The 143,947-nt window shown below is 35.9% G+C and overlaps 13 protein-coding genes across 17 annotated transcripts; 4 read left to right on the forward strand and 9 right to left on the reverse strand.

Annotated features, from left to right (window-relative positions):
- Positions 1-6,496: 6,496 nt before the first annotated feature.
- LOC104902423 (uncharacterized) lies at positions 6,497-16,300 on the reverse strand. Of its 2 annotated transcripts, XR_791375.3 has the most exons (9): positions 13,432-16,300; positions 13,229-13,333; positions 12,661-12,813; positions 12,234-12,397; positions 11,913-12,060; positions 9,805-9,927; positions 9,650-9,737; positions 7,265-7,658; positions 6,497-6,885 (listed from the first exon to the last, which is right to left on the reverse strand). XR_791375.3 is itself a non-coding variant. In XM_010690199.3 (8 exons), the coding sequence occupies exons 1-8, from the start codon at positions 15,835-15,837 to the stop codon at positions 7,492-7,494; spliced, it is 3,354 nt and encodes a 1,117-aa protein (XP_010688501.1). In that variant the 5' UTR covers positions 15,838-16,300; the 3' UTR covers positions 6,497-7,491. The 2 variants fall into 2 exon arrangements, 1 of the variants encoding a protein (XP_010688501.1); XM_010690199.3 differs by having other exon boundaries at positions 6,497-7,658.
- An 885-nt stretch (positions 16,301-17,185) lies between these two features.
- LOC104902495 (phenylacetaldehyde synthase) lies at positions 17,186-23,299 on the reverse strand. The gene is made up of 3 exons (XM_048635018.2): positions 22,721-23,299; positions 19,332-19,712; positions 17,186-19,146 (listed from the first exon to the last, which is right to left on the reverse strand). Exons 1-3 carry the CDS (start codon positions 23,163-23,165, stop codon positions 18,497-18,499), a joined length of 1,476 nt encoding a protein of 491 aa, XP_048490975.1. The 5' UTR covers positions 23,166-23,299; the 3' UTR covers positions 17,186-18,496.
- Positions 23,300-29,080: 5,781 nt separating this feature from the next.
- On the reverse strand, positions 29,081-40,653 carry LOC104902424 (uncharacterized). Of its 2 annotated transcripts, XR_791376.4 has the most exons (16): positions 40,369-40,653; positions 38,338-38,417; positions 37,976-38,093; positions 37,680-37,858; positions 35,923-36,005; positions 35,664-35,848; positions 34,824-34,885; positions 34,542-34,650; positions 34,342-34,461; positions 33,898-34,017; positions 33,686-33,806; positions 33,445-33,601; positions 31,976-32,048; positions 31,258-31,385; positions 30,320-30,498; positions 29,081-29,513 (listed from the first exon to the last, which is right to left on the reverse strand). XR_791376.4 is itself a non-coding variant. In XM_010690201.4 (15 exons), exons 1-15 carry the CDS (start codon positions 40,592-40,594, stop codon positions 30,376-30,378), a joined length of 1,884 nt encoding a protein of 627 aa, XP_010688503.1. In that variant the 5' UTR covers positions 40,595-40,652; the 3' UTR covers positions 30,108-30,375. The 2 variants fall into 2 exon arrangements, 1 of the variants encoding a protein (XP_010688503.1); XM_010690201.4 differs by lacking the exon at positions 29,081-29,513 and having other exon boundaries at positions 30,108-30,498; positions 40,369-40,652.
- Positions 40,654-44,551: 3,898 nt separating this feature from the next.
- LOC104902425 (pathogenesis-related protein PR-1) lies at positions 44,552-45,343 on the forward strand. The gene has a single exon (XM_010690202.3). It carries the CDS (start codon positions 44,606-44,608, stop codon positions 45,149-45,151), a length of 546 nt encoding a protein of 181 aa, XP_010688504.2. The 5' UTR covers positions 44,552-44,605; the 3' UTR covers positions 45,152-45,343.
- A 384-nt stretch (positions 45,344-45,727) lies between these two features.
- LOC104902426 (pathogenesis-related protein PR-1) lies at positions 45,728-46,800 on the reverse strand. The gene has a single exon (XM_010690203.4). The coding sequence runs from the start codon at positions 46,774-46,776 to the stop codon at positions 46,060-46,062; it is 717 nt and encodes a 238-aa protein (XP_010688505.3). The 5' UTR covers positions 46,777-46,800; the 3' UTR covers positions 45,728-46,059.
- A 5,039-nt stretch (positions 46,801-51,839) lies between these two features.
- Positions 51,840-58,226, forward strand: LOC104902428 (hypothetical protein). The gene is made up of 10 exons (XM_010690205.4): positions 51,840-52,612; positions 54,666-54,733; positions 55,399-55,469; positions 55,613-55,891; positions 56,225-56,388; positions 56,478-56,533; positions 56,640-56,692; positions 56,765-56,885; positions 57,155-57,252; positions 57,905-58,226. Exons 1-10 carry the CDS (start codon positions 52,242-52,244, stop codon positions 57,974-57,976), a joined length of 1,353 nt encoding a protein of 450 aa, XP_010688507.2. The 5' UTR covers positions 51,840-52,241; the 3' UTR covers positions 57,977-58,226.
- On the reverse strand, positions 56,886-62,717 carry LOC104902427 (CBL-interacting serine/threonine-protein kinase 21). The gene is made up of 12 exons (XM_010690204.4): positions 62,468-62,717; positions 62,164-62,226; positions 61,840-61,911; positions 61,653-61,760; positions 60,241-60,312; positions 60,098-60,151; positions 59,891-60,016; positions 59,651-59,740; positions 59,448-59,576; positions 59,252-59,359; positions 58,774-59,022; positions 56,886-58,679 (listed from the first exon to the last, which is right to left on the reverse strand). The coding sequence occupies exons 1-12, from the start codon at positions 62,627-62,629 to the stop codon at positions 58,608-58,610; spliced, it is 1,305 nt and encodes a 434-aa protein (XP_010688506.1). The 5' UTR covers positions 62,630-62,717; the 3' UTR covers positions 56,886-58,607.
- A 1,531-nt stretch (positions 62,718-64,248) lies between these two features.
- On the forward strand, positions 64,249-70,110 carry LOC104902429 (xylose isomerase). 2 transcript variants are annotated; one of them, XM_010690209.4, is made up of 21 exons: positions 64,249-64,408; positions 65,159-65,239; positions 65,338-65,439; positions 65,541-65,615; positions 65,705-65,834; positions 65,917-66,008; positions 66,174-66,224; positions 67,115-67,191; positions 67,271-67,325; positions 67,409-67,510; positions 67,716-67,767; positions 67,939-67,984; positions 68,060-68,115; positions 68,479-68,530; positions 68,621-68,700; positions 68,810-68,880; positions 68,977-69,017; positions 69,229-69,328; positions 69,443-69,514; positions 69,627-69,704; positions 69,855-70,110. In XM_010690209.4, exons 2-21 carry the CDS (start codon positions 65,180-65,182, stop codon positions 69,888-69,890), a joined length of 1,428 nt encoding a protein of 475 aa, XP_010688511.1. In that variant the 5' UTR covers positions 64,249-64,408; positions 65,159-65,179; the 3' UTR covers positions 69,891-70,110. The 2 variants fall into 2 exon arrangements, with proteins under 2 accessions (XP_010688511.1, XP_048491269.1); XM_048635312.2 differs by lacking the exon at positions 64,249-64,408 and adding an exon at positions 64,559-65,022.
- A 2,119-nt stretch (positions 70,111-72,229) lies between these two features.
- On the forward strand, positions 72,230-81,144 carry LOC104902430 (ADP-ribosylation factor 1). Its single transcript, XM_010690210.4, has 9 exons — positions 72,230-72,488; positions 72,609-72,811; positions 72,942-72,980; positions 73,078-73,140; positions 74,854-74,872; positions 79,682-79,793; positions 79,996-80,043; positions 80,454-80,584; positions 80,671-81,144. Exons 2-9 carry the CDS (start codon positions 72,709-72,711, stop codon positions 80,702-80,704), a joined length of 549 nt encoding a protein of 182 aa, XP_010688512.1. The 5' UTR covers positions 72,230-72,488; positions 72,609-72,708; the 3' UTR covers positions 80,705-81,144.
- Positions 81,145-83,126: 1,982 nt separating this feature from the next.
- Positions 83,127-84,821, reverse strand: LOC104902431 (zinc finger protein CONSTANS-LIKE 5). Its single transcript, XM_010690211.4, has 2 exons — positions 83,685-84,821; positions 83,127-83,596 (listed from the first exon to the last, which is right to left on the reverse strand). Exons 1-2 carry the CDS (start codon positions 84,489-84,491, stop codon positions 83,267-83,269), a joined length of 1,137 nt encoding a protein of 378 aa, XP_010688513.1. The 5' UTR covers positions 84,492-84,821; the 3' UTR covers positions 83,127-83,266.
- A 10,167-nt stretch (positions 84,822-94,988) lies between these two features.
- On the reverse strand, positions 94,989-100,014 carry LOC104902432 (probable receptor-like serine/threonine-protein kinase At5g57670). 2 transcript variants are annotated; one of them, XM_019251499.2, is made up of 9 exons: positions 99,555-100,014; positions 99,206-99,321; positions 98,954-99,072; positions 98,095-98,603; positions 97,116-97,370; positions 96,473-96,630; positions 96,116-96,334; positions 95,441-95,590; positions 94,989-95,270 (listed from the first exon to the last, which is right to left on the reverse strand). In XM_019251499.2, exons 1-9 carry the CDS (start codon positions 99,688-99,690, stop codon positions 95,109-95,111), a joined length of 1,824 nt encoding a protein of 607 aa, XP_019107044.1. In that variant the 5' UTR covers positions 99,691-100,014; the 3' UTR covers positions 94,989-95,108. The 2 variants fall into 2 exon arrangements, with proteins under 2 accessions (XP_019107044.1, XP_010688514.1); XM_010690212.4 differs by having other exon boundaries at positions 99,206-99,324; positions 99,555-100,012.
- An 11,909-nt stretch (positions 100,015-111,923) lies between these two features.
- LOC104902498 (uncharacterized) lies at positions 111,924-113,015 on the reverse strand. Its single transcript, XM_010690284.3, has one exon. The coding sequence runs from the start codon at positions 113,013-113,015 to the stop codon at positions 111,924-111,926; it is 1,092 nt and encodes a 363-aa protein (XP_010688586.3).
- An 8,843-nt stretch (positions 113,016-121,858) lies between these two features.
- LOC104902433 (protein GLUTAMINE DUMPER 3) lies at positions 121,859-123,789 on the reverse strand. Its single transcript, XM_010690214.4, has one exon. It carries the CDS (start codon positions 123,588-123,590, stop codon positions 123,072-123,074), a length of 519 nt encoding a protein of 172 aa, XP_010688516.1. The 5' UTR covers positions 123,591-123,789; the 3' UTR covers positions 121,859-123,071.
- Positions 123,790-143,947: the final 20,158 nt, after the last annotated feature.

Below are 143,947 nucleotides of genomic sequence, written 5' to 3' on the forward strand. Positions count from 1 at the left end.
TATATTTTATTGCCTTTGTCAAGCTACGTATACATGTTTATGCATATTTTCTTACATATATACTTATTTTTCCCTAATTTGCATATGCAAAGTCAAAAGTAGATTTAATTGAATGAGAATATGAGATGGAAAGTAGGACTATCGCTTTTCCCTTTTCAAGCGCATTTGTGTGCTATCTCAAACAGGAACTGGAAGACTTCATAGATGAGTTTTGGCACAACATCTAGAGGCCGCTGGGTAGCATATACTATATGACTAGTTCTTTTTTTTTTTTTTTACAAACATGGGGATGAGAATCGATCCTAGGATCACCTGAAACCGAAAGAGAAACTCTAACCAACCGAGCTATCCCTCATTCTCACTATATGACTAGTTTTGATTGTGTGTGTAATATTATATGTTACATTTTTCGACAAAGTCGGGGATGAGAATCGATCCTAGGATCACCTGAAACCGGGAGAGAAACTCTAACCAACCGAGCTATCTCTCACTTTCTCTATATGACTAGTTTTGATTGTGTGTGTAATATATCTGATATCTCTATTATATAACCAATGGAGGAGGTGTGGTGTCCTTTTTTGAAGTGACTAGAATATCCTCTAATAATCTAAAATAATGTTTTTCTTTTTATAAAAAAATGAAAAATGAGAAATCAATTAAACTTGCCATATGATTAGGTCAAGAATAGAATATGCAACACCATTGATAACTTGACAAACTAGATTGACACAATCAATTTAGGAAATCAATTAGAATCTTCAACCAAAAAAAAGTTTGCAATATATCGTGATAACACAATATTTCATATTTACAAAGTTCAAACAATATAGTTTATTAATATTTATAATTGTTAAAGAACTATACTAAAGTCGCAAAAAGAAATTATTAAATTATCTACCAAACTTTTCAGTGACGGTATTGAACAATGAAAAATCATTCACTTTTAATTGAAAAAGATAATAACATCTACAAAAGAACCTTAATAATTTAAATACATCACTACTAAAATAATTTTAGATAAAAAATATGTCCATATGTATATACCTACCTAAGATTGTCACGCACGCATCACGTGCATATGGAACTAGTATGTTACATATTGACAGAATATATATGTTAAAAAACATTGTTTATTATGGAGTATTTCAGAGACTCAGTCACTCAGACAACTTGTTGGATATATCATATATGTAGGAAATTCTAGAAGACATGCATCATACGTTAGTTCATACTACAACCTTGTGATGTGTGAGTTCTGGATTGAAGAAACCTAATATATACATGAGAAAATAATGAAGTGAAAAAATTCTGTGTTTAGTCAGCACTTTCCTAATACAATTCAAAATCAGAATAAGGAACAATTAGAAGGTTAACTTTGTTTATGTCCTGTGCAATGTGCATGCAGCATGCAAGCCATAGGGAAATTAATTTGCACCAATTCTTACCCTTTCTATTTCTATGATACAACTTTAGGATTTAATTTTCAATAAACTTATACTTCTTTCGGTCTAAAAATAATAAAAGACTTCCTTTTTTATGTGAAACTTTTTTTAAGAAAGCGTTTCACTTATTTTAGAATAGAAAAAGTATTATGATTTTATTGTAATTTTTAGTTATTTTTCTGTACTATTGAACATAGCCTGTAATATGCTATTCAAAATTACTTTTATTTATCTTATATTATAATTAAGGAAAAAAAACTTTTAGGAAAACAAAAGCACCTTACACTTATGAGATTATTTATAATTTTTCTACTCATGTGAAAAAAGTATTATTTAATACTCCCTCCGTTTCATTTTAATCTACACACCTACACTTTTCGCCCATGTCAATGTAAAACTTTGAGTACATATATCTTTAGTTTTGTATTTGTAAAAATTATAAAAAGTACATATTAATATAAAAAAATACATGCTATGATGAATCTAACAAGATCCCATATGACTATATTTTCATCCGCGTATAAATCACAAATGACGATCAAAGTAAAATTTGTAAATAATATAAAATATTAAAGTATGGAGATTAAAATGAAACGAAATGAGTATTTCCTCAATGTTCTTTGAATTCTTCCCATCATCCCATTCAAAATGATGTATGGATACAGTACAACATTATATTGCACGAATTTGATAACTAAAAACTACTTATACATGAAATCAAATATAATCTATTTGAAAGTGGTACAATATTTACCTAGGGAAGGCAGGGACAGATATTTGTGAAATAATCTATATAAACAACATAATCGTACCTAAAATAATAGTAATTTTCTTTGAGTTGGTGATGAAATTTAGCTTCTGTGGTTCTGCATTTCTATACAAGTGTCATTAGTGTCCAATTTATTAATTATTAGTCCTATAATACATCCAAAAACTATAGAAAGATAAGCATAATAAGTGAATGTCAAGTTGTATAATCCTACTTTAGTGTTAAAAATTTCTAAAAAGCTACTGAATATTATAATTCTAGCACAAAATTACAAGAAGAAAGACCCTAAAAATTTCAAACTTTGCACCACTCATTGACCTTGGTTTAATCTAATTTAATACTATAATTTGGACTAATTATTATTACTAAATTATTTAAGGTCAAGAACCCATCCCCACATAGAAATTACAAAATAGAAACTAACAAAATTTCAAAAGCACTCACTCCCACAAATAACAATTTTTTTGATTTAGTTAATCATCAAATTGTGTCAGATCTTTAGGAAGAAGAAACTATGCTTCTGTTTGTCTTTTCTCTCTTTCTTAGAATCTCTGTTATTGAGGCTTCATATTACATCATCATCAAAGACCAAACTTTGGCTCCTTTTTTTTTTAGATAAAAAAATTGGGAGAGCAGCTGGTAAAGGTTTTCTTGATAACAAGATAAGCTTGAAAATATATATATATGTTGATAATCATCACAATTCACAAAGTATTCAAGATTATGAAAACATATATAGCCATTAATGTTCATGCATGAATCAAGTAAAAAAGAGCATTGGACTTGAACTTGCCACCTGCATGCCAGGCATATTAGCCTGCGTGTTTTGCTAGACAATAATCAATTATATATGTTACCATATGAGTCATAAAGGCACTACAAAGTATAAAAAACGAGAGGGCGGATACTAACATGTGACTAACGAGAGCATCTTTGAATACTCAAAGTTTTATATCCGAAGCGAGTTTTCAAGAAACTGCTTGAGTTTTAACAAAAGCAGCTCCATCTTAACCACTAGACCAAGACATTTCTCAATATCCATTTATTTATATTGTCATCCTGCTTTAGGTTTGTAATGTGACTAATTGATATAGGTTGTGAAAGGGGTCTTGGAAGAACCAGTTCCTCAAAAACTTATAATCAGCTTCTTAATTAGATTCTCTATATGAACATCACAAACTGAAATGTATTTGATGTACTGTTATATCATTTGGATGTAAACAGCATTGTACTTGCATGAGTCCTTGCCACGGTTTACAAAATTAGTAATGTAATATTTGCTTCCAATATTCTTCCAAGTAAAGTTGAAATTTCTCTTGGACCGCTTTGTGTAACTTGGTTGTTTATGCTTCGTGGTGTTAAATATTTGTCTCTTCCATATTTTGATTGTTGCAGGCATGCAGGATGACATAGGACATACATATTAATGTTGTGACAACATGTTCTGCATTTTGCCATGACCAAGAATTTGATGGAATGAATGATACATGTTTTTTTTTTGTGCAACAGTGTCATGAATCAAAAAGGGCAATAATTACCTACTCTAGTAGACGATTTATAAAAGTAACATCACACGCGCTTGCTTTGATATCTAAAGAAATGAAGATCATCCTATTTGAACTTATATCTTAAAATGATGATGAAGCGATTGTGTGCAGCAGCTATACAAACACCCCAAACATCTTTGAAATTTAGGCATCATATAATGAACTTTATACACATGACACAACCCTAACCTCTTTTGCAACAACGCCAAACATCTCCATACTCATACAACTCATGAGTGAAATTCTAATTCTTTTCATAAAAAGTGAAAAAGTTAACCAGAAAATTAGCAATTTCTGAAATTCAGGTCTTGAATTTTCATCTAACCGGCCAAATTTCAAGGACAAGTTCATACTTATTCAATGTAGAAACTAAAAAGCTCTACGACCATGTTTCTAAACGAGCAAGAATCAAGATCATGACATATATATGTTTTTACATAAAGGAAATTTCTTAAGATTATAAACTTTGTCAACGTGATGAAATATACATACAATTCCTTTTTTCTCATTGGTGTATGGTGATAAGCTACAATACATTATTCATACTACATATCCCTATGGTAGATTATAGAAGGAATCACAAGATTAATTAATGTTATAACATTGACTTAATTTGCGGTAATGATAAGATCATATTGCAATTTACAAGTCAAAAAGTTCCATCTTTCGTCACGGAATAGTTGACACTTGGCACATATGCTATAAGTGGTAGCACTGTAGTATAAGACACCAAGTACAATCCACATTACTGCTTCAAGGACAAACTAATATGACCTAATCTCTTTAATATCTCCGAGCTAGTATGACTCACATTACTCCTTTGTTAAAGTATTATGGTAGTTTTTGTCAAAAAAAATTAAGGAAATTTTGTTTAAAAGAATCTTTTATAATAAATTTTGTGAAATAACATTTTCTTCTAGATTCTTTTACGAGAAAGTAATATATACTTCCTCCAATTTAACATAAGTGAATTATTTCTCTCAAAATATTTATTTCATAACAGAGGAAATATATAACTTTTACTAGAAATGACACATAATTGACAGAAATAATTCGAGTACTTATTGTTTGAGTTATAGTCAATAGCCATTATAAATTTATACAGACTTATAATTACTAAATTAATCTAGTAAATTGAGAAATCTGATTAAATCGACACTACTTCAAGATATCTGAAACACTTGTTGACTTGAATCAAAGTGACAATGATACTATGATATAAGTGGCATAAGGCATCCAATATGTAAGACTACAATAAAAATCACGTTGTAAGCAATTTTTATCGTTGGTCATGCAAGAATTATTGTTCAAGAGATATGACTTAAGAAATAAGAAGCAAACCATAAAGTTGACTTGGACAGAAGAAACAAGGTCCAAATGTTAGGTTAATCACCCATTAATTTATGTATCAAGTACCAAAGATTTTTGAAGTATATTTTTCAGCCCATGATAGTGACCCTTAATTTTCCTGCCCATAATATTCATGCAAACAAACATATCCAAATTACATATTAGCAAATTAATTGGAATCATAGCAAAAAGTCAACTAGAGTTTAAAAGAAGAAAGCAACAATAGTTTTTGCTACTCTTCAGATGATCGCAAAATCAAAGTATTCACCTGCAGCAGAGAATATTGGGATTTGGGACCATGCAACAAAGGACGCTTTGATGATTGATTTGATATAATTCTTCACCTTAACCGCTCCTATATCTACAACACTACAAGTACAAAGTATCCCTTGCATACCTGCCAATATGGCATTTTCTTATATCTTTATTTATTTCTTCCTTCATTTCAATTCCTATAATCACATATCATATTTTATTTTAATTTTAAATAACACATCCATGTGGACCATGTTATATAATAAGACTCGTTTGACATTACTAATAATTTTCAATTTTTAATTTTATAATGGTAAAAATCATGTGGTGGCACAATAAAAATTAAAATAAGTCGTAGCAACCTTATTCTCGAAAATTTTAAAAGTTGACAACACAAAATTAGAAATTGCTTTTGTTAGGGTATGTTTAAGATCATTATCAATTTTCAATTTTATGATATAAAAGTCATATAATACAAGAATACATTGAACTTAAAATTGGCCATACTTATACTAAGCATGTTAATTTTGAAAATTGACAACTAAAAACTAAAAAGAAAAAAAACGATAACGCAAGCACCTTTAGGACCCGTTCAGTGTTGTTTGGTTTTTTGATTTTCAAAGTCAAGCAATATATGTTCTATAAAGAATAAAAAAATAGTCAAATTTAGTGAAAACTGACAACTAAAAAGTGAAAACCACTTTTTCTGATTTCAGATTTCCTCTCTTTCGATTTTTAGTGTTAAAAAAAAAAACTGAAAACTAAAAACTAAAAACAATAACGAACTGATCCTTAATATCAAGATTTCTGTTTTAGTGTTCATGAGAACCGAAAACCGCTAAAGAGAAACAATAACAACCGAACTTTCTCGGTAGGGTTTACTTTGTCTTCAATTAGATATAATTTTTTTTTTTTTAGGTTTTTCTTTTAACAAAGGACAATAAAAATGAATTATAGTACATAATCAACCCCAAAAATACTTGTTAAGTTGTTAATATCCACAAATTCATATTAAAATGTTTCTTTTACGTACACAAAAGAAATGCCATGGTGATAAATCCGTCACAATAGGAAAGCTGAAATAAATCCGTCAAAATGTCAAATGCAATTTCACGAAATTTTGACATGTAAAATTGAAATCAAAAAATATGTCACAATATCATTTAGCTAAGCTTCTCTTCCAGGCGTATTTTTAGCTCGTTGCTTGACAACAGAATCATCAATTTGTGATAACAATACATCAGTATTATAGAGTGCCATTGAAGCAAGAATCATGTGTTTCTATACAGCTGCGTACACGAAGTCAATGACTGTTACCCAGAATTTATTCATGTTCTACAGTGTAAACCAAAAGAACTTGACCCCTTCCTCAGTCAAATACAAGCAAAATAGTATTTGCTCCTTTATGGATCATGCTATATGTTATATTGGCTTATATACAATCGAGTCCACAACTTCTGCTTAGATATCGAAAGAACCCTCCTCTCAACGGATCGACCACCATTTTTGTAAACATCGCACTCTGCACAAAGGTGACATGATTCCAAGATTAAGCTCCAAAGCGTCATTCAAATATCTTTAGTGAGTTCGGATGAGGGGAATCTGAGGAGGGGAGGTAAGAGACAAGGGACACAGTTTTTTGTGTGTATATATGGAGTTATAGGAAGCGGAAAGTGTGGGAAGAGAATTAGAAGATTAATGTTCTCCTTCCCCTTTAATGTACTAAATCTTCCAATAAGAAAGGTTTGAAAGGAATACACAAGCCGACTCATACTTCCTCCCTCTCCTCTAAGTTCCATGCCTCCCCTTCCTCAATAATTGCTCGTCACACACTGTTAGTCTTAACTGAAGATAAATAAACCAAAGTTTCAGGTGTATCTTGCAAGCAAGGAAAAACTTACATTCTGTTTGGGAAGGCACTCCCAAGTTTCTGATCTTTCTGAATGTCAGGTAACAGTGTGCATACACACAAAAGAATTATATATGAACTGATGGTATAGCCTTTATGCTTCATCAGAGTTGAGAATGAAGCAAAATGCAGCATATATTATTATCTTTCCATAACTTGAGAGATCATTGGCCCAGCTAATAGCATCAAACCTGCAAAGTTTGTGGCTGCCTTGTGCCATCATTTCACATTCATTGCTGCAGCCATACTCCTCAGCTTCTGGGAAATCTCTGAAAATGATGGCCTCTCAGCCGGTTCAGGCGCCCAACAGCTTTCCATTAAAGACTTCCATTCAGGATCACACCAGGTTGGGATTTGAGGACGCAATGTATTGTTCACAATACCACCTGCAACCAACTCAAATGTCAGCAGATACAAAGGTGGCTGTAAGAAGCTTAGACTCAAAGCCAACAAAAGGTTGTAAGAAATTTCTAAATCCATCACTTCTTTCACGTCCATTAATATAATTGAGACGTCAAATAAAACAGCCAATCAAGACACACGGCATGCATATCCTTTGATAGTCATAAATCAACATAGATAACTAAAATTGTAGTAGTACCATCTTAGTCTTTCTTAAGGCGTATTACCTTCTTGAAACTAAAGAAGTGAGATATCTTTCCAAAAAGAGAACATGTCTAGTTCCATTAATCTCCCTCAACTTTGGAACCTTGTAAATAGAACTTAAACTGTACCTCGTTTCAGCTAGGCTGTCCTTCCCATGCTAGTATCATTAAACAATCTTATCTAGAGGTGTAATATAGCTGGACGAATCAATACCACTTCTCATCGGACACATTGTTTGGTTAGCAACAGTGGGAGAACGCGAAAGAAGAAAAAGGGACCGAGGGAAATGGGAAGGGGAAAGGAATCAAAAGCGGAAGGGAAAGAAAAAGAAGATATATGGAAAACTATTCTTCGTTTGGATAGCACAAAGGAAAATTGGGGAAAAAGAACAGGCGCAGTTGCTTTTTGGATACAATAAACATCCCATTTCCTTCCCTCAATATCTCTTCATCCAAATATAATGCAAGACAAACAAAAGCAGTCTCCCTCAAAGCCACAGTGATTTCATGTGTTCTTGAAGAGGCTTGATGATAGCAAAAGGGCTCATTTCTCAAAGGAGACAATCAATCTAGCCAGGACTTGAATGTTTCTCTCTCTTTAAGACAAAATAGGGGTAATTAATATTATAAGAGGTGGATGAGGAGCTCCTGCCATATCTAGCATTACATTATTCTCGGGAAGAAAAATCCTGCCAGTCATTAGTAAAAAATGGAGTATATAGAACATTGTCCTGATAATTTCATTTGATTTGTTGGCTTACTAGAAAATCTAGCAAGAAAGGAATCACGAAACTTCTTCCTATATTACAAACACTGCTAAAGACAGAGAGGAGACTACAGTCACTCGCTACTCTACTAAATCATGAAAGTATCTCCTAAGATGTGCGATCATGCCTAAAGTATTGCTAGAATTCCAAGTTGTGCCTCCTATATAAAAGAAAAGGCTATAGACATATATCTTTAAGCCCTCAAGCTAGTGAACTCTTGCATAGAATACAACAGGTAACTAATACTAGAAAGAGACTCTAACAAGTTCTTCTAAGTAGATAAAGAACAAAATTAGTCTATAACAGGATTGTACTATAGGAGGCTAATTCTTCTACCGAAGTTGGGGATTCTTTCAATATAAATCAAGAACGCAAAGCTGCTAGGACAGAAGCGATGAATCTTGTTGGGTTAGCTCTTCAAAACAATCTAATTCAGCCCCCACAAAAACAATACAGGGGAGACAGTCAAGATTATGTTGTTCAGTTTCCTTTGCATAATGTAATTAAAATGATCCTACATACAGAAAAGGAATTCTGATCCTACTAATCAAGTAGCAGAAAAGAGTAGGCTTTTCACTTTGCTTGGTAAAGCAGAATTAGAGATGATTTTGACTAAAGCTCCACAATTAGAGCCTAGAATTAATCTTAATTGCAGCTTCTACGAGCTTTTACCATTAATGAAAAATTATTTAGAGTAGTTAGGGTTTGGTCATTGGTGTGCTTGCTATATATGGAACCACCGAACCAGTGGCATTGCACCACATAGACTTGTCAATTAGCTGCTTTTGCATGTATCATAACTCAGCATTACAATTTCTGTTACAAAGATACTTACCATTCGAGTAAAAAAAGGTACCATTTTCTTTTCGCTTAACCTTATATAAGAATGTCGAGAAGCTCTCTCAATATCGTAGATAAGAGTTTCCAAATTTCAAATCAAAACAGGCAAGAAAAAATAGCAGTTGTAAATGTGAAGTGCATAGAGCTTTGACAAGATTTACATACCAATAATAGAAGCGCAATGTTTATCTGAATAAGGTTCCTCCCCAGTGAGCAACTCCCACATTACAATTCCAAATGAGTAAACATCAATCTACAGCACATAAGTGAAAGGTTAATATCAAGGGGAGAAATAAACAGAAAAAACTTCCAATATTCACCTTTTCTGTCACCATGTTACTCTTTCCACTAAGCAGCTCCGGGGCCATCCACGGTAAAGTCCCACGAACACCACCTGACACCAAAGTATGTTGCTTCACCTTTGACAAGCCCAGATCACCAATCTAAAAGGACAAAGGAAAACAGGTCAATGTTATTCTTATCTAGAAGGACATGGCAAAACAAAATCTTACTAATCTTGATAAAATGAAGAGATGACGCAATTCAGTCTCAGCCATTACCGACTACTAGAGATTATTCAAACTAATGTATTAGCGCCAGAAAAGCCAGGCAAGTATTTATGGGCCATAAATTCACGACTTTCACCCACTAATGCCTCATTCAATTGATTTTGACTTGGGTTTATATAGAAAGACTTCTTTACAAGACTCAAAGAGAAGAATATACAAAAAGGAAGGACCAAGATCCCTCAAACGTGGACTAATAAACCAATAGAAAAAAACATGTAAATGAAGTTAAATTTTAATAAAAATATTTAAAACATCCCAGAAACAATGGCTTCAAAAAGGATACAACTCTCTCCCATTGATCTCTATGAGAGGAACCCTATCCTGAAACTTTTTAGAATTCCTTCCTAAACAGAACACCCAAATAGCTGTGCAAGCTGATGGCCAAAGAATTGACCTGTTGTACACGTCTAATCATTCCTAAAGACACATAAACAAACCATGTAAAGTTGGAGAGATGTTAAGTGACGAAATCCTGTACGCCCTACATCCCAAACATGAAAAGATAGCTAATTTTCGCTCTTGCACAATTGTACGTGAATCGAATATTTCAATCTAATGAGTAATGACATTATTTCTGGATGCATTGTGCATGAGGAGCAATATGCACTCACTGCAATTTATGTTTAAGATTATTGAAGACCAAATCCGAATAAAATATGAGAGCAACGTCTCTAGATAGACAATATCTGCCACAAATAATTCTTCTTAAGCATCTTCTACATTAAGAAATGTTTTATCCTCAATAACAGAAAGCAAATCTGGACCGGCTGGCCAATAAAAAGACGTGCTATTTATCTATCCATGGGGAGGTTTTTGGAAAATAAAAGAAACATTACAAATATTACAAGTCCAACGACATAGTGCAATTTATTTGTTGCTAACATTTTGACGATTGGATCACTTGCATATGATTACGTAGCCACAAGATCATATATTGAGGTGACATACCCATTATTATAAAATATGGACATATGGATGCCTACTGAACTAAGTCCACATTGGCATACATCTTAGATTAAGCGTTCCCCTTTTCTGTAATCCCGCCACCAACAAGAAAAGGCAGGGCCACAGGGCGGCAGGGGAGAGATAAAGGCATTGACACTGTTCACATTGCTGTGGCCCATGACAAACACTTAATACATGGACCATTATCCAGCATGAAATTCCACACATCTGTGGATTCCAGAAGCCCAACAGCCTTAATCCTGACCAGTATGAGCTAGTGTAGTGAGTGGTGACTGCTTCTAAAAAAACCATAATCACACCATAAGAAAGTGACTTTTTGTATGAGGAAGAAGACACATTTTACAAACATAAAGTACGAAAAACAAAAGGCACAAATATACAAATAAAAAAACAGCATTGCCAAATAATTTCTATATAAGATTTTGCTAATCAAGATTTAAGCAGGTACTAAGCTAGAGCAGTAAAACAACTGTCCTCGTATCCAGTACCCTGGTCCACTAATAATTTGAAAGCAGTAGGCTTGCAATAGTTCAGACACAACACCACAAATACAAGAAGATGCAATAATTTCCCAAAAGTGTGTCATTTGCAAGTAGTAATCTATAACCAATATATTTTATTTTTCTTCTTTGTTCATATGCATGTGTTTCCATCTAAATACTTGCAGATGATATCAGCTTCTTCATACGCAATCTCCACATCAGATCATACTAACAACCCCAAAAGGTATGAAGTTCACTTAATGAGGTCACATAACAAAACAACAACAGAAGAAGCACTGCCTGACCACACATAACAGGCAAAAAAGAAGGATCTGGTAGTAGATTCCCTCTGGAAACCTGGTTAGAACTTGGAAGAGCATAATAAAATACGATTCTTAAGAAACACAATACCTTACACACTGGCCGATGAGGATCCCTCATGTTGACCAGAAGATTTTCACATTTCAAATCAAAATGCACTATGTTCTTCCCATGCAAATATTCCATTCCAAATGCTGCATCCATAGCTATGATGAGTCTCTTACGGCGATCAATTGTTCTGCTCAGCAAATGAAAGAAACTTATAAGACCACTATACAAATAGTCAAAGAAAATCCTCATTCCCCATCCAAAAGATAAAGTGAAAACATTGTTAAAAATCAGTCATTGCAATCCTTAATAAACAAGTAAAAGGTTCACTACTAAAAATTAGTAGTCATTAAATGTCAATACCTGTCCTTCTTTTGCAAGTACTGTTTCAGTGATCCATTAATCATGAATTCAGTAACTGTTGCTAATGTTCCATCAGGCCCATCACGTACTATACCATAAAAGGAAACTACATTTGGATGATGCAATGAACTTAATAAGAAAGCCTCCTTCCAAAAGTCTGCGATCTATAATAACACCATTAGTATGTCATCAGTTCCTCAGACAAAAGATAATTTTATGTAAATGTAAATACAATACAGAAATGAAGTCATAATGGGCGAGTCAATGAGAAGTGATGTGAAGCATGCTTACGAAAAGATCGAAAGGAGTCTCAGTGGATATCAAAAGATAATATGGAAGAACAGTTCTCAATAAGTTCTAATCACAGCTAACAGCATTTACAACCAAATGATACTCATAGTAAGGAACTCAAAATAATTTAACATACCAGTCGTTCTCTTTCAGAAGGTCGTCCGGCAAAGCAACTGGCTTTGATTCTCTTTATCGCTACATCAGAACCCTTCCACTTCCCATGGAAAACAGAGCCATATGTCCCAGAGCCAAGTACCCGAATCTCTTCTAGATCAGCATTTTTAATGGTCTGAAACCAACAAAAGGTCAGTGTTTAGTGCTTGTCATGAAAAGAACTTCATAATCAGTAATTATAGCACAAACAAGAAAATCATTCCACAGAATGTCATTAAGCATAGTGAATGCAAGTAGGTAGTCATAACTCATAAATTCAAAAATGAAAATGAAAGAATCATGCAACCAGCCAACGTCCATATCTCAACCAAGGCGTTCAATAATAGTAGATTTTACCAAGAACAATGACGCAGGCGAAGCCTATTAGTCGAAGACTTACTGTCTGGCTGGATTGCAGGCAGGACTAATGCTCGGAAAATAACTATTGTTCCTTTTTACAGACTTCTCTTCATATACCCCAATGCCCCAACCCCATCTTAAAAAATAAGTGCAACACTAGAAGAGAAAGAGAAGAGGCTGAAAGGAAGCACCTGAAGGCCTTTAGCAATAACTTCGTCTTCAGCCTCCGTGCGCTCAATCTTAGAAGTATCAATATTATCATTTTCAGATCCACCCTCTGAATTACCATCAACATCCTATTACACGATCCAGAAGCATCGTAAGAGAAATAGTTGAAACATGAAAAATTTCACATAAATGAGATCTAATACAAACAGGTCAATCTAACACTAACCGCTAATGTTTCGTCAGTTTCAGCAACTCTTGCAGGTCTGTCGTGCAAGATAGCAGGATTTCCATCTTCCTGAGCTCTGGCTTTCACCCTTTCAGCACTTTCCAGTTTAGCTTTCTTGGCAGACGCAACTAATTCAGGCAGGAAACTCAAGTCTACCTTCTCTGTTGGTAAACAATTATTGATTTCTCCCTGTTCAGTACCATCCTTAATTACTCCAGCAGACTTTATGCCATTGGACATGATAGCATTGGGTGACATCAAAGTGGAACTCTTCTCTGTATTATTATTTTGTTCAATAGAGATGAAACCATCTGCACCTGGGCGTTCAGCTTTTCTCAAGTTAGTAGTTTCACTTAATTCATGATGGATGCTTCTTTCACCAAACCAGACCCCAGGATTATCAGTATCATCTCTTTGTACTGAAGTGTGATCTCTAGCTCCAGAAGGCAGCGTATTCTCATTCATTAAAATTGAGGGCAACTCAGAAGGTCTCATAGATTCCATAGGAGGGATACTAACCATACCAGGTGTACTTCTTAAAGGATCTTGAGGATATATTGGATGAACTTCCTGTAATGGAACACCAGCACTCAACTTCGAATATTGGCTATATGGATAATCTGGTGCAGCAGATCCTTCAGCTCCTAGCCTCCTCCGCGAAGACTCACCCCAAGGACTTTGATCAACTCCAACGAAGACTCTTGGATTGGCTTCAACATTCGCCCTGGGAACTACTGGGCTAGGCACACCGTTTCTCAGCTGGAGATTCGACGAGTCATACACTGGAGGCACATGCACTGGGGTTGGGACATTCCTCCACGTAGCCTGTGCAGAAGGATGGCTACGTAATCCTTGGTGAGGAATGTCAGTACCATAAGAGTAGGTCAAGTTTGGAGCATGGACACCTCGCTCTTCCAAGGGAATATGAGCATGTGAGCCAGGAGGAACGGCTTGGCCATGGAATACCTCACCTCCCAATTCAGCACCAGCTCGAATGTAACGAGGATCTTCAAGGTGCGCATAAGTTGTTGGCACAAGGGGCCCCTCCAGTAAGTTATTCGGCCTCATAGAAATACTTGCACCAGAACCATCTAAGTTGTAATACTCACCCATCCTTCCAACTCCAGGTAAGCTATGCTGTAACTTTGGATCTGTGTTCAACATAACAGGTTCCCTCTTTGGAAGGCATTCAACACAGTGATTGGCAACCTGAGGAAATCCATTTGCAACATTGGCCTGTTCCATATGACACTGGCTATCAGCCTTCCAGTGATAGTCAGAAGCAACTGGATTCCTTTGAAAAGTCATCTTGCAATGCTCACAGACGTTTGGTCCATCCAGAACACTGTGCCCATTAAGTATGTTGCCAGGAAATCCACCCCGGTCAACAGGTACGCCTCCAGTGGGCAGCCAGGCTACGTTGTCGGTGTACTGCTGTTGATGGTCAAATAGAACTTGACTATTTACTTGTTGAAGAGTAGGTTCATCCAGCATCCTGTCCATACATTTATCTGGTACTTCTTGAAAAGGTATGCGACAACGAGCAGATGATGGTGAAGATGGAAATTCAGTGAATGTGCGTGTATCCTGAAGTCCAGCGCATCTAGGGGAATAGAATGCGGGACTCCATGGAGCTTCTTCGTTGTATCTTGGTGGAGCAGGTGCCATATGTTGCCCTGAACCCATACTAGGAATAGCAAGCTGCCTCAAACTATACTGTGCCAAACCCATCTCATAGTTTCTCTGATTATGCACATTTCCTTCGAGATTCATTGAACTAAAGAGCTGATCAGCAATGTGAACTTCATCAACAGGAGTCATTATTGGGGAATCATTAAGCTGTTGTCTCCTATACTCTGGGGAGTCACAAAGGCTATTCAAAGCATCCACATACCTTCTCTCAGTCTCCCTCTCATCCCCATCCATGTAATGTGGTGATACATCATGCTCCGGATGAGAAAACAAGAAAATCCTTAGTCTGGTAAACCCATCAGCGGACCCCAACTTATCATACTCCTCCATCATATTAATAACATCATCATCGTTAACAACCGACACAAGGGCATCAAGATCCTCATCAGGTTGCTGATACTTCAATATCGCGGCTCCCTCATAAAGCTCCCGCATCCTCCCCATCAATTCCTCATACCCAATATCACGCGGAACACTCACAATCCTCGTCTCTCCCCCAACATATCTAAGCTTGCCATCCTGAGGACGAGGCAAAATACTCCCCCCAAAACTACACAAAAACTTCACTCTAGTTGCTTCATCATTACCTAAATTCGCTATATTATTACTCACACTAGTATTACTACTATCCATTGCAACAAAATCAGCCTGATTTAGCAGTTGATTATAATCAATTGATGACTCTTCCAGACATTCTTTCTCTAAATTACACATTACTATAGTCCAAACCCCAGAATTTCACCATTGAACTCAAATACAATATAAAATTCACTACAATATTCCACAATAATCAAATTAACTTGAGCATAAAAAACCAGATTATCCGAAATCAATATAACAAGCCTAAAATCAACCTATAATCAACTTTACCACCGATTAAACAAGAAAATAAAATACCTGAGAACTGGAAACTCAATTGAAACCCTAATCGGATAAAAACGAAGTTCGAGAATTAAATTATCGTCATCATCAACAATCAGAAACGAAATTGGAATAATTTCGACGAAATTTATAACCTTTCAGACGAGAGAGAAAGTTCAGAGTGATTGTGATGACGAAGAAACTGATGATGATGATGATAAATGTGATGATGATTGGAGGAGAGAGAAAATACCGCCATAGCTATCTTCGTCGTTTATGGTGGTTTTCTTTTTGTTTTATTTTTAATTTTTTGGAACGAAACTCTGAGAAGATGCGATGCTTTGATGCCAGGTAGGGGTACACGTGGCACTCCCTGGTTTACAGGAGGTGTTTTGCCATTCTCACTACGCGATTTTACAAGAGTGTGTAAGTCACGCGCTTAATGATTGGATGCTTTTGATGAGGTGTGTAGCGCGTAGGGTTTAAGGATTGGTGGTGAGATTGTTTATGTTATTTAGTTTGGTATTTAATTTGCGTCATCAGTCACCACTTTCGCAGTTAATTTTATTTTGTTGTGTTGTTGAGAATGATTTTGGACCATTAACGATTTTCGTATGAATTTTTAGAAACCTAATAAAGTGAAAATTGCATAGGGATGGACAAATTTGGAAAATAGAATATTCGGTTTTTGGTCCATGGTTGAGTCAAGCTTCAATCTAGATCCACCCACAAGGTTTGGAAAGGCTTTCCTTCATTAGTCCATTCTACTCTAATTAATACTCCGTCTATATTTTTTTATCTTTCTTACTTTGACTTTGCATGTTTACTAATGCACTTATTTTACATTAGATATCTTTTATTACATATTTGTAAAAATTATAATAATTAAATATTAATAAAGTACTCATTAAAACGAATCAAACAAGATTCCACATGACGATATTTTTTCTTATATATTGAGAAAAATCTAAAAGATTCTTTCTAATTGTGAATAGTGTTAAGATCCTAAGTGAGAAAGATAAAAAAAAAATACAGAAGGAGTATTTGTTACAATACCATATTAGGATATTATTTCAAACCTTGTTAAATTCATTAAACAGGTCTTTTGTAACGAAAAGCATTTGTAATAACTAATTTTAAAACAAAGATTGTCAAAGATTACATTTTTCAAAATTCAAATAGATGATACACACTTTTCAATGTTTAGGGGGTCGGGATGTCCAATATATTTAGTACGCTCAGGGCCGGTTCTGGGGGTAGGCCTCGAGTGCAACCGCCTAGGGCCCAGCTCATCAAGGGGCCCAAATTAGAAAATATGTCATATGAAGTAGTAAAAAAAAAAAAGTAATTGCTTCTGTGCGGGGATACTCGGAAAATACCGAACAAGAAAAGAAGAAAGAGAATATTTTAGGGACCTTTATTACTATCTTTTTTCCTAAACTTTCACCTCCTAGTTCTAATATTTTGCCAATCTCATGAACTTCTTTGTGTTTTCCCAATCATCTCACCTTTAATTCAAATGTAAAACATTATTTTCCCCAAAAGGTTCAACAATTAATAGCAAATTTTTGTCCAATATTCCCATTGAATAGTGATAAAGAATTATCATCTATAATTTGTATGGTACCACACTCCAATTCATATGAGTTTCAATCATCTAAAACAATTTTACTAAAAAAGTTTTCTCAACAAGGAGCTTTGAAAATCAATTGAAAAACTATTATCTATACTGAGTAAGTCTTGGGATAGACCATTAAGACCAAAAGGTTTTAATTTGAAGTAAAAAGGTTTTAGCTCATAATCTTATAATCGTTGAGGTTTTTACTTCAAAGCATAAGTGTTAAAATTTTAAAACTTTGAACCTTTATGTTCAAACCTTACCATTTTATTTTAAACATAACCATGTACTCATGGATAGACCGTCAAATATAAGTCTGTGTATTAATTTTGATATTTGATTTCTTTTTGATTTTATTTTCAAATGTCGTTGTTTCGTAATAATATCTTTGCACATTCTATTAATTTTTTTTTCTAATATTTTAATTTTTTTGAACAATTTTCTTCCTTTCCAAATTTTTATTTTTCATATGGGTGTTTGGGTATTTTTTATGGATAGATATAGTTTTCTCTTTTTGGTGATAAATGATAACTTTACCATGAGAAAGACTTTTAGATTATTCAATGATGATGGAGTTCAATACTTAAGAAATTCTTTTAAGAAAATAAGTTATTGAAGAAATAAACTAAAGCGTACTAATACCACCATATTTCTAAAAGACAAATGCTATATTTGTTTTTGCATAGGTTCGAGACACAACTTCAAAAATTAGTATCTAAAATCAGATATATGAAGAAAAAAAATCTATATTTTGGGGCCCATTTTTCGTTTTGCGCCTAGGGCCCCAAAAATGTCAGAAACGGCACTGAGTACGCTTTCATATATTCTAAACGCAAATTGATATTTCTACTGAAATAATTGAACTTATAATCTTACAAACAACCTCGTTATGTTTTAGTTTTTTAGAGCACTCAATCCTGGGTAAGTAATAGCTACAGCCTTCTTTCGAATCAACATCCACAAGTTATCTATATGACATTTCTCAGTCAACGTCCCTCCAATAGCACAACGTATAGCAAATTTGCCTCCTATCACTGCATGAGTCATGTGAGCCTCGCCACTTGAGTTTACAGCTTCCAATAGTTTCTGGTTTATCTTTGTCACATCTTCATTATCTCTACCAACTGGTCTTAGAATGAAACAAACCAAAGAAAATTTTCGAGGTACCACCAACTCAAACAACTTATCATTTTGAATCAAAGATTCAAAATGTTTGGCCATCTCTATGTCGCTTCTTATATGGGATATCAAATTTGTTGAGCCATAACGACGTAGGACAATCCAAAGTTTAAGGGCTCGAAAACGTCGGCTTAGAGCAATTTGCCAGTCCTTGTAGTCTATTACATCTTCAAATTCTGTAGCTTTGTTGCGGAGGATTTCGGGCTTACTCGAAAGAGAATCCACAAGTAATTTGGGGTTCTTAAGCCATAAGCATGAGCATCCCATATTTGATAGGAGCCATTTGTGTGGGTTCATGCTTATTGAATCAGCAAGTTCCACTCCATTTAGATAGTGTCTATACTCTGGGCATATGCAGGCACTCCCTGTTAAATGATTGAAATTATTAATAAGCATGTAAACAAAATGTTAATTAGACGAGATCAAATGTAACATAATTCCCTGATCTCCCCACGAACTGCAATCTGAAAAAGCGAATTATGTTACACTATATGAGACAACCTTTTCCAACGTCGTCCATATATGTATATAGAGAGGGGTTATAAATTACCAGCAAAAGCAGCATCAACATGAAGCCAAGCACCAAAACATGTAGCAGTTTTAGCAAGGCTATCAATGGGGTCGACAGCACCTGATGGGGTAGCCCCGACAGTAGCACAAACATATAAAGGTACCAGCCCTTGTGATACATCAGCCTCCATTGTTGCCCTTAATATATCAGGTGATAATGCAAACTCTGTGTGGGATGAAGTTGCAAGTACTCGAAAATTTCGAGGTGGAATGCCAACAAGTTTAGAAGCTTTTTGGAAAGTAAAATGGGTTTGATCTGATGCATAAACCATCAATTTGGTTATCTTGTCTTCACCATGAACATTCAAAGCTCGATCCCGTGCAGCTGCCAGTGTGCACACTACTGCTTCACATGTACTTTCTGCGAAAGTCATCCAAGTTTTGCATTATATATTGATATGATGAGCTTAGCTTGGTAATTAATTGAGTTCTCATTATAATTGATAATTGTACTAGCTAGCTGAGAATACACAGTGACCTGTTAAGTTTCTTCAATTAGATATTGCACTAGCTTGTAATAGAAATTTATAGAATGAGTTCAATTACATCTCTAGCAACTTATCAATGTACAGCAAATGGTATGTCACATTATTGCTTCAATTAAATTTTGTTTTGTCATCTTCATGACAAGAGGTGTACACGTTAGGCCTCACTCAAGGTAATGGGCCAACCCTAACGAGTCCAAACAAATTGCTACCAAGTTTATTTACTTTGATATTTAAAGCTGCTGCCTTGTATTAATTGGTAGATTTTTGTTGATCTTAGAACGAGACATATAGAATCGTGTTCAAGAAAACTCGTTTAGCTAGTTATGATTCTGGGAAGGCTGCTAGATTGCCTAGATACATAGTATGGTTTTCTTAATCAAAATCATACGTATCCCTATAGTTGTATGATATATGTATGGTTAGGAAAGGGTGTTGTAGTATTTGATTAATGTGGAACAAATCAATAAAGTAATAAGAACAATAAAAAAAAATAAAGAAGATAAATAAAAGAACACAAGAATTTATGTAGTTCGGTAAAAATAGACCTACGTCCACAGGTAGGGGATTCGAGTTTATTCACTATGATGGAGAAAAACAGAGAGAATAATACAAGGAATCATAAAATACTGAGGCTAAAAGTTGTGTATCAAACAATGATCACCAAGAGGTACTTTTATAACATAAGGAAACCTTATAGCCTGCAAAATAGATCTAAACCCGTTGACCGGACCCGAACCTGTTTCCAACGAATACCCGACATGAACTCGTCTCCACCCGAAAATAAAGACCCGAAATAGAATTGAAACCTGAATAACCCGACCTGACGCGAAAGTAAAACAGACCTGAATCTACCCGACCCCAAACGGATTTGATATTGATGACCCGAACGCAACCCGAAAAGTTTTCATATTAGTTACTTTTTAAACAAATTTAAGAAAAAATTATCTGAAATACTATATATGATTTAGCCAATGTATATTAATTATTTAACTTACTATAATTAGTCTTATATGTGCTTTATTTATTTGCGAGATTTAAAAAATAATTTAATCTGACTCGATCTAAGTATCTAACCCGTAATATCATGGACACGAACCCGTCTCGAACACGAAGTTGAATCGATTTGTACACGACCTGTATGACCCGTTTGCCAACTATAGTAAACACTAATAAATCCTATAATATCTCCGATAATAACTTTAATGACAGCTTAAAAACTTAGGTCTTAGTGTTAAAAAATATAAAAATTCGTATAAAACGAGTAGTCGGTCGGGTGCGGGCCGAAACAGTTTTGTCACTTTTTCGTAAAACAGCCATAACTTTATCGTTTCTCAGTGGAATTGGGCATATGACCCGTCGTTGGAAAGTTCTTGGAACAACAAACTATCACCTCCAATTTGAATCACATCAAAACCATTTATATATTAAGAGATATGTCCATTCAAAGTTAGTCTTATGTCATTTTCACAAGATTTCAAGTCACAAATAACATGTATAGGTGTAGTTAAGCATAGTTACTATTTAGTTTTAATTTGAGAACATTATTAAAAGTTGGGATGTTTAATATATCCAGGGTCGTCTCATAAAATTAGTGGCCCTGTGCTAATTTAAATTATAAAGATTAAATTTTATGGTGAATAGAAGAGAGGGAAGAGTTATAAATGGGGCTTTTTGGAAAATAGGAAAAGAAGAAGAAAAACACTAAATAGAAATTAATCTCTTTATATTTGTAATTAGATTTAGGCTTTCTTTTCTCTATTTCTTTGGACGAACAACCATGGGCGGATCTACAGGGGGTACAGTGGGTACAGCTGTACCCCCATTTTCAAAAAAAAAAAAAAAAAAAAGTTGAAGGAAATAAAAGCAAAAAGAAAAAAAAAATTACACTGCCCAAGATTGAAGACTGACAGACGCTCCTCAGTATCACGCGTCCCTTTCTTTCTCTCTCCTCTGGTCAGTATAACGTTTTTCTCTCCCTCATACCTTTTCTTTTCTCTCTCTTCCTTTCTTTCTTTTTCGCCTCTGCCGGACCGTTTGTTCCTTTTTGTCGCCACTTTGCCGGAGCCCGGAGGCCAGAACGCAGCATGCCTACGCGGGTCGCCACTTTGTCGAAGCCCGGAGGCCATAACGACAGTCGCGGGTCGCCACACTCGCTAGAGGAAGGCAGAAGGCCATAACTCAGGTCACCACTTTCTTTTTTTTATTTTTTTATTTCTGCTAATTTATAAATTATAGATTTTTCATCTTGATGTGAATTGATATTTTGAATTGGAATAAGAAATTATAAAAATGTACTTTTTAATTTGTGCAATTGTGAAATATGGAACTGATATTACTTGAATTGAAATTAAAGATTATTTGAATTGAAATTAGATATTAGAATTTGTAAAATTGAAATAGAGATTGCGAATTGAGATTAGTTGAATTTGGAATTAGATGTTGTGAAATATAATTTGAAACAAGGAACTTTGGAAGTACTAGATTTGAATCAAGGAACTTTGGAATTAATATCGTGGGATGCACTTGTAAGTTTTATTTATTTGAAACTTATGTATTTTTGTCGTTTTCAATTAGTTGTAATTCGAATCATTAATTGATATTGGTATTGTATTTTGATTTGAATTTTTAATCGTAAATCAACTCAAATATTGTATTTTGTTTTGTTTGATTTTTTTCTCATCCGTACCCCCATCCCGTAATTCCTGGATACGCCACTGCGAACAACTAATAGAATTAGGCCATTAAATTTCAGGGGCCCTGTGCAGTTGCTCACCCTGCACATGGCCTTAGCCGCCTATGAATATATGCGTCCATAATTTTTGTTCAAAAATAGTAGCACTATATTCCAATATATGTATATATATTGTCATGCATAACGTACCATGCATGACACCACCACCTCCGCCAGAGAAAAGAAAATGTTGAGGCAGGTTTAGCAGTTTTCCCATCCAATCCATAACAATGGCTTCAAGCTCAGTGGCAGCCGGTGACGATATCCAAGTAAAACCCACCACATTAAACCCTGAGCAAAGTATGTCTCCCAGCAAACCAGCATTGCTTGCATTTGCGGGGTAATACGCAAAGAAGTTGGGATTTTGCCAATGAGTTAAGCCAGGCACAATCTTCTCATCGACGTCTTCAAGTATATGCTCTAAAGATTGCGGCGAAGAAGGTGCACTATCTGGTATCAACTGTCGAAGATAACCAGGCTTAACTTGGCTTTGAACTGGGTACTTGTCTATGTTTTCATAATAGCTGGTTATATAATTGATAGCTTTGGAAGTATCACTTTGTAAAGTTTCTGTGTTTAGTGGCTTAAAATCCATAGGTGATGAGTTTTCTTTAGTTTTAGAGTACAAAATGTACTACAATTACTGAAAGCTATATTATTATTGTTGCTAGAATTGAAGTAGACAAGTAGTGTAGATGTTTGTTCAATTTATAGTAACACAAAACGTAAACTTTAATGGTATAGTTTATCACTTGAAAGTATTTGGTTGTCCTTCAATAATCCATTCACTCTTTGAAGAACTTAGAGCCTTAGGCGTGGATAATTTCTCTCCACTTATTTTTGTGTGTCATTATTTTTAGTTTTAGTTTTATTTTTTGGTAGGGCAATGATAGAGTATAAAACTATTCCTGGGGCCTCAACCATTAGCTTAAGCTTTTGGTTGAGTTGGTCCTTTGACATGGTATCAAGAGCCAGCGTGACAAAAAGGTCACGGGTTCGAATCTCATCCACCCCTCCTTTCTCATATGAGGGAGACCTGTCTTCAAGCCCAAAGGGCTCTTGCGTGAGGGGGCGTGATAGAGTATAAAACTATTCCTGGGGCCTCAACCATTAGCTTAAGCTTTTGGTTGAGTTGGTCCTTTAACAGGCAAAAGATGTTGATACTTAATAGATTTGCATAATGAATCATGCTCTTGGCGGAGCTTTCAAAGGCTTACACTCTTAATTCTGTTATGGATTAATTAGTAAAAGAGCAAAAATTGAACTATATTATTGTTGCGGAAGTTGTTATGTCTTTGTAATTGGCTTGTATACATTGGATCCTGAGCTTTAATTTTTTTAGAGGTCTCCTATCGAGAATGTCATGTAAGAAGAATTTTCTCTTTGTTGCTCTTGCACAAGACATTCACTCAAAGGGCCAACAAGCACCTCAAACTCCCTATTGAAATTATGCTTCTATCAAGTTTTAAATCTTGGTCTCCCGTGTGGAAGATAGTAAGCTATAACATTTCGAAGAGTCCTTGGTATCCTAAGCTTTAATTATGCGATTAACAAAGACTTTAGATTGTATCTATATATATTTCTTCCGTTTTTACACCTGCATAATTACTACTATTCACCAACTATCCTTGTTATATTTGTTATTCCTAATCAAAAACGAGTACAAGGTTGTGTAAGTAGCCCAGTAGCACATGCCTGGAAATTATGAGTAGGAGTGAAAGTTATTCGGATAAAATCCAATCCAATCCAATCCGAATTACTAATTCGGATCGGATTCGAGTTGTGTTCGGATTGGATTTGGATTGAGATTTTTTGAAAAATTGGATTTTCGGATCGGATTGGATTGAGGGTAATTGGATCCAAAAATTCAATATAACCACATGGTAATATATTATGCCTTGTATTATGTATCTGGATTGGGTTTAAGTGCTTAACTGATTTTTTTTATTATAAAAAAACTACTCTATAGCCCAATACACATAGCACTTCAACCCTTCCCCTAAAACACCACTTGCACTTAATTCCTCATTTCCTAATTTTACTAGGTTGTTGTTGTGCTTAATTCATTTCATCGAGAAACTGGAGTTTTAAAAAATCGGATTTTCGGATCGGAGCCAGTATAGAGTATGAAAATTTGGATTGGATTGGATCGGATTCAAACTCTAATTGGTCTGGATCCGGATTGAAAAATTGAAATCCAAATTTTATTCGAATCAGATTGGATTAGACATTAATCCAAACCGCACATCGAAATTTCACCCCTAAATTATTACGAGGGCCTCAGATTTTGGAGGCCAATTGTTTTTTATCTTTTGTATCAACTGTTCAATTTACTGTCTTTCACCAAAAACAAAAGTTTGCTTAAATGGCACGGCAAGCAAGATTGAAAATCTTCATTACTTCCCCCTTTTTTTCTTTCTCTGATTCTCTCTCCTTTTCAACTTTCTTTAATTATTTTGCAACCTGTCAACTCCGTTCCTCTAATTTCTAATCAACTTCCAAAAGAGTGCATGATTCTCGTCCATTGCCGTCTATTTTCCATTAACAACCTTTCGTGGCAATGGTGATAGAACAAATAATTCATTGGATGGCATTTTGCACATTTATTTTCCATTAATTAACAACCTTTCGTGGCGATGGTGATAGAACAAATAATTCATTGGAATGGCGACCACTCCAACCGACCCAAGGCCAAGAGGCCAACGGCGAGACATAATGCATTAATGCCCTTCAGAATTCATATATCTTCAAAATGGATTTGGTCTAGAGATGGCAATGGTCTTAATGTCTTCGATCCAATTCAGATCCGACCCATTTATAAGGGTTTGGGTCCAGAAATCTTAGACCCAATGGTCCGGGTCGGATTTGGGTTCCAGAGAGCATGAGTCCGAGTCTGGGTCCACATATGCTAGACCCAGTTACATTTTTTTTAGAACTCTAAAATTTTATGAGTTGTGATTTTTTTTTTTTTGGGGGTCAAAGTGGAATGCATAGATAACAATTAATTAAGAGTTACAGAAGAGTTTAAATCACTAGCCACCTCCGGGCTACTAATACATTCATCTAGATAAGTCTTTTTTTTTTTTTTTTGACAACGAGAGAAAATACAAGAACAAAGAGAGAACCAAACACAAAGGAAGAAAAACTGAACATAAAAAGACAAAGCCTAAAAGGCCGCACCCTGTGTTGTTTACCCAAAGTCCATCTTGTGTTGTCGACACCAATCAGCCAGTTGTTTTGCCGCATGAAGCTGTGATGGTCCCACTCGAGTAAACTGACAAAATAAGCCGGGGGTAGATCGGATTGCCTCAATAGTCCATTTGATGTTGATGTCCTGGTAATCAGTGGTTCGTAGAATTTGAATCGGCCTATAGGACGACGTCATCACTGTGAGATTTCGATCTCCTCTGGTCTTCATTCTTACATCTCCTCTGGTCTTCATTCTTCCTACAGTTTTTAGCTAAAAGATTCGCCACCTTGTTGAGCTCCCTGCTACAATTCATAATCTTGATCTGCTCAAATGATTCGCGTATATATAGTCCCCTGCACATTCGTAACACATTCGCATAAATATTAATTTGGGTTGTTTCCTGGTCAAGGAGTGTAGTGGCAGCTTTACAATCCGAGAAGATCACCAATTTTTGAATACCATGATTAAGGGGCGATGGCTAACCCCTCCTGAATCCCTTCAACTCGGCATCTAAGGCTTCTCTAGCATAAATAGACTTGGTAAACCCCATGAGCCACCTCCCTTCACTAGTGTTGTAACTCTATCTAAGACGTGTAACTTTGTAAGTTGTAACATTTTAAAATTTTATGAGTTAATTTTTTAAATGTTGTTTTGATAATGCTCTAACCATCGATGTAGGACCTATATCTATTAGGCGAAATTTTTTAATTACATATATTAAAAAAATATGATGAAAACTTAAAACTAAGAAGTACCCATTTAGGACCTAGTTAGGACCTGTGAACCAGCTAGACCCAACAAATTTTGGATATAGGTTTGAAAAATCTAGAACCAACAGATCTATAAAAAATAAACGGGTCTAAGATCTGGGTCCCAGACCCGCCCATTATCATACCTAGTTTAGTCACTTTCTACAAGCTCAAATTCCAACCCACATATTATTTATTTATTTTTAGTGAAAAAGAGGGACCAAAGACAAAGAAAATGAAAAGGCATAATCACCAATAACAATAAAAAAAATAAAATAATATCTCTCTTTCGTATCAACTTTCTCTCTTATTTTATAAAAGTTTATTGTGTTTCATGATCCATTTTGATAAATACACTCCACTCATATCATAACTACAAAAATAACATCATTCCAAAATAAAAACTCAAGGCACCAAATTTAAAAAGAGAATAAATAACTTTGGAAAATTGTTAAAAATATAGCAAAAAGTATGTCTATTTATAAATTTTCAAATATTATGACCATTGTTGATTTTTTTTATTTTGTTTTACTTTGTATTTTTTTAAGATATTTCGATTACAAATTTTAAATTATATATTGTTCCATAAATTTAATTATATTATGATCCAATTTACAATTGATCGTCAAATGACCCATAATAAGTCAAACAAAAATCATAAAATGTCAGGCGATGGATTTTTAGATTACCTACCCATCATAATATGTTTTCATGACAAAATAATGAGTGGCAATGCTCTTATGCAACAAGAAGGCAGGGCCAGCTAGCACAGGGCCTCATACTTTTGGAGCCCTAAATCACTGAGCCCAATTTATATTTCTTTAAGTTTGGACGGCAGCGCAGCGCCGTTCAATCTTCCTTCATATATTAGTACAATTATTTCTCTCTCTTCCATTAATCCCTCAACAATTACCTATGTACAATAATTCGAAATTACTCTCTAAAATTTAATGATTTTTCTTCTCTAATTACTCTGGTTGTCTTTGCAATTCCTATAAAAAACTTAAAACTTCCCGTACACAACCCATTCTTCTTTAACTCAAGTTTACATTATACATTTGAAATTTTTTATCAAGAATAAGTCAACCGTTGAGTGTTTTGCTCAAAATAAATTAACCTTTTGATTACATCGGGATAAGAGCTTGTTCACACAAGTTTTTTAAGTAGTTTATAATGTTTTGACTCGGTCAAAACATTTATTAAAAAAATGGAAAAATTGATTTTATCAGTCTCAATTATGGGCGCCCTGATAAAAACAGTCCCAACTTTAATTTATTATTGTTCAGTCCCAACTTTTGGGGGTATTTTACAATAACGGTCCAGGTTAACCAGTAACCGGTTGAAGAGGTCAATTTTTTTTCAACAATTTTTACTTTTTTTTTTTTACCGTTTTAACTCATCTTTCTCTCTCTCCTTCCTCCCCTTCCCCCTCCCTTGCCACCTCCCCTCCCCTGCTCTAACCCCTCTCTCTCCCCCTAACCCACCACCCCTAACAACCCCAACCCCAGCACCCCCTCCCCCTCCCCGCCAGACGCGCCGCCCCTCCCCTTCCCCGCCGTCGCGTAACCCCCCTCCCCTCCCCGTCCCTTCGCGCACAATCGGTTTTTTTTGGCATTTCAGAGGGTGTTTGCGACGTTTGCGGGGGAATGGAAGGGGAGAGGGTTTAGCGGCGTTTGCGGGGGAAAGGGAGGGGGTTTAGCGGTGTTTGCGGGGGAAGGGGAGGGGAGGGGGTTAGCGGCATTTGCGGGGGAAGGGGAGGGGGTTGTGCGGCGGTTGCAGAAGAAGGGGAGGGGGTTGCGAGGGGTGGGGAGAGGGGGTGGGAGTGCTGCGGTAGTTGTAGGGGAAGGGGAGGGGGCTCCGGGGGGTGCGGCAGTTGCAGGGGAGGGGACTGCGGGGGTGGGGGAGGGGTGGTGCTGTAGAGGAGGGAGCTGGTGGACCGGTGTTGGTGGTTTCGAGGGAGGCGGCTGGTGGGGTCGGGGTTGGTGGTGGGGTGGTGGGCTGGGGGCTGGGGGCTGGGGTTGTTAGGGGGTGGGGGGAGCAGGAGGAGAGAGGAGAGAGGAAAGAGGAAGAAGAAGATAGAAAAAAAAAGGGAATTGTTTTTTTGGCAAGTTTACCTGCTACAGCAAGTTAGAAACCTGCTGGGACTGGTATTGTAAAATACCCTCTAAAGTTGGGACTGAACAATAAAAAACAATAGTTGGGACTGTTTTTGTCAGGGCGCTCATAGTTGGGACTGATAAAATCAATTTTTCCTAAAAAAATTAGTAGTATTGGTAAGATATTGGTGTAAGTAGCTTTAGTGATAAAAGTAGTATTTGTCAAAACCTACAATTTATAGCTTTTCGAGTAGCGTTTAGTGATGCATAAATTATATGTTTTGTTTGAGTTTTTTCTTTAACAAAATGAATCCATGACCAAAAGTATAAAATATAGCTACTTATTTGTGGATCAGATTTGGGTTTCCCCAAAGATCATAGGGAAAGGTTTTTGGTCTGGTTTCTTGAACAAAATGAATCCAAAGATCAAAAGTATAACATATTGAACATTCTACACACACCTCATCATAATAAATAGAAGAAAAAACACACTGGAAACTGCAACTGGCCAGTGGCCAAACATCAGCTTCAAGTTAAATATATATATGGAAGTGCTGAATTTGTCATAAAATCTCCCGCACCTTCTTTGTACTTTATACCATCTTCATGGTTTATATGGATCAAAAAAAATTCTTTAACTGAACACATAGGCCAAGCCCAAGATAAGAATAACCAATACATAAACTCCCTACTATGCCAATCCTCCCCTTAGAAAAATGTTATATGTCGTCAGCTTCTATAGAAAAGAATTAAGATCCCATATCACTTCAATTACATCAAATTCTCTGCATAATTAACTGCATTAAAGTACATTGCATATTAATAATAACACTTCTTTCCAAGCCAAACAAGTGAGAGAGAGAGTGATAAACAGTCGTACTCGTACTCGTACCCATGATCAATGCTTGCTGCACATATAGAGCTCACATTCAACTCAAAAGTCATTGCAAGTTGAAGGCGATGATCAATGTTAAAAGAATGAAACAGTGACAACCATCAAAACGAAAAGAACGATAAGAGAAGAAAGGATAAAAAGATTAACAATATGAGATCAGCTCGTCATCAGAAGTATCAGAGTGAACCTGAATATATATACTGGCGAAACCAACTGGTTGTCCAAGGGAAAACCAAATCCACACTAATAGGTAAGAAATAATCAACTTGCATCATGTGCATCTAATAATCGAGTGATTAAACCAGTAGAAATGCCAATTACGCAGTTTGGACAAAGTGCACTTGTACAATTCAACAAATTCTCAACAAGCCGGCATTTAGACAACTAGTGGTATAACACTTGCATCATTCATAATCATACCTACTTGATACTCCTCTTGGCAAACCACATTAGAGGATCACATACTTTTGCTAACACATTGTGCGATGATGACTTCACTTGTGGGGTTTTACAAAGATGATTTTCCATAGGATTAAGGATGTGAAGTGTACGATATTGAAAACTTTAATAATAGGGAAATGACTCAAGTATAAGAAAACGGAGGACATATCTAGGCTCGAGCCAACATCAAAGAAGACAAAAGACCATGATTGAACCACATAACGAACACCGCGAAAGGAATTTCAGAAATTAAACAAAATGATTTATGCAAAACATCGAAGGGAGAATAGGGAAAAGAAAAATATATATACAACTTCAATGGTAGAAAGTCCTCTCTGACATTCAAGTGTCTGAGAGCAGGTAACAAAAACTGCTAATCGAAGGCGCTTCAGCATCCTCGTCTGGGAGATAGAAAGATACTCCTAACATGCTGCCTAAGCCAAAGCCTCAGCCATGATTGATCGATATGAAAGTTGTTTTTCATAAAGGTCGCGAAAAATTTTATACTTGGCATCGTGGTACTTCTTCACATTGGGATCTTTCGATGGATAAACAACCTACAATATTCAATGATCAACAGTGGCCAAACAAAGAATGATACACGTAAAATTTTGATACAAGGTACAAAATGTAGAAACAAGAATAAAAAGTTCATTGTACATGGATAACATGCATGATACATTCACATAGCCCATAGCATTCAGAATAAAATTTTAGTCAGTCTTGGTTTAACATAAGTATCTCACTGCATATGGTTGACAAAAACAAGGGACAAGAGAGATGAAAAAGCAACAAGTCTATGCTGGCCTTTCTTATAACAATAATACTCCCGTTGTAAGATCAAGTTGTAATCATAAAAATGATACTGCATTTTGGGAAAAAACCGAGGACATACAAAAGTGAGAGAAATGGAAAAAGCGAGAAAATCTAAAAAGGTGGAGAAAAATGTTAAGCTGGGTCACTAAATTAAAGTGGACCATATGGGTGTACAAAGAGGAGAAAGTAGATTAGACATGTTACCCAAAATAGAAAAAACAAATTGTGCAAATTAAGAAAAAGGACCAAAAAGGAAAGCATGTAGATTAAAAGAGAATGTTTTAGGCAGCTTACACAAGCTTATCCCGTTTCAAGCAGCTTACATAAAAAAGAAGTGTCACCTTCCCCATCATCTCTTTATGATTTGGTGGGACTGTTTGGGTAAAGAACCATGTTCTTGAAAATCAGATAGCAATTTACTGTAACAGAGTAACAGACTGCAAGAGTTTCATTTTCTTATCTTTCTTAAACTTTCCAAAACAAGGTACAAGATTTCCTACCTCGCCTGCTGCATTCAGCGCCTTCATCGCCTCGTGAAGGCTGGGATATTTTTTTGCTGCAACAGCACCAAGAATAGCAGCACCCAATAGTACAGACTCATTTTCTCGTGGAAGAATTACCGGGTATCCTGTGTGAGAAACAAACAGTAAGAGGTGTACAACTCATTTACATATAATTAAAAGAGTACAAGGTCCAAATATTTAGGTGTCTTGATGCAATTCATGTAACTGTCGAGAATAATCAACATCACATTAAGATTCAATCATCATCGAGGCACATCGATTAAAAAAAAGAAGGAAAAGAAGGAATATAATCTGTTTTATAACATATATAAAGATGATGATGTTAGTGATTTTACTTTTCATCTCTAACTTCCTCTTTTGAGGGAAGGGGTGAAAGGAAAAGGCACAAGGCAAGTCATAGCAGAACGTAAAGATGGTACGATCAATGTATTTAGACAAAGAGTAGACAACAGCAATACCTATGATCATAAAGTAGCTGAAAAGACTTATCTTGTAACCACAAGGCTTGTACCAAATCAAGCAGGTCAACCATTAAGAATAAAATAGAAGGATAAAATAGCTAAATCTCCTAAATTTTCCAGACAATGTTAAAAAAGAATATTATAGGGGGTCGCCAAGTTAAACTGCACAGACATTGCAACTCCATGTTGCCCAACTTGGGAGGGAGGGTAGAAAAGGATACTTAGGAACAAACCAGTAATATCTGCATGCTCTTGTATGTACAAAGGGTTCTTTGCTAGTCCACCGCAAGCAAGAATGGTGTCTATCTGTAACAATGAAAAAGGACAGAATCAGGATCATAGCACGATCTTTAAAGTAAAGATTAAGAAAGCAAAGCAAGCGTTTCTACAGGTCGAAACCTGACAAATGGATTCTGTGAAAGAATAAGTGCCAAAGTTTACATAGAAAAAGACAAAAGGTTCAACCAAATTCCTCTATACTCTTTGACATACAAAGCACAATCCTCAAGATAGAGGCTAAGAGTAGCAATGAGAATGCCTTAATCAACCTATATGAACTATGAAGTTTGCAATATATGCTCAAAGATAACAGAGATACTGTGATTTATTTCTAGCTTATCTAAAATGATATATTTCTAGCTTATGTAAAATTGGTCTTAGCAGACAGATAGAATTGTAGTCATGACAACAAAGAAACCAAAAGGGAGTGGCTTGGAACTTTCATCTTCCTACTTATCACATCAAGGGAAACCTTATTTCACGTCCTTGGGGGAAAATTATAAACATTTACGATTTTTATCTGGCACATTCACTGCCATCAGCAGTATGCGCACTAGGAGGGCCATTAATCCCCTCTACTCAGCTTGCTGAGCCTGATAACTCAAGTAATGAACCCTCAAGACCTCGAGAAAATTAGGCTCTACTATATCAGTTGGCATATTTTAAGCATAATTTCCTCCATTTCAAGTAATATACTCGTTGAGAGCTTCCCATACACTTAATTCTTTTTAAAATCACAACTTTTATCTATATGATGATGTACACAAGTTTCCATGCATAGTCTGCAACGTTGTTCATCAGAAGCCTATATAAGTGGAGATAAATGGCATGAAGATCTGGAGAAAAGGTTTTATGAGTATAGAACTACAGATAATCCAAAAATTAGAGATTACAGTATTAAGAAAGAATACCAGCCAGCTTAGTGGAATTTTAAAGTACAAGGCACAGTTGTTATGAGTCATGCATGTATATGTGTTTGTGTGTTTGTATTATGTACGTACCTATGAATGTAGAGCATTTTTTTTGTTAAAGCAACTCAGAAAAATAAATATATATCAAAAAAAGAAGAAACAATTTTTAAAGGATGACTTCTTTACAAGACATCGTCTCAAAATGTCAGTGTGGAATAGAGAGTGGTAAGCATACTGCTTGCACAAGCACAGCTGTTCTGCTTGAGGATATTAAGCAGAAGATTCCTCAAATTTATTTAACAAGAATGCTCCATAGTCCATACAGTGGAAAATGGGTATATAAAGTGATATGAAGTTCATTTAAGAACGCATGTTTTTAGCTCCATGGAAGTAGTCTGATAGCAGTAATGTAGGATTATCAGTTGGAAGAACTATAAATTATATTAAATTCAAATTAAAAATGAAGGCCCCTCATTTTACAATGTTAAACAATGGAGAAATTGCATACTTACTTTGTGGCCATTGGCATTGCATTGCTCAATGATGTGGCGTGTGCCATATGCAATACCTTGCACAGTAGCAAGATATAGTAGAGCAAGTTCCTTTTCACTTGAGCTAAGTGTAAGACCACTGACCATCCCTTTTGCATTGGGATCTGCAGTTGGAGATCTGAGCCATTTGCCAAATTTAATGTTTGAAATTCTATAATTAAAAGATTTGAAATTAATGACATAAAATTGAGATCTGATATACCTATTTCCATGAAAGTCAGGAAGGACATGCAAATCCTTAGTCAGAACAGCAAGAAATGGAGAATTCAGCTCCTGCATCATTGATTCTAACATCTTGTTCAAAAGTGCAAACACTGTGGTCCCTGAAAAATCACATAAACCAAGCCAATCACTGAAGATGAACTTGTAGATGTAGTCGGTGATTAAGCCAAGATCAAATAACCAACATCATACCCTGAGAAGCAGCACGATTAGCCAAGTGAGGAGAAGCTACATGGTTCTCGATTATATGATCTAATAGTGCCCCAGTGGCACTTTGGCCACCCTCCGTAAGCCAATATTGAGGTACCATTGCTGAACATGTAAAAAGATAATGCGGAGTCATCTCTCCATTTTTCAGATAGAAGATGAGAAGGCAACTATTTGAAGCATTAATAAGTCTTTTACACCAAAGATACAATCTTGTTCTGTATACTGTTTATACTTCACTTGAGAACTTTTTTTTAAGAATATGTTAATATAACAAAACAAAGAATATTTTGATTCTGTAAAGCAATAATTACATGAGCAGGAACACACTAGCTTCAACAGCAGGAAAATAACCTACTACTAGACGGGTTCAAGTTTCAACACTTAGTAGTAGGGGAAAAACTGAAAAGAACATGGTGAAAAGTGTACCAGACCAAAATGGCCCCCAGACCCCTGGAATGAACAACTTTGTTCGAGATACAGCCATATGACAAGTAGATGTTCCACAAACCAAGACCATACGATGGCAGATACCTTCAATCTCATCAGCTGAAAAAATGTAAATCTTGTGTCAGACAAAGCATAGTATGCGAACTGACATATTTGTCAGAGAAGCAAAATTTACATACCCTCGCATTTAATATCAGATGCTGGCACACTTTCCATGACCCCAACCCCACCAGCATGGGCATCAATTAAAGATGTTCCTACTGGAATGCCCGCCTCCAAGCCTAGTTCCTGAAAGACAAAATTCCTGAAAAGGGTAAGGCAACAGCATTTATCTACAATTTGCATGTAAAATTCCCTCCCAAGCCCACCAAAAAAAAAAAATAGCTTTATACTATGTTGGATGGACCTCAAGGAAGCGGCACTTGAAATCAATGTGAATGCTTCAGTATAGAATTTCTTGCCTTTGCAGCAGCTGGTGTTAGACCAGAGCCCAAAGGATGCCCAGGGAAAGCTACACTTCGGCCTGTCAAAAAGCCAAAGAGCAAAACGATGTTCATAAAATGAATCGCAAATTTCAAAAGCATAAGAAATGAAAAGGGTAAAATCATACAATTCTTAAGTGCAAATAATATTCAGAATATGAATATGCCTATCTCATAAAATGGAACAATAGAACTTTAGAGATGCCAAGCAAGCCTTCAACATAGGTAAATGAATGAACATCAATATGATGCACATTTCAGAAAGTCCTTGAATGACTCTGTTAATGATCACCTCAACTTTGATGAATATATGGAGTACAAAGGAAGGTTTGGACAGGAAGATAACCATTCTTTCAACATTTAGAATATGTAAATCTCATTCTCCAAGTTGAAAGGATCCTAGTTAGTAAACATAATCTTTACAAAAACAGAAAGGCAAAATTAAGAGTGACAAATAGGGTCTGGCACACAGATGGAGATCACTTGCACCATTGAACACAGCAGTGATTAGTTTAAATTGCACTTGGTTTCTATTAAGTTTACTGTTGAAACTAACATAGAAAAATTCTCCAAAATTCCTTTAGAAATCTTTACAGTAATAAGCCACGCATATTGCTTGAATTTTAAACTAGAACTTTTAAGATTACTGCTCAAAGACCAATGTGCACTATTTAACACAAATAATACTGTCAGTGTCAAGTGAGCATAAGCTGTTCCAGACTAAGGAATATTGAGTTGATACTTAATAAGCTTTATAAAAAAAGGGTTTAGAAGTATCATAAAGAAATTCAGCAAACAAAACAATAGCATTGATTATACCAATCTTCGCATGATGTCCGTCGATTAAATCACCTAAGCCAATCTCCTCCCAAAAGTCATCATCCCAACCACATGCTTCCATATCACGGGAAATGTTCTCAGTTAATTGCTCTAGGTGTGCATGACCAAGATACGTCCACTTGCAAACGGTGGTGCATAGGCTCCTTGTATCATCACCAGTTGCCCTAGAAAGATATTCCAACTTAGTGTTAAGCAGAATGTTATAACAGATTGATACAAGAGCAAGGCAACCAAGTACCTATATGATAGCCAGTCACTTAAGTCCATCCACCGAAATGCCATTGACCAGGACTCCTTGAGGTTTTCCTTTACCCACAGAAGCTGCATAGAAACACATCTAAACATAATGTACCATGTAATCCACAACTCATACATATAAATGCATTTGAGGGGAAGAGCATTTTAATACAATTCTAGCTGAAATCCGCCTTCGAAGCAAGCTTGGCCTAGAAGATATCTAAAGCAGGAATCTTAACAATTCAAGGAAATTTTTATTGGTTCACACGCTCAAGTGTCAAAACATGTTCTACAGCCCTGATCTTAACAGGATGGTAGAGATATTTGCACTTTATACAATCTCAATATAATGTAACCATGATCTTTTAAGGGACTCTGGCACCTTTCTCTCAAAACTTCCACCTCTTGCAACCTAATTACTGTACAGGAAAGAAAGGTAAAGGAAGCGAAGGGAAAAGAAAGAAAGGGAATAAAAGACAAAGCAATTAATTTTTCCATTGTTTGGGGAAGAATATATAAAGAATCCAATGGTTGGTTACATTTAACAAAGCCAAGACAGAAAGGGGATAATAAAAGATGCTGACAGCTTCTATTTTAAACTTCTCTTTCCTCCCAAATTCCTCCGATTTGGGGTAGAGATGAAGGTGAAGATTTTATTAATTTCTTGTCCCATCACTTCCTTTCCCTTCCTCTAAAATCCCATATGATTTTGAAAACCAAACATTTGTTTTCCTTTCCTTTCTTTTCCATCCTAATCCTCCCAATCAATCAATATGTACGTAACTATTGTTTATTTTATCCCCCCAGTCCACACCTCCTCAAATCACTTAATTATGTTATTTCTGATTTTTTTTGTTGGTGCTATGCCTTTAATAACTACAGGTTGATCTCATCAAGAGCTCGTCGGTCCACCAGCACCCTCAAGCTCTAGCTATAGAAGCTTGATGTTTTAGTATATTCTTCAACTGACAATGTGCCTTGATCCGCTTGCTCAATAATAGGTGCTTAAAGACCAAGGGAATTTTGCAGTAGTCTCAGCCAATTAGTGCCAGAAGAATTTTTAGCCCCACTCTGCCAGAGGAAATATTGTAAAAAGCTCATTGACCTCCATAGGTAACTTGCATGGTCTTTCTTTGTTCAGCTTTTTTTTGAAACTTTGGACAATATCATACACTTCGCTTCATGTTGAGAGAGGAAAGATATGCACATTTGACCAATAGGCAGAAACCAAACCCAGACCAATGTTTTTTGGAATGATAACCAGTACATTACACACTCTAGCAATCAATAATGAGTGGGAAGAGACTACACAAATAGTTTGTGAAAAAATAACAAGTACGTAGCATATACTTGGGATCCCATCAGAGTTCTATAGGTTGTTGTTAAAAGCCGTGGGCAAGAATTGTAGCCCACCGCATGTCACCCCCCTTCCTTTCAAATGCTTACATGGTACCATGTCACAAGTATTTGCAAGAGGTCTCGAACTTTTAAGTCCTCAATGTGCAAGTCCTCATCCCACCACAAAGCTACGGCTGCTACTTTTGACAAAATGTCAACCCCAAACAATACATCCTTTTGCCTTATCATATAACTTGGGAAATTTTCTGGGCCCACAACTAGTAGATATGGAATCTCACAAGCCACTTCTCATTTCTCAAACCCCGCATAAGATTTTGAGCATCACAAAGTTCCACAAATCTATTGGTCAAACATGAAAGATACTGCAGAACAATGTGAAACTATTGAATAAACAGGTACCTTTGGTGGCTCCATCTCAGGCGAAAGAGATCCCCCACAGTATTGCAATACAGGTGAGTTGGAAGCGTTGATTCTTTCAGATTGATTTACAGCTCTATGGTCCATCCACACAATAACATTTCTTCTTGAATCACCACTCCAGGAAACTGTTACCGGGGACCCATCAGCATCCACCGCCACTGCAGAAAAGAGACAGGTTCAATCTTAAATTTAGTCAATAATGGAAATCTAAACAAGTGTGGAGCCTGAAATTCTTTTTTCCAGGACTAACAAGGAGAGCAAGATATTTTACGCACCAAGGGAACATGTTGCTGCAAACCCAATCCCTGCTACTTCTTTTCCATCAACATTAGCAAGAGCGCATGCTGATTTCACAGCTGAACAGACAGCATGCCAGATATCGGTAGAAGATTGCTGGTTGAAAAGTACGAAAATAAAATGCCAACAAAAAAGTTTCATTAAAGGAAGATAGAACCTATGATAACCAATAATAATAATAAAACCTTACATAACTTTTTTGTAGCACAGAAAAACCATCTAAAATATATAAATAAAGAGGAATAAAGATGGCATTTTTCACTAAAAGTTAAAAGATAGCATTGTTTTTACTAGAAGTTTAAAGATGACGTCCTTAGAAGTTAAAATATGTCTTTCTCACCTCAATACAATTAGCCTCCTTCCAAATTTGTATGGCACAGCTACCGAAACCTAGAAGCTTCCCTTTATCATCAAATAAACCTGTATAAGCACAAATGTGTTAGAGCCGAGCCAGGCCAGGCAGAAAAACCAGACTACAGCATGACATCACAATCGAGAAAGAAACCTTGCTTTACTTCCTATAGTTAATAGAAATAACAAAAGGCAAAACTTTTCATCAGAAGTATGGACACATATATAGCATCGTGATTACTCTTCTTCCCATTAATGATCTTTCCAATTTTGTGACACATACACAGCAATTTTTATTTTCAACCTAACATCACCAAACTCATTCAACTTGCAAACCAAAATGATAGCGAGCAAATTAAGGAAAGGAAAAAAAATGTCCACTTAAACTTTCCAGCAAAGGTGTCTATCAAGGCGATCACTAAAATTTAAAGGCCTTCTTATGTTTGGAAATGGAAAACTTTAATCTCTCGTTCTTTACTAGAAACATTACTAGTTACCAAATTCTAACCTATTCAGCAGACCACAAAAAATCCCATTCTTCGATTTGCATGTCCAAAAGCTAAGCATGAGGAATAGTCAAGAAACATTTTAGACATCAAACCGAAGTCATATTTTAGCTTCACTCCTCAAAGACATCCAAAATGCTATTAAAGAAATAACAGATAGATTTAAGAGATTTGTACTATTTGCACAGCTCAGGGGTGATTTCTCGGAGTTGTATGACTTTTTCATCGAGGCTGCGATTTGTTAATATTTCCATATTTCGATCTATTGTCTGGGTCTCAACTCCCTTGACTAGCATAAAATTTTGTATTATATTCACATAATACCAATCCTTCTAACCAAATATAAGTGTATGGTTTTCAATTAGCCTACCGATGCGGAATTGAAGTATATCCCTAATACTTGATTGATATTATCCACCTAAAGTTACTCGCTTCAGTAGCAAAAGTAACACCCTGACCAAGGGTCACACAATTGAAATCCTTACAATATCGATGTTCAAAGGGTATGATTGTATGAATGTAACTGAAAATTGGGGAATTATATCTAATGAGTAATGACATGAACGTTCGGCTGGACTGCAACCACTAACAAAAACTTGGCACTGAACTTAGCAACTTTAATCAGTCAATAACAATTAACACATTGAAGGTCTGAAAATTTCAACGGAAAAGTAGCATTTAGAGCTCGTATAATTTTTGCTATTCAATCAGAAACACTATGAATACCCTAAAATACTGATAGTCCATAAAAATTAAAGAATCCCCCACATATGGTACTTCCAGTTCCCAGTCTTAAAGAACAAAAAGGGAGGAAAAATTCACATCTTGTGTTCCACCATATAAACCCCAAAAACTGGTTAAGTGTGAATGTTTCCTTCTTTTTCATCGAGTAAAGTAGTTAGGAAAAAAATTTAAAAACTCCAGGCCCTAAATGGTTTTATAAATAAGTAAAAAGATATTATGATTAACTAAATCCCTACCAAATATCACTTTTCCATCTAAATTTCAGAGCTCCCTATGACATTGGTTGCATAAATTTGCCAAAATTGTGTTTATTTTCCTAAACAGTGTCGAGCTCGCATCAATGGTTGCAGTGCAGCTAATATTGCTGTCACTAAATTAATTTTCCTTGGAAACTATATCATCTATTTCAAGTCACTCACTCTACTACTACTACTACTACATCTTTACTCATTTCTTATCAATTTTCATTGTTACAAACACAAAGCAGAGAGAGACCATCAATGAAGCACACTAAGCTTCACAAAATAACAGTTAAGGCACTACAATTAACAACAACAACAATTGTTCTTCTTTCATAAACACCGCAAACATAAAAAACAATATATTCACAAATTAACAAATTTAGTACAATAAAACAGTGATGATCGTATAAAAGTCAAACACAACGGAAAACACAAAAGAAAGAAATATAATCAATATACGAAAACAAGGAAGCAATCAATTACGAATGCGTAAAGAAACGACGTCGTATTTAGGAGAGAGAAAAGGACCTGCGCGAGCACTGCCGGTGCCGACGTCGACACCGAGGTAGATGGAGCGAAGAGGGGCGGCAGATACGGCGGAAGCCATTTTTAGGGCGACGGAGGGTGGGGCGTAGAAAGAGCGCGTGGGAAGGAAGAAGCGTGGATAAAGGTGGCGTTGTTGCCCAATTAGCGGGGTTTTTTCTGTTAACTGATTTTGTTTTTCCTCGTTTTGGCTCCTCAATGTACCATACATTTTTTTTTTCTCTTTCTTTAATTTGTCCTTTTGTTAAATTTTTTTTTGGTTTCTATGTCGTTTTTGTTTGTTGATGGGGATGGATCATGGATTAAAAATGACTTTTTATCTTTAGGTTTTTTAACAGCAATCTCTAAAAAAAAAAAAAAAAATGGCAATTAGTTTTCGGGCCTAGATTATGCTCCATTTATTTTCCTTTTTATATTTTGGTAGTAGGATTTAATATATTCGATTTTATTTATAATTTTTGAATTTTAGGGACAATAATCTTACATTATTTGGTTGAAATTGGTTGATTACTTATCTCAAAATGCAATAATGCTGGCCACAAGTTTCTAATCTAGTAATTTGGAGCTTGTTGAAGAGAATTTGAAGAGAATTGGAAGAAATTATATATGTAAAAGGAAAAATTGAGTTATGAGTGCAATATTTGAGGAAAGCAAGACATCCAGGAGTGAAAAAGAAATGAAAATCGGAAATGGACTTGCAGCCTAAAATCCCGCGAAAATGAAAGTGGAGATGCACAACAATCCATCTTTCTCGCTTCTCCTAATCAATTGCGAGGGTTTCTTCGGGCATGAGAACGCAAATTACAAAAATGGGAAAAAGCTATACGTAGGCCCTGTCTATACGTGGACTAATCCATTTATTGGTAGTAAAACCAATAATTAGGAATATGAAACGTAGTTAAATTAAAGAAAAATTAAGAAATGTAACTATTTTAAAACAGTTGTACATACTCCCATTGTTTCGTAAAAGTTTTTCGGTTTCCACTTTTCATGTTTGTCAATGCACGTTTTGTATCACTAACTAGTTATTAGGCCCGGGCTATGCCCCGGGTAAGAAAAATTTCATTTATTAATATTGTACTTTGATATGATAGCACTAAATACAACTTGGTCTAGTGGTCAAAACTTTAGTTCATGAACTTGAGGTCATGGGATCAAATCCTATACTATGCAATTTCTATTTTTTTTATTGTACATTCATTACATGAACTAAAACTCCCTAGGGAGAGCGCCACGTGGCACAGTTTCTGGTTTACGCACGCCTTTTAATATATTAGTATAGATATCTTTAATTAACATTTAGTATTGTGTACACGGGGTGAACAATAAATTGATTATGAGATTTATAGCCAAAACAGTTTACTTTTTAAAGTCAAAATGAGTCATTTTTAAGTGAAAATGAGTAACTTGTGAACAAAGAATAACTTTTCACCTTAAATTGGTTACTTATATACTCCTTCCATTTCTTTTTAATGGTTACACTTTGAGCTTTTTTTACACTATTCTCAAATTTATGTTTGACTATCGTTTGTGATTACATGGGTATAGTAAGAACAAATCATGTAAGATCTTGTGATTCATCTTGATATGTACTTTTGGAATATTAACTTTGTATAATTTTTAAGAGATATTAATCTTCAAACATTTACATTACCAAGCATGAAAAGATAAAATCTCTATTACATAAGGGAAGGGGGGAGCAACGGTGTCCTCTTTTGAACCGACTATTTTGCCCCCCTTCCCTTTCTAAATTACAAAAGGAATGTCAATACCAAAATGGGGGTATGAAAAACTTAAAATTTCTTTCAAATATAATTGAAACTCAAAGTGTGAACATTTAGAAAAGGAGAAAAAATTAAAATGATGAAAATTCTTAAATATTCAGAATTTAGAAGTTAGACAAGGAAAAAAAACTGAAATTGCATTATACTTTTCGGTTACAATTTTGGGATCATAGAGAAATTACTGAAATTCATATCAAAAACCATTATAAATTACAAAAATGAATAAAACCAAAAAAAAAAAAAAAACATGACACACTGTTAGTAAAGAACATCATATTGATTAAAAAGAACATGCGTATATAAGACTTGAGAAACAAAAAATTATTTAAAATCACAAAAATGAATAACAACATAAAAAGAACATGGAAGAATCTTATTCACAAAATGAAGGTGAACTTAAATACTAACTTGCATTTTCAGTTTGTCTACTAAGTAGTATTAGGCCTAAAAATATCATCGCACGCATCGCGTGCACAAAAGGCTAGTATAACTATTATAAAGGAACTATGAGGAAAATATGGCTCATTTAGAGAAAAATATTAGTATGTTACCCCCTTCATATTTGATAACTTTTACCTAATTACCTTGAAAGGGGGTCACCAATTAGGCAATTAGAGAAAAGAGTTACCTCATCTCACAATAATTTATTGTGTAATCTCTTTTATATCTTAATTAATTTTATAAAAGTTTAATATTTCTATTATATTTATTAAGATAAATTAAATAATATCACACATGATTGTGCATAAGTTTATATATATTGAAAAGAACTTTTTAAAAAATTTAATTTATAAATAGTGTTAAGATTGCAAATCAAAAGAATTTTACAATTTCCGCATTTCACCAAAAAAAAAAAAAAAAGAATTTTACAAGAAGTTGAGAGTACAAAAATTAATTGGGGTGAAAATCAAATAAGGTTGTAAACTACTATGCGACATTATCTGTGACTGGCCAAAAGAAGTAATACGATGATGCAGCAGAATGGAGGTCAATTCACAGCTTTGTCAAAAGTCTACCACAATTCCTGGCCTTCATCACGGTACATTTAGGCTTTAGCAAAATCATCGGCATGATGAACTGCCTGCTTTAAGTACGTACTCATGACTAGTCATGAGTTAATACTTAATACCATGTTTGAATTAAGAACGTACTCATGAGCCATGACTAGTCATGAGTTAATCATCCTGTATGTCTATGTTCCATCTCCTTCATTTCTTTAGGTGAACGGTTGCCTATATCTCCTACGAGTAGTACTAGGGATGTCAATTCACTTAGAATCTGATTCGAGTCTGTCTGGATCCGACCAAAAATTCCGATCCGAAAATATACAAATCCGATCCAAATCAAGGTAGAGTCTAGATAAAATCTGACAAACACAATTCGAATCCCATTACTAATGCCACCTCACCAACTTATAGACTAAATTTACATTAGAATAGGACAACTATGTTAATCTCTATTATTTCCTTCGTTTCGTTTTAAATGCAACAAAAGGGTATTATTTGTGAGAAAAAAATATTCATTTGTTGCATTTAAAACGAAACTGATGAAGTATATAAGTCAAGGGGGGAGGAATATGGTGTCCTCCTTTAAAAAGTCTGATATATACTTAATGTATAAATGTCTGTTCAAATCATTTTTTTTTGTAACACTGAGAAATAACTAATTGAAAAAAATGTTAATATAAACCAAGTAATATATAGTATATTTACATTATAAACCATCGATTTTGTGATCTTAAGTGATAAAATAGTTTGAATCCGACTCAATCTAACCCGGTCAAAGCAAAATAGCCAATTTTAAATCCGATAAATAAAACTCGAGTCTGATCCAGATCTGAACAAAGGTGGGGCAGATATGACGTTTGTAAAATCCGATTAGATCCGACCTGTTCTATTTCTAAGTATCACTAGTCAAATAATCAATGGCGCTTTTTGACAAGTGATTTTTGGTAGACATTTATGGGTTAAAATATTATTTTCACATCTTTCAAAAAAACTATTATTTTCACGTAATGAAGTAAAAATAATTGAATTTTATTATTATATGCGCCGGCTAATATACGGAGACTATTGGATGATGGCATGATGCAAAATTTCAAACTCGATAAAGCTTTAGTAATTTAACTTTTGAATGGGACATGAAAGTCAACCCAAATTGTATTAAGAAACAATACACATTAAAAGTCGTCCTTAATTGAAAATCTCAGGGGAGAAGAAAACATCATCCTATACACATTATTGGAGCAAGTGCATCAGATTTGACATTAGATTAAAGATTGTGCTATTCATTATCGAACATGGGTGCCACTAATATAAGTTCTACAGTTTTTACTTTGACAAATTATGCTTGTTTTGCCTTTATATAAAGCCAAATAAGTTAAATCCCTTGTCAACAAAAACACACACATTCCCTACAAATTCCGAACCAAATAAGAAATGTCTTTAGCCACCTTTTGTGTTTATTTCCTCTTGTTCATACTAGCCTCAACTTCATATGCCTCTACCACATATAATTATAGTCCTACTCCTACACTTTATCTTCCTCCGCCTCAACCTACAACTACAAGCGACATTTACCTTTACTTAAAGGCCCAAAACGCTGCTCGAGCAGCTGTTGGGGTGCCCCCATTATCATGGGACAGCCGGTTAGCAGCCTTCGCGCAATGGTGGGCCAATCAAAGGCGGTATGATTGTGCCCTAAAACACTCTAGCGGACCTTATGGGGAGAACATATTTTGGGGGAGTGGTAGTAGTTGGTCACCAGCATTTGCGGTCCAATCTTGGGTTGTTGAAGGAAAGTACTATAATTACTACTCTAATTCTTGTGCTTATGGCAAGGATTGTGGACACTATACACAAATTGTTTGGAGAAGTACTAGGAGAATTGGTTGTGCTAAGGTTGTTTGTTATAATGGTCGTGGTGTTTTTATAACTTGTAACTATGATCCACCTGGTAACTACATTGGCTCAAGGCCATACTAAGTATGTAGGCTCTAATTATTGTCAAACCTAATCTTAGTAATCCCTTGGCCCGGTAGGTTTCTCAACCAATTTTATAAGACTGAGAACTACTATGAAGAGCTCAGGGATCATATAGGGTTTGTTTAATTAATATAAACTTATGTAAGATAATCGTATGTTTATATTAATGAAGAAAAGTTGTTGATTAGAAAATATCACATCTTGAAACGAGGGCAGGACTAACATGCATGTAAAATTAGTGGACTATTAATCTATTATAATATCTATTAGGCTATTACCAATTGGATTTAGTATAAAACTCTACTCGACTTGAATGTATGCGCAAACCCATGATATATTAAGCTAGCTTTTCTCATTTAAAGACGTGGAAGAGGCTCGCCCACTCTCCCCTTAATCTTCTCTCTCTGTTTTCTTCTTTCCCTTAGCCTCTCTTTTCCTTTTATCATTTTCCTTAGTCCATAATACTCCATATGAGATCAAAAGAGTAAATTCTAAAAGTAGAAGACTGAAGAAAATACTAACATGCTTAAAAGTTGTTTTTCAATCCGTGACTTTGTGGTTTACAAAGCTCCAAAATCTACAATCATTGAGTTCATATAATAATACATCTATATATAGTACATTTGCTACCCCCAAATAATTAAAATACATAATAGTACACTTAGACTTCATGTGCTAACATTTCGTAATCATAAATCACTCCCAATAATCTTAGAAGAAGCAAGAATAATAATTCTGCTGGCTACTAAAATACAACAATAATAATATATTATATACATACTCTCTATTAATTCTCACGTAATTCTAAATGTAGTAACGTATGAAACATCAAATAATATTTCACATTTATAAGCCAAATTCTGAATGAGCTTAGTAGGTCATTTATAGAAGTAATTAAAGTATTAAGATTAATAAGGTCTCTCACCCACATAATTTCCAGGAGGATAATAATTACAAGTGATAAAGACATCACCATCTTGACAAACAACTCTAGCACAGCCAACACTGGTTGTTCTGCTCCAAACAATTTGGGTATAATGGCCACACATTTCCCCTTGAACACAACTATTTGATCCATAATCATAATATTTTTCTTCATCTGCCCAATCCTGAACAGCATCCGTAGGTCTCCATTGTGATCCACTTCCCCAAAAGATGTTCTCCCCTAGCTCGAAACCGCCTTCCGGGAAAGAGTGCTGAAGCTTACAATCTGGATACCTTTGGCCAGCCCACCACTTGGCGTATTTCTCCAGTTTTGAGTCCCAAACAAGCGGAAGCTCCAGCTTTCGAGCTCGAACCAAGTTGTGCTTAGCTAGGAACTCAATGGCTTCACCCATGCAACCCCAACAAAGTTGTTTCGAAATGTTGTAGATTTGTGAGTAGCTGTCATTTGGGTTTAGTGAGGTGATTTCTTGGATGGAGAAACAAAGGTTTGGGCAGGAACTCAGGATTATTATTAGGGTGGAGAAAGAGAGAATGGTGATGTTCAAATAGGGCTTCATAATCATGGCTTTATATATAGTGGTATGTTGAGAAGTTATATGTGCCAAAATTATAGTTAGGATATAGGAGTAGGATGGAAATGTTTGGTTGTTTTTGTTTTGAGACTCATGGGATGCAGTCATGCAGAGCAGAGGTACCCATATATATATTGGCTGAGTAGCTTAGCTAATAGTGTAAAATATACCTGAGGGTCAGTGTCTACCAGTGTATGAATAATAGTGGCATATCTATATTGTGATGATATGATCTATCAACTGATATTATATTATACATTTCCACCCTTCAAAATTGATATCAATAAAAAAAATACTTTAATTAAGTGAAATAATTTATTTATGATTCTTTTAATTAGCTTAGTTAATAGTACAATGATGTAGACGTGATTCAGTTTTAGGTCTTGAGTATCAACCTCATAAGACTTTACCAACTAAATTAGATGACATCCACATTATAATTAATTATTGCTTTACATTTTTATCTTTAACTTCTTATATTCATCCCTAAAAATTACATATATAACAATATTTCTTATTACTATAATATATTATACTTAAGTTCAAATTGAAAATATAGAACTCAATATAATATATATGAATATATATATATATGTACCTGATAATTGATGTGTGGAACATGGATAATAGGCGTTGGGAATTTATCATGAGAATGTGGTCATGAAGGTACATAAAAGTTGATGTTTGTGGTAGTCCACATGTCCAGTATCCTCTAAGAGTTTAAGTGCTTTATATATACAAATTTTTTTTCCCACAAATATCGAACATACTTAATATATATTCTGAATCCGCAACCGGGTGAGAATCTTGTCAATTGAGCAGGTACAACTTAGTTTTATTTTAGCTAATTTATATAGTACAAAACATTTCTGGCTGAAGTTTAGTCCCTAAGCTTGATCCAATTACAATCGTGCTTTTCAGCATCAACAAATACAATTCTGTTCAATTAGGAAAATTAAGATCTTCTCACATACTATTTGGATAAACTCAGTGCACAATTATAAAATCAATAATACACTAGATAATTAATAGAGTGTGAAAGAAAACATAATTCCCCCAAATTATAATTATTGAACAGTTTATGATGCCACCATGTCCAAATTATTCGTTCCAATTTTGAAGATCATATACGAAAACTTAGCTTATCAACTAACATATATAGTTAACATCCATACTCTGTCGATCAAAGTTTCCTAAATAGCACTACATACTAATTAATTTAGATTATTATGTTGTATATTGATTTAGTATTAGGTGGTGGGTACATGTCAATTATTGTCAACATACATATGCTCTCTCGTGATTGTAGGCGTGTAGCTAATTCCATGAACCCGTGATTCGTGAAGCTCTATATTTTCGTTTGTTTCTTAAGATATGATTGAGTTATGGACCGCCTTTATTAACAAATCTAGAACATCATCATAGTGATCACATGGCAACAGAACTCATTAAGAATTGAAAGACGATCATACTTTTGCAAATTTCTACACCACAGGAACTTTTGACTTACGTTTGATTTGTAGTGGGCCTTTTTCTAATTGAGATTTCGGTCTTTTTTTTATATTATTAAATAACAATAACAATATATATATATACTTAGAAAGGATAAATTTGTAGAGAATAAGAAGAATCCGTCTCATATGGACATTTCTTTATATATATTTTTGATATAAATGCTCTCTATATATAGTCTGATAAAAAGGTGTACAAACAAAACTTAAAACCCTTTCTTCAAGGGTGAAATCAAATGTCACATGAGTATTCTATCCACTTTGTGCATTTTTTTAATGAGTGGAATAATAGGATCCTTTGCTAAAAGAGTAACACAGTTTGAGTTGTCAGAATTTTGTTGGATTCACAATAATAATACAATTAATGCGTTTTTCTCTTTGATTCGACTGATTTGTTGGATTTATAAACTAAATAGTTCTTACTATATGTTCCATCTATTACTGTCGAAAAAAACTTATAAATCTCTCTTTCATTCTCCTTGCTGATCATTTCAATTATATTGATTTTGAGAGAAAGGGAGAGAGACATAAATTATTTTTACTTTTTTTATGAAAAATAAGTTAATAGTTTTTTATTTTTTGAAAAATAAGTTATAATTTGACACTTGTACATCAATAGTTTTGTTGGGCCTTGCCACCTTAGACTTCCTTCTTTAATTCTTTTTAAAGCTTGAGACCTTATTTTGAGTCTCAAGGAAAGGGAAACGTGTAGTGATTTATACAGATAAGCAAGAGAATATCGATAATCCGGCCCCTAATACCGCGGATACATCGGAGCAACCAGGCGAAATAGCTTTGCCATTTTGGACTTGTTCAGGGTCGGGCCTGACAATAAGTTACCATTAGTTTTGTTGAAGAATGTAGAAGCACGATAAAGGAAGAACACATGAAAAATCGGAGAGAGGAAGTACACATAAATGGTCATGTGTTCCAATACTCGGAGTTACCTACTATATATATTAGGTAATTTACAGGCAAAAATTACCCCTTAAAGTTGTGACTGATACTGACTGTTATAGAAAAACAGTAGTTAGGAGTTTTCATGGAAGGATATTGTCAGGGGTGGTTCTTGGCCCATGCAATCACAACGACGGAATATGGCCCCCAAAATATCAAGCCCCCAAAATATATATTTATTTTTAATTGTTTGAACAAAAGACAAAAGAAAAACATTTGGATCAGTAGTAAAAGTGTAAGAAAGGAATAATGAGAACATGAAATTCATCAAAATTTTGTTGTTTACACTTTTGAAGGCCATTAGCCAGCTGTAAATACGAATCTAAACTTCTCTCCTTTTTTAATTAAAGAAATTGTACAATGCCTGTATTATTTTTGCCCATATTTGCCCCGATCCTGGATATAGTTGAGAGTGTTCCCATCCATTTTTCCAAGTAAATATATATGGTACTGGCATCTAGTTGTGCCAATCCAGCCCAACATGTCATGTCATTTCATATTGAATTTTGATCGCTTTATTGGACATGAGGCTAGTACGGGACAGGAAATGAGAAAAGTAAAATTTATTACAATATATAACCTGTGTTCTTGAATAATACTTACACTTACGCTTATCACGCACGCCGATGCAAAACTTTGAGCACTAATATCTCTAATTTGTTGTATGTGAAAAAATATAAAAATTTAATATATTATAAGTACATATTGAGATGAATCAAACAAGATCTCACATGACTATATTTTTCCTTACCCGTAAATCACAAATGATAATCAATTTAAAATTTGTGAATAGTGTCAAAAGTCAAAGTACAACTATTATTTATGAACGAAGACAGCATTAAAAAAGAAATCAAAGAGGACATATGTCAACCTCTCCTAAAGAATTCTTCCGCTTAAGTCATAGTATGTAAAAAATTATGGCAAATAAAATCATTTATTTTTAAAAGATATTATAGTCCTCAATGGAAAATTTTAGTGATATTCTTAAGTTGATTGATTGACTAATTTGTACAAATTTTAAAAAATTAAGAAGATTTAAATCAAAATATTCAAATTCAATTCATAAAGAAACATGTAATAATCTCAGAAATTTCGCTTAGCCGTCGCTTTCTTCTTCCTCTTTCCTCTCAGATCTAGCTACTTATATCCTCTTCTATGACTATCTAGTCCTTTGCTGGTCTTTTCTCCTTGTCCTCAGTCGGACTTCTTCTTTTAGTCTCTCTCCATTTTTCCTTTCTCTTTCGTCTTTGGTCGGCCTGCGCTTCGCTGGCGATTTCTCGGGTTTGCGAAGCCATCGTCAAGGCTTTCTTTGGGAAGCGCTGGCGGTGGTGTTCTGTTCGTCGGCCGTGGGTGAGGGGTTCGCGGGCTTCGGGTTTCGGGCTCCTCTCCTATCTATTCTCCTCTCAGTTCGAGCTTCATTGCTCGTGTTTAGTTTGTTCTTGCGGTGGTTCATGGTTGCCGGTGTCTCGTTGGTGGTGTCCGTGTCCGCTTTTCTGTTGGTTGTTGGATTTGGGAGCTTATTCATTTTCGGTGGTGTTTGTCTTGCCCCCCGCGAAGGGTTTGACGTCGATTTGGGCCTGGGGTGATGGCGTGATGCCGTGGCGGAGCATTTACTCGAGTTCATTTGTGCTCCTTTGTTCTTCGTTTTTTCTGTTCTTGATGATTATTGTAACCACCCTTAGGGGTGTTTTAGGGGGTGTCTCTTGTGTAGACACCTCCTAGTTTTCTCTCCTTATCAAAAAAAAAAATGTAATAAATATACTACTAAAAGCTAGCTAGTATACTACTAAAAGGGAATAAGAGAGAACGAAAAGACCTTCTAGTAAGAACATTAACCATGACATTGCATTTGAGATTAATATCTGTTAGAATATTTATATAATACTCATTGTTAGCTCTTAGGGCTGCATATATGAAACTCGGATATTTATTATGTTTGTGCTTCAACATATAGATAATAAATTGTTATTTAAAATGGACCTCGAACGCTTATCATGGAAAAAGTATTTGTATCTTTCCTCAACGTACTTATTTAAGATTGACACGTGTATATTGAAATAGTACCCAAACCTCTTACACTTAGTACCGGAAAAAAGTGCATTTATATTGATGATGCTATCCAAAACCCTTTCAATTAGATCACTTAGGCTATGTTCAGTTCACCTTATTTTTGCTTATTTCAGATCTAATCAGATCAGATCAGATCAGAAAAAATAAGTTCAGATCAGATCAGATCAGTTCAGATCATGCTTATATTTAAAAATCATTATATCTTTCATTACATATTAGTAAAAATTATAATAATTGAATATTAATAAAGTACTCATTGAGACGAATCAAACAAGACCCCACATGACTATATTTTTTCTTATATATTGAGAAAAATCTAAAAAATAAGATCATGTAATCAGATCAGATCAGATCAGATCAGATCAGATAATTTCACATCAGATCAGATCAGATCAAATAAGTTCAGATAAGAAAATTTCAGATGAACTAAACATAGCCTTAGTACCTAAATGGCTAAATACCTTTTAATTAGATCAATCAATAACCAAAACCCTTTCAATTGGTATGTTGACAAATGACAAATAAACTAGAAGGCTAGAACAATCGTCACGAAGAGATACCTGTAACCTGGTGGCTGTTGGAATTCTGACTAAATGGTGCTTTAATTAACAGAAGTGTTCCTCATACGATGAATGTCGATGATTATATAGATCTTCTTTCACTTCAAGGGTGGGGTAAACCACAAACAAACTAACCAAAAGCAACCAATAACCTTTTAGATCACATGTTATGTTCATCACTATCTAAGCAGCATAACGTTCAAGCAAAGTCAGCAACTCAGCAACAACAAAAATAAAACAGTGCCATTAACATTCAGCATAACTTCCTAGTGAAAAACTCCTTAATTTTCTCGTCAAATAAAGAAAAAACTTTTCAAATTTCTTCTTCCAGAATTCCTCAGTTAACCGACACCTGAAAGGAGAAAGATCCCTCTTTTTCTTTAGCTTCCTTTTTCCACACACAAAAAAAAACTTTCCTTTTTTTAATTTAGTAAATGAACCCTCTTTATTTTCCCTTGTTTATTTCTCCTATCTCATGATATTCTTGCACCCAAATCCTCAATTCATCACCAAACCCTCCAATCCCATTTCTTGGAGATCAAATTGTAAGCAGAAGAATAACCCTGTTTTTGTTTCTGTCAATTCTTGTAGTTTTCAGGAAAAAAAGGGTTTCTTTCAGTATAAATATAGTATAAAGGGAGCTGATTGTATTGTGAAAATGGAATATTTAAGGAAAATGGGAATTGGGTGTTTTGGGAATAGTCAAGTGAAGCAATTACAACATCTTGGTGAGAAAGTAGAGACTGAGTCTGTTGGAGGAGGGCAGGAGGTTATGGATTCTGCCATGGTTGAAGCTAAGCTTTCTCCTCAGCATCTTGTTGTCATGGTTAATGGTCTTATTGGAAGGTCCTTTCTCTTTCTCTCTCTCTCCTTCCCTTTTAGTATTGTAATTTACTTTCTCACTTTTGAAATTGCTGCACCAGTTTTAGGTTTGTACTACTCATGTATTCCAATTCAACCATATTCTTTTAATATGTAATGAAGTATGTTATTGGATTTGTCTCAGTTTAGATGATAAGGTCAAAGTTGTGTATCGGCAAGTGCGATAGTCATACCGGTGCAATTGTCTTGAAATGGAGGAAGTATATTTTAGTTATGTTTGGAGCTTTCAGTTTTTTTTTATTGTTTTATTGAGATGAGTTAGATTAATTGTTTATCCATGATTAGTTGATTACATCTAGGAGATAACATTGAATATTACATTAGAGGGTAAAAGTCTAATTACTGTTGAAGAAGAACTAAGTTGACTAGAAGTGTGAACTTGTAGATTATGCCCATAATTCTAGCTTGAGACTTTTTGGTCTTGTTCTTTTCATGCTAGTTTATGATTGCCTATTTAAGTTAAAGTTCAAGGGAGCTTGTAGCTTGTTTAATGACAAGGCTAATAGGTTAGTTCTATCTTGATAATGGGATAAATGAAAAAACACAAAAAACAAGGAATGGAATATTTGTGGGATAGACTACATCAAAGTCACTTTGCTGGTTCCAGTTCTTATTTGCTTTGTTGTAGTGTGCTAGTTGAATTTTGTTCGATAAAGGCCTAAAGGGTCCAAGGAAAACTTATCATTGCTTGTCTATTATGAGAGTTGAGATGAACTACATTGATGATGATATGATATCATTGTCTGTTAAAGTTCTGAAGTTTATGAAGTATATTTCTAATAATATTACATGTTAGAAGATGAGGCAAGTTTACGTAGTCTTATGAACAAATTGTATTATTGGTAATCTGGGCATGCCTTTCTAGTTGCCCGTATTGCTTAGGCTTGTGTGAGGATGAGACTGACTATGTTATGTCTACTTTGGCAACATTTATTTATCTTGTAAACAATGAAATCAAACGATATCTTTTCTTTTCTCAAAGTTGTACAAAACTAACAGAAAGGAGTTATGTTCAGCCATTTTTGGGTGGGGAATAATTTATAATTAATGAGAACTTCTATAGGTAGGCATTTATTAGGCAATTCAGTGGGTAATCCGATAGATCATTTTGTGGTAAGTGATGAATTGACATGTATGCGGAATTCGTTAGGAGATGATGAGATAACTTCATGCTCCATTAAGTGCTACACGGGCGCACAGGATGAGCTGATTACTTGTGTTGATGTTATGTACTCACTTCACTTAGCAAACATTCAGTTTATTTTGGGATACAGCAGACAATAGTTGTTAACTAATGTTCAAAAAGATCAGATAGCTTCACTTATTATCATCGTTTACCTTTCACTTATTATCATCGTACATTTTCACATGTGCTTTCGGAAGCAAGATTTGCACTTCTTTTCTAGGTATTGTTTACTAACCAGAGTGGTTCAATGTTTACTTGAACGACTGATTAGTTAAGCATGCACTCAATCTATTACTACTTGTCCCAAAAAAAAGACAAAAAAGAAAAGAGTCATCCTTTATTGGTCTTGTACTATGTACCGATACAAAGTGCAGGGGATAGAAGGGAGGAGGATTCAGATTATGAACATCTTTCTACTTTCGCTGGAGGATTTAAATTGAAAAGATTAGAGACCTTCTATCTTGCCCTCTAGCCCTCTATTGCTTAACGATGAAGCAGCCAAAAGATTGAAGTTGATAATCCCTTGTCTTTCAGTTCCCTCCATATGCCTCCAACTCTGTGGTCTTTTGCTGCTAGTATTTCTCAAATGAATTATTGCAAATTTTCAGTATTAGAAAGGATGTTCCTCTTGTCTTCCCTTTTACCCTTTTTGTTTCTGGATAGAAAAAGGAAATAGAGTTCTTTCTGTTAAACTCTGCCTGCTATCATTTATGATCTAGTGGTTCAGACTCTAAATTCTTGCTTACGTTTTGTCTTCCCTTTTTAACCCTTTTTGCTAGTATTTTAAAAGTGAGTTCTTACTGACTTCACTTGTGAACACTTATAATTTAGTGCTACAGACTGGAAATTTGCTGCTGATCAATTTGCGAAGCAGCTCCCTGACAAAGTAATGGTGCACTGTGAGTTATATTTCGTGCCTCCTTTTTCATTTTCAGTGACATTTTTCTGGTGATCATAATGAAATCAGGCTTGCTATCCATATAATAGGTTTGACTGTACTCATTGCTCTACTGTGCATTTGTAGCTAAGATTTTTTTGGAGAATATTAATAATCTGGCATTCACTGCTTGTCATTTCACTGATCTATTTGGAGAAAGTATTTTGGAATAGATTGTCATTATTAGCTCTTCTTTCTAAAATTTTCCGTAAGGAACAGTATAATTTATTTGTTATGGAAAGCTAATATGCTCTTTACATTCATCGGAAAATATTGGCAGTTGGAAGATTCTTGAGAGTTTTCATGAAATCAATACATTTCAGCTATAAACTCAGCTAGTTCAATGATGAACTAAAGCTGTTTGTAAGAAAGAAAAGAGAGAATTTGACAGAGGAAAAAGATCAGAAAGAAGAATATTATTGAATGAATAATATTAATTATTACAAGCTAATCATCTCTTTATATATACAGAGAGAGAAAGCAAGAAACTGAATAACAAATTGTAAGAATCTGTTAGAGTTTGTTATGCTGATGTGTCACTAATGCTGCTGTCATTAGCTGACTGTATAAGGAGTGTAGTAGGAGAATTAGTGAGCTTAACAATTCTTATAATTCTCTTTGCTGCAGGTAGTCAATGCAATACTGCTAAATTGACATTTGATGGTGTTGACTTGATGGGAGAGCGACTTGCTGATGAGGTATTTTGGTAATAGCTATCTTATCTTCACTGTATAAGTTCTCTAGTTGCTTTCCTTGTCTTCCATGTGAATGTTTTTTTGAATGCCACTCCTTACAGGACCTCCAGTGGTGACATGCTCATACTCCTTAGCACATACTGCAGGTATCAGATGTTATCAGCCGTAAGCCTGGGTTGCAGAAGATTTCATTCGTTGCACATTCTCTAGGGGGTCTTGTTGCAAGATATGCTGCTGGAAAGCTGTATGAACCTTTGGAAACATCATATCCTTTGGCTGCAAAGAGAGATGACATGGAAGAAGAGAATTTAAATATCAGGGTAGAAAGGATTGAGGAAGATTACAAAGGTAGAATTGGTGGCCTGGAACCCATGAACTTCATAACTGTTGCAACTCCACATCTGGGTTCACGAGGGCACAGACAGGTAGATAACCCAACTGGACTTGCATGATATTTCTTCTTATACTAGGGTCAGTTGCTGCTGAGATTTTGATGCGAAATCCTTTTTTAAAATTTCATTTAGAATGTTCTTTTGTGTCGATGCTTACGAATCATTGACAAGCTGCATAATTAGTTAGTGTGGCTTGAACCTCACAGCTCTGTTGACCGTCAATCTAAGGCTAGGCCTCACAAAGGCTCTCCCCCTGGCCATCCTCAATGAATTATATATTGATTTTCTTTCATTATATTAAAGTGGCTTTTTGGTGCCTTCTTCGAAGTGTTCCCTATTCTCATCCAAATCTTTTTTAAACTACAGTTGCCCTTCCTTTGTGGTGTTCTATTTTTGGAAAAACAAGCTTCACAAACTGCACACTTGATTGCTGGAAGATCAGGGAAGCATCTCTTTCTAAATGACATTGATGAAGGCAAACCTCCACTTCTTGTTCGAATGGCTTCTGATTCATATGAACTTAAATTCATGTTGGTATATCATTAGTTGTCTCAAGATTGACTAATAGTTTTTGACTTTTCCACCAACATAATCTGGTTACTTGTTTGGACCTTCACAGTTCTGCTTTACACTCTTTCAAGCGGCGTGTTGCCTATGCCAATGTGAACTATGATCGTATCCTCTCCATACTTAGAATTTGTTTTTGTCTCCTGGAGCTATATGAATAGCAATATAACCCAATTATTTGCAGTTATTCTGTTGTTCTTGACTGTTTGTTAAGACGTTGTTGGGTGGAGCACCTCATCAATCCGCAGACGGGATGAATTACCAAAGGTATGCAATGCAGTCGTCTCTGGAACAATATATACATATATATACTTTTTAAAATTGTTCTCTTTATTTTAGGCTAATTTACTAGCAAACGACGACAAGTACCCTCATATTGTTTATGTTGAGCACGAGACTCTGGACAATTTTCACCATAAAGTGTCTTCATATCCTGAAAACCAGAAAATTGACTATGAAGGTCTGTTTTTACCTGCAAATAAATTTTTCAATATTTACTTTGCTGAGAATTTGGACAATTTGTTGTGTTGGATATATCCTAGGATTTTAAAAGATATTCTAGTATTGATGAACTTCCTCATACCTGGATGCAATTTCGCTAGCTATTCTGATTTTCTGTGGTCTGATACCTTATAACACATTATGAAAATGAGTTTTCTTCAGTCTATATTCAAACGTTTTATCAGATTCAATTTTTTACTTATTTTCTTCTTTTCTTTTCTCTTGTAGAGGAGATGATCAGAGGTCTTAAACAAGTACCTTGGGAACGTGTAGATGTCAGCTTCCATCAGAGCAGACAGCGATATATTGCACATAATACCATTCAGGCAAGTGACTGAAAATAACTGTGTTTGCTATTTGCTCCATTTGGAGTGTATTTCGCAATTTGCTCGGTTCCCCCTAAACCCCATTCCAATCTGCCCTCCCTTCTTGGCTCCCATCTTATCTTCTTTATTTATATATCTACAAGTTTATGGAAAAAAAAGAGAAAAGGAATGAAGTTCATACAATTCCGTGGTTTGAGTATATGACTTCTTTGATATATCCTTTCCTACTCCCTTTCTTTCTTTAGAAAGGTAGTGTCTTGAAATATGTAATTGAGTTTATGGCCCAGAAACACGGGCTTCCACTTCTTATTGAAGTTGTAACTATTATGTATGCCTCAGGCTATTTCATGGAAATATTTCTGTCATAAATTGAAGTTGTAACTATTATGTGTGGATTCTTAGTTTTTTGAAGTTGTATTTCCATATAGTATAGAAATATTTGGTTTTGAGAAGAGAATCATAAGTTTTAATTTGATGACTGGATAAGTCTATACTCTATAGTGTTGATGCGAACGGGAGAGTACTATGTGGCGCATATACTTGCTTCACAATGCCCTCAATATAAACGTATAGATTTGCTTTTGTAAAGTGCTTTAATTTCCTTAAGAAATCGTGCATAATAGTTACTTTTTTTTCTCTCCAATAAATGTAGGTGAAGAGCTATTGGTTAAATTCTGATGGAGTAGATGTGATCTACCACATGATCAACAACTTCCTGGTTTGATCTTCTTCGTCACTCATGGTGTTGCTGAGATGCAAATCTATAAGATGTCATTTTTCTGGGAGTTCAATATGTTTATTTCTAGCATATAATGTCAGTAATCATTCCCTTTTCATTAATCACAGTCAGTAGTCAAAGGACTTCTGCTGTGCGATAGCTTTTTTTTCTCCCTGAAGAAGGCTAGTTTTTTTTATACTCCATTATGACAATGTATGAAGTATTCAATCAATTTCAATAATATGCATTTGGTACATTTCCGGATTATGTACATTGACATAGTCGATACTGAATGATCTACCTTTTGTTCAAGAACTTGACTACTTAAACCATAATGATTCTCACCAGCAAGTGCTTGAATCAACAGCTAAGGAGTTGTTTCATCTTAAGCAGAGGTTTCGGGTTTGGGATGCAACATAAGTTGTTGCAAGAGCTTTACCCCCAATTGGACATATCCTGGCTCAAATCCGGATTACTCGGAGCGTAGTGAGCGCTGGATTATAGGGGGGTTTATCAACAATAATTCATAAAATTGTTCTCTCTATAATCCTGAAATCTATGCCGTTGTTGCTGTGGATCATGTTGGCTTCAGCAAACTTTTCATCTTTTATTTCGTCCTAATGATGTCATCATTCTATCATCCCTTGACATCTTTTGCCAGATCTTCATCTGATTCTTCTGATAGCAGACTAGATAAACTGCGGCAGAACTGTTTCAGATAAGTTCTAGTTGTTAGTTCATAATAGTTGAAAGATTTTTGAGAAATCCCTAGAAAATTTAATGGTGTTAGATTTCTAAAATACCTCCTGATATATTCCTGATTCTCCAGAAGATTTTGATACTTCCACAACGCAATCTGTTGGTGCCACTTCAAGCACTTCTATCAATAGATTAAAAGATGAACGAAATTTCGATTTTAATTTGATGTGCATCTTGCTATTACTCATCCTTTCAACAGAAAGACTTGAATCCCTTGCAGCTGCTTCTATCTTCTGTATTGTTTCAGGAAATGTGTACTTGGATCCCAGTTTAATCTTGTTCTCCTTGTCATTCTGTTTTTTGTGATACCATTAGTATACAAACTTGAAAAGGGATGAAAAAACTTGAAGAGGGATGAATAAGGGAAGGGGAGGACCCAAATTTTCTAGTTTTCTAGTAAATCCCTGTTATAAAGAATTATTTTTCAGCTTCAATAAGAAAAAATCAGTATTAATTAGTAACAAAAAAGATCTGTTCACAAGACAGTTACTTTATCAGCAAATATTGTTTTAAAGGACTTACTTGATCTTCGAATAGGGCTGACAAATCAAGATCATATGACATTGCTATCAGTTGGAAGGCATTGATAAATCCTTGAGTTTCAGGGAAGGTTTCATCTTCTGAACTTTCCTGCAAGATAGTCTTTGGCAATTAGCTAGCTTGTTTTAGTATGTTTATCGTATACAGGAAACTTCTACTAATGGTTATTCATTATTACCCTTTCAGACTCGAAAACTGCTTGAACATCTTCATCTGTGTCATTCTTTTCTTGGAACTTAATTCCTGCAGAAGGTGCATAATCTCTCTGAAACCACTCATCTTCTATAATTTCTGCAACTGTAATTCGCTGCAAACGATAGAATATGTTAGGTTTACTTCTTTTTGTCTGTGATCATGCAGTACAAAATTTACATCATCTACCTTTTTTGGGATGGGATGCAATAAGCGTCCAATAAGTTTGTTATGGCTTGGTGTAAACCATTTTGGAGATTCATACTCAGCTCTCCTTATCTACAACATAGGCAAATATGTTGAATTAAGGCTTCTTCACTTTATCACTTAAGTAAAATAATACTAAACCAGAAAGATAACAAGGCCTAATGTTGTATGATTAGAAGCTTTATTCTTGCTTTCTCTCTTTTTTGTAGGGAATTAAATTACCTTAGAGTACAAAGCTGATAGACTGTGGTCACTGAATGGTAGATAACCAGCAAGCATTTCAAATAAGATCACTCCACAAGCCCAAATATCTGCAGCTGCCCCGTCGTATCCTTTCTTCTTCAGTAGCTGTCAATTAGACCATGGAGTATAATGTTAAGAGATCTTCAGGTAGTCTAGTAAATGACAAAGATAATATCTTCTTCTTACCTCAGGTGCAACATAGCTTGGAGAACCACAAGCTGTCTGTAATAATCCTCCAGGCTGTCATCATTACTTTAGAAATTAGCAGGCTGAATAACTAAAGTTACATTCAGGAGAAGTGCTTGTTTCGATGATCTGTAGGAATTTACCTTTTGTAACGTGCTGAGTCCAAAATCTGATACTTTCAGGTTTCCTTTGTTATCCAGAAGCAAGTTTTCTGGCTGCATAATTGAATTTTATTTTCAGAAAATGATAGAGTTTGGTACATGTACATCTTTAAGCTATTCATGTTAGACTGTTACGTAGATAACCATAGGGGCGCTTATGATGCGACTTGACTAGTTAACATCTCAAGTCGAACTCGAGTTCGAGCGAACTCGAGTAGAGTTTTGACCCATTCGATTTTGAGTAGCTGTCTCAACTCGACTCGCTGATATTTCGTGCTCATTCGAGGCGAAAGTCGATCTCGAGTAGCTCGCTATGTGTCTTGCCTTGTTGACACCCTAGACGATGACCAATCCATAAAAAGGTTGGTATACGTCATAATATAGTTCATGTCAATTTCTCAAAGGTTTAATTAATACTTCTATTAGGCAAACCTTGTGAGTATGCGAGAGGAAAGTGATTAGTTTGGTGTTTTTTTGTTTGGAGAAAAAATATGGTTAGGAGTAAGGATGAGCTCGGTCTGTTTGCAAATAGTTCGGGCTCGGTTCGGTCAAAGTTCGGCTCGTGGTAACTCGGCTTGAGACCTTAAGCCGAACCAGGCCAAGCTCCGCTCGAAAACCTTTTGAACAGGTTTGACTATTATTTTATATAAAAAAATTATTATAATTTAAAGCACTTTAAAAAGACTAAAACACTTACAATTTTTACTATATAGTATGAATCCACTATACAAATTTTTACATTGAACAATTCATGTCTTTCTTTTTGTATCCTTTTAGATCTAGTTTGTCGATTTTTTATGTATATTTGTAAGTAATTCATATGATTAGTATGTAAAAAATAAAATAAAATAAAAAATGTTTAATCATATCATTTTTTGAATTTAGTCTACTACTATTCTACAAGATCTGTCAACAATTTTTTAAAAATTCGAATATGAATTTTTTGTTTGGTTTAATGTTGTATTGGTTTATTTTTAACTTGTCTCAAATCGAGCTCGAACTGGGTCAAGACGAGCTACCGAGCTAAGACGAGCTACCGAGCTTGAGCCTTTAGTGAAGCTCACGAGCTCACAAGCCGAGCCAAGCTAAACAATAAACGAGTCGAGCCGAGCACAGTACAGTTGGGGCTCGACTCATGCAATAAGCACCCCTAGTTAAGAGTCGTAGGTCACTTTAACTAGCCTATTGGAATTGGGGTTGACTCAAGTGGTGAGTTTTTCCATCTTCCTTAGCAAAGTCTAGGGTTCAATTCCTACCAATGCTTGGGAATGAGGGGGGGTATTTGGTTTGTAATGGGTCTCTGGATTGCGTACTGTGTGAGGGTAGCCTAGAAAATTTCTTGTTACCTATTAAAAAAACTTTAAATAGCCTCCTGAAGGACACTAGCTTCATACCTTCAAATCTCTATGATATACTCCTCTAGCATGGCAATAGTCAACTGCATCAATCAACTGTTGGAAGTATTTTCTTGCGTCCTCCTCACTTAACTTGTTTGCATAATACTGATTCAATAATTCAATCAGGTAAACCAAACTATCTAACTTAGAGAGGAAAATCGAGTTGTGAAGAGTTGGTTATTACCAGTTTGTCAGAAATCTGTCCTCCTGCTACATATTCCATAATTATGTAAATCTTTGTCTTTGTGCCAATAACCTGTGATCAAATAGTTGGAGAGTCAATTAGATTTAGATATATAGTTGATATCCACCAATTTCGATATATGTTAGACTCTTTCGTTCTAAAAGTTTATCTCAAACTAAACTTGTGAATTTTTTTCGGAAAATAAACGAGCTCATTGGATATTTGGATACGTACTAGTGTCAAAAACAAGTACTAAGTCTGAGTAGCGTAGTTTCAAATTAATCATGTAAGGTTGAGATTAATATATAGTATATGAAAACTTGCCTCATGTATCCTTACAATATTTGGATGATCTAAAAGCTTCATGGTACTGATTTCTCTTTGCACCTGTTGCAAACATGCAAGAAAAATTTCTAGTTAGGACTACAGAGTGATGAAGTGATGATGAATGAATTCATGGTGCATATTACATGTCATATAGAAGTATTAGCCTATAACAGGCACTTGTTAGCGAATTATGATAAAACTGCTAACGGTGTCAGCAGTTTTACACTCAGTGAAGCTTGTTATTGCGCCTGTTATAAATTTATCATTACTTACGTATGCCAAACTACTCTATGTAACTCACCTGAGACATAAGATTATTAGAGCGAACCATCTCTTTGTCAATGATTTTAACAGCAACAATTTGGCCATTGTTGATGTTTTTAGCAAGCTTAACCTTGGCAAAAGTTCCTTCCCCAATGGTACGACCAAGTGTATACTTCCCTACATTCGTCGCGAAACCCATAGTGGGATGATTTTTTTTAAGATTGTGAGTAATGGTGCTCTTAATAATCTCAACTTATTCTACTTGTTCCTCCTTGCTTGCTCTCATATATATGTATATTTGAAGGCTATTTTCTCTGTTGGTTTGGCCTATTTCTCAATTTGTTTTTTGGCGCTAAGTTCATTTGAGACCAGATGTTTAATATTTGGCCATTTGTTTGCAACTTCCCTTTCAGTATTATTCAGGAGACTTTAGATGTTATTGCTAGGAAAGTACTGAGAGTTCCTGTTTGCTAAGGAAGGTTCCTTTATTAGGTTTTATTATGGGATTTTATTTTATTTTGCATGGGAGTTGAAAGGCCGGTGAGATTGTGGGGTAAGTGTGGTTTGCCTTAAATGCTTTGAATGGAAGGTAATGGTAGCTTTCACTTTAGCCTTCCTTCTAATTTTTTGTGCAAATATGGATTTTCTTTCTTTTTAAAGCCTTAAACTCTAAATGACATTGAAATGAAATCCAAAAAACTAAAATAATATCACAAACTTTTCAATCTTAAAAAAACTAATAAACAATTATATATTGTATATCCGACTTTCATGCAGGTGATAGGCGAGAATCTTCTCGAATCTAATTCATTTTGAGTCGAGCATATTTTTAATTTATTTTTGGTTGTGGATACTGCCACGAAAATCTATGTTGATATTTGAATTCTTATAAGGAAATATAGAGTCGATACTCCATCTCTTAAGAGTTAAGATAAATATATACTTACTACCAGTCGCGTTTAAGTTTATTTCGGTCTTATAAAACTATTTCGAGACACTTGATGTAGGAGTTGTTTTGAATCATACTGATTCTATGTTGAATTTGGGTCATTATTATTCCGATCTCGTGTTGCTCGGGTTTTCTGAGTTAGTTCTGGGTTGAGTAGATTCGATTGGGCTCACCTTCAGGTACCTCGAGTTTAGTTGATTTGAGGCAGGTTGATCTATATTGGGTTTTGATTAAAGGTTTTTTAGTTAAAAATGGGTGTTGAATAGGATATTTCGAGTCGGCTTAGAGAGTTCAAGTGTCTAACATTTTTTTTTATCATGCATCATGAAATCATGTTGTGGTCTACGACCTTGGTAGGCTACTCTCTAAATCCACCCCTATATATGACAAGATCATTTTAATTTAATTTTTTTATGAAAGAATAGAATAATCTTAACCCTCATTATTCAATTGCTTTTCATCCCTAATCAACGATCACTTAATATGCAGTTACGTGTTGATTTTCCAACCCAACAACCCGCCTCTTGACCCGACGTGAGCACCCAGCAGCGGCCATAACTTAGAGATGATCATGGAACGAGTCGGATTTTAGCAAAAAAAGTGATCCTTTTGGGCCAAAGCCTCAGAGCGAAATTCTCGTGTCAAAAACTACTAATCTGGACCTATCCATGCGGATTTTTCGGCCCATTTGAGGCGGGCTAAAAATTAACCTAATCTCTCATTTTCATATATTGATCACCTCTCCCATCAATAGGCCCACCTTTTAAGGTTTGCAACACTGAAAGTGGCACACGGAGGGCACGTGTGAGACAATCCACGTCATAGATGAGTCCGCAGTTTGTATATTAGATAAAGTTTTGGATTTGGCTCTTTTAAATCTCATCTTTAGCAACTCAGTTTAAATATCTTAATTCTTCTTATCCAACAACTAAGGATTATTATTTCACCTAGTTTTACTCAAATCCCCCCTTCATAAATTTGGTTCCATCTGTTTCACCATTTCATTGATCATCGATCATATCGTTTTATGTAAATTTCTCTCTCTAATTTGTCTTGCTCTCTATATCTCTCTCCTTACATTTTTCTGTTTCATCATACCTTTTTTACTAATTGCTATATTTTCACTCTTTCAGTTTATGCTATTACCATTTCTTTTTATTTTCTACTCCTACAGATTTTGATTTTATGCTATTACCAGATTTTGATTTAGCAGTATTTCTTTTCTCTGATTTTCGTTTCTGGATAAATTGCGCAACTTATTTACTCTTCTTTGTGTTCCTTTACAATTTACTCTTTCGATGAAATATTGATTAGGTGTGTTGAATTTGATGTTTTTTCGGTTAATAATTGATTGGCATCATTAATGTCCTGGTATGATGATTGATGAAAATTTTTGATGCACTTCCTCATTGTGATTCAGAGACTAGTTATTGATTCTAACATGGAATTGGAATATTTTGTTCTACTTTATACTGTAATTCTGTAACATCATCAATTTTACTGTCAGTTCAATTTTATGATAAAATACTATAGCTAAGATGATAGACTTACTTTATGCGGTCCGTTTTTTGTTGTTCCTTTTAAAGCACTATATACCAATACTGATCTTCTCATATCGTGCCTTTGATTTGCTTCCATTTTGTGTATGTCTGTGTGTGTGCGTGTGCTCGCTAAGATCATCTTGATGTCTTTTTTCGCCATATGAAACTCTTACTTGTTGCTATATATATATTAAGATTGCTGATTTTTCTTACAATTATGCTATTGCTTCCATGACAGAACCGTGCAAGTAAGAACAGAATGAGGATACGAATGAATTTGTTACTTTTATGTTGTTTTACTCTTGTTTTGACTGCAGTGGTAAGTATGCTTCTGCTTTATTTTCTTGTTTATCATGTTTCTCATTTTTAAAAATACGAGTATTCCTTTTTCTTATTGTACATGTAATTTGTACATAGGTGGCAGTCGGTCCACCAACTTGTCCCGCTGAAGGCAGCGGATGTGGTGATGATGGATGGGAAGGGGAATTCTTCCCTGAAATTCCCAAGATTAAGTATGAGGTAATTCTTTATCAGCATTTGTGTGAATGTAATATGAGATGATCATGGTAAAGCTATGAAAAATGATGCCTTATGCTTTTTCTTATATGTGCCATTCTTAGGGGCCTAAAAGCAAGAACCATCTGGCATTTAAATATTACAATGCTGAAGAGGTGATCCTTGGGAAGAAAATGAAGGTTGGTTTTTATTATTTCTAAATGTTGGAAGAATTAAAGTTTCTATGTATAATATGTTCCTGACATTTCTGCAATGAATTGAACCACAGGACTGGTTTAGATTCAGTGTAGCATTTTGGCATACATTCCGTGGAACAGGAGGTGACCCATTTGGTTCACCCACTAAATTTTGGCCATGGGAAGATGGCACCAATTCTGTGGCCATGGCAAAGAGAAGAAGTAAGATTTATGCGTCCTATCTTTCTCAATGGAAGTCCTAAAAGAAGCTCAAAATAAAGTAATAGTGCCTTCTTGCTTGCAGTGCGAGCAAACTTCGAGTTCATTGATAAGCTTGGAGTTGAGTTTTGGTGCTTCCACGATAGGGATATAGCTCCAGAGGGTAAAACTTTGGAGGTAAGTTGTCTTTTTATAACCAGATATAAAGTTGATTACATGACTTGAAACTAAAATGGGTTGTAAAATCCTTAATAGATAGTAGCACACTTCCTGTGCACTTTGCTACATCTGTCTAACTTATACCATAGCTAATTTTTGCTTGCTGTATCTTTGATATTGCAGGAAACAAATAAGAATCTGGATGAAGTGGTAGCTTTAGCCAAGGAATTGCAGGTATACTGCTTCGAGATTTTGGCCCTGTTTGTATGCTAACTGATATCATGATAATCAGGAAGAATTAATGCTTTTTCAATTGGTTTTGAGGGTAAACTTATAGCAGACTAGAGGAAGTTAAAGTTCTGCATTCAATTTCTAGTTGTGTTGGTTTTTATAATGGGTAACTAAAGCAAATAATTTGAATACTACCTGCATGTATGAGTAGATAGCAAGCTAAAGATCATTTATTTACATATTGCAACAAAATACTTTCATATACAAATTTACTCTCTAGGTCCCTTAGGAATTTTCACTCACTTTCCTTTTTAGGCAAACATGTCAACTTCTCTCTTCACCCTGTCGACCATTCGTCTCTCTATTATAAACTTCCTCATTCTTTTCGTCTCTATCTCTATTCACTACCAAACTTTTAGTCCCATTTAATAATTATACCTAATCCAAGTCTGAAATTTTATAATGGACAAAAGGTGTCAACTAATGTTTTGATTGGCTCAAAATATAGCGAAGCTAATTGTTCCTTATGTAATCTTGGTTACTAAGTAGGGGCACTGAATGCAGTTCGCTACCTAGTTGCATTAAACTGGTCATAGCCTCATAGGTAATACTGGGAAAGACACTTTAATCTTTAGGAGTTTACCACATTAACTCATTACGACTTCCTGTTGAGAAAGTCTTCAACTCACTCGTGATATATTCTGCTTTGAATCCGCTTACTATCTTACGTTCATCGATCCGCTATGCAAGCCACATTTATGTACTACTTCAGTCGGAATCCTAAATCTGTCATCAATCTAGTATTATTGACTTGATTATCAAATAGTAAGGAACAGCTGGGTTATCTAGGTGGTATTCAGTATCTGTGGACTGACTTGTATTATGGGTAGCAGGGATCCAAGATTCATCCATTGTGGGGCACAGCTCAATTGTTCCATCATCCTCGTTACATGCACGGAGGGGCTACAAGGTATCTACGGAAAATCTTCTTGCTCCTTTATATTAAATATAATTTTTGTGGTATTGGAAACTTAGAGCCTCCTTTGCAGCCCTGAGGTACGGGTATATGCATATGCTGCCGCTCAAGTTAAGAAGGCTATGGAGGTGAGTAATTTATGCTATATTGACAGAAGAGTAGTAGAATGTTCTAATATGGAGAGTGGTGCTAATGTCAATACTTCATACAGGTGACACATTACTTAGGTGGAGAAAACTATGTTTTCTGGGGTGGTCGTGAGGGTTATCAGACACTTCTGAATACAGATATGGGTAGAGAACTTGATCATATGGTATGAACCATAACCTGATCTTCAATTTTTTTTTTTCAAGAGCGTCTTTTCTTGTGGCTTCTGTATTTCTATTTGTTATGGAAGCGAAAAAATGATCTTTATGGAAAAATTCATTTGGTATGGTGCATTCACCTTTTTTCTCCTTCCCTTGCAATATTTGAGATATTCCAGCGGCATCATAAAGTTATTCAATATTCATTGGCAGGCAAGATTTCTTGAAGCTGCTGCCAACTATAAGAAAAAGATAGGGTTTAAAGGTAACTTCATTTTTCGTTTGGATCTTTAACTGAATGCAATGGAAGAAATTGACTTGGTAGATTTTTGTAACATGACATTGTCTTTATTGCTGTATTTATGTCTTGCATTTACTCCATCACTGTTTTTTATTTGTTTGCCCTGGTGTCTTCTAATTGTATTCTTTCTTACAGGAACTTTGCTTATTGAACCAAAACCCCAGGAGCCTACCAAGCATCAGTACGTCTTCCACCTTAAAACTGCAGTCTCTATTTCTTGATTTGCTTGATGTCTGAACAAAGTTATTGTTGTTAGGTATGACTGGGATGCAGCAACAACAACTAATTTCTTGCGTAAATATGGCCTTATAGGTGATCTTAAAATTTCCCTCTTTTAAATTATGTACTTCTGGCTTCTTCATATGCAGAAAGCTTACTTTTGACTTTTGAGGGTTTTCCTTTGCTAGTAATGATGAATCTTTCTGTTTTATTCAATATTTATTTTCTGAACCACTTTTGATTTTACTAAATCTTGTTTCTGGTTTCTCCCTTTGTTTCTGATGTCAAATTTGATGTCATATATCTAAACAAAGGAGAAAAAGAATTCTGATTCTTATGTTTTTATCTATTTATTAAGTGGTTCAAGTTTCAACAGCTGAGAGCAGTCACAAAAAAAAATTGAACTTTTGTTTTGTACATCATTTGGCACTAATGATATAAAGATAATTTCGACAGATGAGTTCAAGCTTAACATTGAATGCAATCATGCTACGCTATCTGGTCACAGGTATGTTACCACTTGTCTGTAGAAAGTTGGTTCTCCTTAAACAGGACTGAGGCATATAAACTTGATCTAAAATAACTTGTATGTTTTCAGTTGTCATCATGACCTTGAGACTGCTAGAATTAACGGCTTGCTTGGAAATATTGATGCAAATTCTGGAGACCCTCAGACTGGTACCATTTCATTTCTTTTTTGTTATTTTGGGAGATGAAGTGTCTACACGGCTATCTTTAAGATGCAAAGATAAGTTTTGTAGTCTCAGAATGTGATGTGTTGCTACAGGCTGGGATACAGATCAGTTTATGACTGACATTGCAGAAGCTACCATGGTTATGCTCAGTGTCATTAAAAATGTGAGTCAAATGTCTCCGTTCTCAAATACATCCTCTGTACGTATTAAGAAGTTGCCGTTTTGAGTGGTCTTGTAATTGTTTTTCTTCCTGGTGTAGGGTGGAATGGCTCCTGGAGGATTTAATTTTGATGCAAAGCTGTGAGTTTTTATTTATTTAATAAAAGTACTTTTTGATGTTAAAACAAGATTAGGTATATGCATAACTAGTAATTAATTTGTAAAGATTGCATTAGTGCAATTACCAATACTCAAAAACTAGAGGTCTGACAGCTTGAGTGAAGGAAGAGTTCATTCCCCATCATTTAGTTTTTAGGCAAAGTATAGTAACGCAGATGATTTTGTTTGTCAGTCGAAGAGAGAGCACGGATGTGGAGGACTTGTTCATTGCACATGTTAGTGGAATGGATACAATGGCTCGTGGACTCCGAAATGCTGCCAAGCTGATCGAGGTGACTGTTTATTTTGTTAATTTTTTTTTTCGTTCTACAAATACCTCTTCATTTTCCCTTTCTACCCTTTTAATTAATATTATATAATATTGTGGTTCAAATTCCTTATTGAAGGATGGATCACTAGGGGAACTTGTGAAGAAAAGATATCAGAGCTTTGACTCAGAGATCGGGGCCAAAATAGAGGTAATCTTTCTGCAATAATTGCTTCTATTTTTTTTTTTTTATTTGAATGCCATATCTTATGTTTGATAAGGAATGCACACAATTCACTTGACAACCCTTCCCCACTGCTCAGGCTGGCAAGGCTGATTTCGAGTATCTTGAGAAGAAGGCTATCGAATGGGGCGAGCCTAAAGTTCCTTCTGGCAAACAGGTGTTAAAGATATTGCATTTCAAGTTTATATGTTTTTTTTTTCCAGCTATTGATGGACTTTATTGTCACATATTGCACATCTTATTGCTCTATTTCTTAGATTTTCCTTCATTTTTAAGTAACTAATATATATGTTCATTAATTTTGCAGGAGTTGGCTGAGATGATCTTCCAATCTGCGTTGTAGAGTGAAGGGTGTGTATAGGAAGGAGCCTTTTTGCACCTTTGTCTAGACTCTAGATTTAGAACAACATATCACATATGTAAGGTTTTAGAATAATAGGGTCCTAGTTAGACTCAAACTTAGATTCATATTTCCAGCGAACTGGCGGAGTGCATTGTAATTATAGATTATGTTGACCGACATTGTTATTGGCAGTACTATTACAAGAACTCTATGCTTCGCAGTTCTCAGTCTTCAAAAGTTAATTTCCTTCGTTGTGCTCTCTAGCAAAGTACGTTCATGTTTTAACCAATCACCCAATTGCTTAAATGATCATGCTCAATGTAAATCAATATCGATAAATACACTACATACTACAGAGAATAAAAAAAGACAAAATATATGATGATATTATTTTTTCCCTAATATCATGGTTTTCCAAATGTATTATTGTCTTAGTAATATTGTGTGGTTTTTAATTTCGATTTATGATAACCAAACTTTTTTTGCACTCCACGAGAAAAACGATTATAAATTAAAAGATATGATCATGATAGGTAAAATGTATTAACAATAAGTCTTTGACATCACATAGGTGAAATGAGAAGATTTTTATCCATGGAAGTATATATTATTAGAACGTATTGTGTCGAACTCGTCCGACCATAATCTTTGGTCGGACGACTTTCAGGTGGTTCCAATTTTTTTTCAGTTAGTCTTAATTTTTTTTCAGGTAGTCTTCATTTTTTTTCAGGTAGTCTTCATTTTGTTTTCAGTTAGTCTTCTTTTTTTTCAGTTGGTTTTTGTACTTCAGTTAGACTTACTTTGGGTTTCAGTTGGTCTTTATTCTTTTTCAGGTAATCTTCATTTTTTTTCAGGTAGTCTTCATTTTGTTTTCAGTTAGTCTTCTTTTTTTTTCAGTTGATTTTTGTACTTCAGTTAGACTTACTTTGGGTTTCAGTTGGTCTTTATTCTTTTTCAGGTAGTCTTCATTTTTTTTCAGGTAGTCTTCATTCTTTTTCAGGTAGTCTTCATTTATTTTCAGGTAGTCCAACTGAAACAAAACAAAATCCAACTGAAAGAAAACAAAGTCCAACTGAAAGAAAACAAAGTCTAACTGAAAGAAAACAAAGTCCAACTGAAAGTAAACAAAGTCCAACTGAAAAGAAAACAAAACACTAACCTTGTGAACACTGGAAAATGTGCTTGTTAGACCCTTTAATATTTTGTTTCCTGCAGATTGTCTCCACTAAAAGAGAACCACTATTTTCAAAAACTGAAACCAGTGCTGTTACTTCGTCCAGGTCGATGGTATCATCGAAAGGATTAGACAGGGACAATTTCCTACTCAACCACCCACCAAAAGAAGCATCCAAGCCCCTATAAATTGTCAGATTTTCCTGAGCTAAATTGATAATCGATGTCGGCATATCCAAAACTTTGATATTTACATGGAAGTTCAAGGGATGCAGCCACCTTCTCCAGGACAAGGCACCTAATGTTACCCAGTTCATGCTTGAATCTACTGTTGATCCGTCATCGGAAACCACCGAGGTTGATGTTGTCGACGACGTCGCCTCCATTTTAATATACCGGGCTGTTTTCAGAAGATTGAGGTGCTGGTTTTGTGGAGGGAAGTCGAAACTAAAATTGTATAGTACTGGGCTCAGCCCGTCTGACGAGAATATTGGGTCAGACGGTCTGACCCAATACTTTCACATTCATGATTATTGTATTCTACTTCGCATAATTCTTTATTCCTCTAATATTGGTTCCAATCCAGTATATCCTATTTACGTAGATATTTTTTTATATGCTCCAAATCACTAGATTCACTACCATTACGAATAATTTTAACATTTACAAATGATTTTAACAACAAATATGCAACTTTTTATAATAGTTATGATATGACAAATAGACTTACGAAAGTCATATCATTAAATTTGTCTTGACACTATTTCAATAATGTTATCATCTTGTAATATAAATTGAGAATAATTATTGGTTGGCTTGACCTCCATAATGATGGAATTATGAATCAAATTGAAAGGCGCACACACTAGCACTACGCGCACATAATATTTTACATACAATTTTCTTATTGAAAAGGAAATAACATGCATTGAAATCAAAATAACATTTAACATTTGCAACTCATAATCTCTCAAATCAGAGTCGGCAATTTAATTATTTTTTCTGTTCTATCTCCATTGTTAAATAAATTAGAAGTCGATGCCCACAATGCTACCTTGTGTAATGTAGTGTAGTGTAGTGTAGCATCTATCAATTAGAGACTACAACCATGCATAGAATATTTTGCGAATTACTAGCCATGAAATAAGAGAAAGAAAGAAACCCTCACAAGAAAAAAAAAAGGTACTTGTGTTGTGAACAGAAAAAAAAGAAGAGAGAGAGGGGATAGGGAATAGAAAAATGGGAAAGAAAGGATTTGTCATTTTTCAACACTTGTTCCTCCGCTTCAATTCTTTCCGCTAATCTTTCAAGTAATTCTCACTCCAAACTCCAAAGTCCAAACAATAAATAAATAGAAGAAAAAAAAGCTCCTGAATTTATAATTTATACGGTTTTTGTCGAAATATTGTTGCTCGCATCACTCAGGTAAACCCCTCTCTTCATCATCTTACTCATGCATGTCTTCCCAATTTGATTTTTGCCTTCCTTTTTTTTATCTTCTCTAATATTCTTTTTCCTTTATACTTATGTTTCTTCTTTTTGCAGTGAGAAGAATTGAACATACCAAAAATAAATTCTGCAACTTGTTTAGATCTTACATCATCTTGATCTATTCCCATTTGATGCACTGAACCTTAAATTTCAAATGGGAATTTTGTTTACTCGTCTTTTTTCTTCCCTTTTCGGCAATAAGGAAGCTCGAATCCTTGTTCTTGGCCTTGATAATGCTGGGAAAACAACTATTCTCTGTATAAATCTTATTCTTTTTTGTGGCAATATTTGATTATAACCCATTTCTTAATTTCTCATTTTGTGATCTGGGTAGCTGTTGATTTTCATTTTTTCTTGATGTTTTTGTGTTTGATCTTTGAACCTCAGATCGGCTTCAGATGGGTGAAGTAGTCTCTACTATACCAAGTTGGTATTCTGTTCCAAAATTGTCATGATTTTATGCTCTAAGTAGATTGTTCTTCTTCGTAATGAGATGTGATTTTTGTTGTTTTGGTTCTTTCAGCTATAGGATTCAATGTGGAAACTGTGCAGTACAAAAACATTAAATTTCAAGTGTGGGATCTGGGTATGTGACTTGCTCTATCTTTTCTTATGTTATTATGCTTGTTTTGAATTGTTGAGTTAAGAATTTGATGTTCTCCTACTTTAGTATTAGATTGATTTAGCTTAATGTGTAAGAGGAAGTGATGTTTTGGCAATGTACTGGAATCGTCATGTGAATCTATGGTTTTATGGCTTCATAGTTATGATAGGGATACCCAACGCTTGCTGAAGTGTCGATCATAGGTCTGAAGTAGCTAACTTTATTGATGGGATTTGTGCATTTGGCAAGTGGTAGTGAATGATGAGTAAAAATAGACTTCGAATATTGTGCATTTTGTCATGATTGATTGCATGTTGGAGTTATATAAAGTCGAAATAGAGGAGTTATGGTTTTAATACATTTGATGGCTTCTACATCATAATGAAAGATGTGATTAAAGGAGAACATGCATGTGGTACATGTAGAGGCTGTTTGTGAGGAGAAATGCTGGGAAAGAAAAAGAAGTCTCCAATATGGGATCTTTTCATGTGTCAACAATGTGACAGTTAGTGGTTTAGGAATACGTGAATGACCATGGTGAATGATAGGAAGTTGATTCTTATTAGGTATGATTGCTTAAGAGTTTGTCAATTGAATGACAAGAAAAAAGCTCATGATCACCATGACTTGATTTAATAGCCATAGCTAAATTCGGAGAGGACATGACATCCATATTAGTTGGAGAGATGAAGGAACCTTTTTTTTTAGGTTGGGGAGCGGTGTGGGGAATAGATGACCAGGTAATAATCATGATGTTTAGATCCGTAAGGAAAGGAAGACAAAGAAATGAAAAGAAAGGGAAAAGGAAATGTAAAATTCCATTTATTTTGTATTAAGGGAAGAAGGAAAAAAAAGATAATTCATTGTCATAATTCAATGACAATGTATTCTTAACTATCGATGGTAATTGGTGTTACAAAAACTAGTGTTAGTTGAAAGATACATGGATTGCAGCAGAGCTAGTTTCTCTAGCTATTTGGTGGTATAGATGGAAGGAAAATAGTCAATGGAATTCAAAGGAAAAGCCATGTTTCACCAAAGCATTGAGTTCGAAGGAAAAGCCTTGTTGCACCAAGCATTGAGCACTTTATCACGAAAGCAGCTGTCAAGTTTGGGTTCATTACACGAGACTATGCACGAGTCTATAGATTGATTGAGTAGCTTCATAACATAAACTAGAAATGTTATTATTATGTAAATAATGTTTTAATATAGAAACACATGCTTCATGTAGTCAAGGGTTGTCAATTAATTAGCTAGTTGGATGAGGATGGTATCTTGTAGTCATTGATAGAAATTTTATGAGAATAATTTTTATATGAGAATGTGAAAACACTATGTGGCAATCCTTTTTAATCAATTATGTAATCCATTTTGGCTAAATTTTAATGAGTTTTTTCCTTGTGGGGCCAAATGCTAATCTTCCAAAATGATTACATTTTCAGAAAAAAGTATTACCAAGTATTGTCTTAAAAAAGGATTATTTTAAAAATGGATTACATATTTACTAAAATGAATTACTATTTCACTGCTCTCAAGTTTCTCATATAAGAGTTGTTTTGACCTGAACTTTATACTTCCTGCGTTTCTTAATACTTTCAACATAACATTCCTCTTCTGGGTAATTTGTTACACAAAGAAAGCCAAAATATACTGAACTGCACCTGATATTTTCTGTTTCTTTTGTTCACCCAGGTGGGCAGACAAGTATAAGGTACCTCTTCATCTCCAATTTCTGATTCATAGTGCTAGTAGATTTAGTTATATTGGAGATATTGTATTTGATCATGACCCAGATGTCTTTGTATGTGTTTTGTAATGCTTCCCTTTTGTGGTGGTGCTCAATCTTTTGCTAACACTGTTTTGGTTCTGATCTCCTTCCAATTCCAAGTCAAAATAATTTTTTGTTCCTTGTATTACAAAATTTGTCACGTTCTCAGATGAGTTGACTGATAATTGCTCATTTGCTTTTTAAAAAAAAATTTGGTATAAGGCACCCATGTTAATTGAGAATTGCTAAAAATTCTTAATAATATATACTTCTTTTGTTCTTTATTGATCAGTACGTAGTGACTTTTTTCCTCTCACTATTCACATAGTACTGGGATCATTTGTCTCCAATATGTTTGTAGTTTTTCCATTGCCTTAATATGTGTGCCCAAAGGGTATGTATTTCTTAACAAAGAACGCAGGAAGTATTTATTTCCAAAGAAAATAAGAGAATTGATAGTGCTTCCCGATATGGGTCGGTAATGAACTAGTCTTATATTACTAGTTTTAGCGTTATAGTTTGGGAGATAGTGGTAATCCTTCTTTCTCGATGGCTGTTCTAGTGTTTCCTATAGGGAGCGTTGGCGAATCATCCTTCCATAGGGTACTATTTATCTACCCCCCCAGCCCCCAACCCCCACCCCCCAACCCCCACCCCCCAGTCCCCACCCCCTGAAGAAGGAAAACAGTTCTTTATCTTTTCCCTTTTCCTTTTTGTACTTCTCTTTAGCTTCTAGAAATTACATGCCTTAGAGCATGCAACTTGTTTTCTGTTTGCTGATGGCTACAAATTGGGGTTTCAAATGTGCCTCTTCTTTCTTTTCTCTTCCTTAATCTAGATGGGCCAATGGGGTGCTTTTTGGGAATGAACCACAAATTCATTTTAGCTGTCTTGTCTTTTTATTGGATTGCTTTTCCCCAGCTGTGGGTTTTTTTATTGTTCTTTTAATTGTTAAATAAGCACCTCGTCCTTTTTACTTGGAGCTATATTCTTTCCGTATCTGAGATTTGGGGAGCATTACTAAAGTTTGCTCCACTATAGCATGTGGTAAGCACCATACATCATTTTCTAGAAAATTTGGTCGGACTACCTTATATATGTCCCTTATTGCTGTAAAAAAAATTGATTTCGTATTTGTCTAAATTTATCTACAAAAGGTCTCTAGTCATGGCACTGCTAATTCACTTCTTTTGTCAATAAAAAAGCTTTTCCCTGTTGTGCTCTCAGCTGGTCCAACTACCTTTTTCAATATTTCATTTACCCACGCTGTCCAGCTCTTTAACCTGTCAAAAATCATCATTTATCTCTTTCACTCACTATAGAGCTTCATTGACTTTCATTCACTCCCCCTCCTTCAGTGCTATACTTCTCTCTATTCTTTAGTCTCTCCTTAAGTTTTGGACATTTTTGTTACTTGGTTGCATTGGTGATAGTCCACTATAACACTTAGAGGGAAACTATTGAACTATGCATTGAATTATGTATGTGGCGCTGGTAACCCAACACGGGGGCTGTTTAATATATCGGGTTTGTTTTTGTTTCGGGTTTAGGTCCATCTGTTGAGGTTAATTAGTAGGGTACTCTATAAACCATATTATTAACCTCCATATTATTCAGTAGTATGTACTCTCTCCTAAACCTAATAAAACCGTCTCTCCTCTGCCGTGGACGTAGCTAACACATTGTTAGTGAACCACATTAATTCTTGTGTCAATTGTTCATTGTTATTTGTTTTTGTTGATTGCATCTGTCGCAACAGAAACAAAAGTAAAAAGGGGGAGCTGGTAGTTGTCAATTGTCATTCTACTTTTAGGGAGAAGAATTTGAATAAGCAACTAGCCAATATAGAACTTGTTACAGTTCTTGGTCGAAATTTTGCTTAATATTCTGAAAAATACCTTGTTTAGTCATCAATCTCATATACCCAGGAAATTCAAAACGCACCTGTCGCTGGATCTAGGTTATGCCTAATGCATGTCACTCATTGATTTTTGACAAAGCGAGGGCGTCAATATATTGCAAGAGAGATTGGAGAAGCGAAGAGAACATTGGGGTTTCATTAAATAGGGAGAAAACTATAGAATTCAGAGTGAAGGCACTTGTGTTACCCACAAACTTGATGACTGAATATGTTTTGTGGTAGTGGTACCATGGCTAAAAGGATTTGTCAGATAGTTTTAAATATAAAATAAAATTGTAAGGTTTTTTTTTTTTTTTTTCCAGATGTGATGTGTAAGGAAATTTCGAGCAAATTTCTTACATTGAACTGATAGTGTGACTTGCTTGCGTGAGGCATACACCTTTGCTTCATCTCAGCTGTGGAAAGTTGGAAACACTTTGTGCTTAAGGTGTTAGATATTTGACTCTCTAATGTTGGTATAAAAATCTAATGCTCTATTTTGCACCAAAGAATGGCTAATGTCTTTGAAGTGGATGTATTTGACTTGCTGAGACATGTCCATGCTCAACACTAGCAGCTGAGCCTGAGTTTCATAGTCGGACCTTGATGTTCACATACACGCTTTTCCTCAAGGTATGACCAATGCTGCCGCTTGTCAGCAATGGTCAGTGCTGCCACTTCTAAGCTTCTAGCTCTCTCTCGTCTCTTTGGATCTCTCAGTTAACTGCTTCGGTTTAGATCGAAACACAGTAGCACCTCCATGTTTCGTGTTTCCATAGCCACCATATAATCTGCCATTGACATTTCTCTGTTGTGGAGCTGTTCCAGTGGAATATCTTGCCACCACTAGCATCAAATCTGAACTGATTGAATTTCGTTGTTGGGCTTTGACTATGAGAGGGAAATAAGGAGTTTGGGATTAAAGAATGGGGAATGTGAGTGCTTTGGGAAAGTGGAGTGGACATATCAGATAATGGTAACTGAACAACACTGAGCTTTAACTATGAATTTTATTACTAGTCACTAATTGGATTCGGGTAAGTGGATGTGTCAAGTTATATCTGGATTAATGGACATTTATGCCTTTTTGTTTTCTGAATGTATCATATATGGGTAATTAGGTCTATCCTTAGAAATCAAACGAGTCCAGCAACCCAAACCCATCAATGTCCCTCTGTCTATATGCCACCTCTATTTGTAGTTTCTATAGTTTTTTTTTTTAATCTTTTAACCCGACTCTCGAGTAGTTGCACTCTTAAATTCCAATCTTTTCCTTACCATAATTCCATGACCCAAGAGTAGACAATTTCCATCGTTCTTTTGGTTTTCTTTTTTTTTTTTTTTCTTTTTTTTTTGGGGCTGGTGGTTAGGTGGGACTTGGGAGTTTTAACTTGTATCTGCATTGCTAATCTTCATACTCATATATCAATGTCTGGAAGGGAAGATTTATATAGTATTTTTATTCTTCTTTCACATTAATGGAGAAGTTTGGTGGTTTGTGGTTTAATGACGTCGCTTCACATTTAATTTGAAGAAAATAAAATCCTCTCCCTTCCTATTGGTGAAGTGATTTCACAGGGAAGGCTTTGTACCACAAGTAGGAGCCTCTTTAGAGGCATTTTGGTATATGTATGATCGGAAGCGTAATTCATGATGTAGAGCTGGTAGAACATCATGGAAAATTGGTTACTCAAAGAGTGATGTCTCTTGCGAAGTTGAACCTTGTACTTCATAACAACGAAAAACAAATTGGAAACTGCTTCCCCTCATAGTGCCATAATATAATGCATGTCCTGCTGCTCACTCAAGCATAGTGCGTGCTCACCTTAATTTTGCTGAATTCAGCTTGTTAGGTTTTATTAGACTTGATTGGACCTGACCAACCCTGGTTGAACCTTATTTTTACAACTGAGACCTAATTAGAACTTATTGAACCTGAGACAAATATTCAGAAAGGTGAAGAGAATGCACCCTTTATGCAGCATTCAGGTTCGCAAGCAAGGCAAACAGCTCAGTAGAAAATTTGAAAGGCGAAAATGAAAGCCATATGCCCATGCATACCACAGCCAGTTAAGATTTACTCTGCATTGTGGGATATGCAGTCCTTGTGTGGCAATAAATAAATCCTTATGAAATCCTAGATCGAAGTCAGTTCATATGCTTGTTGTCATTGTATTGCTGACTAAATGGATAGTTGTAGAAACTTTTCAAGTAACTAATATGCGAGATTACTTCTGCTAAGCGCATTGACTATGCTTCACCTTGCTGTAAGCCCTAGATTTAGTGTATCAGTGTTCACTTCTTAGCATGCATTGAATAAAATACCTGTCCACAGGCATGCATTACAATTAGATCTCCTGCTTGAGCTCTAGTTGACTGGGAAAAAAGATGCTCTTTATCATGTCATGTTAAGCAATCGATGTATTTGGTAGAAATAGACACGAATTGTGTAATTCTTGATGCCTTTCATTGTACTACCCCCATCAAGATTAGTTATTACATCAATATGTGACATTGCACCATCTTAAGTTAAGATTATTTTGAGAAGGGAGTCCTCGTTAGAATCTCCTCCCAAATAATCTTCTCTTCTGCAGTCTCTAAATTTTCTGAACACAGAATTGATTTGGCTGTGTGCTAAAGTTGTATTTTATTTGTTTTTACTGCTGTCTTCTTTTGCACATCGTCTAAGATTTTCTCATATGAATTGCTCGCCTGCTAGCTTTTACATGAGTCAAAAGAATGAAAGGTGTATAAATTTTGCCTGTTTCAGTTTAAAAGACTTTTTAGACTATGACATGCTCACCTCTTTGTCACCTTTAAATTTGCTTCTTTATATGCCTTCTTTTGATCAGACCTTACTGGAGATGTTATTTTCCAAACACTCAAGCCATAATTTATGTGGTGGACTCAAGTGATACTGATCGGCTTGCCATAGCCAAGGATGAATTCCATGCAATCTTAGAGGTAATAACTCGAGTTCTTTACTTGCTCTGTGGGCTGTTGCTGCTTTTGTGTTCATGATAATTTAACCTTAAATTTGGAATTGAATTAATTGTGTGGTCTTAACCTGATCTATTTCAAGCTTCTGTCATATTTTTTCGGTATACATTGCTTTCATTCATTCCTGATGTTGAATTGTAAATCATGAGCTTCTTGCCTTTTTCAGGAAGAAGAATTGAAGGGTGCAGTGGTCCTAATTTTTGCTAACAAGCAGGTTATGGTCTTAACCTACTCACTTATATATTATGCTACCATAATATGATTTCTTCTAAACTTGCAAATGAGAAATTATTGTACCTTGCATGTGAGGAGGTCCTAATATATCCGATATATGCAAATAGTGCATATATCGATTGCTTTGGTTTTGAGATAGTGGCTGGTGTTTTGGGAAGTTCCCAGAAAAGTTGGAGTTCAGAACATATTTTTCAAAAGTTACCAAAAATGTTATAGATTGATGCATTATCTGCATTTCATATAGAAGTTAGGGAAATCTCCCATATATATTGCCTTGAGTATTTTGTGTAATCCCAAATATTCCCTATGGTTTCAAATTTATCTTTTATAAAGTAAAACCTTTGGTCACCTGCGTGAAGTTTTCCCTTCCAATTTGCTGTTGGCATACAGGATCTGCCTGGTGCACTTGACGATGCTGCTGTCACCGAGCAATTGGAGCTGCACAAGATCAAAAGCCGGCAATGGGCTATCTTCAAGACTTCTGCCACCAAAGGAGAAGGCCTTTTTGAGGGCTTAGACTGGTAGGTTACTATTACGTTGATATTTTTCTTTCCTCTTGACTATTTATATGAAACATTTAAATTTAATTTCTTATTTACTCATTTAGGTTGAGTAATACATTGAAATCTGGAAGTGGTTAAGTTCTCTCTAAAACGAGTAACGAGAAGTCATGTAGCTGATGAGGAGCGAGAATGAGTTCATATTTGGTAGTGAGTAGTGTTACTTTGTGATTGATATTTGAGATCGGAGGAAACCATAATTTTTCATCGTTGGTTGCATTTCACCGCCAATAGACATAATTTTTTTGTCCCCCCTTATATGAAAGAAATTATTGGAGCTTGCAATCTCATTACTCAAGTCATAATTTAATTCTTGGTTTTTCATATATATATGTAATTTAGTACAGTAGTACATAATAACTAAAACTTGTGTAAGATGGTATCATCTCATGTATCACTTGGTGAGAGTGGGATGCTTGTTTTCATATAAAAACATTGAGGTGAATGAGAATGCACTATCAGACTATATACTATATAGTCCCTCTTCGTATAACATTATAAACAGGCAGACTATGCTCATATGGTATTTCTTTGGCTACAAAATGATAAAGTAATAGTTAAGTGTTAGGTACTTTCTTTCATTTCCAGTCTTATTGCTTATTAGGTTGCTAACTTGTGGAAGAGAGCTATACTCTTCGATTACAAGTTTCTTGCCCTTTTGACGCGTGTATTTTCATTTGGTTTTATGGCAAAAGCAATATTTCTAGTCTTTTGCATAAGTGTTTTTATCATGACTCATGAGTATATGCACTATGCAGTTGCATTAATAAAATCATTTGATTGTCAAAAGGATATACTTGAAAGACATTAAGTAAATAAATTACCTAACGTATGAGTAGTGTGTGTTAAATATTACCCCATAAAGGAAAATTGTTGTCCAATTTTGTGAACTTTAACTTAAAACCAAAACTAACCTCACATGAGTTAGATTCATTCTACATATTGTTGTTCTATCTCAAATTGGTTTAAACTATTAATGGTCGATTATATAGAAATTAGATAGTTCTACATAAATGATTGGTAATATGTGTATAACGTGGGAGCAATTTTTAAAATAGTTAAAAAAAAGTGCAGATTATTAAATATGACTAATCTCATTGAAAATAGTTTAATAGGCTAAGTACATTTTCAGAATAAAATCTCCGACTACTCTCTCTAAATTTTAAAATGAGGAGCAAAATATAAGAGAGAACGATGAAAATGTAGCAAACAAACTCCATAAAGATTAAAGCCACCTAACTTGATTAATTAGTTTAATGTTTGATTGCTTGAGGCACTCGAAAAGGCAAAGGCTGATCACGCTCAAAGGCAAGTCAACTAGGTATGGTCACTTTCCCTGATTGACTTAAATCATTTTATATAAAATTATACATTATTTATTTGGTTGCATCATATGAAATCATGAATCAGCAACCCAATTATCCTTTCTTCAAAGGGAAAGTCCCTTCTTTTCTCGAATCTTCCCTTCCTTTATTGCTCTAACTAGTACAAATACTATTTTATTTTTCTTTCTCCTTATTTTATCTACTATTTAATATGCTCTGAATCTTTATTACTTTATACAAACGTTACTTTAATCTTAATTCTTTTATTTAGTGTTAATGTCATAGTTTTAATCTTAATTCTTGAAACTGTAATTAACTCTAGTAAAAATGTAATTGTGTATCCCGCTCATACAGTCATACTATGACTGGCTAACAATAATCTGTTATACTTCCTCCGTTTCGTTTTAGATACAGCAAAATAATAATATTTTATATTTCACAAATAATACCCTTTGTTGCATTTAAAATGAAACAGAGGAAGTATTAATTTTTCTATTGCGGAAAAAATACAACAAACTTTTCTTTTGCAATTTTCTCGAAAAGTTTTTAAAGAATGTGCAAGAAAATCTTCAAAATATAATCTCTCGGGTCCTAATTTTATAGGACCCTGTACAACAACAGCCTGTTTGTTTGCACTTGTGGAAGATCTCCCTAGTAACCAATTCAATAATAACCAAACCAGCCTTGAAACAGAACTATCACAGTCTCACTTTGTATTTTGTTCCAAGAATAATAGAGTATGGTTACATTTTACATAATTGAATATTGCTTTCAGCTACAGATACCTTATCTTTAACCGACCTTTAAGGAGACTGTAGATATATATAAATAAAAAGTAGTCATCAATCATCATCATATAATAAATAAAGACAATATGAAGATAACAACTGCCAGAGATAAAGCAGCATTAGCCAATCAGAAGCCAGCAATAGATTCATCCCCCTCATCGATTAAATACAGCCAAGAGAAAAGGACTACAAAGATTTAATATCACTTCAAATTACCTGATTGACCCTATAAATATTCAAAGGACATTTTACAAATTTACAAATTTACATTGCATTTTAATTCTTTCTGATGTGGAGCAGCTCACCATTTTTAAGCTGTTCCTTCAATCCAACGGCGAAAAAACCAACAGTACAACATCAGCCGTTGGTTTAAAAAAAAACATCATAAAATTCACTTCAAATTTAGCTTAATTAATTCTAAAATACTATTGAAATTACATTTCATAAAAAGGAAAAGTAGGATCAAATAGTGTTACAAAGGATTAAGAGAACTAATTAAAATTATACTTATACTTAATTGGTTTACAAAATCAAAACGCTGGAACGACGCCGTATCCATCATCAAGAGTGAAATCGATCTCGGACGTTTCTTTGGTATCAGTACGTTTGGCGAAACGGCCCTTAACTCTAGGACGCGTTTCGGCGTAGGCTTTTCTTGAAGCGTACCGAATCGTCTTCTCGAACCTTCTGTTTTTCCTCTTCTCTCTGTACCGTAAAACCCTAGCTTCTCTATCCATAACCGGAGCTCCGATTGATGATCCGACGTCGTTCGACATCGATCGTACGAACGTATATGAAACTTCCGATGACATCGAATTCGTGTTTCCGTCTGGTACTACTCCAATATCCGAGGAAGAAACCTGAAATTAAAAATTAAAAAAAATGTAAGTTCAATTTCATGAATTTTGGTGAAATATTTGTGGTTGAGATAAAGGAAAGTTGAATTACACTTTGGTGAGCATTAGCAGAGTAGTTGAATGAAGAAGAAAAGAGATGGTTGTTTTTGTTTTTGTTGTTGGTGTTGTTTAGTTTATTAGGCTGAGTGAAGTCGATGTTGAAGCAATTCTCAAACAAGGAAGTAGTAACATTATTGAAGTTGTTTCCTTGCGATTGAGATTGCGATGGCGATTGTGTTTGTGTTTGTGTTTGTGTAGGAACAACACTATCAGTAAAAGCGTAAGCACCATTTTGTTGATGAACAATCGGTTTGACATCTTGTTGCTGAAATTGAGTTGGCGATTCAAAACCATATCCAAAATTGAGAAAATCAGAGTCATTGTACAATAAAGTGGTACTTGGATTAGGGATCAACCAAGCATCGGCATCTTCAATAGAAGCAGGAAGGTGGTCGGGTACAAGGAAGGCGGAAGCTGCGGAGGAAGGAGCGGTGGTAGTATCGAGAAAGGGGATAATAGGGACACGCTCGTGACGACTAGCTAAGGGATTAACGGAGTGGATGTCTTGGTCACAGGATGAACATAGAGCAGCAGCATCTGCTTTGCAGGTGACAACAGCAGGTGCTTGCTCGCAGACTTCGCACACCCAGACACGCTCATGGCGAGGGTAAGAGGTTGGAAGATGGATCTTGGTGTCGCATGGACCGCATAAGAATGCTGCGTCGGCCTTGCAGTAAAGCAAAGCGGCTGCAGCATGGCAGCTGTCACATGACCTTCCTGTAAGAGAAAGGCCCCATCCTGATAGTAAGCCTCTCATGTTGTTGCTGTTGCTGTTGCTATCATCTGTAGCTGCCACCATTTTTGATAGACAAGGTTGGAAATTGATAGGGAAGAAAAAAAAAAAATGGTGGAGGGGGTTTATTTAGGGGCGTTGGAGTGAAGTTTGATGGAGTATTATGGATATTGGAGATTGTTTATGTATTCTATTTCTTGAGGTTAGTACAATTACACAAATAATGTCATCACGAGGTCAACCCGACACGTGGATCAACTATGGCCAAGCATTAGGATTTTGGGAAATCAATTTCTCTATTGGAGAGGAGAGAGAGAGAGAGAAATAGAGAGGTAGACAGAGTAGAGAGGGCAGAGGGGGATAGACGTCAGACGATACTTGCATCATGCTTTTTATGGGGCTGTGCCGACATCCTAAAGCTTAATTTGATTAATTAACTGCTGCTTCTTCCATGCCTAGTCTTGCCTCCTATATTTCTTGATCAAAAAAGGTGAGCACACTATTTATAAATCCTCAAGAGGATTAATTATAGTATATATATTATATATATGCACAGTTCGTTGTAGACTAATCTTATTGTACGTTGGTTATATTGAAGGATTTGTCAAATCTATAAGTTACCTGCTTACAAGAAGAAGAAGGTTGAGGTGATTGATGATGGTTGAACCAACCAAAACGTAAAAATAAAGGTAATTCAGATAACTTGCATTAAAATTCTTTTATTATTTTAGAAGTTTTAGCTAAAATGTGGTTTTTTTTTTTAACCAAGTAATGATTAAGACTTTTTTTTATGCCATATAGCCTTCTATGAGTTCTACCTATAACCTAAGTGGTTAGTCCTCGAATTGCTATATGGTCTTACAATTAAACTGTCATTATGCTTTATTTGTGCGCCTTGATTTTGAGCTTTCCTGTCCTTCATTTCTTTACAATAGTAAATAATACTAAGCCCAGTTAGTATCATATTATCACGCATTCATAATCTGATAAGGTAGCTCAAGCTAACCTTCTGTTAATGGCAGAATTATAGGAATAGAGAGGGAGAAAGAAAGAAATAGAGAGAGAGAGAGAGATCAGAATTTAGAGGGAGGAGCTTGGCTTTCATTTCATGATTGAATGAATATTACAACCTCATTATTATAGCTACATATATACACTTCAGCTGTAGCTACTAACAGAAAAAACAAAAAATGTTTTAACTGAATTTTGGCGCCAAGCCAACTAACTAACAAATCAGATTAGCTAGTAAACAGTCCTGTATCATTCCTTCCCCCTTAAGAAGAACTTGACCCCAAGTTCAAACCAGCCATGAATTCAGGGAACTTGGTTTCAAAGGCCTCTGCTATTTCCCAAGTAGCATCATGTACAGGTAGGTGGACCCATTGAACCAAATACTGAACCTGAGGTTGATTCTGAAACTTGACAACCTTTCTATCCAAAATAGCAGCTGGTTGCAAAGTGAATGTAGAATCCTGACCTTGTAACCAATAGGGAATATGAGCAGCTAAGGGTAAAGTGCCATGAAAAGCTTTCAGCTGGGAAACATGAAACACATCATGTATTTTAGCTGTAGTAGGGAGTTGAAGCTTGTAAGCCACCTTGCCAATCACAGCCACCACCTGGAAAGGGCCATAGTACTTAGGGGAAAGCTTCTGGTTATGCCTGTCCTGAATAGAAAGCTGCCTATAGGGTTGGAGTTTCACCCATACCCAATGGCCCACCTGAAACACCCTATCAGACCTATGTCTGTCAGCTTGCTGCTTCATCCTAGTCTGAGCTCGCAAGAGATGAAACTTGAGCAACTGAATCATATCTTCCCTTCTTTGCAAACTCCTGTCAACAGCATCCACCTTAGAATCACCAGGGAGATAAGGAAGATGGAGAGGGGGAGGCTGACCATAAACCACCTCATAGGGTGTCAGGAGGGTAGCAGAATGGTAGTGCGTGTTGTACCACCACTCAGCCAAAGGCAACCAGGCCTGCCATTCTTTAGGTTTGTCACTGCACATACATCGCAAATAGGTTTCAAGGCATCTGTTAATGACCTCAGTTTGGCCATCAGTCTCAGGGTGATAAGCTGAGGAGAGAAGAAACTCAGTGCCATGAAGACTAAACAAACCCTTCCAAAACTGGCTCAAGAAGATAGGATCCCGGTCACTTACAATACTTCTTGGCCATCCATGTAACTTAAACACATTGTCTAGATAAGCCTGGGCTACCTGGATGGCAGTAAAAGGGTGGGCCATGGCAATAAAGTGGCTATACTTGCTGAGCCTATCAACCACCACAAAAATAACATCTTTACCAGCAGATTTAGGAAGGCCTGTAATGAAATCCATGGAAACATCAATCCAAACTCCTTCTGGAATAGGGAGAGGTTGCAGTAGACCTGGATGTGCAGCAGTGTCATACTTGGAAGATTGACAGATCTTGCAATTTCTCACAAACTCCCTGACATCCTTGGATAGCCCCTTCCAGTAAAACAACCCCTGAACTCTCTTAATGGTCAAATCTCTGCCTGAATGCCCACTTTCTGGAGCAGAATGAAGCCAGTCTATAATTTTAGACCTTAAGCTAGCATCAGAACCAAGTACTACTTTGCCTTTCCTCCTAAGCAACCCTTCTTGTAAAGTATAATGATGCACTGAGGTAGTGTGCTTAAGCTGGTCCAGGAGGTGAAGTAAATTAGCATCCAAAACATAACTAGCTTTGATTAAACTAGTTAAGTCAGAAGAAAGTACTGAAATGGCCAAACACAAGATTTCAGCACCCTGGACTCTTGACAAAGCATCTGCAGCGACATTGTCCTTGCCACTCTTGTATTGAATCTCATAGTCAAAACCCATGAGCTTAGAAAGCCAGAAGTGTTGGAAGGGTGTAGAAACCTTTTGTTGCAAGAGCCATTTTAAACTCTTTTGATCAGTTCTGATGATAAAGTGAGTGCTCATAAGATATTGTTCCCATTTTTGAACTGCAAAAACAATTGCTAATAATTCCTTCTCATATACTGAGAGTTTTTGCCATCTAGGTCCAAGAGCTTTACTAATGTAAGCCAATGGATGGGCATCTTGCATCAATACAGCCCCTATACCATTCTTGGATGCATCAGTTTCCACAATAAATTGCTTGTCAAAATCAGGTACTGCCAAAACTGGAGCTGAAACTAAAGCTTGTTTCAAAGCTAGGAAAGCCTGTTGCACTGAGTCAGACCAAGTAAAGGCTCCTTTTTTCAGTAAGTCAGTCAGAGGTTTGCTAATAATAGAATAGTTTTTGACAAACTTTCTATAGTAACCTGCCAGCCCCAAGAAGCTTCTTAGCTCCTTGACTGTAGTTGGAATAGGCCAACTCTCCACAGCAGCTACCTTTGTTGGGTCAGTTTCTACCCCTTGAGCTGAAATATAGTGACCCAGGTACTCCACTTTTGCCAAAGCAAATCTGCACTTGCTTTCCTTTGCATACATTAAATGCTTTCTCATTAGCTCAAAGACCTCAGCTAGATGGAGCCAATGATCTGCTTGGGTCTTGCTGTACACCAAGATGTCATCAAAAAATACTAGGACACATCTCCTCAATAGGGGTTTGAAAACACTATACATCCAGTGTTGGAAGGAGGCAGGAGCATTAGTCAAGCCAAAAGGCATGACTAGGAATTCAAAATGGCCTGAATGTGTTTTAAAAGCTGTTTTGAACACATCTTGCTCATGCATTCTGAGTTGGTGATATCCAGCTCTCAAATCCAACTTACTGAACACAGTAGCTCCTGCCAATTCATCAATGAGCTCATCTAGAACAGGTATTGGGAATTTGTTCTTGATAGTTCTATGATTTAACTCCCTGTAATCAACACATAACCTCCAAGTTCCATCCTTCTTACCAACTAAAACTACTGGGGATGCAAAAGGACTGGAGCTATTTTGAATGATACCCCTCTCCAACATATCTTGTACTAATTGCTCAATAACATCTCTTTGTTTAAGTGGGTACCTATATGGTCTGATATTGACTGGCCTAGCTCCAGGCTCCAGTGGAATAGTATGGTCAAACACACCCCTATAAGGTGGTAGCATCTCAGGATCTGCAAATACATCTTGATACTGTTGCTTCAAGTGTAATAAAGTGTCTGAGCTTGCTAAACAAGGCAGAGGTTCAGAGGCAGTAGAGTGTATTTCCATGAAACCTACATCTCTAACCTGCACCAAACAAAGTTCTATGGCAGTATTAAGCATCTTAGCAGTGGGACTGCCATGTACTAGCTGTACCTTCTGAGGATGAAGTCCTTTGAGGAGGAAAGGACACCCTGCTATATCAAACTTCATGAACAACTCTTTAAAATCCCAAAATATAGGACCAAGGGTAGCCAACCACTGTACCCCTAAAACCATATCACATCCTCCTAAATCAATCAACAACACATCCGTTGTAAACCTCATACCTTGCATACACCATTGAAACCCCTTACAAATATGTTGACAAGCTAGCTGGTTACCATCAGCTACTGTAACAGCTTGAGGAGGTATGCTAGTAATTGAACACCCCATCTTCTTAGCCAACTTCAAATCAAGAAAGTTGTGAGTACTGCCAGAATCAACTAAGATATGGAAAATCTTGGTGTTAACCATACCTTGCACTCTCATTGTTTGAAAGGTTTGGTTGCCAGACAATGCATTAATAGAAATTAAGGGATCTCCAATTTCTTCTTCCTCAGAATCCTCCACTTCTTCACAAGCCTCCAGTTTATCATCACATTTAGAAATCTCTACTGTAAATAATTGAGACTCCTTAAACTGGCATTTATGGTTTCTATCATAGGCTTGATCACAGTAATAACATAAGCCTTTAGCTATTTTCTCAGCTCTTACATCAGCAGGAATATATCTAGGATTTTTATAATGTCGAGGATTTGGCTTAGTCAAAGATAACTGGTTATTTGGCTTCATATGAGGGGTAGGAAGAAGGGGTGGTTTGTTGCTGTTGATATTGAGAGGAACAGCTTGAAATGGTTTAGAAGGAAAGGAAGGAGAGTATTTGTGAGGTTTTGAGGTGGCAACTAGTGCTTCCTCCTGCAATCTAGCAAATTCTACTGCAGCTGCCAATGTAACAGGTTTAAAAGCTTTTACAAATGGCTTAATTCCAGGTTTCAAGCCACCAATAAAACTGTCTAATATAAACTCCTCAGGAAGAGAATGGTGTGTATCTAACACATCAGATTTAAGTTCTTCAAACTCATCTAAGTAAACGTCAATCGAATCAGTTTGCTCCAGTTTATTAAACTTCTCTACAAAATTAACTCCCCTTGCTTCTTTAAATCTGGCAGATAAATCCATTACAAATTCAGGCCAATCCACATTTTTCCTTGATGAGAGGTAGTTAATAGCCCATGTTTCTGCCTTATCAACCATGTTCAATGCAGCTAAGTCTACCTTCTGGTCATCACTTATTTTGCACAGCTTAAAATACTTACTACACTTCTTAATCCATGTTCTGCAGCTAGTACCATCAAATTTTGGAAAAGAAAGTTTAGGATTATACCCGAGAGATTTTGGAGAGGAATTAACCTCTCTTCCTCCTGATCTTGATCCTTCAGCAGAGGAATCATTCAACTTGTCTTTCAATTCCAGAATTACATTCATCAGATCATCTATTTTCTTAGACTGATCATGAATCTGAACAGATTGATCATCATACTTTTGTGATTGATCTTGAATTTTCTGTTCCAGCATTCTCAATTGATCCTCCATTACTTGATTTTTACGAGTTTGAGGAGCCAGGATTGAAACACTCAATTGAAATTTGACACAATTTTCGACAAAATAGGGTGTCGAATTGCAACTGAAACACAACTCAGATTATAGTAATTCTTAGAGTTATGAACTCGCAATCTAGTAGAAATTCAGTTGATGAAATTTCTACGAAATTTGGTCAAGATTTGCTCTGATACCACTGATAAGGTAGCTCAAGCTAACCTTCTGTTAATGGCAGAATTATAGGAATAGAGAGGGAGAAAGAAAGAAATAGAGAGAGAGAGAGAGATCAGAATTTAGAGGGAGGAGCTTGGCTTTCATTTCATGATTGAATGAATATTACAACCTCATTATTATAGCTACATATATACACTTCAGCTGTAGCTACTAACAGAAAAAACAAAAAATGTTTTAACTGAATTTTGGCGCCAAGCCAACTAACTAACAAATCAGATTAGCTAGTAAACAGTCCTGTATCATAATCATACGTCAACAAGTTTTAGATTGCCCACGTCAGTAACGAAATACAACAATTTGTTAGGCTTACATGTTCCATTTATTACAAACTCTTAATTAGGTTTGCGTAACTATTGGTCATCTGAGACCAAGTACCAAAGGCAATGGCTAATACCTTCTAGACTATCTTTATCCTTACTCTTCTTTTAAACAAACAGAAAATCATATCATTGCTTTGCATGTGTGCCAGTAACAAAGTCAAAGAACATACACTTAGTAGAAGAGAAACAAACAGAAAATAAAATTCGTATTAGTTTAGGTCAAAATTTGCTTAAGGACGAGGACTGATTGAGATGTCGGCATCTAGATTAAATCAACGTGACGATGCAAAAAGGGAATAACACAAGGAAATGTTAATGGACGTGACAATTCTAGTGAAGATGAATAAAAAATCGCGGATGGACGTGAGTCCACCAATTCAGTCGATGCAATCGTCGTTGATTACTCAAGACAGCTAGTAGTTGGCAATAGTTTGCAATCGTCCACCTACTTGATGATCTCTAAGTGCAATAGTTTGCGTCGAATATGTAATTAAGGAAGAACAAAGTAAACAACTAAGGAGACAATCTCGACGTATCTTAACCTTCATAATCTTCCATCTTTGCTTTCCTCTAGTAGTTGGCTTTCTTTGACTTATTCAAATAAAAACTCATAAGCAGAATGTTTTAAGTTGTTGACCAAGTCTTACGAAATTATAGCTACTCCATTGTACTTCTATTTAGGTGTTGTTTGGTTGGAAGCTATTTCCAATGGAAATACAAATTCCTAAGAAATACATTATGGGTGTTGTGTTTGGTTAGAGGGAAATGAGAGAAGCATTAGGAAATACAAATTCCAAGGGAAATAGAATTTCTTTCATGGGAAATCACTCACCAAGCTCCCCTTGGTGAGTAATTTCCTAGAAAATGCAATTTCCTATGGTGGCAACCAAACAATTTTGTTTAATTCCTAGGAAATTGACAAGGGAAATAATTTCCCATGAAATGTAAATTCTCATGGGAAATTACTTCCCATGTGAACCAAACAAGATGGAGGAAGTATTATTATGCTATCTAATATTTACCAAAAAAAAATTATATAAATAAAATTATGCTATACTTTATTTGCTAATGGCCAAACAAGGCTGTAGAGAAGGCGTCGACCTCGCCTCAATCCTTAAGTATAAGCTGGCAACTGTGAGAGTGACGTGTCAAGTTGGGGAGTTGTCCGTATATTGCAAATTGCATTCTTGCACATTCATCAATCATCATTTCCCTGCATCCATGACCCATGTGGAGTTAATGGATGTTTTGGAGTTCCACCAACCGCTTCTCATTTGCTTCGTTCGTTCCGTCATATAACATTTTTGGTATTTATCCCTATATGGATCACGGATCAGTTCATTTTGAATTACAGTCTAGGTCTCTAGGATAATTACAATATCTCAACTGTAATGTGTAGCTTTGTTAGAGGTGTTTGTAATCCATTATAATTTTCAATTGGAATTAAAACAGACCAATATAATTTCATTTGATGTGAGTGAAACCTATTTTCTTGAATAAAAGGAGATTCCCCATATGACCTATATCATATGGTGGTGTTGTAGTAATGTTTAATTTCATAAATTATGTCTCTTTCTAGAAAATTAATTTTCATAGGCATCACAACTTCTAACTAATTACTGAATCCTTTATTTATTGTGCATATATATGATTTGTCTCACATTGGAGAAAGAGGCGATAAAATTTCACCTGTATGCTAGAGAAGTTACTCTTATTATTGCGAACCTGGTTATAGTATGAAACCTCCTTTCAATTTATAAGTGGATTGAATTCACCTTATCGAGTTGTATTCACCTAACCTCCTTATTTCTTACCACAAAGTAACAAAATAATTTCCTTTGGAGTATTGAAAGAAAAGAACTGATTAGACATTTTCCTAATCATGGTACAATTAGGAACAGCATTAATCACTTGAAATTTGGTTAGGCCGGAGATTAGGCTAATGTACAATCACATGCTTCGTTAATTTGTAGTGTAACTCTCTTGATAAGTACACCTAATGAAAAGACAAGTTTGAGTAAGCAAGCTTCCTTTAGGTAGTTAGGTTAGCAATTGATGACATTTTACATGTAATTTAAAATCTAAAAATCAACATTAGTAATTATGAGAACAGTGGGCGTCTCACGGCCCACTATCAGTTTGAGCCGATCATTATACGGTAAAGTGGGCTATGGTTGCTCTGGGTTGATGGGTTCTATGGTTTTTAAAGGCATTGGATGAGTGGATTCGCATCGAGGCCCACTTAAAATAAAACTCGAGCATATTTGAGCAAGTCATACACTCATACCATAAGATAGATTTAAATAAACCAATAATAATAATTATTGCTTCAGAACAGTTACAATAATAATAACAATAAATAATAATAATAGTAATAATAATAATAATAATAATAATAATAATAATAATAATAATAATAATAATAATAATAATACTAATAATAATAATAATAACAATAATAATAATAATAATAATAACAATAATAATAACAATAAATAATAATAATAATAATAATAATAATAATAATAATAATAATAATAATAATAATAATAATAATAATAATAATAATAATAATAATAATAATAATAATGGTGCAAACGTTTTTTTTGAAAGAGAATAATGGTGCAAGCCTAATTAACCTAATTTCTTAAGCTGGCATAATTGCGCAAGCTTATCCCAATTACATCATCAATGGACAAAATGTGCTTGTCATGACTCACATCAGAAGCCATGTGATGAGACGCAAGAATAATCTCTGGCCTAACCCAATTACAAGCGACTCATACCGGCCCTAATCACATCTTTTGCTGTTTTGATAGCCATATAAAGCAAACTAGCTGATCTTTAACATATGACGAAGTGGCAAATTAACCCTTTACTATAGCAAATTGACCTTTTAATGTGGAAATATGGCCAATGATGGCTAAATAGAAAGAAATAATATGTTTTTTATTCTTTATTTTTGACCCGTGCATAGGGATGATAATGGAGCGGGTCAAGTAGGAGACCCGCCCAATCCCTGCCCAAGTGGGGAAGGGATGGGTCTAGGTTTGGCGGGGATGGGGAATAATATCGTATCCACAATGGGTGGTAGAGCGGGTGTGGATTTTATGTTATACCAGCACTATCCCGGCCCGCCCCACATCTTTATTATTAAAATTCTATTTATATACTTATATTATTAATAAATTTATCGTGCAAAATATAAATATGTGGGTATGACGTGGGTATGAAGCGGGCGTGGCTACCCATGCGGGTGGTGGTGCAGGTATGAAGTGAGTACGAAGCGGATGCAGTTACCCATGCGGGTGGTGGGGCTGGGATGGGTTTAAATGCGTACTTGGTGGAGCGGGGATCTAAAACTTTCCCTCGCAATGGATGGTGGGGGGAGATGGGGATTTTATACGGGTGTGGGTGTGGAGGTACCATCCTCCGTACCCGCCCGTCCCAATTGTCATTCCTAGCTGTGCATAGTGTAGAAATAATTTGATTGGTAACTAAATCTTTTTCAATTTTTTTTTCTTAATGTAATGGTACCTTTAATGGTAACAATTATAATAAATATGGGCTATTATTAGAGATGTAAATGGATCGAGTTCGGGACGGGTGGAGCGTCACCCACATCCATCCATTTGTAACCGGGTTAAACGGATGGATCGGGTGATTAACGGGTGAAATCAAATAGTATTAATTAGGAGAAGAAAGAAAAATTACTAACAAGAACCACTAATCCATTTATATAATTCTACTTACTATGTAAAATCGTCTCCAAACTAACCCTAATCCACATTATTAACATTCATATACTTATATTATCATCTTGTAACTTTTGGGGTATAGATTAATAAAGCTGTAAAAATTAAAAAGCCCAAAATTAAAAAAATTATATATTTTTTACTTTAAACGGGTGACGGATCGGGTGGTAAACGGATGATGGGTCAGGTGATGGATGGAAAAATTATCATCCGAACCCGACCCGCATCCATCACCCGATTATTCGTCACCCGGCTATCATCCGTTTAAACTGGGTTTTTCACCCACTTAATAAAATCGGGTGGAGCGGATGGTCGGGTGATCCACTGGATATTGCCATCTCTAGCTATTGTACCAATATATTTGATTGATAGCTGACAAAAGCCTTATCTATGAGTAAACATGTAGCAATTAAAAAAAAGGGTAAACATGAATAATATAGATATAGATGATACTTTACCCTTGACAGTTGACAAGAATATTGGCAAAAAAAAAAAAAAAAGACGTACAGCTGTATAATAATGTCCATTTTTGCAAAAATATATACAATATTTTCAGATACTATATAATAACATTACCTGACAACACCCAAAAATAAATTTATTAATGTTATAATTAGATTTCGTTCTCTTCTAAATTTCTAGAGCTGCAATAGCTTTTTCTAGATCTTTATCAACAGGACCATTATATCCAAAAACCATAGAATAATCATCTATTTCGTCGGATGAACTATTTTGGAGACCCCATTTCCTAGCAATCTCAGAGTCCTGACCGTTGGATAGAAGCTCCAACACCTACACACGTACTATATAATATTAGTGCCAAAGCAAATATTGAGAACTCATCCACATTTCCTATCAATTACTCCGGTCTCCGTATACTGTATACATAATTGGCTTGGTATAGCTATAAATTTTGGCTTACAAAAATGATTGCCCTTAGAAATTTATGTATGTAAATGTACCTCAGTCATTGAAGGACGCCAAGCCGAGGAATGTCTCACACAATAAGAGGCAACAAGTACAATTTTGTGTAATTGCTCAACATCATATTCACCTGCTAATCTTGTATCAGCTAGCTCTGAGATCTTTCCGCATTCCATTAATGGCATAGCCTATTTACAAGAGATGTACAAACTTTAAAATTTCATCTTAAACAAATTTCATTTTATTAAAAGTTAACGGATTAGCTAAGTAAAAACTTCATAGTACTCGTAGAAGACAATTATTGGATAAATATATGCTAGTAATTAAGGACGGAGCTACCCTTTGAGGTGTGAGGTCATTTGATCCCACTTAAATTTTGATTTGTAGTATTAACTTGTTAAAAAATTAGTTTTATTTCTAAAAAAATTGGACCATTTTGGAAGGTATTAGTGAGTGCAAAACTGACATGAATAATATATATATTAGTGGGTGCAAAATTGACATGAATATATTATTCTGGATAACTGCTAGTAATGCTACATGTATTGAGCTTGATTAATCAATATATATTCACGGCATAGGTTGTTTATGTCAAATGTCAAATTCAAAAACTAATGCATCAACTAATTAATAATATTCAGAATAATAAATTGTGCGTAACCTTAAAAGACTATCAACAAGGAAGGGAGTGTATATGCATGATTGATTATTACCCATAAGAGAAGGCTTTGTTTGGAAGAATCAATAGGTCTTCGGCCAGTCACAATCTCTAGAAGAAGAATGCCAAACGCAAAAACATCAGTCTTCTCATCCACAATTCCATGCAAGAAGTACTCTGGTGCTAAATATCCAAACGTGCCTTCTATTTGTAAAACAGCATGTTGAGTGGACTTATTGCTAGGGACCCACTTTGCTAGGCCAAAATCTGTAATCTGCACTCCAACACAAAATGGACAAAAAAAACTTGATTATGATTATTAAATCTTGCTTAATAACAACACTCTACTAAATTGATTATTATTATTATTATTGGAGAGAGACATAATTAATGTATGTGGTTGACATCTTACTTGTGGTTCATAATCTGGTCCAAGAAGGACGTTGGAAGCTTTGATATCACGGTGTATGATACGATGTTTGCAACACTTGTGCAAATAATGAAGTCCTCTTGCTATACCTAATGCTATTTTGTACCTCATCGGCCACTCTAGTAACTTACTTGTATTACCTGATTAGAAATCGATTCATTGTTATACTGTACATAAATTATCCAAAAGTACGCTGTTAACATTAATTATATATCCTTAATATGAAAGTAATCATTATGTACGAACACTATTTTAGACTATTCAATTAGAAATTTCTAAGGAGAAACAACTTAATTATTCTAGGAGTTTTTATTCAAAAATATTCTCAGTTAAACAAAGTAGTGTTGGAGAATGAATGTGAAGGAGACAAGTATGATAAAATCCCTGTCTCTAGACCAACTATTTTTCCTTCATAATTTGAAGGAAAACCATTTTCCTCCACTCTCTCGTTCTCAATATCTTCATTTTTCCTTTCATAACTTAATAGATCTCCATCAAATCAAACAAAGAAAATATTCCACGGAAAATAGTGTTTCTCATGTTCCTCGGAAAATGTATATGTTTTCCATCAAACCTAACAGAGTCTTAATTAGTGCGTGGTAGAATAAAGTGTAGTAGAAAGTACCATGAAGGGCATTGAAGAGATTTCCCTTAGAAGACAAAGGGAAGATGAGGTAGAGACCATTTTGAATGCAGTAACCAAGTAAAGATGCCGTGTTAGGATGAGAAACATGAGTAATTATGCCCAATTCCACGAGAAACTCTTTCTCTTTGTTTGGGTTAGTGTTGTCTTTGGCTAATCTTTTCACTGCTATGCTGTCTCCATTACGCAGATCTCCGCTGTATACCTCTGAGTATCCACCTTGTCCTACCATCTTATCTGCATGCAGCATGCATATATAAATTAATTAATTATAAATTATAAGCAGCTGATGCCTGATGATGCTTAATTATTTTATTCATACGTATGTGATATGTCTTATCATTATTTCATAAATCTTAGATGTCTTTGATTTACTGAAATGGACCTCTGATTATTGCCTCCAATATGGAGTATGCATGCTGGTAGGGTGACTAAAACTTCTTCCTCTATTATTAGCTTCTTAATTATACATTAATTAATTAAGACATGCATGATCAGAGATCTTAGACATTTATTATATTAATTATTAGTCATATGTCAAAACTTACAACAAGCTAAGGTTTTATATTCTATATTAATAATGTCTATGTAAGTTGGTAAAATATTGATTAAATTAATGTAGGGTGTAAAATGTCTGCATCATGACTTGATATAGTATATTATTGTAATTAAATCAGGATTATTTCACTTAGACATGCAATTAACATGAATTATGATGAGACGTCCTTGGCTCCTTCCTTAGCTTGCCAATGATAATTTGGACCGGTTTAGGAAATAGGAACCACCCGGCAAATTACATGGAAATTAAAACTAACTCATCCAGCAGGCCACCTCGATCGCTAATAGGCCATGTATATATCACTTAAAGGTATATAATATAATAATAAGAAAAGGAAAAGAATGAAACAGAAAAGAAGAGCGAGCTTAAATTGGAAGAAAGCATAAATATATAGTTGATTACCTGGATGAAATTCCTTGGTAGCTTCTGAAATCTCATCATAGCTATAATATTTCAAACAAGTTTGTGGGAGCTTTTCTACTCCATCAATAATGTTACATTTCTCATTATTTTTTCTCCTTCCACTTGACGTGTTCCTTAAGAAAAAGGACGCAACACGTCTTAATAACGGTGACTCCTTATACTTGTCCTTATCCTTATCCTTATCATTATCCTTGGTTGTTGTCGTCGGTGCTGGTGCTGGTGCTATGGGTGCTACGGGTGCTGCTATGGGTGCTATGTATGAATCAGAGTTGCTACTGGAATCGCCAAAACTGGAGTTATCATCATCTTCAATAACTCCATTCAAAACTGTCCTTGGAGACTTCTCCTGTGAATGTGATGATGATCTTCCCTGCTTAAAGATTGATGAATCTAATGCTGCTTCTTTTTCTAGTTGCCCAATTGAGATAACTGAGCACCTTTTTGGGGCATATTTCTTGCAATACTTTCTAGTAGTGTTTCCTGTTCTTCTGTTTTATGATGATTAATTAGGCAACACACACCAAAAACCAAATTAGTATCAGATGTTGTATGACTGACAGTACTCCTTTGTCCAGAATTACTGCAACAACTTATCAACATCGATCTCACAAATAAACCTAGCTAATTTGCTTGTATTTATTTTTCCTCTCATAAATCAAATACTCCACTATTACGAGTTAGAACTTAGGAGATGATATCAGGACATGCATCCAATAAATATACTTCTATATAGTAATAGCATTACTTTTTTTAATTAAGACATACTCTCTATGTGACGATTTTCTTTAAAATGTATATATGAAAAGTAATTCTGGAGGAAGAAATTAAAAATGTTTACCTATTTCGTTCAAGTTTTGGCCCTCCAAGAAGTAGGAATTCTGTGGCTGTTCTCTTGGTTTCTTCGACTAAGCCGCTCCCCACACTCGAGCTATATGTAACTCTAGCCTCTAAATGTACCTAAAAACATAACAAGTGTCATAATTAAGTGGAAAAAAAGATACACCACATACATGATACATGCATGTATGATGTATGTGTGTGGACTGTGGACTGTGGTATATTTGGGATAAGTTGTAGCAATAATTTATACCTGTTTAACTTGGCAAGTCTTGGCAAACTCTCCCATGACAGAAAGAAGAAAAGATTTAGCTTGGCGAAATCGTTTATAATCTCTTGACTTTGGTACAAGTTTCTTAGGCTCCTTCCCTACTGTTTTCATTATTTGAACAAGAATTAATACTTGCATTGTAATAAAACTGAATCACTTAAAATTCCAACTACTCCATAGTAACCAGATAAAAAAAATGCAAACATAACAATATATATTTGGCTTATAATAACCTTAGCAAAAGAATACATATATAAAAAATGACATGAACTCAGCAAAAGATGAGATGAGATGTAATAATAATAAATTGCACGTAAAAAATATGACAAACCTATAACATGTAGTGCTATAATGGTGTCGTTGGGATGAGAGAGAATGGTGATTGCCCAAGAAAGAAGCTCTTTAACATCATCAACTTCTAAGGGAGTTGCTACTACTATTGTTGCTGGAGCTGTTGAAGGGATCATCACTAATATATTGTTTTAAGTTGTTTGGCTTTTGCTAAGTTTGCAGGTTACATGCATATATTAATTGAGAAGTAGAAGAGTGAAATGAAATTTGATTTTATATATGTGTAGGAAAAGAGAAGTGAGTAGGTTGTGTTTAGGTATAGTGGGGAGGAGTGAGACCACCACCACCTTAGCAATTAGCAATTAGCAATTAGCATGGCTCACATCTACATTTACATCCTTCATCCTTCCCAAACAAGCATTCTAACTTCTCTCTCTTAATTTTCAATTTCACTTTTATTTCTCCTCTTTATTTTGCATTGTTCACTCAATTTCTAAAGTTTAACTAACACGTATAATCACTCTTAGTAAAGCTCACTACTCCATTTAATAAGCTCAATTAGATGGAATGAAAGTGTAATTAGTTTCATCTTTTTGAAACTATTAATTAATTATATGACTTATTAGTAATAGAATGATTGTATGTATTTCTCTTGTTATCATGAAAGAATTGATAATTAGTAATCTTTTTATGCTATTGAATCAGTAATTGTAATTTAATGGAAAATATGATAAATTTAACTGAATTTAAGGGCTATATCATTTACATAAGTTCGGAATATTAGAAGATTGTACTCCCTCTATCAGAGATCAGTTTACATAATTTGATTCTCGTGTCAAACCAATGAATTTTTTTCTAAACTTCAAACTATATTTCACATATAATTAATTGACGTTATTACATACCTAGAGGGACTTTTAAAATGTTCATGTAGCATACTCCTAATGGAGTAGTTTAATAGAACGTTATATAGATTAAAATTTCTGATGGAAATTTGCGATGGGGGATGTTTAAATGGTACTTTTTAATTAAGTTTTGTCGACATCCTTAAATTGTTAATTTTAATGACATTTTACCAATTGACGGTTACCTCAAAACGGCTTATGGTGCAAAATTAGCAATAATTTAAAGACCACATAAAATATACATGATTATATGAAGTATATGAATTTGAAATACAAAATACAACGGATGAAATAACATAGTGACATCTAACACATGAAACAATTTATCAAAAGTAACATATATATACAATGAGAAGTTTAACATGTACATTACAGTTGTCGTATGTTTACCACAATTAAGTTTATAAAGAAGATGAGTCTGTGAACTTAAGTGTCCCATATTGGGTTAGTTAGCTAATGGAAATTGGGCTTTCTATATAAATAATATATTATTGGGGAGTAAGATAAACAATTTTAAAGTGTTTTCTGGTAGGGTGCTTTAAGGTGTAAGCAAAGGTGGTGGGATAGTATTTGCGTTTATTTGATTTTTTCTTGTGATGAAAGCGAGAAGGTGAGAAAGTCTCATCTTTAACTGGCTAAATAAAAATAAGCGGTTTGAAGAATATAATTTGGTAGAGAAGAGTAAATGTGGCACTCAAAATCCCTTGCCTTTTTCTTTGCTTTCTATCTATATTTTCTTGAATCAACACTTTGAATAGGATCTAACTGACGCATATGATGAAATTTTAGTTAATTAGTATGGATTAAATAGAAAGAGGAAAGAGAGTGATTTAAGAATGATGAGATTTATGATTGCTCCTGGAAATTGTTTGTCTTAGACTACATGTTACGTGTAGCACCAGCAGTACATCATCATTATTGTTCTTGTTGTCATCATTATTATGATCTAAAAATTGCTATTTTTACTACTCAAAGTTGTCATGTTACTAGTTTATATCACATATAACCACGAGTTGAGTTCAATATTTGTTAAAGTTATGATGTATGGTGCACAACAACATAAACTTTTATTCATCGCCCCAAAAGTACTTCAAATCACTATAAAAAAAGAGTTGAAATTACATCTCTTACCTTTTCTTTCTTTTTCCCTAAACCACCACCACCCCCACTATCAGCCACCTCACTCCACCACCATCCACCTCCTGCCACCACCACCCCATTGCCATAGCCTCCCACCAGCCACCTAGAAGGAGTCGAATTTTTTTTAGGTTGATGGGCGGACGTCTGCCTTGGAAGTTCGTCCCATGGAGCGAACGTCTGGCCTGGACGTTCGGGGCCAGAGGTTCGCTCCGTGGGCCGAACGTCCAGGGCAGACGTTCGGGCCATTGGGCGAACGTCCAGGTCAAACGTTCGCCCGTCGTCTTAAAAAAAATTCGACTGTTTCCAAGTGGTTGGTGGAGGAGGTGGCAGTGGGGAGGTAGGTGATAGCGGGTGGTTGCAGGGGGGCAGGTGGTGGTGGGTGGTGTCGAAAAGAGGAAGGGTAAAATAGTCTATAAAAATGAACTTGGGGTGATTTTAAGTAAATTTGGGGTGACGTTTGTGAATGTCCCACATCGATAAAAGAATAGACTTTATAATGCAAAGAGGTTACTCCCTTATGTAGAACATCTTTTATCATGTGAAGTGGACTCTCTCTTCTTATGATGGGTATGACTTAAGCCCATACTTACCATGATATCATAGCCTACTCCAGTACCATCATTTATAACCGATTATTAAACGGATCGTCAATAACTTAATCTAGCAATGTGTGATATTGATTTGATATTTTGAGTCTTATGGGCCGGATCAGGCAACTGGCGACATGCCCTGTCCATCTCCTATGTCTGGCAAGACCAATCTATACCTATCCTACAATTTCATATATTTTTATGGACTAGTGAAGTTAATTTATTCGTTGATACTTGGTGCGATTAGTGCAATCCCTACTTAGGTCTAGGCCCAATTTCATGCAATCAGGTTTTCATCTTCGATATCTAATACTACAATTTCACAAGCCTTTTGGTTTTGGGCTAATGATTCAGCCATTAAATGTGATTTTGGCCATTTCAGATGTTCCATTGATTTTAGGAAATGCTCTAAAATTACTCTACTAGTACCAAAAAGTGTGTTAAGTACTAATATTATTTGTTAATGTCCAATTAGTTTATTGGTTCGGATAATGTGTTGAGTCATTGTTTGTAGTATAATATTGATTTTTTTATTAGATCTAGTGAAATATGAAATATATAGTGTGAGATTAAATTAAGTTGTAGTTTGAGATTAAAATTTTATCAAAATTATTTTATTAAATTTTATCAAAATTAATATTCGTCGTCTTGTAGCCATCTTCATTTGTTCGACATGCGCTACAAGGCCGGTCACCGGTCGGACCCACGCGCAACCAAGGGATATCAGTAGCAAACCGATCCTCCTGGCTAATACCCGCCGTCTTATACTGATAGTTGTTCCCTTTCTTCCCTTCCGCCACTTCAATTTCATTTTCGAATATACTCTTATGGCTTCTTTTATTAAGTTGAATGATGATATAGATTTTTAATGAAATCAAGGATTGAGCTAGAATGTTATTCTAAAATTGTATGAACAAATTAACCTACTTTAATTCGAATGCATAACAACAAGTGTGAAAGAAAAAGATTAATCCATCATCTACTACACTCTCATATATATTATCAAGATCAATGATAAGAGTATGGTTTTTTCATGGCAACTAAAAGTTAAACTAATGCATATTATAAATAAAATAACTTATTTTGTTATAACGGATGTGTTGTAGTTTGATTAATGCGGAACAGAAAATCAATGAAATAATGAAGGTGAGAAAATAATAAAGATGAACAAACAAAGAACACAAGGATTTACGTGGTTCAGTCAAATTTGATCTACATCCACAGGTGGGGGATTAGAGCTTCTTCACTATAATGGAGAAAATCAGAGAGAATAATACAAGAGTCCTAAATCTAGAGGCTAAAAGTGTTTCATAAGTTGTGTTAATAATGATGAACACTAAGAGCCCTTTTATAATCATAAGGAACCCGTACAAACCCTAAAAGATAACTTAAAACGAAAAATATATCGAAAAACGCGTTCAGCGTTCAAAACTGCGCACCGCCCGACCGTGTCGGGCGAAATCCGCCCGGTCGGGCCCGGGACGAAACAGCTTCGTCAGTTTTTCGTAAAACAGTCATAACTTTCTCGTTTCTCATCGAAATTGGGCATATGACCTATCGTTGGAAAGCTCTTTGAACAAGCTATCACCTCCAATTTGAATCACATCAAAATCATTTATATATTGAGAGATATGTGCATTCAAAGTTAGCCTTATGCCATTCACAAGATTTCAAGTCATATTTAACAAATCTCCACCTTGACTTGAAACCGATCAAACAAGGTAACTCCACCTTAAACCAAAAAAGATGCTCAACCAAAAAACACCATAGAACCTCCACCTTAAGCAAAATTCCATAAACCTACCCATTGTAGGCAATCCAGAAAACGGACATCTTCTATAATTGTGTACCGATGCGTCTTCTAACACAAAATCCGTATACAAAACCATCACATGGCCTAGATCGAGAGTATAAAGTCACCAACGCTAGCATGCTTCATCAAATTGACCAAACTCTCTTCAAACACGTCTTCATCTCAACAACAAATTCAAAGGCAATTCTAGAAATCGAATGACAACAATAATTTCTAAATTGCAATTGTACTTAATAAACACAAAAGTACCAAATTTGAGATAAGAAATAGCATAACTCAAAATCTAATGCATAACCAAGATTGCTAATTTATTATAAACTCAAAAACAATCTATCATAGACTCCATAGCAAAATCCACACGGTTTCTCGTTTTACCAAGAGATCTCAAAAGGGCACCAAACATAAAGAGATCGTAGAAACCGCAGCCCCAAATCTTGTAACCCTAAAGTGCAAGATCATCATCAAAAACAGTGTCGGCAATATTTGCAGATTGACCCTCATTGGACCTTTCTCCACTTTTCTTCTTTAATTTCCAACACTCAGATTTAATATGACCCTTCACATGACAATAGTTACAGATTTTTCCAGAATTCTTTCCACCATGAGCACAAAAGCATTTGTGTTAGCAGAATTATTAGATTTATTAACTAATTTATTGTCAATTAAATCTCTCTGAGTTAAGGCCTCCTTAACATCCTGCAAACTCAAATCATCTTTACCATATAATAAGGTATCTCGAAAGTGCTTATACGAAGGTGGTAAAGAACACAACAACCTAATAGCCATATCCTCATCATCGATCTCAACATCGATGTTTTGCAAATCCATAATTATAGAGAAGAATTCATCTAAATGAGACTCAAGTGGTTTACCTTCTTCTAGACTGAGATCATGAAGTCTAGATTTTAGTAGTAGACGGTTGGTCACAGATTTTGTCATATAAAGTGACTCCAACTTCAACCACAAACTCGCAGCAGTCGTCTCTTTGGCAACCTCTCTCAAAACTTCATTAGATAGACTTAAATGAATTGCTGAGAGTGCCTTCAAATCCATATCCTCCCACTGATCATCCGTCATATCCGAAGGCTTTTTGGATGCACCTACCAAAGCCTTGTAACAACCACTTTGAACCAGGATGGCTTTCATCTTTAATTGCCATAGGCCAAAATTTACTTGCCTATCAAATTTCTCAATATTGTATTTCATTGACATAATGAAAAAATCAAACTTTTTCTATAAACACTTAAGATCTTAAAACAACCAAGCTCTGATACCAGTTTGTTATAACGGATGTGTTGTAGTTTGATTAATGCGGAACAGAAAATCAATGAAATAATGAAGGTGAGAAAATAATAAAGATGAACAAACAAAGAACACAAGGATTTACGTGGTTCAGTCAAATTTGATCTACATCCACAGGTGGGGGATTAGAGCTTCTTCACTATAATGGAGAAAATCAGAGAGAATAATACAAGAGTCCTAAATCTAGAGGCTAAAAGTGTTTCATAAGTTGTGTTAATAATGATGAACACTAAGAGCCCTTTTATAATCATAAGGAACCCGTACAAACCCTAAAAGATAACTTAAAACGAAAAATATATCGAAAAACGCGTTCAGCGTTCAAAACTGCGCACCGCCCGACCGTGTCGGGCGAAATCCGCCCGGTCGGGCCCGGGACGAAACAGCTTCGTCAGTTTTTCGTAAAACAGTCATAACTTTCTCGTTTCTCATCGAAATTGGGCATATGACCTATCGTTGGAAAGCTCTTTGAACAAGCTATCACCTCCAATTTGAATCACATCAAAATCATTTATATATTGAGAGATATGTGCATTCAAAGTTAGCCTTATGCCATTCACAAGATTTCAAGTCATATTTAACATATTTTCTTATATAAAATAAAATCTTTCTAACGCGAAATGATATTAGTTGTTTCAAAAACTAGTAATCGAATTTTTGGTATTTCCCAAGTGTATACAACGTCACATGATATATTAGTGGGGCCGTGGGGGCAGTAGTCATGTACAGATGTACTCCATCAACTTTTAAAAATAATGCAACCAAGAAGAAAACAAAAACATGGAGTACGTGAGTATTGTGAATATGTTGGTGCATGATTCAACCTTCAGCTCACCCCTCTCCCCTAACTTTCGGGTAGAGATAGTCAATAGTACTACTGTACTAGCCAATTCAACCCATCCAACTAGGGTTGGCAATGAGTCGGGTTGGGTCAAGATTAGGTTGGGTTGTTGGGTTGAGAATTCCATGACCCAACCTAACCTGTTAACTTAAACGGGTTGAGATTTACAACCCAACTTTATAATAAACGGGTCATCCTTCAGGTTGATCCGTTTAATTTTTTTTTTCGTGTTTTTTTCTAGAAAAAAAAAAAAACACAATTTATTTGCAAATAACAATAGGCAGTAAATTAAAATTAAGTCATTACATAACCATATGATAATATTGTTCAAAATCAACCTAACTTTTGTTCAAAATCAACACAAATGTTCATTTAGGTGGAAATCTAATATCCCTAACCTTTTAAGTAGTGCTAGGATTTTTACTTTATTACTTTATGGTCCAGCCCAAATTTTTTGGGTTGAAATCTGAATTGAGTTAGGGATTTTTTTTAGCTTGTTTTTTCATAAATGGGTTAGGTGGGTCAAAATCAAGTTGGAATTTTCAACCTGACCCAACCCATTTAATTAATCGGGTTGAGTCAGGTTGACCCATTTTGGGTTCATGTTGGGTTGGCGGGTTGGGTAATGTTTTGCCAGCTCTACATCCAATCCAACCTACTTCATAGGTCGTGTGGGTCGGGTCTGCAAAAAGTCCGAGCCAGTAAACAGTATATAGGCTACAATACTTTTATCTTTTGTAGAGTCTTTTGTGGGGATAGACCAGGGTAATAAAGCATTTTATTGGAATATATCTCACTAAAATTTTTTTGTGAGGATATACCAACTTAAATTTAAGTTTTGTTAAAAGGTATAAAAACATGATTTCTGGCGAAAAAGTCAAATTTTCGACCTTTGACTTGGTTGGAACTCGCGAGTGAGCCACAAAGTAACAATGATGAAGTTGGAGAAAAATGAATGTAATAGAAGCAATTGAATATCACACACTATACAAAAGAGTAATTAAGTAAGTCAAAGGCCGAAAATTTGACTTTCTCGCCGAAAATAGTGTTTTTTATACCTTTTAACAAAACTTAAATTTAGGTTAGTATATCTTAAAAAAAAAATGAGGTATATCCCCGCAAAATATCCTATTATCCTGATATATCCCCGCAAAAAACTCTCTTTTGTATGTTGCTTTCAACCTTTTTTCTTTTCCTTTTAAAGGGAAAGCAACAATTGCTAGAGTTCCTTAGCTGCTTCTATTCATCTTCTTCCTTTTCTCTGTCCTCTCTGTTGTGAACTGATTTTACCACTCACATTCACATAGCTGGAATGTCTTTTGAGCATGATGTGACGACGACAATGTTAAAAAGGAACTTGTATTATTGCAATTAGCTTGTTCCACTAGTTTGTTTCATGTGAAGATTTTGACTCCTTTTTAGCCACTAAGATAATTGGAGATGGATTTTTTTAAATGTCTCCTACAACCAATAATAGTATCTAATTCACCTCCGTTTAATAAGAAGACAAACATCAAGGTAACATAAGCTAATAATATCTGTAGATTTTAACTATTGACGTTGTCAATAAACTTCTATATACATGGTTATATAAAAAAAAAATTACTAAAGTCCTGTACACTCCAATTTACAAGTATAATATTGTGTAAAAGTGAATCTTAAAAGGTTAGGAAAGTTTATAATTAATTAAATTTAATAACCTATAATTGTTTTTAACCTCTTAAAAGTAGTGGAGGTGATAATGTGAATATATGATCCTATTATCTAATTCCTACATTTCTTATATATCTTCCTTCTTTATGTTTCAATTTGTTCCTTGAAAATTTTCTACCATTGGGTTGTTTGGCAATTAGAGTTTTGGAGCAAAAAGAGAGGTTTGGACCACTTTTAGAGTTTTAACTAGTCAAATTTCTAAAAGGTGTGTTTGGTAAAAGAGAGTTTTAGAGAGAGTTTTGGAATGAAAACTGTCAAAATGAAAAAGCTCCTATTATGAGCTTTTTCTTTAGAGGATTAGGTAGGAATATGTTTAATGACTTTTTTGCATCTAATAATAATACTACACATATGTATTAAAATGTCTATAAATGTCATTTACACAAACAAATGGCAATAAGCTCTTTAGTAATCAGTTATTTTTTACCAAACACATTTATAAAAAAGGTTATCAAATCAGCAGTCAAATCTGCTGAACAAAAAGTTAAAACTCTAACAGCAAACTCTAAACTCTAACAGCTAAACTGTAACAGCCCTCCCTAGTTAGCAGCTTACTTATGACTAACTCTAATTAATTAAATGAATAAGCTACTAATTAGAGATGCTGTTAGTACAGATTCCTAACCCCCTTTGCCCTTGGAAGATTAAGAACCTGCATAAATCTGAGCATATTTTATGAAAATCCACTTAAAATACTTAATTATTACATCGTAGTCTAAGTAATTAAAAGTTGAGTCCAAAAATATAAGTTACATCCCATAATTAATTTATACAATAACATCACGCAGCAGCAAAACATATCACATTTATTTACACTTTTAAAATTCGGAGCGTATCGATTATAATTACTTAATCGTCATTAACTTAATTAATTACGGATTATTGATTCTAATATTAGCTTAATAATTCAGGCTATTACACTCTACCACCCTTAAAGAAGTTTCGTCCCGAAACTTATAACATACCTTGGAACAACTGGGGGTATCGCTCTTGCATATCTCTTTCTTTTTCCCAGGTTGCTTCTTCTGTTCCGTGATTGGTCCATAATACCTTGACTAAAGGTATGGTTTGATTTCGCAATACTTTTTCTCGTTTATCCAGAATCTTTATAGGCCTCTCCTCATAACACAACGATTCATCTATTTGCAATGGTTCGTAGGATAGCACATGTGAAGGATCATGTATATATCTTCGTAGTTGCGAGACGTGAAAAACATTGTGCACCCTAGACAGTTCTATTGGTAAGGCTAATTCATATGCGACTTCACCGATTCTGCGCAAAATCTCAAATGGTCCTATGAATTTAGGACTCAATTTTCCTCACAGTCCAAATCTTTTCACCCCTTTAGTCGGTGAAATACGGAGAAACACTTTATCTCCTTCTTTAAATTCCAGCTTCGTTCTCCTCAAATCAGCATATTTCTTTTGTCGATCTTGTGCGATTTTCATTTTCTCCCGTATTACTCGAACCTGCTCCATTGTATCTTGAATCAACTCAGGTCCGACCGGTATCCCTGGACTTACGTCATCCCAACAAATAGGTGTTCGACATTTACGCCCATACAAAGCTTCATATGGAGCCATACCAATACTAGATTGATAACTGTTATTATAGGAAAATTCTATTAATGCCAATTTGTCCTCCCAAGAGCCTTTAAATTCCAATACACAGGCTCGTAACATATCTTCTAATATTTGGATTACTCGCTCCGTTTGCCCATCTGTTGCTGGATGGAATGCTGTGCTAAATTTCTGAGTCGACCCCAAAGCTTCTTGCAATTTCTCCCAGAAATGTGACAGGAACCGGGTATCTCGGTCAGAAATAATGGTGGTTGGAACGCCATGCAATCGAACAATTTCTCTGATATATGCATCTGCTAGCTGTTTCTTGCTCCAAGTTACTCCCATGGGAATAAACTGAGCTGTCTTTGTCAATCTGTCCACTACCACCCATATAGAATCATTTCCCCTTCTTGATTTAGGTAATCCTGATACAAAGTCCATGGAATACACCATCTTCCATTTAAACGAATACTTCCATCCGCATATTCTTGGAAGTCCGTTATCTCATTCTTTTCTATCTTTAACTTCAACTCCTTGATGAAATCATCTTTATCCTGCTTTTCCCTAATTTCTTCAAAGAGAGACGGTTTCATCATAATTGCATTTAATTCTCCTTGTAATTGACCTCTTGCAACCACTCGCAAATCTAATTGTACCAGCTCGTTATACAATTCCTCTGGCACTGATATCAATGCATTCACTTCCCGACGAGGTCTTCTACTTAGAGCATCTGCAACTTTATTTGCTTTTCCCGGATGATATTGAATGTCTATATCATAATCTTTAAGTAATTCCAACCATCTCCGTTGCCTCATATTCATCTCCTTCTGGGTGAAGATATATTTTAAACTCTTATGATCAGTATAAACCTTGCAAGAGACTCCATATAAATAATGTCTCCACAATTTCAATGCAAAGACGACTGCTGCCAACTCCAAATCATGCACAGGATAATTCTTTTCATGAATCTTCAATTGCCTGGAAGCGTAAGCTATAACCCGCTGGTTCTGCATTAACACACATCCTAATCCTTCCTGAGAGGCATCACTATAAACCTCAAATCCTTCTGTCCCAGAAGGTAGAGCTAAGACTGGAGCGCTAGTCAATCTTTCTTCTAACTCCCGAAAAGCTTTCTCACATTTCTCCGTCCACTGAAATCTTGTATTCTTCTTGATCAAATTTGTAATCGGTAAAGCTATTCGCGAAAAATTCTCCACAAATCTTCTATAATATCCAGCAAGCCCAAGAAAACTTCTAACTTCCCCAACATTTGTAGGTGCAGGCCACTCTTTTACCGCTTTTATCTTTTCAGGGTCCACTACTATACCTTCTTTGGTTACAACATGCCCTAAGAACATTACTTGATCCAACCAAAAATCACACTTAATTACTCAGCTTTGCATAGAGTTTCTCTCTTCGCAATATTTCTAATACCTCCCTCAAATGTTCTTCATGCTCTTGGCGATCTTTTGAATACACCAATATATCATCAATGAAAATTACTACAAACCGATCGAGCAAAGGCTTAAAATACCTCTGCATCAGATCCATAAAAGCTGCTGGTGCATTTGTGAGTCCAAACGGCATCACCACAAACTCATAATGCCCATATCTAGTTCTGAATGCTATTTTCGGTATATCTTCCTCCACGATGCGCATTTGATGATACCCCGACCTTAAATCGATCTTTGAGAATATTCCTGCCCCCTTCAACTGATCGAACAAATCATCAATTCTGGGTAATGGATATCTGTTCCGGATTGTGATTTTATTAATTTCCCGATAATCTATACACAATCTCATCGTACCATCCTTTTTCTTCACAAACAACACTGGTGCGCCCCATGGAGACACACTAGGTCGGATATAACCTTTCTGCAACAATTCTTCTAATTGCTTTTTCAATTCAGCCATTTCTGCAGGAGCCATCCTATAAGGAGCTCTACATATCGGTGTCGCCCCCGGCACCAGATCAATATGAAAATCAACCACCCGATGCGGTGGCAATCCCGGTAAGTCTCCTGGGAATACATCCTGGAAATCTCTTACCACTGGAATTTCTTCAATTCTCCTTTCCTCCTTTTTACCCCCTTCTATTTGATTCACATACCCCATACCTTCAGGTATTATCTCTGTATCATTCTTAATTATCACTTCACCTTTTTCCATCGGTTTTACCATTTCTTCTTTATACACAATGTTATCTCCGCATGGAGACCTCAATCTGACGGCTCTAGCATAACATTCTATCACCGCTCTATTTTTACTTAACCAATTCATCCCCAAAATCACATCATAATAATCCAAATTAAAGGGTATCAGATCTACCCGCAATTCGGACCCTGCTATTCTAATTTCACAATTTCTAAATATCCATTTACAACATATCGACTCCCCATTTGGATACTAATATGCATATTTAAAGGTTGCACACATGGTCTACACGGCAGATTGCTAACAAACACATTTGAAACAAATGAATGTGAAGCTCCAGAATCAAATAACACCTTAGCCATCGAGTTACATACAAGAAATCTCCCTGAAATTACATTACCTGGAACTCCTGCAGCTCAGGAATCTCCTTCGCTTCTGTCTTAACAGCAAATAACTTCCCTGCTGCTTTCCCTTGATTGCCATGCTGAATCCCTTTTCCGGCCCTCCCTTGACTTGAACTTCCTTCTCCAGCTGCCAGCATCAACATATTCCCTGGTTTATTATTTCCTCCTATCCTTCCTGATTCCTTCCACAAAGGGCACTCACTAATTCGATGCCCAACATTTTTACATTTAAAACACACCATTTGCCCCGAACAATTTTTGCCATAATGATTCTTCCCACAACGATTGCACTTCCATTCTGTTCTACCTCCTCTGCCATTCCCAGCTAGCCCTCTGAACTGAGTTGGGGTTGTCATTTCTGTTTTTGCCTTCTTGAATCCCCCTTCTTTAAATTTTCCTCCATTTCTTCTCTTTCTGAACTCCTCATCCTTCATCTCAATTCTCTCTTGTTCCAGAGCACGATCATACAACTCTTCAAAGGTGGTATATGTCCCAATTCGTTTCTGATACTTTAAATTCAGACCCTCAAAGAATCGCATCATTTTCACCCTTTCATTACTCACGAAGTCAGGTGCAAATCGAGACAATTCAAGAAATTTTGCTGCATACTCCAATACAGACATGTTCGCTTGCTTCAGAAATAAAAATTCATTTTCCTTCATCCTCCGCAATGCTGGAGGAAAGAATTTATTCTTCATTTTCTCAACAAACTTTGTCCAAGTAACTTCTGATTTCTGAGCTATTCCCTTGGTGGTATTCCACCAAATGTCAGCTGGACCTTCCAAATAAAAAGTAGCCATCTTCACCTTCAAAGCTTCAGGGCAACTGACTACATCCAACATTTTGCTCATATATGTAATCCAATCCTCGAACTTGACGGGATCAGATTCACCGTCATAGGTGCGTGGCTTATGAGCAGCCAACCGCTTATAAAACTTCCCTTCATCGTCATTCTTATTCTGATTCTGTTTTTCCAGTATCTCCAAGAGTCGAGCATTCATCTCTTTCAGTTCTTGTATCTGCTTATCTTTATCATTCTCGACCTCTAGTGATTTGGATGCACCTTCTTGACTTGCCATTTCCTACATATTCAATTGCAATACTCAGTCAAATATTCATACACATTCTTTTCTTTTTACACTTACTTAATATAATGACTTCACAAATCTACTTCATATATATATATATATTTCATGATAGCATTGCAACCTTGCTGTTTATTTATATATGTTTTTGGATACAAACAAACTGATTCTTCCTTATTATTTAATTACACCTTTCATGCAACATACATACTAATCTTTAGATAAACTGAGCATTACATAAAGAAATAACATATTTCAGAAGTTCCCCTCCACTTTTCCTCCTTGGTACATTCCCTTGTTCAATCTAATTTATAAGGATCATAATAATAACCACTATCATCACTGCTAATTGGCGGAGTCTCCGGAACATAATCAGGCCCACAAATCTTACATCCTTCATCTTCCCCAAAAGTGGTACCAGATTGGTTTGAATTAGTAGTAGTACTTGACCCTTGCACTGTTGAGGTTCTTGAGGTAGAGTGACTCCTAGTCCCACTGGACGAACTCGATCCACCTCCAAACATTCCAGCCATCCGCTCTTCCTCTCTATGGGTAATACGATCATACATTTTCCTCCAATGTGGGTCATTTGGGTAAATTTGGCCCCGTCTCTGCCGTTCCAGAGTAATATCCATCTCTTGCCTAACTTCCTCCACTGTGCCTTCCCAGCGTATCAAGCTCTTATCTATATTTTTCATAGTCACTCCGTACCCTTGGATTGCCCCTGTAGCCACATACATTCTTAACAAACTCCAATAAGTTCTACGGAAACTAGCCCACGGTTCACAGCTCGGTAAAGTCTTTATTATGGCGTATGCCTGTATCCCAGTCCGCCAATAATGGTTATTACTAGTCGGCCCCATCAACTCGTTCCATTCCCGAATGTATCCTAATACCTCATTTGCATGATCAACAGCATCATCCCACCACTTACCAACAGCGGTATAGGTGTCAGGTTCTCTTAAATAGGGTACCTCCTGGTTAACACTCTCGCTGGATGATCTTGAAGCCATCTACACAGAATTCTAATATTTATAAAATCATAACATACATATTGTATGCACATAAACTTGATACACATAAACACATATTCACATCATCACATAAAATTTTTATTATTTTATTCTATTATTATCATTATTAATATATATATATATATATATATATATATATATATATATATATAATATATTATATATATATAATATATATATATATATATATATATATATATATATATATATATATATATATATATATATATATATATATATATATATATATATATATATATTTCGAAAATATAATTGCGAATATGTATATCATTATAAATTTCAAAATTCAAAATACTTAGTTTAATAAGTTTTCAAATCGTTTGCTCTGATACCAATGTAACAGCCCTCCCTAGTTAGCAGCTTACTTATGACTAACTCTAATTAATTAAATGAATAAGCTACTAATTAGAGATGTTGTTAGTACAGATTCCTAACCCCCCCTTGCCCTTGGAAGGTTAAGAACCTGCATAAATCTGAGCATAGTTTATGAAAATCCACTTAAAATACTTAATTATTACATCGTAGTCTAAGTAATTAAAAGTTGAGTCCAAAAATATAAGTTACATCCCATAATTAATTTATACAATAACATCACGCAGCTGCAAAACATATCACATTTATTTACACTTTTAAAATTCGGAGCGTATCGATTATAATTACTTAATCGTCATTAACTTAATTAATTATGGATTATTGATTCTAATATTAGCTTAATAATTCAGGCTATTACATAAACTCTAAACTCTATTTGCCAAATAGGGCCATTCTATTTGTTATAATTGTTTTTTCTTTTTGCTTTCACTTACTCCCATCAAATGGATGTACTTAGATCTGTTAGCAAGACCCTTATTTCTAACCAACTTTAATTTCTTAAACTCTCTCAAAATAAATCTATCATAGTAAAAAAAAAACTTTCCACTAACTCCCTCATTTAACTTGGTTTTCGTCAATATAATGATATGAAAATGTTCAAGCAATAGAGGGATCTCAAAACAATCTACAAACAATTATGTGCTCAAGAACGTGAATGTAATGGTTACTAGGACTGTTTATCGGCCGAGCCGAGCCCGAACTCTGGTCGGCTCGACTCATGTTCGTTTAAGTTTATTTGAGTTCGAGTCGAGTTTGAAGTTAAACGGGTTGAGTTTTGTCTGAGCCGAGTTTTGACCAAATGTTAAACGAGTCGAACTCGAACTATTCACGAACATGCTTGACTTGTTATTACCACTAGTTTTACATGTTTTCTTTGCGTTTCATTTTTAAAATTTTTGAGATTTGTAACCTTTATTTTGTTTTACAATGAAACTATTAACTTATTATTGTGTAATATTTGATTAAATATATTTACGTATATATATACATATTATTTTTCTATATAAAAGAATAACCTAATTAACTTGTTCACATATATTAGTTCTTTAGTTTGTAGCTTTGCTAATGTTCAAATTTGAAGTTGTAGCTTAGAGGCTAGAGCCTTAGCTTCACATATATTAGTTCTTTAGCTTGTAATCTCCAAATTTGAAGTTGAATGAAAAAGTAATCCATAAGGTGACTTTATGATACTATCTTTTAATAGTATAGATCATATATTTTTTTAGAGTCTCCTTCGGGAACTCCGTGTTAAAAAAATTTCCTATGGGCTCATGTTTTCCGCAGGACCACTCATCGAAAGGCCCAACAAGTCCCAAACCCCCTCAAACAATATTGAAGTTTTTTATTTCACCAAGATCTGAACCTTAATCCTCTCATGCGGAAGATAGGAAGAAGGCATACCATTGAATCCAACGATCCTATTTATTGTAAACCACATATGTGACGACGTGAGTTTCATGTCTTTGGATGACAAAGAAGTACATTATATATGTATATGAGGGAATGGGGTAACCTGAAACCGACCGCATTTTACCAGTGTATGCCCAATGATTGGGGTTGTATCCAACAATTTCTACGCTAAGCTTCCAGGATCAGGGCATCAGGCAATGGCCAAATAAAAATCTTTAAAACAGAACATGTAACATAATATATATTGGATAGATGGATAACTTTGTAATGTTCAAATTTGAAGTTGTAAGCTACTAGAGCCTTAGCTTGAATGAAAAAGAGAGCCATAAGGTGACTTTCATTATAGTATCTTGTAATATATATTATGTGTGTTGATAGTGCTTGTCAAAGGACCAACTCAACCAAAAGCTTAAGCTGATGGTTGAGGCCTTAGGAATAGATTTATACTCTATCACGCCCCCTCACTCAAGAGCCCTTTGGGCTTGAAGTGTGGATGTAGCACATGTCTCCCTTATACCTGGCGCTAAATATTCCACTGAGAAAAGAGGGGTGGATGAGATTTGAACCCGTGACCTTTTTGTCACGCTGGCTCTGATACCATGTCAAAGGACGAACTCAACCAAAAGCTTAAGCTGATGGTTGAGGCCCCAAGAATAGATTTATACTCTATTAGTGCTTATAAATTACTCCCTCCGTTTCATATTAATCTACACACTTTGACATTTTACACTATTCACAAATTGCACTTTGACCCTCGTTTGTGATTTATACGTGAATAAAAACATAGTCATGTGGGATCATGTATTTTATTAATATGTACTTTTTATAATTTTTACAAATACAAAACAAAAGATATATGTCCTCAAAGTTTTACATTGGTATGCGTGAAAAGTGTAAGTGTGTAGATTAAAATGAAACGGAGGGAGTATGTTTCTAGCTAGGATCGAGCAATTGCCAAAGTTATTCCTATTTATGTTGAAATTTGCCTTACGACAGAATTAAAGTCAAGGACACGACAACACTATTTGGACTTATGAATCAAGCAAGTAATTAACGCAAAGGAGGATTCAAGGGAATGAACACAAGGAAATGGTGACGCGGAAAACCCCAATGAAGGTGGGTAAAAATCGCGAGTGGAGATGATTCACCAATACACTATCGATGATCGTTGTTCCAGATGAACCACAATCGTTACAATATATCTTTTGATCTAAGTACAAGAAGTAATATCAGTGGATGTGAATAATGAATAATTGTTGCTTGTATGCTTTTTTTATCAATAATGTCGTATCTTTTTTATGGCTTTTTATGTGCTTAAATACTGTAATCCTAAACTAAGATTTTACAACGGTTGTTCTTCCGGGAATCTAGGAGATTCTCCTCGTTATTCTCAACTCATCATATGCGCTCTAGCTTTGCTCAACTGCCAGTGCTTGTGATCTTACTTAGTCAAACACTCTTAATCTCGAGCCCTTCTTTCTCGAAATGTTAGTTAACAGCTTCGCTGAATTTGCCTCTGCGTCTTGTCCTTGCATCGTAACGTTAAGGACCTTAAGTCATCACGTCAACGTCAATCTATAAAATTCAGCCATAACAATTCCGTGTGTTGATAGCGCTTATAAATTATGACTTATAATCGGCAAAAATGGCAGATTGAAAGAGTAAATTTTATCTGAGCCTTTTTAAATATCTCCCATCTTTGATTGTCAACAATTATAAAAATTTCTATAAAACAAAACATGTAAGATAATATGTATTGGATAAAGGGAAATTTTTCTAATGTTCAAATTTGAAGTTGTAAGTTAGAGCCTTAGCTTGTAATCTCCACATGTAATAGTGATTACTTGTTGAATGAAAGAGAGCGCCATAGGCCCATAAGACGACTTTCATAATACTATCTTTTAATATATATATGTATAGATCATATTGTTTTGGGGTTTCTTTCGGTAACTTTGTGATAAGAAGAATTTTCTTTGGGTTGCACTCGCACAGGGTTACTCACTCAGAGATCCAACAAGTTCCAAAACCCTCCTCCTCTAACAATATTGAAATTTTATTTTCACCAAGATTTGAACTTTAATTTCCAGTTTGGAAGATAGGAAGTCATACCATTAAATCAAAGGGCCCTTAATTGTATAGATCATAGGAAGACATGATTTTCATGTCTTTAATTAGATAACTAGATCTTTTACTAATTACTATATAGAAGTATTATATATGTTAAATTGTATATAAGGGAGCGGGGTGTCTATGGATAGAATGGTATCTAAGATTGGTGATCCCAATCATATGTACTCGTCAAAAAGATTAGTTAGTTTGTAATTATATTATAAATTGATATAGAATAGGATGGTTATTATGTAAAACAGCCAAAAAGACGAGGCTAGTGAGAAGACTAAGAAAAATTGTCCTTCTTTATTTATTACTAGAATTAGTCGTTTTTGTAGCTTTGTTTATTTTTAGTGGGGTGACATGTACGAGCACTATAAAACGTCCTTAGTCCAATGATTGTACTTTGATAACATTATCAGTATGCTTACTGCCTTAATGGGGGAAGTTAGGGATCGGTACAAATAGAATCAGCAGATAGTGAGAAATTACCTACGATTCTAACTAACAACATTATGGGCCTTTCTGTAAAGGTGAAAATTTAAGACTTGATAGGTCATATTTAATTTTTTTGGTTGATAAAATAGCATATTCTTAGTAATGCGACAAAACCAAATGACACATAACACAAACTAGGATAACAAGTTATAATCAAAACTTCAATATTGCAATTTTATAAAGAAAAAAAGAACTTACAATAATGCATTAGCGGATAGAAGACGTTACCATTAAACATATTGTCGCCCTTTCTAAATGATCTTTCTGTTTGTCTTATTTAGCTCAATATCTTACAAATATAACCAATTTTTGAATCTGAATTATACCCAAAATAATTATATATTTTATTTATTAATATTATAAATGTAGTATGATTTTATATTAATGAATGAATTTTCATTTAAAAAAATTATAGTGGTTAAGATTTTTTTTTGGGGCCTCTTGAGAACCCCATGTTAGATGAATTTCCTTCAAGGAGCCTTCGCACAGGACCATTCAACCAGAGGTCCAACAAGCCCCAACTCCCCTCTCTCACCCACAACATATAAACACTAAGATTTGAACATTGGTTTCCCATTTGTAAGATAGGAAGCTTTACCATTGGATCCAAGGGTCCTTAGTGTTAAGATTTTAGTATTATCATATATGGTTGTCATCATGGGATCAAATCTTATACAATACATTTTCTTTTTGTTTTAATTGTATGCGGATTAGATAGAGTAAAAAACACTATAAGGAAAAACATTATGTAGCATCGTTCCTTGTTTAGCAAATAGAGATATCTTTTAATAATATTAATATAGATTGATGTGGTCATTTGTAGAGTACTAATTAGTTGTTTTAGTAATCATTATTGATACTGAATATAAAAATTCATGGTGAAAAGTATGCAACTAAATTCAGGCACATTCACTCTAGGAGGAGTATTTAGAATGGAGGATATTTTTCTCTTTTTCTTTTAATAGAAAAAGATAAAGAAAAAATAACATTGGAATAAAACTTCAATTGTATGATATTTCTCATGTAAAACATACCACTTGAGAAACAATTTTAGGATTATTTGAGATAATATTGCTAATAATAATAATATAAATTATATAAGGGATCTCAATTTACATATAGCAACGTAACTTTTTATCTTAATATTTGAATCTTCAGTCTTTCACGCAGCCATTGATTCCATTGACTCAAGGCCTCATCTTAGCACTGTATACATAGGCAATCGAAATCGAGTCAACTTGTTGTGATGTTTTAATTTGAAATGTTTTGTAGAAGAATAAACTATTATTTTGGTATTATTTTCTCTTTTTAATAACTAAAAAATGGTATAAAAGATTTGTGAATTAAAAAATAATAGAAGCTCTTAATAAACTTAAGACTTATTCTAGAACTAAGGCTTGACCCTTTGGATTTGGGTAAAGATCTAGAGGATCAAGGTACGAATTAAAATTTACAAGTCTAGGCTTGATTGCACATGCCCCAAACCTGATCCACGCTCATCCCTAGCTACTTATTTACTAATAAAGATAAGTGATACCATTTTTAATATTGAGATGGGTGGGTAAACTTCACTAAAGGTCGCATATGATTTGAGCCTTTACTTAATTGTATGGGGCCGACATTGAGTCATCAACAGACCCGTTAAAAGAAGGAAGGTGTTACATGTTTCATAGAATTTGTATCGTCCATATATACTTTTTAAAAATAAATATACTATCCCGTAAAAAAAATGAAGATACTAAAACCAATTATGTACACCTTTTTATATGATAAACCTGATTACAAGAATAGATTTTTATCCTGTCTAATTTTTAAATTTTCATAACTTCGGTTCATAGTGTAATAACTCTATTTCAGTGCTCTTTTACAATGTAACACTGACAGATAGCTTCCATTTTCTCTAACATGAACTTTGTAACTTCTTTAATTAACAAGTGAAGCAATAACAATATTCATAATTTAAACAAATCTAAAAAAATCCAAATTCATGAGAAGAGAAAGAACGTTGAAGGTAAAAAAAAGATAAGCTACTTATATATTACTGATTCGAAGTTCCTCCTTTCTTTATAAAAACATTTAGTTAGTGGGCATCATAATTAAACTTTTGAGATTTGTAGTTTACCTGCCGTAACGATATTAATTTTTAGCTTAACTTACTCAATTTAGAGAGTAATATATACTAGAGACAATCTAAAAATGAAATATGGCCAATTAACTAGAAATGAAGGGACAAACATTAAACATATAGGCTGACCATTCTTATTTATTGCGATGTATGGAAACCTTTATTCTTGTACTGACCATACTTAGTATAAAATATTACCTTAATCAACTCACTTTTGAAAGAAGAAAGTAATATCTTGGTTACTAAACAAGATTAGTAAAATTATAATGACATACGCACAACAAATTACATAATAATTTTCTTTCACAAAGCAGTATTAGACAAGTATATATACCAAAAGCTTCTGTTTGTTCATGCCTTCCATAAGATAAGGCATGCATCATACGTGCTAAGTGTATGATCGAACTCGTGTGACCATATACAGAAATTGCCATTGCCCATTACTTACGGTTCACATGCAGAAGAAGTTGAAAAATATAGCAAGTATGCTATTTACTATTTACCAACAAGGCGACAATAATGTGAATATTAATTGTTAGTATCACCTATTCACCTTAGAGAAAATATAAATTTTAAATCAAAGGCTCACATCTCTAGACTCTAGGGTTTTGGATACCAGAATCTCAGTGGATTATGGATATGCAACAAAACGAAGACGAGAAGCACAAGGCAGTTTCGGCTCGCCGCGGAGAACATTGGAACTCTCAATGCCTTCACGAACAACAACACACGTTTTATTTTTTTGCAAAAAATTTGCGTTGTACTTGTGTCACCTCATTTATAAGACTCTAGTTTTAAATATCATTTCATACATCAACCTAAATTCGAGTTTGAATTGAATCGTATTTTAATCTAAGTAATTTATTAACTATCTATCATTCTATCAATTTAATATATATCGTCTATGATATTTACATGTTAGGATCTAGAGATCTAATTCTATTTGTGTATAAATTTATGTCCTCACTAATTATAATACTTTTCTAATATCTTTGGACACGATCGAGTTTGTAACTTTTTACTTCACAATTAGCTAGGTATAAAGAAAATGTACTTATTATACCTAATTGTGATGGTTTAATGTTTGAACAAACGCAAGATCAATAATCAAATGAAAGATTTTTCCTAACTTGCTAATCTAACATTGCCTTTTGTACATATTACACATTTTTTCTCTTGAAAAATTCCATTGTTGTTTTCCCTTCTATAATTCAACCAAATTTGTCTCATTTTGTAACCAACTCAACTGCTCCAAATATGCCCCAACAAAAAGAAATAGTAAGAACATATATACAATGCTTAAATTCAGCTTTGGTATAATTTTTCCATCTAAACTGGACAATTAACGTTTTCCACTCACAAGGAGGATTAATAGAGAAAAGGAAAAAAAAAGAAAAGAAGAAGCTTGATTTATATCATCAAGCTTTTTAATCAACAAAACTACTCAACTAATTTCATTACCCAAATAAAAAAAGGTTAAACCAAATCTCCTCTACATATGTACCTAATCCTCACCCCCGGTCACTAGGGGTGTAAGTTCGGTTTTTGGTTTGGTTTAAGGTCAAAACCAAACCAAACCAAAATAAATTCGGTTTTGAAATTTCCAAACCAAATCCAAACCGAAATTCGACTCAATCCAAACCAAACCAAACCAAAATATGAAATCAAAAACCAAACCAAACCAAACCAAACCGGATTTTTTTTATCTTTCAAAATCCAAACCAAAACAAACCAATTTTTTTTCATATTCCAAAATCCAAACCGAAATGAAATTAAATCAAACCAAGATAAAAACCAAACCGAATTTAAACCAAATTTTTTGATAATTTGTATTTCAAGTGACAATATTTTTGTATTTTCGTAATTAATATTAAAAAAAAGAAACACAAAAAATATAATAGACAAAATTCGTATGTTAAGTGACAATAATTCGGTTTTTTTCGGTTTTTTCGGTTTTCCAAAACCAAAACCAATCCAAACCGAAAAACCGAAAAAATAATTTTTTTGAATCCAAACCAAACCGAATTTCAAAAAAAACCAAACCAAATTACTAATTCGGTTTGGTTTGGTTTGGTTTTCGGTTTTTAACCAAATAACTTACACCCCTACCGGTCACATCTGAGTACCACGTAATTAAGGTGGGGAAAAAAACCATAGTAATTTTTTTTCATTTTCCAATTTCCCCAAAAAGAAAAAAGAGCTTTAAAACTTTAATGTTTACTCGGGCCCATAGTCCATACCATGCCATAACATACCTGAGCATAATAATAATAAACAAATGTGTTGATGCAAGGTATGAACTTGCAACCTTTAGAGCTCGAACTTTCTTTTACACCTTGCTTCACTGCTATTATGCCACGGTTTGTTTTGTGATATGACCTATAATTTACTTAATTTATCTTATACAGTTATGGGGCCAAGCCCCCAAACGCCCCTTCTATAATCCGCCCCTGAACATACTCATACTCAGGTTGTCGTTTCTCAGCTTTTCTCTTCATCAACCGCTGTACTTGTACTCGTCATCGTCGTTGTTTCTAAATCATCCACCCTCTTTTCACCCCCATCACTGATACTAGCCTTACTACGGTTGGAATCTTGGAAAGAGGAAGCTCTGCTAGAGCTAGTGCTAGTGCTAGTGCTAGTGCTAGTGGCCGGGGTAGCCAAAAAAGTGGGATTCTCCTCTCCCGCCATGATGACTAGTATGCTATTCGGAGACGTGGTAACGTCGTTAGCAACATCCTTTGGTTTTCCATCGTCATTAAATTCTCCGGTATCTTCTCCGGCGTCGAGGTAGCCGGAGAGTTTCCAGTATGAACAAGCAAGGATGAGCAGCGCGAATGCTATAAGACCCAGCATCGCCGCGAGTCCTCCGAATAAGTATGGCACGGGTGACTTCCACCCGGCAGTGGTTGGGGCTATGTGGTGGTGCTCCTGTTCATACGGTGGATGTTGTTGTGCTTCAAATGTACCCCCTATTTTTAATGTCATTCCTGGCCTCATTTTTTTTTTTTTTTTTTATTTTTTATTCTAGAGGTTGTTTTAGAGGAAAGGAAAAGAAAGTTGTTGAGAAGTACTTAGTGGGTGAAGGTAGTATTTATAAGGGAGAGAATATGGATTTCTGAATAGGAGAGAAAGGTGGGGTTTTTTTTTTGTGAATGGTGATGAATGAAAATTAAAAATGGTGTGTCATCTTTTCTTTTTATTCAAATGTTTCATTTATGTCATAGCTTCTCCCATAAGAAATGCTTCGTGGGTTACTATCCAAGTAAAAGTCATAGCCCTATTTTGTAATTAGCGGATATTTGTTAACTAATTGTATTAGTTGATCATATTACCTGTTTCTATAAAGGTGTTTGGTAAATAGTTGATAACTGATTGATATATAATTGTGTAAAATGACCAATAAGCACATGATGCATAATCTATTATTATACCTTTTATTGTTTATTAAACTAATTTTCAACAACTTCAGGACATAAATATAATTGGCCCACTCATTCCCAAACATCTAATGTCAAAAAGTTCCTCACCCAACTTTTTCAAAAAAGAATTTTATTAGCTCAATCAGCTAATTAAAACCTCTCTTTATACAAGACTTAAATTGGAGGATTGACAATAAGTCAAATCCTCTAATATGAGTTTAAACCACTAATTTAGCCACAGACCTTTTTTTTAACAAACAAGGCCATACAATCCATCCGTCTGGGAGATGAGGGTAATTCTTTATGAGTTCCATGAGATTCAATTCCTAAAGCTCACAGAAGTGAAGTGGAAAGTAATATCATTACTCCACCACCTGAACCTCACGGAAGATATATATGTACAATTTTTATAGGTAACAAGAAGAAATCGTTTGAGATGCCCTTGCACATGGCCCCTATCTAAAGGCCCATTACAACCATACACCCCAAAAACGACTATAACTTCTCTAACTTCTTTTGGTTCTATTAAATTGTCCATGATTCTAGGCGCCTATTGGGGTCGGGCCCGTGCCCATGGGGTGTACCCCAAGGTTGTGGAATGTCTTTGGAAGACACACTCGTGCCTTGGACGGTCATGCGACACCATCAGTAGGCCCTACAGATTAGAGTGAGGGCGGTGCCAAGTAGGCCATGGAAATGCCAAATAACGCACGCTTTTGGACGTCCACGGGACCCTTGCACCGAATGTCATGGGATGGCTCGAGGAGACATGGGATGATAAATTAAGGACTCCCACGACTTTGAACGAAAATAAGAACAACTTTCACGACCATTTCGGGGTCATTCTGTGGTCGCACCACAAAATCATAAATGGGAGGTTTGATGGCATTCGAGAGCAATTCAGATGGTGCAAAGCACCCGTGATGCATTATAAGTCTTACCGCACCCCATAGGAAGGTTTTGAGCAAAAAAATTATGACCGGACCCGGAGGTGCGCTAAAACGGTCAAAATTAAAGGCTATTACAAGTTTTTAGACGTCCACAAGACCCGTGCACCGAATTTTGTGGGATGCCTCAAAGGGAAATGTATTGAAATATTAAGGACTCCCACAACTTTTAACGGGGATAAAAAAACTTTTAAGACCTTTTCGGGGTCATTTTGTGGTTGCACGACAAAATAATAAATGGATCGTTTGGTGGCATTCTAGGAGCAATTCAGATGGTGCGAAGAACTCACCTATAGGAAGGTTTTCAAAGAAAAATATGACCGGGCCCGGACGACCCCTAAAACGGTCAAAATTGAAGGCTATAACTCACACTTTTAGACGTCCACGATACCCGTGCACCGAATGTCATGGGATGGCTCGAGGGGACACGAGATGGTCAATTAAGGACTCCCAAGGCTTTGAACGGGAATAAGAACAACTTTTACGACTATTTCGGGGTCATTCCGTGGCTGCACCACAAAATCATAAATAGGCAGTTTGATGGCATTTTGGGGCAATTCAGATGGTGCAGAGCATCTGTGATGCATTATCAACCATGTCGGACGGTTTTCGACAAAAAAAATGACCGGGATCGGAGGAGCCCTAAAACGGTCAAAATTGAAGGCTATAAGTCACGTTTTTAGACGTCCACGGGACCCGTGCACCAAATTTTGTTGGATTCCTTGAGGAGACATGGAATGGAATATTAAGGACTCCCACAGCTTTTAAAGGGCATAAGAACAACTTTTACAGCCGTTTCGAGGTCATTTTGTAGTTGCACGACAAAATAATAAATGATTCGTCTGGTGGCATACTGGGGAAATTCAGATGGTACGATGCACCCGGGATGCATTATAAGTCGTGCCGCACCCCCACAAGAAGGTGTTTCGAAGAAAAATTTTGACCGGTTTCGAAAGAGCCCTAAAACGTTCAAAATTGAAGGTTATAACTCACGCTTTGAGACGTCCACGGAACCTGTGCACCGAATGTCGTGGGATGGCTCGAGGGAACATGGGATGGAAAACTAATGACTCTCACGGCTTTCAACGAGAATAAGAACAACTTTTACGACCATTTCAGGATCATTCTGTGGCTGCACCACAAAATCATAAATAGGCGGTTTGATGACATTTTGGGGCAATTCAGATGGTGCAAAGCATCCGTGATGCATTATCAATCATGCCGGACCCCATAGGAAGGTTTTCGGCAAAAAAGATGACCGGGCTCGAAGAAGCCCTAAAACGGTCATAATTGAAGTCGCGTTTTTAGACGTCCACGGGACCCGTGCACCAAATTTTGTGGGATTCCTTGAGAGGACATGGAATGGAATATTAAGGTCTCCCACAACTTTTAACGGGCATAAGAACAACTTTTATGACCATTTCGAGGTCATTCTGTTGTTGCACGACAAAATAATAAATGGGTGGTTTTCTGGCATTCCGGGGCAATCAGATGGTGAGATGCACCCGTGATACATTATAAATCATGTCGCACCCCGTAGAAAGGTTTTCGGTCAAAAATATGACCAAAGAGTCCTAAAATAGTCAAATCTGAAGGCTATAACTCACGATTTTAGACGTCTACGGGACCCGTGCACCGAATGTCGTGGGATGGCTCGAAGGAACATGGGATGGTAAATTATGGAGTCCCACGGCTTTGAACGGGAATATGAACAACTTTTACAACCATTTCGGGGTCATTCCATGGCTGCACCACAAAATCATAAATGAGTGGTTCTCTGGCATTCTAGGGCAATTCAGATGGTGAGATGCACCCGTGATATATTATAAATCATGTCGCACCCCATAGAAAGGTTTTCGGTCAAAAATATGACCGGGCCTAAAAGAGTCCTAAAACGGTCAAAATTGAAGGCAATAACTCACGCTTTTAGACGCCACGAGACCCGTGCACCGAATGTCGTGGGATGGCTCGAGGGGACGTGATATGGTCAATTAAGGACTCCCACGGCTTTGAACGGGAATAAGAACAACTTTTACGACTATTTCGGGGTCATTCCGTAGTTGCACCACAAAATCATAAATGAGTGATTTTATGCCATTCCGGGGCAATTCAGATGGTGCCATGCACCCGTAATGTATTATAAGTCGTGTTGCACCCCATAGGAAGGTTTTAGGTAAAAAATATGACCGGACCCGGAGAAGCCCTAAAACGACCAAAATTGAAGGTTATAACTCACACTTTTAGACGTCCACGGGACCTGTGCCACGAATGTAGTGGGATGGCTCGAGGGAACATGGGATGGTAGATTAATGACTATCACGTCTTTCAACGGGAATAAGAACAACTTTTACGACCATTTCGGGGTCATTCTGTGGTTGCACCACAAAATCATAAATGGGAGGTTTTCTAGCATTCCGGGGCAATTCAGATGGTGCGATGCACCCTTGATGCATTATAAATCATGTCGCACCCCGTCGGAAGGTTTTCGATCATAAATATGATCGGGCTCGAAGGAGTCATAAAACGGTCAAATCTGAAGGCTATATCTCACGATTTTAGACATCCACGCGACCCGTGCACCGAATGTCGTGGGATGTAGGGGTGTAAGTTCGGTTTTTGGTTTGGTTTAAGGTCAAAACCAAACCAAACCAAAATAAATTCGGTTTTGAAATTTCCAAACCAAATCCAAACCGAAATTCGACTCAATCCAAACCAAACCAAACCAAAATATGAAATCAAAAACCAAACCAAACCAAACCAAACCGGATTTTTTTTATCTTTCAAATCCAAACCAAAACAAACCAATTTTTTTTCATATTCCAAAATCCAAACCGAAATGAAATTAAATCAAACCAAGATAAAAACCAAACCGAATTTAAACCAAATTTTTTGATAATTTGTATTTCAAGTGACAATATTTTTGTATTTTCGTAATTAATATTAAAAAAAAAGAAACACAAAAAATATAATAGACAAAATTCGTATGTTAAGTGACAATAATTCGGTTTTTTTCGGTTTTTTCGGTTTTCCAAAACCAAAACCAATCCAAACCGAAAAACCGAAAAATAATTTTTTTGAATCCAAACCAAACCGAATTTCAAAAAAAACCAAACCAAATTACTAATTCGGTTTGGTTTGGTTTGGTTTTCGGTTTTTAACCAAATAACTTACACCCCTAGTGGGATGGCTCGAGGGGACTTGTGATGGTAAATTATGGAGTCCCACGGCTTTGAACGGGAACATTAACAACTTTTACGACCATTTCAAAACTATTCAATGGCTGGACCACCAAAATTATAAATGGGTGGTTTTATGGCATTCCGGGGCAATTCAGATGGTGACATGCACCCGTGAAGTATCATAACTCGTGTTTCACCCCATAGGAAGGTTTTTGGTAAAAAATATGACCGGGCCCAGAGCAACCCAAAAACGGTCAAAATGAAGGCTATACCTAGAGGTGGGGATGGGCCGGCCCGGCCCGGCACGATTTGGACCCGGCCCGGCCTGAGCCTGCTCGAGGCCCGGCCTGAGCCCGTTGTCCGCTACGTGGGCCGCGATCCTGTCACGGTCAAGAAATTTTATCTCTGGCCCACACCGGCACGAGCCCGCGTGTGCCGGCCCGCGGGTGAACGCTCATTTCCTTTGTTTTTTTACCCTAAAATTGTCAAAAATACAACATAAAAAATGGGTCGGCTCGCGGGAAGCACAAGCCTAGCCCGCGGGTCCGTGGGCCTAGGCCAGGCCTTGGACAAATTTTTAAAATTTCAAGCCCGGCCGTCCCGGCCCGGCACGGCCCGCCACTCATGGGCCTGGGCCCGACCCGCCATTTACTCAAGCCCGCGGACCGAGCCCATGAACTGAATGTCGTGGGATGGATTGAGGGATCATGAGATGGTAAATGAATGACTCTCACGGCTTTCAACGAGAATAAGAACAACTTTTACGACCATTTCGGGTTCATTCTGTGGCTGCACCACAAAATCATAAATGGGCGGTTCGATGGCATTTTGGGGCAATTCAGATGGTGCAAAGCATCCGTGATGCATTATCAATCATGTCGGACCACATAGGAAGGTTATCGGCAAAAAATATGACCGGGCTCGGAGAAGCGCTAAAACGGTCAAAATTGTAGGTTATAAATCACGTTTTTAGACGTCCACAGGACCCGTGCACTAAATTTTGTGCCATTCCAGGTCAATTTAGATGGTGCCATACTCCCGTAATGTATTATAAGTCGTGTTGCACCCCATAGAAAGGTTTTCGGTAAAAAATATGACCGGGCCCGGAGAAGCCCTAAAACGATCAAAATTGAAGGTTATAACTCACGCTTTTAGACGTCCACGGGACCTGTGCAGCGAATGTCGTGGGATGGCTCGAGGGAACATGGAATGGTAAATTAATGACTCTCATGGCTTTCAACGGGAATAAGAACAACTTTTACGACCATTTCGGGGTCATTACGTGGCTGCACCACAAAATCATAAATGGGCGATTTGATGGCATTATGAGGCAATTCAGATGGTGCAAAGCATCCGTGATGCATTATTAATCATGTCGGACCCAATATGAAGCTTTTCGGCAAAAAATATGACCGGGCTCGGAGAAGCCCTAAAACGGTCAAAATTGAAGGCTATAAGTCACGTTTTTAGACGTCAACGGGACCCGTGCACCAAATTTTGTGGGATTCCTTGAGGAGATATGGAATGGAATATTAAGGATTCCCACAGCTTTTAACGGGCATAAGAACAACTTTTACGACCATTTCGAGGTCATTCTGTGGTTGCACGACAAAATAATAAATGGGTGGTTTTCTGGCATTCCGGGGCAATTCAGATGGTGAGATGCACCCGTGACACATTATAAATCATGTCGCACCCCGTAGAAAGGTTTTCGGTCAAAAATATGACAGGGTCCGAAAGTGTCCTAAAACGGTCAAATCTGAAGGCTATAACTCACGATTTTAGATGTCCACGGGACCCGTGCACCGAATGTCGTGGGATGGCTCGAGGGAACGTGGGATGGTAAATTATGGAGTGCCACGACTTTGAATGGGAATATTAACAACTTTTACAACCATTTCGGGGTCATTCCGTGGCTGCACCACAAAATCATAAATGGGTGGTTTTCTGGCATTCCGGGGTAATTCAGATGGTGAGATGCACCCGTGATACATTATAAATCATGTTGCACCCCGTAAAAAGGTTTTCGGTCAAAAATATGACCGGGCCCGAAAGAGTCCTAAAACGGTCAAAATTGAAGGCCATAACTCACGTTTTAAGACATCCACGAGACCCGTGCACCGAATGTCGTGGGATGGCTCGAGGGAACATGAGATGGTCAATTAAGGACTCTCACGACTTTGAACGGGAATAATAAGAACAACTTTTACGACTATTTCAGGGTCATTCCGTGCTGCACCACAAAATCATAAATGGGCGGTTTGATGGCATTTTGGGGCAATTCAGATGGTGCAAAGCATCCGTGATGCATTATCAATCATGTCGGACCCCACAGGAAGGTTTCCGGCAAAAAATATGACTGGGCTTAGAGAAGCCCTAAGACGGTCAAAATTGATGGCTATAAGTCACGTTTTTAGACGTCCACGGGACCCGTGCACCAAATTTTGTGGGATTCATTGAGGAGACATGGAATGGAATATTAAGGACTCCCACAGCATTTAACGGGCATAAGAACAACTTTTACAACCATTTCGAGGTCATTCTGTGGTTGCACGACAAAATAATAAATGGGTCGGCTGGTGGCATACTGGGGAAATTCAGATGGTGCGATGCACTCGGGATGCATTATAAGTCATGCCGCACCCCACAAGAAGGATTTCGAAGAAAAAATATGACCGGTCTCGAAAGAGCCCTAAAACGGTAAAAATTGAAGGTTATAACTCACACTTTTAGACGTCCATGTGCCCCGTGCATCGAATGTCGTGGGATGACTCGAGGGGTCATGGGATGGTAAATTAATGACTCTCACGACTTTGAACGGGAATAAGAACAACTTTTACGACCATTTCGGGGTCATTCCGTGGCTGCACCACAAAATCATAAAAGGGTGGTTTTCTGGCATTCCGGAGCAATTTAGATGGTGAGATGCACCCGTGATACATTATAAATCATGTCTCACCCTGTAGAAAGGTTTTCGGTCAAAAATATGAACGGTCCCGAAAGAGTCCTAAAACGGTCAATCTGAAGGCTATAACTCACGATTTTAGACGTCCACGGGACCCGTGCACCGAATGTCGTGGGATGGCTCGAGGGGACTTGTGATTGTAAATTATGGAGTCCCACGGCTTTGAACAGGATTATGAACAACTTTTATGACCATTTCGAGACCATTCAATGGCTGGACCACAAAATCATAAATGGGTGGTTTTAAGGCATTTTGGGGTAACTCACGCTTTTTGACGTCCACGGGACCTGTGCTTCAAATGTCGTAGGATGGCTCAAGGGGGCATGGGATGGTAAATTAAGGACTCCCACGATTTTGAACGGGAATAAGAACAATTTTAACGACCCGTTCGGGATAATTCCGTAGTTGTACCACAAAATCATAAACGGGGGATTTTATGCCATCCCGGGGCAATTTAGATGGAGCCATGCACCCGTAATGTATTATAATTCGTGTTGAACTCCATAGGAAGGTTTTCGGTAAAAAATATGACCGAGCCTGGAGAAGCCCTAAAACGATCAAAATTAAAGGTTATAACTCACGCTTTTAGACGTCCACCGGACCTGTGCACCGAATGTTGTGGGATGGCTCGAGGGATCATGGGATTGTAAATGAATGACCTCACGGCTTTCAACGGGAATAAGAACAACTTTTACGACCATTTCGGGGTCATTCTGTGGCTGTACCAGAAAATCATAAATTGGCGGTTTGATGGCATTTTGGGGCAATTCAGATGGTGCAAAGCATCCGTGATGCATTATCAATCATGTCGGACCCCATAGGAAGGTTATCGGCAAAAAATACGACCGGGCTCGGAGAAGCTCTAAAACGGTCAAAATTGAAGGCTAAGTCACGTTTTTAGACGTCCACGGGACCCGTGCACCAAATTTTGTGGGATTCCTTTATGAGACATGGAATGGAATATTAAGGACTCCCACAGCTTTTAACGGGCATAAGAACAACTTTTACGACCATTTCGAGGTCATTCGGTGGTTGCACGACAAAATAATAAATGGGTGGTTTTCTGGCATTCCGAGGCAATTTAGATGGTGAGAAGCACCCGTGATACATTATAAATCATGTCGCACCCCCTAGAAAGGTTTTCAGTAAAAAATATGACCGGGCCCGAAAGAGTCCTAAAACGGGCAAATCTGAAGGCTATAACTCACGATTTTCGACGTCCACGGGACCCGTGCACCGAATGTCGTGGGATGGCTCGAGGAGATTTGTGATGGTCAATTGTGGAGTCCCACGGCTTTGAACGGGAATATGAACAACTTTTACTACCATTTCGGCCTTCGGGGCCATTCCGTAGCTGCGCCGCAAAATCATAAATGGGTGGTTTTATGACATTCTAGGGCAATTCAGGTGGTGCCATGCACCCGTGATGAATTATAAGTCGTGCTGCACCCCATAGGAAGTTTTTCGATAAAAATATAACCGGGTCCGGAGGAGCGCTAAAATGGTCAAAATTGAAGGCTATAACTCACGATTTTAGACGTACACGGGATCCGTGCACCGAATGTCGTGGGATGGCTTGAGGGGACTTGTGATGGTAAATTATGGAGTACCACGACTTTGAACGGGAATATGAACAACTTTCACGACCATTTCGAGACCATTCAATGGCTGAACCACAAAATTATAAATGGGTGGTTTTATGGCATTCTGGGGCAATTCAGATAGTGCACAGCACCCTTGGTGCATTATAAGTCAAGTCGCACCCCATTGACCAGCAAAAAATATGACCGGTCCCGGCGGAGCTCTGAAACGGTCAAAATTGAGACTATAATAACTCACGCTTTTAGACGTCCACAGGACCTGTGCAGCGAATGTCGTGGGATGACTCGAGGGAATCATAAATGGGTGGTTTTATGGTATTCTGGGGCAATTCAGGTCGTGCCATGCACCTGTGATGCATAACAAATCGTATTGCACCCAATAGGAAGTTTTTCGGTAAAAAATATAACCGGGTCCGGGGGAGCCCTAAAACGGTCAAAATTCAAGGCCATATACGTTCACAGGATCCGTGCAGCGAATGTCGCGAGATGGCTCGAGGGGACTTGTGATGGTAAATTATGGAGTCCCACGGCTTTGAACGGGAATATGAACAACTTTTACGACCATTTCGAGACCATTCAATGGCTAGACTACAAAATCATAAATGGGTGGTTCTCTGGCATTCTGAGGAAATTCAGATGGTGTAAAGAACCCGTTGTGCATTATAAGTCATTTCGCACCCCATAGGAAGGTTTTCAGCAAAAAATATGACCGGGCCCGGCGGAGCCCTCAAAACGGTCAAAATTAAAGGCTATAACTCACGCTTTTAGACGTCCACGAACCCCGTGCACCGAATGTCATGGGATGGCTCGAGAGAACATGGGATGGTAAATTAATGACTCTCACGGCTTTCAACGAGAATAAGAACAACTTTTGCGACCATTTCGGGGCCATTCCGTGGCCGCACCACAAAATCATAAATGGGTGGTTTTCTGGCATTCCGGGGCAATTCATATGGTGCGATGCACCCATGATGCATTATAAATAATCATGTCGCACCCCGTAGGAAGGTTTTCGGTCAAAAATATGACCGGTCCCGGAGAAGCCTTAAAACGCTCAAAATTGAAGGTTATAATTCACGCTTTTAGACGTACACAGGACACGTGTACTGAATGTTGTGGGATGGCTCGAGGGGACAAGGGATTGAAATTTAGGACTCCCACGACTTTAATTTGAACGAAAATAAGAACCACTTTTATGCCCATTTCTGGGCCATTCCGTGGCTGCACGATAAAATCATGAAGGAGTGGTTTAATGGCATTCTGGGGCAATTCAGATGATCCGATGCTCCCGTGATGCATTATAATTCATGCCGCACCCCATAGGAAGGTTTTAGGTAAAAAATATGACCGGTTTCGGAGGAGCCCTAAAACGGTGAAAATTGAAGGCTACAACTCACAATTTTTGAACTCCACGGGACCCGTGCACCGATGTTGTGGGATGGCCTGAGGGGACTTGTGATGGTAATTATGGAGTCCCACGGCTTTGAACGGGATTATGAACAACTTTTACGACCATTTCGAGAACATTCAATGGTTGGACCACAAAATTATAAATTGGTGGTTTTATGGCATTGTGGGGTAATTCAGATGGTGCAATGCACCCGTGATACATTATAAATCGTGCTACACCCCATAGGAAGGTTTTCGGTAAAAAATATGACCGGGCCCGGAGAAGCGCTAAAACGGTCAAAATTGAAGGCTATAACTCACGCTTTTAGACGTCCACGGGACCTGTGCACCGAATGTCGTGGGATTGCTCGAGGGGACTTGTGATGGTAAATTATGGAGTACCACAGGTTTGAACGGGAATATGAACAACTTTTACGACCATATCGAGACCATTCAATGGGTGGATCACAAAATCATAAATGGGTGGTTTTATGGCATTTTGGGACAATTCAGATGGTGCAATGCACCCGTGATGCATTATAAGTCGTGCTGCACCCCATAGGAAGGTTTTTGGTAAAAAAATCTGACCGGGACCGGAGAAGCCCTAAAACGGTCAAAATTGAAGGCTATAACTCACGCTTTTAGACGTCCACGGGCCCCATACACCGAATGTCATGGGATGGTAAATTAATGATTCTCACGACTTTCAACAGGAATAAGAACAACGCTTACGACCATTTCGGGGCCATTCCGTTGCTGCGCCACAAAATCATAAATGGGTGGTTTTATGGCATTCTGAGGTAATTCAGGTGGTGCCATGCACCCGTGATGCATTATAAGTCGTGCTGCACTCATAGAAAGTTTTTCGGTAAAAAAATTACCTGCTCCGGAGGAGCCCTAAAACGGTCAAAATTGAAGCCTATAACTCACGATTTTAGACGTACACGGGATCCATTGGAAGGTTTTCGAAGAAAAATATGACTGGGCCCGGAGGAGCCCTAAAACGGTCAAAATTGAAGGCTAAAAATCACGTTTTTAGACGTCCACGGGATTCATGCACCGAATGTTTTGGTAGGTATACTCATGTCTTGCAAGGGCAATCGACGCCATCCAAAGGCCCTATAGAGTAAATCGAGGGAGTTACCAAGAAACCAAAAATAAAGCAAAATAAACTCACGCCATCCGGAGCACCCTAAGGTCCCCAGGAAGGTCCCAGACGAAAAAATTCATCGGGCCCGGAAAAAGTCGAAAAATGGCTCAGAATCGAGGAAAAGCGTCGATTATAGTCCACAGCTCTATGCTCTCGTCGGGGCTGGGCATCGATTATCATTGCGTGCACCCAAGGATTGTGGTAGTCGCTTGGAAGGCACACGCATGCCTTAGAAGGGGCATTCGACGCCATCGTGAGACCCTACTGAGTAAAGCCAGCAAATTGAAATTGTGTTGTGGGTATTTGGAGTAAGAATTGACCTTGATTTACTTCCTCTTTTCGAGTTTGATACTAGGAAATTGAAATTGTGTTGTGGATTTGAAATCAGCTAGGAATGATGATGGGGTGAAGATCATGGTGGGAGGAGAGAGAATAAGGAAGAAGCAAATGTCGGTGTCGTCTTTCGTCGGAGGTAAGTTGGTTGGTTGGATGAATGAATTTGTCTCGTGCAAAACTTTACATTTAATAGATTAACTGTCGAAATTTTGTATTGACAAACATGAATTCAAACCTATGTAGATTTAATAGAAACATATGTGGTATAATAATTGTGGCATACATAGCTCTAATATCGATATTTTCCCCTTTTCTTTATTATGTTCAAGGAATAATGGCTTATTATGTGAAAAGAAATTATAATATAATACTTCAAATCACTAGTTGAAATCTGATTAACTCAACAAGTTCATAGGTTCAAGATTTGTTGTACCTATACGAGCATACGGCTACTACTAGTCGATTCAAAACAAACCCTGACACAGATAAGACCATTATAGGACAACTTTGTTGTTTCTTCCTGCATGTATATATCAGATGAGATTCTCAATTAGGGATTATAAGTTAAATAGCTAGAAAGTGACTATAAATAATGATATCCCACTTTGGAGACACTTGATGCCACAATAGCCTGATATCAACTTAAGTCATCATTAATTTATCCCTATCTAGTGGACCAAAAAATGCAATCATATTATCGGACGTCACACCGAAACACCACAGGCCATGATAGTTTTCAATTTCAATGATTGAAATTAGTCATTAAAGTTAAGCTTGGATACACAAGTAGTGAACTGTTCTCGTTAGAAATTGAACGCTATTGCCATGATTAGCATAGTTGAATAAAGATTGTGATTACGCAAATAACTGTAGTTGATCAATTATAATGGTTTGTGGAGAATGAGTCAGCCCTCAAATTATGTATTTCTCAATACAAACATAATTTATGGGAGAAGTTGAGTGCGTGCAAGTACTTAGAATGGTACACACTACTTCAGTCTTCATCACACTAGCTAGTTTCACTCAGAATGAGCTGCATGTTTGGGAGTAAACAAAATTTAAATGCTAGGGTCATTTTATGCTTAGGAAATGATTTGGCTAATCCCTATCTTTACACTCCAACAAGTAGAGAGAAAAAGTATGCGTATAATGATGGATTCAGGATTTCATAGACGATTGACATGATAATTGACTTTTAAAAATAAAATCATTTCATAATATTTGTCTTACAAGTTACAACCGAATAGTACTTAGAAATTATATAGTTTATAGTGCATTTTGATTTTACTAATGCACATTTTGAAATGTAAAAAAATCCATTATTTTATGAAGAAATAGAAATTTCCGATTAATAAGTCACCCTCTTTTGTTGTTTTTCTTCTATCTCCTCTCTCTTTCTATGTCTTATTCTCTTTCAAAAACCAATAATATAAATTTATTTCTCAAAATTACTATTAGATGTTGGTATGTCGTTCTTCTTTTCTCTCTCTCTCATCTCTTAAATCTTCTCGAACTATGTCTTCATCACACCATCACTTCCAAAAACCACCCGTTAGTTTCTTTCTTTAAGTTACTACTTGTTTCTTAATAGATGCTTCATGTTGGATACACTTTGACTATTAATATCTTTAATTTAATATTTACATGAGTTATAAGAGTGATATTTTGAAAACTTGGGTAGTGAATAAGTCCTGATACTTCCAAGGAATACTCGATCAAGCCGAATTGACTTGAATCAACCCCGACCTGATATTGACAAGAGGTATCAAACCCATACCCAATCCAAATTTTCATGGGCATGAGAATCTCCTAGAACCATAATGGACCCTGACCCAAACGTAACCAGAATATAAAGTACACCCAACTTTAGTCCAACCTCTCTACTTCCTTCCAACTAACTACCAAGTTGATTGACGTAGTTGTTTGTGAATTCACCTTGTAACCTTAACATTACAAGGTCAAATTCTTCCAACTGTTATTGTACCTAGGCTTGAGTCTCAACCATCCTGATATCCTCCTTTGTCGCTGCATATATAAACTGTAAACCACCAGCAGCAGACAGCAGACAGCAGTTACCTACAAACCACGTCCACCAGAATCAAACCCAACTCCCTCATCCAGTCATCCTCCATCGCACTCTCTCGCTACTGCTCCCTCTCTCTTGTCCTCCCAAAAACCACGCACCGCCGCCACCCGAAGCCACCATAAAGTAGCCCTTCGCACCACCAACTCCCACGCCTAGAACCACCACCCCTCCTTGAAGTCCTCTTCACTCTCCAGTGGTTGATGCTGCAGCCTGCAGGCGAAGGGGAATGGTCGGAGGCTGATCGAGGAAGAAGGAGACGTTGAGAGAGAACGTACGTGGCTGGTCTAGGGTTGCTGCCTGCTGGAGTTGGGTGGAAGAGGGGGTAGGAAATAGGATGGACCGATGGAGTTAGGCGAGAAACAATGCGGTGGCTGCTCTAGCTCTAAGGTTGGAGATGTGTGGCTTTTGCTTTTTAGTATAGTATATAAAAACATAGCTCTTTCTTAGATTAGGTAATGGCTTTTTACTAAATTTCGCTCACTTATTTTTGTTAAAACAATAATAGAGTGTCAGTTGAGAGAATGCAAAATTTTTCTTCCCATCGCGTAGAAAGTTACGTAGAATTTTCTTATATTATATCGTGTGGGACGTTAGGTTTTTTGTTCTTTACGAGCAACATACTTGAAGTTTAACATGAAAGCAAAGATGGTGATGATATAACTACCAACAGTTTTGCGCGCGAAAAACTGTATAGTAAGACTTTTTTACAAACATGCATAATCAATTTTTCACTACTGATCAGAGCATTCTTTCTAATCTTGTGGTCTCGAATTCGAAGCTCACAAGAGACACAAGTAGATTTATATTGTTATGTGAAAGCCTGAAAGGGTGTTATGAACTTTACAAAGAACAATTTTACAAAATCATATAACTATTAATAGGACATGTATAGTATATTAAAAATTAGTTTAATGGGACATATAGAATATATTATGTTTTATTCATGAAAGTATATAATGAAAACGAAATTGGATGTTTAAGGCTCCGTTTGGTAGGGCGTAAAACGTTTTCCCGGAAAACTGTTTTCCTCTATTTTCAGTTTTACATTGTTTGGTTGGCAAAAGAGTGTAAAATCATTTTCCCTTGGGGTAAAATTACTCTCCCAATGATGGAAAACCGTTTTCCTTTCAAAATGAAGAGAAAACTATTTTCCTTATCTCTCTTGTACACTCCTCTCACTACCTCCTTACTTTTCCTTTCATTTCCCTTTCATTTCATCATTTTTCTTACATTGAACCAAACAACGGAAAACTAATTTTGAAATTGTGTTTTCCATTGTTAATTGTTTTCCATGAAAATTATTTTACACTGAAAATATTTTACGCCTACCAAACGGAGCCTAAATGAAAAAGTTTTTAAAAGTTTCATGTATTCCCAGTTGATGAAAACTTTATTACATCATTCTCCTGAAGGACCCACAAACATTAATCATGAGACCCATTAAACAAGTTAAATAATTAGGTAAAGTCATTTTTACCCAAACAGCCTGGGGCCTGGTTCTTTGGTATATGCTGTCAACACTTTCTCTTCCACTTGTGTTGTGATTACTCTTTCACCTAGTGCTCTAGTGCATATTGGATAAGTGTCTTTCTCGATGTTGGATTTCTAATTCTTAATAGGTTCATATCATGGAAATTGAGAAAAAAGCAATAATAATGAAAATTTACTATACATTTACTCCCTCAACTTGTTCATTAGAGTTATAACACGTATAAATATATATATTTCAATGATTCATTAGTACTAGAGATTCTTCCGGTATGTATGAGTTGAAAAAATATCATTTTACAACTTCATAAAATTAATGGTAAGTATATGGGAATTGAATAGAACTCGAGAACTCAAAAGGAAAGAAAAGGGAAAAGGAGGAGTTGATAACAAAAAGCTTTTTTCATTGCATTTACGTTTTTTCTTTATCCATTACCGCTCAAGATAAGATGGTCTTAAATAGTAATAAAATTTTATAAAGAAAAGAGGTACTCAAGCCTCAATTTTTTTTTAAAAATAAAAGGCTCATCCTAGGAAGGGAGAGAATAAGAGAAAATTCTCCCTAAAATGAGCTTGGTGAGATTTGACTCCTTAGCCTCCCACCTAAAAGTTGTACAACTAGCAAACTACTCTAGCCTCCTATCTCACTCCGTCTCAACATAAGCAAGCACCATTTACTACAATTACAAGCACTATTATAAGTTATATCTTGTAAATATAATAAATAGAAGTTAGTTAGTTATAACTAACTATAAATACTCTATTCTCTCTCTCTCTATTCTGTATTGTAAACTCATATTGTTAGAGTTTCATTCTCTCTCTATGAATAAGATTTCTCTTCCTTCTCTCTAACTAATAGCAATATTGCTTAGCTGATTAGTTTCTTCATGGTATCAGAGCAAGATCTCTGTCAAGAGATCAGTTTCTACTGAAATTAAGTTCATCATTTTGTATGAACTAAATCTTCGAATTTTCTTGAAAATCTTGAAATAATTCTTGAAGATTTTATAATCAATTCTTTGATTAGTTGAATATGGCGATTTCTACTACAGAATCTGGCGAGAATTCAAACTCTAAAAATTCAGAAGTTGGAGGTAATATTGATCCTTTGTTTATCTCAAACTCTGATAATCCAACCTCAGCGTTAGTTGCGGTTCAATTTTCTGGTGTGAATTTTATGAGATGGAGCAAGAATGTTAGAAGAGCATTAATTGCTAAAAATAAAGAAGGTTTTATCAATGGAGAATTGGTAATGCCTACTGAAAATGAAAAGAATTATCAGCAATGGAAGCGTGCTGATTACATGGTGATGAGCTGGATATTAAGCTCAATGACTGCAGATGTGGCTGATGATTTTGGTTTTGTAGAAACCTCTGCAGAATTATGGAATGAGTTACATGAAAGATTTGGGCAATCTAATGGTCCATTAATCTTTCAATTAAAGAAAGAAATTGATTCTCTCAAACAAGAAAATATGACAATCATTGCATACTATGGCAAAATTAAAAGATTGTGGGATGAGTTACAGAGTTTGAAAAGACTTCCAATATGTACTTGTGGTGCTATGAACAAATGTTCTTGTTCATTTCTGAAGAAATTGAGTGATATGGAAGCAGAAGATAAGATGATTCAATTTTTACTTGGATTGAATAGTGGTTTTGAAACAACAATTTCTAACATCCTCTCTATGGATCCTATGCCTTCTCTAAACAAAGCATTTTCTATTGTGCAACAAATAGAAAAACAGAAAGAGATAACTGGAGTTTCTGAACATCTAGCTGAAAGTAGTGCCATGGCAGCACAACGAGTGTTTAGAGGAACTCAACAAGGCAATTTTCAGAAGTATAATGGAACTGGAAGGAAAGATTGGAAGAAAGAAAAGTTAGATAAAAGATGTGATCACTGTAAAGGCAAGGGACACACTATAGACCAATGTTTTAAAATCATTGGCTATCCTGAATGGTATAATGCCATTAAATCTTCCAAATCTGGTTCAAGAATTGCAGCAAATGTTCATATTAATAATACTGGACAAGGTGATTCTCCTCTGGATGATAATGAGGCTGCTGTTACTTCTTTGAATTCAGATATGCTATCAGCCTTATGTCAAGAAGTCCTGAAATCAATGAAAGAGAAGCAGACTACAGAACAATCTGGAGCTTTTGCTAGCTTTTCAGGTAAAACTCCTACTGTTCTATCTTGTTCTGTGTTTAAAAAGAATGATAGACACAGTTGGATAATTGATTCTGGTGCATGTGATCATATGGTGTTTGATGAGTCTTTGTTATTCAATAAAACAAGACTCTTAAAACCTATTAAAGTAGGTTTACCTGATGGAACATATAGAATGGTAGAATTGGTTGGAAGTGTGATGTTAAACAATAAGATAACATTGACTGGAGTTTTATTGGTGCAAGGATTTGAGCATAATCTTCTGTCAATTGGAAAGCTAATTGATCATACTGGTGTTAGAGTATTTTTTACTAAAAATACATGTTATTTTCAGGACCATTCTAGTAATGGTGTGATTGGAACTGGTTATAAACAACATGGATTGTATTACTTTGATGTTGAAGGATTGGCTGACACTCAGAAGATTTGGAAGAATAAGGATGCTGTAAGTTCTACTTGTAACACAGTAGATAATCTTGATGTTGGTATTTCTTTACCTAGTAAGAGTTCTACTAGTATAATGAATAAAGGCAGAGATGATGTATCTTTAGAAGTTCTTCATGCAAGATTAGGACATGCTTCATTGTCCAAAATGAAACACATAGCAGCTTGTAAGTGTGAAGGTCTAACTGAATACAATTGTACAGTTTGTCTGCCTGCAAAGTTTCACAAACTTCCTTTTCCCATCAGTACAAGTAGAGCTTCTGAAATTTTTGAATTGATACATGTTGATTTATGGGGGCCATATAGAGTAGTAGCATTGAATGGGGCTTCATACTTTCTAACTGTTCTTGATGATTACAGTAGAGTCACTTGGACCTTTCTTCTACACAACAAGTTGCAAGTTTTGAAAACTATCAGTGATTTTCTTATTATGATAGAAACACAACATAATAAGAAAATTAAGATACTTAGATCTGACAATGGCACTGAGTTGATAAGAGAGCAATGTATTCACTTGTTTGCTAATAAAGGCATCATACACCAGAAGAGTGTTCCCTATGTCCCACAACAAAATGCTAGAGTTGAAAGAAAACATAGGCATTTGCTCGAAATTGCAAGGGCTCTTAGATTTCATGCTCACTTGCCTAAGAAGTTCTGGGGTGATTGTGTACTTGCTGCCACTCATATTATAAACAAGCTTCCTGTAAAGGTGTTAAAATGGAAGACACCATATGAAGTCTTATTGGGTAAGAGTCCTTCTTACACTGAACTTAGAGTATTTGGATCATTATGCTTTGCCTATAATCATGCTGTGAAAAGAGATAAATTTGATGCCAGAGCAAGAAGGTGCATCTTTATTGGATATCCCTATGGACAAAAGGCTTTTAAGCTTTATGATTTGGATAACCATAACACATTTGTTTCCAGAGATGTTATTTTCTTTGAAAATACATTTCCTTATGATAAACATGTTGCCTCTTCTAAAAATCCTAAAGTCAAATTAATTGATTTTGGTCATGAATCTTCAAAACCTTCTCCTCATTCTGATATTCATACCACTGAAATTGATCATTATTCTGATATAAATGATCATAATAATTCTGATCATAACATTTCTCAACCTATTCCTTCTGATTCTCATTCTTCTATTTCTCCCACATCTTCTACTGCTATTTCTACCACATCTTCTCCTACTGATACTAATTCTGAACCTGTAATCCAACCCAAATCTCCTCTCAGAAAATCTTCAAGAGTTATTATTCCTAATGTGAAACTGAAAAACTTTGTTAACACATATACACCACATACTTCTGGTGCTTCTGATAATCAATCTCTTTCTTTTGCTGTCAACTCTTGTAAGATAATTGAACCTAAATACTACAATCAAGCTAAGAAAGATCCTAATTGGATTGAGGCTATGAATAAAGAATTGCAAGCTTTGGAAGACAATGAAACATGGGATCTCACTGTTTTACCTAAAGACAAACAAGCTATTGGGTCCAAATGGGTTTACAAGACCAAATTAAAACCTGATGGGACTGTGGAAAGATATAAGGCAAGGTTAGTTGCCATTGGGTATCAACAAATTGCTGGTCAAGACTTCAATCAGACTTTCTCTCCTGTAGCAAAGCTAGCAACTGTCAGGGTTGTGATTTCTCTTGCAGCAGTAAAACATTGGCCTCTCTATCAACTGGATGTAAATAATGCATTTCTACATGGTTTTTTAGATGAGGAAGTATACATGATTCCACCTGCTGGCTATACAAAGGCTAAGATTGGAGAAGTTTGTAAGCTTAAGAAGTCTCTGTATGGTCTTAAACAGGCTTCAAGACAGTGGAATAAGGAACTCAGTAGATTCCTAAAGTCTATTGGTTTTAAACAATCAATGCAAGACTATTCTCTTTTCACAAGATCTCTTCATGGTCAATTTTTAGTTGTCCTTGTATATGTGGATGATATGTTGTTGACAGGGACATCTATTTCTCAAATTGAAGATGTTAAATTGGCTCTTGATAAGGCCTTCACAATAAAAGACTTGGGTCAGTTAAACTACTTTCTGGGTATTGAAGTAAAAAGGAATGATCAGGGTATTTTTCTATCTCAAAGGAAATATATCACTGATATTCTCACTGATTGTAACATGGTTGATTGCATAGCTGCTCCTACTCCTTTGTCAGT

The sequence above is a fragment of the Beta vulgaris genome, chromosome 8 (assembly GCF_026745355.1).
Source record: "Beta vulgaris subsp. vulgaris cultivar EL10 chromosome 8, EL10.2, whole genome shotgun sequence".
Taxonomy (NCBI): domain Eukaryota; kingdom Viridiplantae; phylum Streptophyta; class Magnoliopsida; order Caryophyllales; family Amaranthaceae; genus Beta; species Beta vulgaris.

Bases quoted from the DNA above. Each gene is read 5' to 3' on its own strand.
- LOC104902495 (XM_048635018.2), bottom strand. From the start codon at position 23,165: ATGGATTTTAAGCCACTAAACACAGAAACTTTACAAAGTGATACTTCC. The intron at 19,713-22,720 runs GTACGTTATGCA...TGACTTTCGCAG, and splicing joins AGGTGGTGGTGTCATGCATG to AAAGTACATGTGAAGCAGTA. The intron at 19,147-19,331 runs GTAATTTATAAC...ATCATTTAACAG, and splicing joins TGTTGATGCTGCTTTTGCTG to GGAGTGCCTGCATATGCCCA.
- LOC104902431 (XM_010690211.4), bottom strand. From the start codon at position 84,491: ATGGTGGCAGCTACAGATGATAGCAACAGCAACAGCAACAACATGAGA. The intron at 83,597-83,684 runs GTAATTCAACTT...TTTTAATTTCAG, and splicing joins CTGCTAATGCTCACCAAAGT to GTTTCTTCCTCGGATATTGG.
- LOC104902429 (XM_048635312.2), top strand. From the start codon at position 64,918: ATGATAGACTTACTTTATGCGGTCCGTTTTTTGTTGTTCCTTTTAAAG. The intron at 68,116-68,478 runs GTGATCTTAAAA...TAATTTCGACAG, and splicing joins GCGTAAATATGGCCTTATAG to ATGAGTTCAAGCTTAACATT. The intron at 68,881-68,976 runs GTGAGTCAAATG...TTCCTGGTGTAG, and splicing joins TGCTCAGTGTCATTAAAAAT to GGTGGAATGGCTCCTGGAGG.
- LOC104902432 (XM_010690212.4), bottom strand. From the start codon at position 99,690: ATGATCCCTTCAACAGCTCCAGCAACAATAGTAGTAGCAACTCCCTTA. The intron at 96,631-97,115 runs GTACTTTCTACT...ATTTCTAATCAG, and splicing joins TCTCTTCAATGCCCTTCATG to GTAATACAAGTAAGTTACTA. The intron at 96,335-96,472 runs GTAAGATGTCAA...GTTGGAGTGCAG, and splicing joins GACCAGATTATGAACCACAA to ATTACAGATTTTGGCCTAGC.
- LOC104902498 (XM_010690284.3), bottom strand. From the start codon at position 113,015: ATGGCAAGTCAAGAAGGTGCATCCAAATCACTAGAGGTCGAGAATGAT.
- LOC104902428 (XM_010690205.4), top strand. From the start codon at position 52,242: ATGATATTCTTGCACCCAAATCCTCAATTCATCACCAAACCCTCCAAT. The intron at 52,613-54,665 runs GTCCTTTCTCTT...CTTATAATTTAG, and splicing joins GTTAATGGTCTTATTGGAAG to TGCTACAGACTGGAAATTTG. The intron at 55,470-55,612 runs GTATTTTGGTAA...CACATACTGCAG, and splicing joins GAGAGCGACTTGCTGATGAG to GTATCAGATGTTATCAGCCG.
- LOC104902424 (XM_010690201.4), bottom strand. From the start codon at position 40,594: ATGTATGGTACATTGAGGAGCCAAAACGAGGAAAAACAAAATCAGTTA. The intron at 36,006-37,679 runs GTACCTGTTTAT...GTTTCTATGCAG, and splicing joins CTGAGATGGAGCCACCAAAG to CTTCTGTGGGTAAAGGAAAA. The intron at 34,886-35,663 runs GTATAATCAATG...GCTTTTTGACAG, and splicing joins CGGACATCATGCGAAGATTG to GCCGAAGTGTAGCTTTCCCT.
- LOC104902426 (XM_010690203.4), bottom strand. From the start codon at position 46,776: ATGACTGCATCCCATGAGTCTCAAAACAAAAACAACCAAACATTTCCA.
- LOC104902425 (XM_010690202.3), top strand. From the start codon at position 44,606: ATGTCTTTAGCCACCTTTTGTGTTTATTTCCTCTTGTTCATACTAGCC.
- LOC104902423 (XM_010690199.3), bottom strand. From the start codon at position 15,837: ATGTGTAATTTAGAGAAAGAATGTCTGGAAGAGTCATCAATTGATTAT. The intron at 13,334-13,431 runs GTTAGTGTTAGA...ATCGTGTAATAG, and splicing joins AAACTGACGAAACATTAGCG to GATGTTGATGGTAATTCAGA. The intron at 12,814-13,228 runs GTGCTTCCTTTC...TGTTGGTTTCAG, and splicing joins TTATTGCTAAAGGCCTTCAG to ACCATTAAAAATGCTGATCT.
- LOC104902427 (XM_010690204.4), bottom strand. From the start codon at position 62,629: ATGGGTTTCGCGACGAATGTAGGGAAGTATACACTTGGTCGTACCATT. The intron at 62,227-62,467 runs GTGAGTTACATA...TGTTTGCAACAG, and splicing joins CTAATAATCTTATGTCTCAG to GTGCAAAGAGAAATCAGTAC. The intron at 60,152-60,240 runs GTAAATTCCTAC...TAATGATGACAG, and splicing joins GACTCAGCACGTTACAAAAG to CCTGGAGGATTATTACAGAC.
- LOC104902433 (XM_010690214.4), bottom strand. From the start codon at position 123,590: ATGAGGCCAGGAATGACATTAAAAATAGGGGGTACATTTGAAGCACAA.
- LOC104902430 (XM_010690210.4), top strand. From the start codon at position 72,709: ATGGGAATTTTGTTTACTCGTCTTTTTTCTTCCCTTTTCGGCAATAAG. The intron at 72,812-72,941 runs GTATAAATCTTA...TTTGAACCTCAG, and splicing joins TGGGAAAACAACTATTCTCT to ATCGGCTTCAGATGGGTGAA. The intron at 72,981-73,077 runs GTTGGTATTCTG...TGGTTCTTTCAG, and splicing joins AGTAGTCTCTACTATACCAA to CTATAGGATTCAATGTGGAA.